The sequence below is a fragment of the Barbatula barbatula genome, assembly GCF_947034865.1.
Source record: "Barbatula barbatula genome assembly, chromosome: 17".
NCBI classification, from domain to species: domain Eukaryota; kingdom Metazoa; phylum Chordata; class Actinopteri; order Cypriniformes; family Nemacheilidae; genus Barbatula; species Barbatula barbatula.
In genome coordinates, this window is record NC_136780.1 from 3,295,665 (window position 1) to 3,416,089 (window position 120,425).

At 37.5% G+C, this 120,425-nt stretch overlaps 8 protein-coding genes across 11 annotated transcripts; all 8 read right to left on the reverse strand.

The window, feature by feature from the left end:
• Window positions 1-32,138: 32,138 nt before the first annotated feature.
• On the reverse strand, window positions 32,139-36,995 carry hoxc1a (homeobox C1a; the record flags this gene model as incomplete). The annotated part of the gene is made up of 2 exons (XM_079478258.1): window positions 32,139-32,521; window positions 36,461-36,995. The coding sequence occupies 2 exons, from the start codon at window positions 36,993-36,995 to the stop codon at window positions 32,139-32,141; spliced, it is 918 nt and encodes a 305-aa protein (XP_079334384.1).
• Window positions 36,996-46,703: 9,708 nt separating this feature from the next.
• On the reverse strand, window positions 46,704-74,363 carry hoxc5a (homeobox C5a). Of its 4 annotated transcripts, XM_079478573.1 has the most exons (4): window positions 73,710-74,333; window positions 66,503-66,554; window positions 50,049-50,211; window positions 49,716-49,847 (listed from the first exon to the last, which is right to left on the reverse strand). In XM_079478573.1, the coding sequence occupies exons 1-3, from the start codon at window positions 74,194-74,196 to the stop codon at window positions 50,049-50,051; spliced, it is 702 nt and encodes a 233-aa protein (XP_079334699.1). In that variant the 5' UTR covers window positions 74,197-74,333; the 3' UTR covers window positions 49,716-49,847. The 4 variants fall into 4 exon arrangements, with proteins under 4 accessions (XP_079334700.1, XP_079334697.1, XP_079334699.1 ...); XM_079478574.1 differs by lacking the exons at window positions 66,503-66,554; window positions 73,710-74,333 and adding an exon at window positions 46,704-48,169 and having other exon boundaries at window positions 49,550-49,847; window positions 50,049-50,533; XM_079478571.1 differs by lacking the exons at window positions 50,049-50,211; window positions 66,503-66,554; window positions 73,710-74,333 and adding an exon at window positions 46,704-48,169 and having other exon boundaries at window positions 49,550-50,048.
• On the reverse strand, window positions 61,698-63,516 carry hoxc4a (homeobox C4a). The gene is made up of 2 exons (XM_079478575.1): window positions 62,857-63,516; window positions 61,698-62,344 (listed from the first exon to the last, which is right to left on the reverse strand). Exons 1-2 carry the CDS (start codon window positions 63,287-63,289, stop codon window positions 61,971-61,973), a joined length of 807 nt encoding a protein of 268 aa, XP_079334701.1. The 5' UTR covers window positions 63,290-63,516; the 3' UTR covers window positions 61,698-61,970.
• Window positions 74,364-75,402: 1,039 nt separating the features above from the next.
• hoxc6a (homeobox C6a) lies at window positions 75,403-80,864 on the reverse strand. Its single transcript, XM_079478576.1, has 2 exons — window positions 77,030-80,864; window positions 75,403-76,395 (listed from the first exon to the last, which is right to left on the reverse strand). The coding sequence occupies exons 1-2, from the start codon at window positions 77,430-77,432 to the stop codon at window positions 76,094-76,096; spliced, it is 705 nt and encodes a 234-aa protein (XP_079334702.1). The 5' UTR covers window positions 77,433-80,864; the 3' UTR covers window positions 75,403-76,093.
• Window positions 80,865-87,426: 6,562 nt separating this feature from the next.
• hoxc8a (homeobox C8a) lies at window positions 87,427-90,923 on the reverse strand. The gene is made up of 2 exons (XM_079477351.1): window positions 90,179-90,923; window positions 87,427-89,004 (listed from the first exon to the last, which is right to left on the reverse strand). Exons 1-2 carry the CDS (start codon window positions 90,612-90,614, stop codon window positions 88,688-88,690), a joined length of 753 nt encoding a protein of 250 aa, XP_079333477.1. The 5' UTR covers window positions 90,615-90,923; the 3' UTR covers window positions 87,427-88,687.
• Window positions 90,924-94,141: 3,218 nt separating this feature from the next.
• hoxc9a (homeobox C9a) lies at window positions 94,142-96,587 on the reverse strand. The gene is made up of 2 exons (XM_079477529.1): window positions 95,996-96,587; window positions 94,142-94,952 (listed from the first exon to the last, which is right to left on the reverse strand). The coding sequence occupies exons 1-2, from the start codon at window positions 96,552-96,554 to the stop codon at window positions 94,708-94,710; spliced, it is 804 nt and encodes a 267-aa protein (XP_079333655.1). The 5' UTR covers window positions 96,555-96,587; the 3' UTR covers window positions 94,142-94,707.
• Window positions 96,588-104,154: 7,567 nt separating this feature from the next.
• Window positions 104,155-107,208, reverse strand: hoxc10a (homeobox C10a; the record flags this gene model as incomplete). Its single annotated transcript, XM_079478789.1, has 2 exons — window positions 106,387-107,208; window positions 104,155-104,429 (listed from the first exon to the last, which is right to left on the reverse strand). Exons 1-2 carry the CDS (start codon window positions 107,093-107,095, stop codon window positions 104,155-104,157), a joined length of 984 nt encoding a protein of 327 aa, XP_079334915.1. The 5' UTR covers window positions 107,096-107,208.
• Window positions 107,209-112,531: 5,323 nt separating this feature from the next.
• Window positions 112,532-115,408, reverse strand: hoxc11a (homeobox C11a; the record flags this gene model as incomplete). Its single annotated transcript, XM_079478715.1, has 2 exons — window positions 112,532-113,497; window positions 114,589-115,408. The coding sequence occupies 2 exons, from the start codon at window positions 115,406-115,408 to the stop codon at window positions 113,265-113,267; spliced, it is 1,053 nt and encodes a 350-aa protein (XP_079334841.1). The 3' UTR covers window positions 112,532-113,264.
• Window positions 115,409-120,425: the final 5,017 nt, after the last annotated feature.

Sequence of the window (120,425 nt, forward strand, 5' to 3'; positions counted from 1 at the left end):
ATATTGTACATTAATTGGTTCACGTGATCAAAGACAACGAATATTGAAAATGTCAGATACCAAAATGAGTCGTTTGTGTATTTGTACAATCATTTAAAGGTTATGAATGACTGAAATGCTATAATGACATTTATTTATTATGACATGATAAATTCATATAAAAAGAAGAACTATAATAACAGCATTGTAGTCTATTGTGAAAGTGTCTGATGCCAATGTCAAGAGTTCCATATCTGGAACGCTCTGTACTGGCAGTGATGAAGTTATGTTTATATTCTTGGCTTTATTGTACAGCTCTGATGGATGTACCTTGATTCTCCTCCATTTTTTTGATAAGTGAAAATGTTACAGAATACTCTCTGTGGCCTCAAAGGAGGTGCACCTGCGTTTGACCCGCCGAATGATGCTGAGCTGATGAATCGCTCCGTGATACTGAAGAGGACATCCTAACGCATCGAGAATGAGTCATTGAAACGTTAAACCCACTCAGAGCACTTAGACAGTCTGGACTCGAGCACTGTCGGGAGAAGTGTTGATTTTATACCTGTGGGCGTTCACCATCCACCCTCCATTCATTCTCAGCGTAGCCCAGAAGTGGGACAAGAATGCAATTGTGATGTAATGCGGTAAAATGTGATGTTCTGGTTTCAGTAGCTTTGTGTTCAGCTCTGACACGAGGATAGCGTAGCATTGGAGGCAGTGTGTTGTTTCAGTATTTGTTACCGTTGTTACATTGTTAGCGCGAGCCTACCGCGTTGCAGTGGGAGTCTTTTGGATTGCTTGTGGTTGGCAGCCTCCTGCCTGCAGCTACAGCGTGTCTTGTGTGTCATGGAGAGCTCAGGTATTGTTTTCTAAGTGGTTGTAGGGAGGTCGAGGGAGGAGGCGGTGCTGAACCCCCTCAGCTGCAGGCAGGTACATCTGGGCCCAGTCTAAACACAACACATGTCTGTTTCATGTGTTTTTGGGCCTACTTTCACACACCCAGATTTATGATTCCTGGTGTGTGTGTGTGAATCACCTTTATTGCCATGATTTGGGTATAATCTTGCTAAACGCATCCACCCACACACACTAGAATTCTAATTATAATAATAATAATAGTTATATTTTAGCAAAAGAATATTTGTAAAAAATAATAATGTTTATGCCTAATAAAATAGGATGCTTTACAATGCGGATACAAACTAAATGACACATATTACAGAACAACAGAAATTATTTGGTTTTGGTATTTATAAATGGTATTTAACATGAATAACAACAACAACAACAAATAAAAAAATGATCAATATTATTATTGATAATGATACAATTTGTTATTAGTATTTATAATAGTATTTATAAGCATTGGTAGTTTTCGTATAAATATTTTTATATTTTTGATAATAATAATAATATTGTTACTATTATTACTGTTGTTTGTAATAATAATAATACATTATAATAATTTGTTACGATTATTAAGATGATGATAATAATAATAATAATAAAAATCATCATTTTTGTTATTATTATTATGACTATTGAAAAGTAAACCATTTAATAATGCATTTTAAACTTGAGTAATTTAAATTAAAAATGAAATAATTGAAAAAAAAACTGTTATTTAACGAGTCGGAGCAGCTGCTGGTTTCTGATGGTGTGCGTTTGTGAGTGTGACAGACGCATTACACCTGCATTGGGTCACTTTCAGTCAGATGTGCAGTGCAAGTTGAGCGTTTCAACGTGATTCTGTCTTTTACCTCTAAACCAGGTGATTGTTGGTTTCAGCCTATCTATCTATGGCTTGACTCTAATCGTACAGGGTTATTCCTTTTCACTCCTTCTCTCGCTTTCTTTCAGTAGCTCATCCTTACGCCTCTCTCCCCCTTTGCTTGTTCTTGACGTGAGCTATAAAGCACTCTTTTTAGGGTGGGAGACATAAATAACAGCTCGCAATCTCTTTGGAGGGGATTTCGGGAGGCCCAGGACACAAAACCCAATACAAGCCAAAGAAAAGAGCGAATCGTGAACGTGAATGAGATTGAGGCCGTACTCCACTGTGTATAAGCAAGTAGTGTGGAAAACTCGGTCCTCTATCCTTCTTGGCCTGTGAAAACAAACAACAAGTTTTGCTCTCACCGGTTTGTGTGAATGCGTGTGGCATTTTCTTTACACTGTTTGGGGGGAAAAAAGAGGACAGTGACCCACCTCCTTCTTTCCCCCTAAATGGTCGTCCAGACGGACTAGTACTCTTTTGTTTCCTCTCCCCCCTGCTCTTCCAGTCTGGTTTATTGCACTTGATTCCAAGCGCGGTCATTCCTGAGATGGTGCAGATAGCAGCTGTAGCTGAATTGCCCGCCATAAAGCATCTGCAAGCCCGGCAGTGGGGGTGGGGCGGCACTGTGCATTCGTTTCTCTACAAATTTCTACACTTAAAATTTAATGGTCGTAATTTCTTCGAGTCGTGACTTGCTTTAATTCAAGTCGGGTTTGCGAGAGACGGTTCGGTGTTCTCTCGCTGCGACGTGAGAAGTTTAACGTTCTGATATAGTGGGTGAAATAAAGCGGTGGTATTTTTAATGCCAGCATTTCTCAATGCAGAAGCAAATGTTGGTACTGGGCAGGAGAAATGTTGGATGTGTTATTGTCACGTTTGACCTGCAGGGGGCAATATTTAGTCAAAGCAATAATTGCCTGAGAATGAATTTGTGTGTGTGCTTGCTTGCATGCCTTTCTGCACAGATAGAATAACATGCACCTCTTACTATTTCTGCACTTTGCAGTATGCATGCTATGCACAGTATGTGCGTTTTCTGTACTGCATTGAACATGCATAACCACCGCCTTGACTTGACTTGACCTTCTACCTGTGTGATACATTAGCCAAAAGTAAAATCAATCTTTTTTATCATTCCTTGACTTCATTTTAACACAAAATTGGATTAAAATGCAAATCTTGTTGCATTTACAAGAAAACTGAACGGTGCTAAACGTTAAATGTGCAAAGTTTGCGCATTTACTTGCCTTCATGTCATTTCAAACCTCTATGAGCTTTTTTCTTCTGCAGAACATAAAATAAGATATTCAAAAGAATGTTGGTAACCAAACAACGTTGGCCCCTATTGACTTCCATTGCATGAACCACTGAGTCATCTTCTTTTGAGTTCCAAAGAAGAAAAAGTCTTATACAGGTTTTGATGACAATTCTTTTTATTTTTGGTGAGCTATCCCTTTCATGTGTTTGAGTGAACAGTTAATAAGCAGTATACACAGGTATACATGTAACATGCACATGCCTGAATGTGCTTTCTTGTAAAGCCAAAACGTACATTTCTGATGCCGTCGCCAATTTAACTTTTGTTGCAACTCGCTCCTTGAACTCACACGTAGCTGGCGAATAATTCCCAGGTTCCTGCGGCTTCACACCGTTTCATCAAGGCCCGTAACCATCACGGTGCCAAAACGCGCTGAGTTGAGCAAGACTGGGCGGCTTCATTTGGCAGGCGTTTCCGTGTGATCCCGGCAGTAGGAGGATCGCTCGGTGCCTCGCAGGTACGGCCACCACCCAGACAGATGAGGCTGGTGACAGGGGGGACGTAACAACCTGCAATCCGACTGTCTAACGTGATCTGTCAATGTCCCCCGCCACCTCACGACTCACGCAACATAACTCATTTAAAAGAGCACATTGATTGTTTTTAAAAAGTAGGCCTGCAGGAATTAGTGATAATAAGCACATGCCTGTGGTGGCATGTACACACACTTCCACAAAGGAATTCAAGAAAGAGTTTTTCTTATTGGCGCACGTCGATGACTCAAACAGCATAAATTCCTTTTTGGCCGTGTCAGAAAATGGTCGGAATGCGACTTAGATCTCTTATCTGATTTGTTCCATAACAAATGGCTGTCTTTTTGTTTTATGTATGTTTGATCTCTTGGGAATTCATGTCCGCAATGTCACCGCCTTTAAGAACTTGCGATCCCAACTGCGGCCAGCAGGTGGCACTCACCCTCAACAAGCAACTACAAGTTCACAGAAAGGTTTTTTCACACTGCTATGAGCGTGCTGATGTATCATGTCGCAATGAAAAGCAGGAAATGAAAGAGGGACATAAATGTGTTTGGTGCATGCAGGGACTAATGGAGTCTGCCTTTGCCAGTACATTAGGAACAAAACAAGAGAGGAGAGAACGCCACCCGTCCGCGTAAGAACAGTGAAGGCCTAATGGAGAGGGGAAATAGAACCTGGTGTCAGTGAAATGTCGGGCCTCTAATTTTGGGTTGATACATTTGTTTCCTGTTAGTCCACTTATTTACGGTCAAAGGTTTCTTTTTTTGCTACATAATGATTCATTACGTGTAAGAGTGAGGTCAAGAGAGAGGAGGCAATTAGTTACATTTAAGGGGGATTTTATGCTCTCAACCTGTTGCAGCCACGTTCAATGTTTGCTTTGAAAATATTAACACTTGGCACGTTAATCTCCTCCAAATTGCTATATTTGTGATACTGATAAATATTTCAATGCAAATCAAAATGATAAAAAAAATGTGTTTCATGTGTTTTGCAAGTGCCAGCAATTTGTTCTGCCGTGTGCTTTTCCCCTGTTCCAGGTTTTATAGGTCAAAAAATGTGCACTGATTTATAATAGCCTTTTGTGCGGATTTCACATATTCCCCACATGTGAACGCAACCGTGCACCAGCCGTGTTCCGGAACTCGGATAGGATAAGGAAAGGACTGGTGTCATGCAATGACGCATCTATTTGCATGCAACACGCACACCGGGCCCAAAGAGATTTGCGGCCTTTCGTATTCCCCCGTGCCCGCTAAACACGCATGTAAGAGCGAACCGCGCAGAAACACGTGTGCACTTGCACTTGCGCGCAGCCGACGGTGGCGTTTTGTTGTTTCCCTGTGTTTTCTGTGCTGTGGCTTGTGGGGCTGTTGGAGACTCTGATCGATGCTACTTTACCGCTTCCCTCGGATTCAGTCGAGTTCAACGGGAGGGGAAGGTGATTCATCAGCGCGGAAAGAGAGTGAGAGAACGTGAAGGTGGGCGAGAGAGGAAGGGGAAGGATACAAAGAGAGGGAGTCGAAGAGATAGAGGGAGGGAATTAGAAATGGAGATGGAGAGTGTGCTGGGGCGAGAGAGAGAGGGAGCGAGAGTGCAGCTACAAACGCATTAAGAATGGAGGGGGGTGGAAGGGGGCGATACACAGATGCAGCAAAGGGGTGCCAGAGATATGCAGGGAGAAGTGAAGCGTTATATCACAGCGATAAAGAGAAAGTGAAAGATAAAACGGTCCTGGAATCCGAGCTAGTGGCAGGACAACCCAGGTATGACCCAAACTATTCCCACGTGCCGCACATACCGACAATCGTTATGTTTTCCATTACGGTGTGTTTCTCTGGCCTGCCGCACTCACAGCCTGCATGCATGAATCATGAGGTAGGAGTCTAGGGGACTCTCCCACCGCACACCTGTTTTAAGTCGACGCTATCCATCAAAGGGCCACTACCCGCAGCCCGCCAGACCAGGCAGCTGTCCTTCAGGTCTTCTCCTATGCGTCTGCTCTGCAACAGGTGTTTGCGTAAACATGAGCCACCGGACTGTGTGGCTCACGCCTCAGTTTGCCAGCGTGTCTTAACTAAACAAGAACAAAAGGGTTGTTTGCACAAGAGAGTCTGCGGCATCGTCCCTGTTTTATTTTTATATAAAAGACACACCGGATACGTATTGTATTCCGAGATGGTTTAGAATAGTTTAGTCCAACCATTGCAGTGGTGTGATGATGTCATAATAGGCCAGCACAGATGTTGCCATAACAACGGTTTTTATAGCACTTCTGCATTGCTGTATTTCATTATATTATGAGTAAAAGCATGTTTATCAGTACATTTTGGGATGAATTAAAAATAAAAGTGCGACAAAGGGTAATTTTCACTGCAATGATGTCATTAAAGAAGCACTTTTGGTTCCATAAAGAACCTTTGAGTCAAAGATTCTTAGAGATTCAAACAAATATTATTTCATCATTTATTCACCCTCATCTCAATCCAAACCTGTATGAGTTCTGTCTTCTGCAGAACACAAAAGAAGATATTTTGAAGAATGTTGGTAACCGAACGACACTGCCCCCCATTGACTTCCATTATATGGACACAATTTATTTATTTTTTTGTTTTTGGGTGACCTATACCTTTAAAAGGTCAACTTCTTTTTGAAGAACCTTTTTCTACAAAGAACCATTTGGCCAACAAAAATATTCAGTTTATGTTAAAGTTTCTTTATGAAACCATACAGCCTGACAAAAACCTTTTTAGCAATAGGTATAGATTTTTTTTGTTACACATTTGGTGCTGATCGGCAGTTAAATTGAAAAGTGCTTTGGATGATCTTTCTTTTTCTTCCACTTTCTTTCTGTTGGTGTCTCTGTGCTTCCCTCTCTCCTGTTTGATGGATGGACAGCCCTTGTTCTTCCAATCTGCTATCTCGCCTGATGCGGTTAGGGTCTCTGATGCTGCTGCGGGCGGGGAGAGCGAGAGAGAGAGAGAGAGAGGGAGGGAGGGTAGCCTACCGGGACGAGGACAGGGTGATATGGAGGACACGACATCTGGAAAACAAGCAAATGAAAAAGATTGCTCGGGCACCACGCTACAGCAGGCAGCACGTGCTGTAGAAACAAACAATCTCAGCCACAACCCGGCGCCATCTGCACAGTCACTGGAAAGTTTGTGATAGCAATGTCATTTTAAAGAATATGTCATATTGTGATGGATATGGAAGTGAGGCATGGATTTTCGGATTCATTTTCACAATGTAGCCTATGACATTCTTGGGTTGTAGGTGCTCTAGGTGAAGTGCTAACAAATGACCAGCAGAGGGCGCTGTTTGCCTCAGTCAGACTATTGGATGCTAATGAACTGCTTGATGGTAATTGAATAATCTGCAGATCTCAGTTTATAATCCAAATTAATAGATGGAATAGATGGTGCTTTGCAGACAAGTGATTTGTAGTGGATGGAAATATTTTTTTTGTATTTAGTAATTTAGAAATATTACAGCTTTCATCTGTTTCTGTACACCTAGACATTTGCTTGTGCATGTTTGGATTTATGGATAATTCATTCTTATATTATTTATCTCTTGCATCATTTTCTTTCTGTGCTATGGGATGTTTTTGAAAAAAAGATATTTTGAGTGGTAGATTTATAATATGTTTTATTTGGTCTCTTTAACTATTTATTTAAGTTGATATTTATATGAAAAAACAGAATAAGCCCCGTTTTACTACCATGCAAAGCATTTTACAGAACAATTAAAAAAAATATATTTGTTAGGAGTGACAGCTTGTGATCAGAAATGAGATGAGATAAGTGTAATTTACAACCCAGACAGCATTTCAGAAAAAGGCTTTTTTGTTTGTTTTGAAAGTGTAACGTTTATTGATTATAACTTATTCAAAAGGTAAATAAAGATCAGAATTAAGGTTTCAGGTTCAGAACATTTAATAAATAGCATTTATGACATTTAAGTTAACATTTTCTATACATTAAGAGTAATCACTTTTATATGTTTTGGTCATTTGTCTTTTTTTGTATCATTTTGTGAGAACATTTTTCTCATGTTTGGAATCAGTAATCTGTTTAATTAAATGCAATTAAAACAAAAAAACGTACATAAATGGAACATCGGAGGATTTACGTTGTGTATATCTGTGACGTGTTTATTATATTTAAATTTTGAGTTTGTGTTAGTGGTTATATTTATTCAGTGTCATATATCATGTACTATGCCAATGTCAAACATCACTACTTTGTATTCCGTATTTGCAGTAATCAATGTTTTATATTTGTTATCTTTCATGCATCTCATGCAGTCAGATTTCAAGGAAGTAAGATGTACATAGTAACTCCATCCCATTCCGAAGAATTGAACATCAAACATTGCCCTAACAAGGCAAAGTGCAGTAACTACACAAACACTGAAACACTGTTTTTTTACACGAGCTAGTCATTGCAGCCAGTTACTGCAATTTTTACACTCTTGTTCCTCTGAAATGGGACAAAACTGAACCAGGAGACAAAGCACATTTCAAACCTTATCTTAATTTTGACCAAATGTGTAGTTACTGCACTTTGCCTTTGTAGGGCAGTATAGTTTGGGCATTAATCAGTAGCTTAATCAGTCAATGCCAATGTTCTTAGAAGTTTCTTTGATTTTCCAGGTGAGAAGAACATGTAATGTTATATGTAGGACACTGACCTAAACTGCTTGACCTCTGGCAGGGGCAGTCAAAGGTCAACTCACTTGACATCTCATCCCGTACCATACTCACCAACACGCTCCCTTTAACGCACATCTGCACGCGCGAGACAAACAATATCAAGGGCACACCTAAAATGGCACATGAAAGTAATCTGTTCGTCTCTGCTCTGGGCATTTTTTTATTTCACTGGAGGATAGAAAGCCAGCAGCGGAGCTTCATCCATTTTACACGCTGCCTTAATTTCACACAGCCCACAGAAAAATTGGCAGTCGATTTGTTTTTTGAAGATCCCTTCATTGATAGTAATTAAATTTGCTCTTGTCTCTCGTCCCCCCCCTTTTTTTCTATCTCCTCCTCTCTTCCCATCTGTATTCCGCTACTACCTCCTCTCATTCCCATTCGCTGTCATTCCTCACTGTCACGCGGCCGCTCCGAGGCATCGACCTCTGCTCTCAGCCCCGGTTCAGCTGCGGGTCAGCGGAGGGAGGGGGTCTCGTGTTATTGAGGGTGCCAGCTTCCTTCCCTCACCGCAGATACAGCTGCTGCTGCCATGGCAACTGAATTGCAGACTGCAGAGAGACCGGCGGGCAGATACTTGGAGAGAGAGATGCAGAGATTTAGTGAAGAAAGATGCTCTGGTGTGGCGTGAAGCGGAGTCTACAGGTGATGTTTGTATGTTAAAATACGTTGTTACGACTCAAGTGAATCCCGGTCGATGATTGATTCACCTGAAAAGTTTGAATGGCAAAAACATTGCATAACAAACCCCCTGACATAGCAACATCTGCTCATCCAGTGGCGTACATTTGGGGTGGGACTATCCCTCTATCTGACCAATTAAAGTGGGTTGTTCTGGAAACTTGTCTGTCTTTCATGAATTATATTTTGTGCTTTTTGAAAATGTAAGCCATCTCTTTCACTTTTTTACCGAGTTATGTTATCATTATTGTATTACCTGTCTAATCTTAACGCACCCGTTAGAAGAAGATGGATTTCCCTAGACGCTAGAAGTTTTTCATCTACTTTTATCATATTAGGAAGTTTCCCCTTACGGTTATGGCCCTTGTCTAACACGCTGATGGTTGTGATCTCCGTAAAGCTATGTGAAAAGTTAATCGATTTAAGTGCAATGCTTGCGGCACGTTGCCAAACTTGAAATCCGGACCCACATGGAGATGACAGACACTAGTACAGTAGGAAATACAGTTAAGGTACGTCACGCCTGCGGTGGAATGTTTAATAAATCAAAACCAGATGCATGACATGATGTTGGCATCTCGGCGCAGATGATAAAGGGTAACCCAAGTATCGTGAGGTCAAATGAAGGAGAGAACGTAAGACGGGAGGCAGGAGAATTGGAGAAATAGCTCGAAGCTAAGTTCCAGATCTCTCCAGGTGTTTCGGCACGAAATGGACTCGCTTCACTCCGAGAGCCTTGGGCCAGGAGGTTCAGACCAGGTGGAGGTACTACAAAAGAGACTATTAATTATGACTTGAGCCGGGGCTCTGTCCCCCCTTCCTTTCTCTCTCTTTCTCTCTTGCCAAACAAATATGATGGATGGGGTTATCAGTGTCTCCTAGAAGCATGAACGACTGTCAGGTGTGCTTTGATGTCCGACAGCTTGAACGTCCTGCCTTGTGCTTTGATGATTTGCTTGAAATCCAGATGAATTGACATACCGTAGTTCACACTCCATACAACACAGCGGGCCATTAAACCCACTCCATATAGGATATAACACACTTTTCTGTGCTTTGATAGCGAATGAGTGCTACTTTCTACTTTTAAGAGCAACCCCCTACGGAAAGCTCTGGCCGTTTGCACAAAACATAACTTTATCTATTTCACTTCACTTTGAAATGTGACTTGAAAGAATTGGTTACGTGTGCCAAATGTTCTAACTGTTTGTAGAAGTTTATAGCCCTCTTGGAGGTCTTGGACTTGGGTGTTGTGCTTTGGACAGCAAGTTGGGAGATTTTTATTGTCGTGCTGTACCAATGGCAACCAAGAGGTGGCGCTGCTTACATTAAACACACTGCCTGGGCGCTGTTGAATGAAGAGTTTTTTTACTTGTTCTTTGGTTGCCAGGGTAAAGTTTGAGTTCAGTGGACTATTAATGCTTGTTTTTGCCTTGTTTAGGATTTGAAGATGAAAAGTTGATATGAGAATATATTGTCATTTAAAGTTATCTATTTCTAATTGTAGGTAACATCTTGGAATGTAAATTATGCAGTTTGTGGCTGAGCATGTTGTTGAAATGTATCTTAAATATTTTCCATTGGATTTCATTAAACAAAAAACACGTAGATAAACAAATTAATAAAAATAATATACTGTTTATTACTCTGGGTTTATATAGTAAATAAAAATTATTATTGACGTCCAGCTCAATTTATAAAGCATTCTGTTTGCAGTGCAAAGGTCATGTGTTGGAGAACACAAATAATAATAAAAGTGATATTTAAAAAATATAAAAGTATAGATTGAATGCAGTTGCTTTAAAATGTAAGAGGCTGCCTAATGGATGTACATTTAAATTAACGTATACTGAATAGATGTTAAAAACGCTGTAATGTGCCAGTCATGGTAAAGTGTGTACATTTAACCTAAATCTCTGTATTTTTTATTCTGACAGAAGTGAGCAGTCGACCAATTCTGCAAAAGCTAAGATATACTATTCCACAACTATACTGTAACATAATGAATTACTATATAACACATCTTATACAATATAGATCGTGGAGCTGAATTTTTTATGTTGATTTGATAAAGTCGCCCCAGCATCCGGTGAGTGGACTGAGGCTGTGCTTTTTAATGATGGTCCTCCTGTTCAACTCCCCGTGTCCCTGGAAGTCAGGTCTTGAATGAATCATTTACATTGTTTTAATCAGGGGAATGTGAGACTGGCGTGCATAAATGAGCACTGGAACCTATTTGCACTTAGTTTGGGGGGGTGTGCCGTCTGAAGTTGCGGGGGAAATGAGGGGCAGTGCGCTGGAACGCTAAATGACCAGCCACTGTTCGGAGTGCCCTTCAAACAGGAGCGACTCAAGGCGCCTCTGCTTTTGTCTCTGTTCTTCATTAGCTCTTCGCCGAATAATTGCACAGATGCCTCTAGGAAGAGTGAGAGCAGATGCCGGGATAGAAGAGACAGAATCGGGACAGGTTTTTTTTTCAAGCTCAGGTGTGTAGAGAATTGGCAGCATAAAAGAGCGACGGGCCAAAAGGTGCACGTGCACTTCCTGGGGAATCATTACCGCGATACAAATGTTAGTTTGGGCCGGGTCACGGATCACAGAGGTGAAATGCTCTGCACACGAGTGACTGAGGCCCCGAAATGACTGCGCTACTGCTGTGCTGCCAGAGATTTCCAGTAAATGAAGCCTTTACACGGCTTTACTGCAACGACCTTTTCCCTTCACTTAAACAGAACAGAGTCTCACAGAGCTCTCGTCCCCCTCCTCATCTGCAAAAGTCAGCCCAGCCCACCATATAACTGCAGCCTCTTACTGCATTCCCACCCGCGCAGGGACGTGGTTCTACATGTCGCCTACAGCGTGCAGAAAACACACATGCAAGTCCACCTTTAACCTGAGGTGAAGGATCGCGGGTTGTTGGATCAGCAAAACAAATAAGTCGATAGCGAGGCTTGGGAGTCCTCCCAAGAGTGGCATCCATCTCGCCGGTGACTGGCAGCTCTGTCAGATAGGACAGGGAGCCGTAATGCGGTGGCATTTGGGTGGAGGAGTTGATAAACAGAAGAGGGGGGGGGGGTTCTAATCAACACTGCTCTATTAATAAAGAATGAGAAGGAGTGCAACCCCCACTGATGAGCTTGGCAGTGTTTTTACAGGATCAGTTTTCTTTATATAGTGGCTATTAGTTGTAATATGGTTCTGTACTGTTGTTTGTTGTTAACATTGAGAAGTAACATATGCGATTTGGTGTCTTTATGGAAACTACAATGGTTTTGTTACATTAACATTTATGCATTTGCAAGACACTTGTTTATAAAGTCATGCACGGAGCATGTTTATGTTTTCTAAGTATAAAACCCACTGCCTTTGTAGTGCAAAGCAATGCTCTATAAAACTAAATGAAAAGTACTGTCGTATATTATAGTAGTTCAACTACAGTATAGTGTAGATATTGTAGTATACTACTGCTTTTATATTTACTGTAATACATGTAAATATTCTATAATATCTAGGAACTACATTTTACTATAGGAAATAGGCCTACTGTATATATGATGGTTTCAGCGGCAACAACAATCAAACTTCATGTGACCCAAACTTAACCTCCGTGAAGAATGAATAGGTTATCTGATCAGTTGTTTTAATTTGATTCAATATAATATAATTAATATACAATACAATATTAGTATATATTCATATGAATATAAATGACATATAACATAAATTGTTATATATAACACAGACCAAAAGTTAACTTCCGGCCAGGTGGGTGTGACTGATGAAACCGTCGATATTGCAATATTTTTAACGTGGGATTTGAGGTATATGAACACATTACAGTAAGTATTACTATACTATTTACATTTTAACCATGTTTCCCTACAGTTCATTTAATTATGATGTTTGTTGTTAGAATATGCTGATGATGGGCATCAATCTGCCAAAAAACATGAACACTACACTTTTACAATAATAATTTACAATATATTTGTATTACATTATTACATTTGTACACGTTTGCCATATGTGCATAACATTAACGTTCCTGTTTATCTGTGCACTCGTATATATCCGTTACTCAAAGGTATGCACATTGAAAAATATACTGTATGTCCTATATATATATATATATATATATATATATATATATATATATATATATAAAATACCGTATATATTGAAACAGACAGTCTACAATTGTATACATTTGTTATTATGTGTGTTATGTTATGTGTGTTTGTGCACAAAAGAGAGAGGAATAAGGGAGCTTATAATTTACAACAACTATATTTTTTTGTTTTTTGAAGCAAATGTAAATGGTGCTTGTCTGTCCAAAACTCACCACCACTGAGTGTTTTGGGTGGTTGCCAGGGTATTGCTATGCAGTAGCTAAAGTGTTTTTTATTTCTTGTGTGGTTGCTTATTGGCCCACCCCCAGTTTTCTATACAATTCTGGTCCCTGGATATGTCTCAGGTTCCTTCAATGCAAATGTTTTGGCAGATTTTTCGTCTTTCACAATAAATAAAGAAAATAATAACACACCTGTCCTCAATAAACTGGTGCAAGTTGCACACAAAAGGATAATAATTAAAGTTTTACGGGGTTGTTGAAATGTACGTTTTAATTCAAGTTTGTTTCTATAACAGTGTTCATAAATTTGCATTGTTGCTAAGCAACTGCACAGAAAATGCATTGCGGTATAAAGTGCTTTACATTGTTTTTGTATTAATTTTAGTACAATTACAATAATGAATACAAATAAATACGGTAATGAAGTAAGTTATAATTTACTAAAATATTAATTTAGAAACATTCTAAAACATTATGATCTCAAGACTAATAAGTCTAATGTTATATTATGTAGTCTTAAGTTATAGTGTTGAACAATAGTAAAATAAGAATAGGGATCATTAAACGCATGATATTTTATATTATAGAAAACTTGATATTAATTTGTGAAATGTCTCAGTGGCTTTTTGTCTAAACAGTGGAAGTCAATGAGGCCTTGTTTGTTGTTTTTCTTTAAAATATCTTGTGTTCTGCATAAGAAAAAGTTGTACAGGTTTGGATTGATATGAGGCTCCATTGGTGAACGAATTTGTTTTTTAGGGGAACTATCCCTTAAAGAAATCTGCAACTGATCATTAGTAATAGCAATTATATCCTTAGCAAACACCAATGTGTTTAGATTTACATTTATGCATTTTTCATCAAACAGAAACTGAAAAGTTTCAGCCGGGGGGGCTGATAACTAAATGGATATTGGTTTCTGACCCTACAAATGCCACACAAACATTGTGCACTTGAGCATTACACTTTATGACCTTCAGTTGCTCTGGGGCAGTTACCTCTATAATAAGTGCACTAGGAGTTGTTTGGACAAAAGTTTAGACATTATGTAAACGACAAATAAGTACATTCACCGCTTCTGATTCGCTGCTCATTAACCCTATTCCCACTTTTGTTCTATCATCGTTTCCCGCTATCCTGTTTTGCAGTCCTGCTGTATGGACCTGCATTAAATTCCTGGCAGTCTCCGAGTCCCCTGAGCGATATGAACTGGTGAGTAATCTCCCTGCGAGTGTGCCTGAGTTTCCATTGATTTTGTCTCAGCTTCCAGCTTCCCCAATTACCTCCATTCAACCCTGTTAGCAGCCATGACGTCAGGGGAACGATAGTGGATCCTGGACTTTCCTCTCTGATACGTTTGTTTACACAACTAATTCTTCCTGCTGCTTCCTTTCATTAGGAGGAGCTGAGCTATTGGGCTGTCTGGAACACTAAGTGCTTGTTGTCTAGTGTGCTGGGACTAGATTAAAAGGCGGCTGCAGGAGGTTCAGGCGAGCGACCCTGTGCCAAATTGCAGGGCTAAATAATAGAAGCATGTAAACTTTGAAAATACTTTGAAAAATTTGTTGGCACAAATGTGACCTGAAATCTCTGTTTGAAGGAAGTGTGTCTGTCAGTGCTTGTCACACTGTAGCGGTTATGTGAGGACATCAGGTGATCTATCTCTAAAGCTGCAATATGTAACTCTTTTGGATAAAAATGAACCCAAGTTATTGTGCAACTACAGAAAAGATCAATGTTGAAACCTACCTACCATAGTCTCGTGAGAGACCAAGGCCCGCCCAAGAGGCCATATGACTGATAGGTAAAGCAACCAATCATGTTTCGTTTTGTGTCGCGTCATGTTTAGAGGCGTGAAAATATCCCCGCAGTAACAGACTGTGTCAAAAGTTAAAAGCAAAAACAATGATTATAAGTTTATGCCGTGAACCTCGGATACTAAGATTTTAGTTGATCGTGTTGAATTCGAGTTGCAACCGTTGTAAACACGACAGCAATCTTAGATCAGGCGGCTTTGTGTTTCCAGGGGGACTGTTAAAGAATGCGACATCGCACAGAAATCCTGTGAAAATCAACCAATCAGATGACGACTTTGAGCGTGCTGAAGTGTTTCGTGCCGTGTATATCAGACGTTTAGCCAACGGTCCGTGGGCATGACTTCTGAGGCTGAGACTATACCCACCATAACCAATTCACAACCATAAGTTATCAGGTATGCTTTTGCAGGAAATGTCAGTTTGATGTTATTTGACCTTAGCACACACAAACATAAGTAAAATGAAATCACTTTTATTGTCACTCAATCATATACACAAGTGCAACAGGTGAACAACCAATATAGCAGCTATAACAGTGACGGGACAATAAATACAATACATCTTTCTGTACACACATCTACGACCATAGACATTTTCTGTGCAATACAACAGTGACACATAATTTACATAAATATTTGTTTTACATGTAACTTCACGGTAGCAGCATATATATACATGTGTGTGTAATGGAGAGTGAGGTGGCAGAGATGACAAAATATGCAAATAGTCAGTTTGTGGCAAGTTTTTTTAATATTTTACATAAGATGGATTATACAAATAATGATATTGTGCAAACCAGTGTGGGGGTAAAGCGCAGTGCTTATGAAAAGATAGTGAATATCAAGAGTTCAAGAGTCTGACAGCTTGGGGAAAGAAGCTGTCACCTAGTGTGCTTTGTGCGGGTTCTGAGGCAACGGTATCGCTTTCCTGATCGTAGCAGAGTGAGTAGACCGTGACTTGGGTGGCTGGAGTCTCTGCTTTTTTCACACAGCGCCTGTTATAAAGGTCTTGGAGGGAGGGAAGCTCACTCCCTACGACATGATTGGCAGTTTGCACCACTCTCTGCTGTTAGGATGCTCTCGATTGTGCTGGTGTAGAACCGTGTGATGGTGGTTCAAGTCAAACTTCCTCAGCTGTCTCGGGAAGAAGAGACTCTGATGAACATTCTTCACAACGGCGTAGGTGTGGATGGACCATGTGAGTTCCTCTGTGATGTGGACACTGAGGAACTTGAAGCTGTTCACTCTCTTGACCTCTAGCATAGGCCTATGAGAAAATTCCAGTGTTTAGGAAACATTTATGAGCTTGGTAAAACTTTCAAATATATATATATATATATATATATATATACATATATAAATATATCAAGAGCTAATTTAAAAAACAGGTGTTATCATGTTTGTATTGCCATAATTATTATTACTTAATTAAAATAACCCAACTGCAGTTTGTTTGATATTACTTGGAATGCAAAAATACAAAAACACAAGTCATCTTTGATATGAAGCTGAAAATAATATTTTTTATATTAGTACCTGTCTAATTAAATCGCTTGCATTATAGTCAATGAATGTGTCTACAGTGTAGGCCTGTTGCCTGATGCTCCGCCCCTCTTTTAAAAGGATAGTTCACACAATAATAAAATGCAGTCACCCCCATGTCATTCTAAACTTGACTTGAGAAACGTCTCCGTGGTTATGAGTCCATATAGTGGAGATCAATGGGGTTAATGTTTGGTTTCCAGCATTCTTGAGAATATCTTCTTTGTTCTGTAGAAGAAAGTAATGCATGTTGGAATTGATTAACTTATTGCGGTTTATTCGATTAGTTAATATTACACAAAAACAAGTATCATATTATAAATGATAGAATTATATATTTAATTAAACACATAGAAAAGTATGTAAAAAAAAACATGTTATTAAAAGCAATAAATGTAAAAAAAAAGATTATACAATTGAATCGTTATCGTGGATTTTATACAAATTTTTGCATTAAAAATTAAACAAACTCCCATTTTGCTTTTGCTGAATTATTCGAACATCCATCAAGTCTACGCATGATTGGTCCATCTTCAGCATTCTGAGGACATTGTAGCTATGACAGACTCCAGCTGTCACTTTTAGATAGGGTGTTACTGTAAAACGGAGTAAACTCTGTCTGCAGTCTTTCATTATGTTATCTAATCGCATTGTAATGTGCTGCGATGCTCCTGCTAGTTGCCCTTCCTGCAAGGGTTTAACATTTCTGCTGTTTAATGAGATCAGTCCAAACAAATCCTCACTGTCTGCTAATGAGGACAGGAAGTCAAAAAGACGCACTCTCATTTCCTCTGAGCCCATAGCACACTTATTTAGTCTGGCCCTGGCCGTCTGAGCGCTCCGTTGCATCTCGTGTTTGTGTGAGCCTTTTTTCCCCCTGATAATCTTCATTGTAGTGAATTATGTCTGGGTGGGTTGCGCGGGCAAGCAAGACCCTGCATCTGCAGTCCCCCTCCCCCTCCCCCTTTTCCAGCAACCCTGGCGTAGTCGGCAGCAAGAGGAGAGCACAGCCGTGGCTCCTTAATGACTCCCATCCCTCTCTGTGCCACGTTATTAATTAACTCAATGATCCTTGCCGATGGGGCCTGGGCGGCGGATTAGAGCCCCCCGGCACACGCCCGTGTCTGCCGTTGTTGGAAAGGTGAAGAGGGACAAGGCTGCATGCCGCGTGTCTCTGGAGAACCTGGGCACTGCGGCCAGTATCACTCTCTGGGCCCGGGGGACCAGGTGTGTGTGTGATTGTGAGAATGCAGAATGCAGAGCGTGTGTATTTGTGAGAAAGATGGAGAGATGGTATGTAAAAAAGCATGTTAGAGTTATATGTGCGTGTGATACAGGAACCTCTATGGTCCCCCCCGTCGGCAGGGGCCGCAGGGCCCTCGCTTGTTTCTGTACTGTGTCTTTCCCTTTGGCATAGGAAAGCAGTCAGTAATAAATGAACACATGCAAACTTTTGGGAGTGACTTCTGCATTCCATACACACAAAACAATCATTTTCAGTCCTGCAAATTTAAATGCGGGAGTAAGATGTGCAAACTGTAGCAAGAGTTTGGAGAAAAACGTTGTTTTGCTAATGTTTTAGCCATTTGAAGTATTTTGACATAACCCGGGAGGTATCGTCGTCCAGCCACTTTTAATAGGCTGTTATTGGCAGACACACCATGTTTAGCGGACACTTTAAATTTAAAGTGAATTCATTTGACGGGTCCTTCATTTTTGGCAGTGAATTTGATTGTAGAAAGTTGTCAGTCTATTGAAAATAAATCTGTGAGTGACATCCGTGTTTAGATGTGATATGTAAGTGGCCAATAGAGGCTTCTCTTTTACGTGTTACATCAGAAAGGTTCATTCATATGACACTTTACAATAAACGTTTGTTAACAGTTGTCAATGCTCTTGTTATAATGAACTACTAATGAACAATTCTTCTACAGCGTTTATTCAGATTAGTTCAAGGTATTTTTAACATTTACAATTACATTTTTAAATTCAAAAGTTGCATCAGTTAACCGTTACTTACTGCTCAATGAACTAACATGAACTATCCATTGGCAATGACTAATATTAACAAAGATTAATAAATGCTGAAAAACTATATCGCTCATTGTTAGTTCATGTTAGCATTCACTAACAAACAAATACTAACAAATTACATTTACATTTATGCATTTAGCAGACAATTCATCCCAAGCTACTTGCAGTGCAGTCAAGATATACATATTGTTGTATCTTGTGTTCCCTGGGAATCGAACCCACTACCTTTTGCGCTGCTAATGCAAGGATCTGCCATTGAGCTACAGGAACAAAAGTTAGGGCTGTTCAATGATAAACTGTGATTACTCGACACACAGAATTAAAGTTTTGTGTTTACATAACACATAAAAAGATCATAAACGCATACACATACAATTTAGAAAAATATATCATATTGAAATGAATACATTTGTATATATACATATATATATTTGTGGCTCAGTGGTTAGAGCTTGGCGCTAGCAATAGGTCATGGGTTCGATCCCAGGGATTGCACATAGTCAGAAAACAATGTATAGTATAATGCAATGTTGTAAGTAGCTCTGGATAAAGGCGTCTGCCAAATGCATAAATGTAAATGTGTGTATATATATATATATATATATATATATATATATATATATATATATATATATATATATATATATATATATATATATATATATATATAATAGTTAGATATAAATATGAATATCATGAGATATTAATATAAAATGTGTATGCACAGCACAATCAAACCCAATACTTTTCTTCTGCATGCGATTAATCTTTGAAGAGCCATATAACAAATATAATCCTTTTTTTGCCTTTTCATGCTTTTTCAGACAGGACAGTAGAGATTGACAGGAAAGTGTAGGGAGAGAGTGGGGAACGGGATTGGCACCTCGAACACGGGGCGCCAGTGCAGTTGCACTATTAGCGCCGACAACAAATATAATTTTACGGTGAATTTACCATTCGTATTTACTAGTTGTACACTGTACATGCTTTTTTAGTTTGGTGTAAAGTTGCACAGCCATTTTGGTTCTTTTAGTGATAACCTTATTTTCCGTATATCTTGACCTTATCTAGTCAAATTTTCTAGGAAGGGTTAGAAATGATGAGCGGTTTGAAAGCGTGGGTTGGAATCTGCAATGGTAATTTTCACCCGCACAAGCCCCAACACACTAATCCTTAAACAATGAAGCACACAGTGACAAATGTATTTGTGGAAAAAGTTTGTTTGCCTCTTTTGTATAAATTAGAGTTAAGATGGAGTCTCCTTGTCCTCCCATCAAATCAATCTGTTTATCTAGGTCCAGTGCCCATGGCTCATACATTTGCATTGGTCAAAATGAAAAGAAAGTGGGAAAGCGAGTGGGATTGGCCGCTCCAGATGCCTGTCTGTGGCACGGAACAAATTAACATAAATGTCATTGTCAAAGTGGAATGAAGACAAAAAATGTGCCCGTGTGCAAGCTGTGCTGCCAGCTGATGACAAGGAAATATGTTTTAGCACACAAAGAGGTAAAAACAATAAGAGTAGAAAATAGGATGATCAGTTGGGCGGCGGCTGAGTCGTATCAAAATTCCTGGCATTTTATTTAAAGGTGAAGACGGTCATTACTCACTTAATCCTATCACTGTTTAATGTCCAGAGGAAACTATAAATAAAACATTCGTATTTTCACTTTTATTAGTAGTTCCTAACAAGAACTAACATCGAACAATACTTCAACATTTTTTCATCTTAGTTCATTTTCACATTTATCAATGTTTTTAAAATCAAAAGTTGTGATTGTTTATATTAATTAGTGCTCAATGAACTAACATAAAGAATAGTATTGATATCAAAGGGATTCTTCACCCAAAAATAAAAAATGATGTCATCAATTACTCACCTTCCAGTTGATCCAAATCTGTACATTTCTTTGTTCCAAAGATATTTGGTAGAATGCTTATAACCAGATTTTTTCCCCCCATTGACTCCCATAGTAGGAAATTTCATTTTTGGGTGAAGTATCCTTTAACTAATATCGCAAAGATACAATATATATTATAAATATGAATAAATGCTGATAAACTACATGGCTCACTATTAGTTAATGTTAACTATTGCTTATACAAGTGAGTGAACATATGGCTCAGGCCAATGCCATGAGTTTGGAGCGGGGCTACCTGTGCAGTAATGTGACTGGTTTGGTAAATAAATTATTGCAATTACATCTGATCCCAGGCAAACTCAGAATAATAGAACCGCCTTCTGAGGTTGGATCAAAGTAGAAGCATCACAGATTTGCATGTTCATCCGTAAGCATCATCTCCATTGGTCTGGCATCACATGCGGTCCTTTGGTTCCTTCCTGCCAATTGGCATTCAAATCGCATCTCGTTTGCAGACCCATCCTGGTGGCTGTGATAATGCTAATGTGTGTTGGCTTAGCGTTGAGACACTCGCTCTCCAGCATCATACGTCTCTATATGGCCCTCGGCGTCACCAAGGTGACAGCAGCGCGCAGCCTGTGCGATTATTGACTGGGTGAACTCGTCACGACCTCGCCAGTGTGTGAGTAGAGGGCAGGGAGTTAGTGTATACTGCACTGTCTGTCAGAGACGTCAATACCGTGATGAATGTGGGGGCTGGTTATTAAAGCAGAATTAGAGCGGGGGGCATGGGGGGTGGGTTTGGAGGAGAGCGATAAATGATGGTGCAAATGGCTCTGCAGTCAAGGGCTGTAGTGCCGGATGGCACAGCATCGGTGTCATCCGTCTTTATTATCCTCCAGGGAGAGGAAAGAGAGGGAGAGAGAAGGTTGGGGATCGGTCAGGGATGCAAGAGCCCTGTCACCAAGGCACCGATCCCCCTGCTGGTCACATTTGCTTCATCCTCTCACCTTTCTCTCTCTAAGTTTCTTCTTTCTCTAACTCTTTCATTGCCTTCTTTCCCCTCCATTTTCTCCAGCAGAGAGGGAGGGGAAGACCCCCTACTGGTATTAATGATTGTGAAGTCTCAGAGCCCAGTGGCTGTGCATACTCATGCATGCAGACACGCAGACATACACACGCAGGCGATGTGCAGAACGGGCCAGCCGGTGGGTTCACTGCACAGTCAAAGAGCGTAGGGAGAGAAGGGGATTGGATGAGCCAACGCTGGGCCGGCCCATTTGTGACATGTTGCATGATGGCGGATGAGGGCGGAGGGTGCTAGTTGCTATTTGCGTTTTCTCCTCACATGGTTCCAAACCCACAGAGAGGCTGTTGCTTTTTTCTAATTAGTGCTTTATTTATTGATACCCCAGTTAACATCTCTCCTAATTTTGGGAAGACTGTGTCTCCATTACTGGAGGAGGCATCTGGTTCGGTTTCTGTGCTCCAGAGAACACGTTTAGATGTTTCGCTCGCCCTCTGTGCTTTGCCAGCCGTCTCACTTCTCTGCCATTTTTGTTATTTTTTATTTAGTTTAAACTTCTTTTAATATTCAAATCGCCCTTTTCGTTTCGTTTTGTTTTCATTCTATGGCAGATTTGTTTAAGTCTTAGTTGATTCACTGCTTTCTAGATTCAGTTCCGTTTTTCAGGATACTTGAACATTATTTGGCAGGTGTTTTTATTCAAAGTGCATATGTGACATTTTAGTTTGTTATTAATGGCTATAAATGTTAGTTTATTTATTTTACATTGTAATATATTTCAGGGTGTTGTTGCTATCTGATGCCATTTCTTCAAGGTTTCAAATTCCTTTTTTCAAATTAATACATTTTTAGTTTTGTTTTGAAATAATGTAAATTAGTTTTAGTTAACCTTAAGTTATTATTTTTATATGGTTATTTACAGCATTTACTAATTTTTGTGAATGAGAATAGCACTGTACCATGTTAGCAGAAGCATTTTTCACTCGTACATTAAAGGTTTTGTTCTTATGAAGCTCTACACATTTAATCTTAGTGTCTGGTCTTCATTTTCACATTTAAGCTGCTGTATTACAGCGTCGAGCGTGTTGCTCTCGCTTGTCTCTTGTTTTGGCAGGCGATCCGGCACCATCTGCGTTCTGTCGTTACGCCACTTAAACGAAAGTCTGGATCATTGTTGCGGTAGACAAAACATTTACTCAAGAGCTTCAGGAACAGAGCCAGAACACTTAGAAGGATAACTGTGTTCGAGATTAATATGATCCTAGTTCTTCACTCAGGGTCACTCCCATAATGTAAGAGAGACTCTTAACCTCAAAATCTCTTTGTCAACCTCTTTACATCTTAAAAACCAGCTCAGCTAATCCACAATATTTTGACGTTTCCTAATTACCAGTCACTCCCCTAAACCAGCATGTTATTCACTCTTATTTATGTGTGTGATCTTAGTGTGCGGCAACCGTATGGGCCATAAAATGCATCTTAAACCCAGAGTTCAGTAGGCAAGAGTACCAGATGGGACATACTGATGGTATATTGATACATGGGTCATAATACGATATTGCATTCGTGTTAAGTATATAGTTATTTGAAACTTAAGATCATTCATATGGTTATTTCTGTCATGTGCGTTGGTCTTCAAAGTTTCCTGCTGTTTGATCCTTAGCTTGTTAGTTTATATGTTAGCATAAATGAGTTTAACCTTCATACATACTGTACTTGCTTTAAATGATTGTCCTTTTGTATTTTTCTGACAAAATGGTAATGTGAAAAGGGTAACTAAAGTATTGGAATTATTGATGTAATGAACAAAAAGATTACAGTACTTTCAAGTATCAACCGACCACACCCAAAGTCATACATGTCTCAAGTTTAATATTTTTAATCTAAACACATTATCTTACTAAAGACCACTTCGCAAGATGTAAATAATTTCAGTTTTAACAAATTTTATGTTATTTTTTTCTTACATAGATTATTATATTTTGAAGATTCCATTGGTAACATTTGTGTATTGTTAAAAATTGAAACAGGAAGTTGTTCAGGGTTGATCCAGTCATTCGAAGAGATCTATCTTGAACCAGTCAAATTTTGGAAACACTTGACTAAAATGTTTCCAATTATCCTGAAAATCTTCTCATCTTTAATGCTTAAAGCCCGGTTTCACAGACAAAGGTAGTGCCGGACTAAAATGAATGTTGGCGCTGTCTTAACTAAAAATAACTTGCCCTGACATATACTAAAATATATCAGTGCCTTTGATTTGTCTGCAGATGCAAACTAGTCATGTTTTTTTTAAATGCATTTTATATAAGCAACTTGGATATCCCAATTTACTGTAACTAAGCCATTGGCTTAGTTAAAGTCCTAAGTACTGGCTTAAGCCTTGTCTGTGAAACCAGTTGTTTTAACTAATTGTTTGAAAATACTTTTATAGACAAAATAGATTTATAGATTCCCATAGCTTTATGTGCTTTTAGTCATATAATAATTCCCACAGTTGCAAATGCCCTACTTCATAGTTTTGATGAATTCTATTATTCTAAAGGGGGGGATAAAGAGGTGGAAATAAAAATAAGTAAGTGTTTCCAAACTTTTGACTAGTTTTGTAACCAAGACCACCTAAACCGCAGGCCAGCTCTTCTCAAATTCATTTGACAGAAAAACCCTCATATGCGTTGGAATTTGTCTAAAATACAAAATCCAATGAGCAAAAATTACCATCTTTATTCAGTACTTATTTCCCATGTTTGATCATCCGTTACAATATTCGTGCACTCATATTTATGAAAACAGCTCTCCTGCTTATGTTATATTGCTTAATTATATCAGAGGTCATGTAAAGAAACCAAGTCAATTTTTGCAGTCATATCTTAACTTTTGTAGCCATTTACAATATTTCTGTTGACATTTTTCTATACATTTGACAGCCACAGGAGTAGCTCTGTGGCCGAGGCCTAATTTAGCATCACTACAGTCAGCGCATTAAAGAGATGATCATCCAAATGGGTCATATAAGCCCCGCTGTGAGAACCGAAGGAACCAATAGGTTAATTAATTATTACATTAGCAGCTTCTTCTCTCAGGTGATCAGTCAGAGTTGCAGTTCTCCCAGTCGGACGTTCGGCCTCTCTATCTCATCCAAACACCTGCAGTGGTCGAGTCCTCCTCATCTCCATCTCTCCTCCACGCTCCTCTCTGCTCTCTTCCCTGCCCAGACGGCGCAAGACCTTTGTGTCACATCAATCCGAGCATACTGTTTATATTTATGTACGGAAGAGAAAGGGGAGAAACCATGGCACTGTGGGGTTTATTGACTAAGCATTAAGTGGGCATTATCAGACGATAGGGTTGTTATTTATGAGGCAGAGGGAGAGACATTGTGGCTGAGTTATGTGAGAACCAGCCGGAGGATGAAAGCTGCTCACACACAAGACTGTTGATAGCAGAGTGCCTCCGTCCCCATACCTTGGCGAGCTTGAGTCTGCCAGTTGAAAGAATTGCTAATTTACGAAGGGCGGAGATGTGCCAGCCCATAGGTGAGCCGTGGCTTGTTTTTCTGCGTCTCACTGTTATTGTTTTGGTCAGGGATCACCGGCGCTATGCAGAGCAGATGCAAATGTTGAAAAAGACTCTGACACTTTGTGTTGAGGTGTCCCGAGGAGCGTGTATGGTAGTGACCTGTGGGAGATAGAAATGCCGATGTTTATGATATATGGTTGTGATTTATTTGTATGAATTAATGATTCTAATAATACTTGGTAATGTTTTGGAAAGGGGAGAAAAGGGGCAAAGATCGAACTGTTTCCGACTGTATTGTTTTCGTTCTCGTTTGGAAAGGTTTATGCATTTACTACAAATTCCCTCAGTTAATTTACTCTCGTCTCCACTTACTCATTAATAATATGACTTATGGATCAATGTGAAATATGAGCTGCAAACACCAATGCCACCTCTATTAAGGTGGTTTAGAAAAATCATACAGAGCCTCTTAAAGTCAACATAAAAATTGACTATTTCTTTAATGAACAATTTTAGACTTTATTTGCATGATTTGTCAGTGCACATTGTTCCAAAGAAAAAACATGTTTGTCTGTGAAAAATCGTTCACTTTATTTAAGGTTACAATGGTTCCTGGAGGTTTACTTTAAGGGAAAGGAGTACAGAAGTCAAAAAGTGAACAGCATCTGTAAACGTGTATCTGTGAATGCGTGATGTAAATCATTTGGCTACTGTATTTATGTACATTGTGCCGTTTTACTTTAATATAGCTGCAAATGTAGTCATATCTATATCATTTATAGCTAAAATGAAAACAACGGCTGCGTCTTAATCTACATATTCTCATCTTAACTTCTCAAAACAGCTCGTGGTGGTTCTGCCCCTGAGAATGTGAACATTCTTCCGAGACCATCATTTGATTCATGTGTGACCAAATGCAAGTACTGTTTATAGCTATATAACAGTTTAAGTGCTTTCTGCTGAAATATGGGTTGCTTTAAAGATGAATGGGCAGAAATGAGAGGAAGAGGCGCTTCATTTACCAGTGCTTTAGTTTATTTCGAATTACTTATTACAATCACAGCTGTTGATTCAGAAAGTTTATTGCAGATTTACACGTCTCATGTTTAACTCTTAGTTGCCAGGGCTCCACATAAAAATGAGAAATGGTCAAATGCACTTTGAAAGATAAAACAAAATTCCTCTCTTCCCAAAACAATCAGATGGCTCGGTTGGGCCTCTTTAAGGATGATGCCAAATCCGACATTGGATACGATCGGGCGCACGATTACCTTTCTTTACCCGTCTCCTATAAAATGCCAACATGCCCAGACACTCACACTTCACCTACCTAAAGCCATCTTTCTCTCCGGTAAACCAGGTCAACAAACAAAAAGCAATTATGTTAGGCAGCTGCCGCCTGGGAGCGGGTAATTACAGTGCAGTGTGGACAGCTTCATTCTAAACAGGTACTAAAAGCATCATTAATCATTTCCATCATGATGCCTCAGTCCGTTAACGATCACGTGACGTGCCGCCAAGGGCCCGCCAGGGATGGAGGCAGGCTGCTGAGGGAGGTGCCGGCGCGTGATTGGCTGCTGGCAGAAGTCCTTGCGGAGGTCAGCCAGTCAGCTGGGCTGACCCGCCGGTGACCTTGTATCACTTGACCTTTGAAAGGCTGGGGATCATGCCTCGATATCGGACGGTGAGGGAGACAGAGAGAGGGAGGGTAAGATAAATGGCAAGGAGATGAGAGGAATGGCGGAGCGATGGATGAATAGGAGAGAGGAGGGAAGATGGAAGACGGTTGAGATGAAAAATAAAACAGTGGGTTGATTGAGCACCGGGGGTTTTCCCCTATGCACCGGCTGACCAATAGAAACGCACATCATTATTATGCAGTACAGCTCTTCCTACAGATGCATTTGTAGGTCACGAGCGGGTCTCTGAACCTTATTTCTTCTTATTTTTTGCTTTCCGTGGTAGATTTATGACAGCGTTAAAATATATATATCAGTGTGTTATCATTATAAAGTCCGCCGGATACAGTGCTCAATTAATTTACCAAATTAACATCATTAATGAACCTCAGGTGCATGGCTCTGATAATACCACAGTTGCATCCGTCAGCTTTCTGTGTGAGGCGACGGGGAAAACATGGTGACTCGATGCGGGTCTTCGTGGGTTCGACATGTAGAGGGAGACGCAAAAGCTTATCTAAAAGACAGAGAGACAGTGAGCGTCTTCCTCTCCCCTTGTGCTCATCTCCCCTCCACCTCCTCTTTCTCCTCCTTGTGTGTCTGTGAAGCTGTCACTATGGCAACCTCACCAAAGGCAGCAGGGAAGTGTGTGCGTGTGTGGTGGGGGGGTTGGCTTAGCATAGCGGGGCTCATTTATTCCTTTTTTGTTTAACAGAAAATATGAACATGAAAGGTCAAATATGCTTTCGTTTGCATATTCATTTTGTGGTTTTGTTTTATAAGGTATGACAGATAAGGTTTGTTTTGGTGAACGATGCATCTGAATAAAATGTAAATTGCACCTTATATCTTGCTTTGAGATATAACTATTATTTTTTTTCTACATTGCTCTTTATAAAGATTGCATTTCATATGCCACTTCCTTCCTTTGTCCAATAAGTGTTGCGTGTTCATTGCTTTTGTTATGTTTTTGTAGCCTCAGGATGCCCAAATATCTGCATCAGCAAATTCGGCACGCTCTCGTTGTCTTGATTTTAGGTCCCGTAATGCTCATCTGCAACTTTTCAAAGGGCAATCCGAACCCTGAGAGTCCATCTCACTACACCATAGAGGTCAGAAATGCTTCCCAATAACCACACATAAAGGCCTCCTTTATTCACGCCGGCGACGCTTACCCGAGGAATAGCCCCTACAGTAAAGTGAGTTGGGGCCACACATTCAACGAATTGCACAGATGCTAAAGTCAAGCACCTCTGGGCTTTGCCGATCTGAATGTAAAAAGACATGAAAGTAACCTTGACACAATTTCACCTTGGTAAGCGTGCTGTTTCTCTGCCTCATTCTGATTCCTAGACCCGGGCTCCCCTCCCCCTTCACGGAGTGCACGATTTCTTAACCAGCCAGAAGTGCTGAGTGCTGCTGTTTGCTTTGTACACAGAAATTTCGCTGAGGCTGTAAGCTGTCCCCCAACATCTGTTCTCAGGAGTCTTAAATGCTAGGAGAAACGAGGGCTAGAGAATAGCCCCTGTGCACCCGCCCTGTGCGTAATGCATGCAAGGTGCCCGAAGACCTTGCCTTTATCCGCCTCCCTTTACGTGTGCAGTTGACATGCAAACAAATGGATGTCAGGTCTTCGTTTTAACAGCTGAGTCGAGTGCAAAAGAAACGATACAATGACGCTTTTTTATAGAGTCTGTGTGTGTGGTACTGGGATGAAAAGGGGTGTTGTATGTTGTGTTTTTTCTTTTGTTAGTGTGCAATAGTAACCAGCCATTTTAGGGACCACCCATAAGAAACAGTCATAGGTGAAACATGCAATGGATTTTCAATGGGGAGACTTAATACTTTTAAAGTACAAAGAAAGTTACATTTACGGTTCACAATATAAGTGAACATTTCTACATTTGAAGTATTTTGTCATGCACAAAAAATCTGATATAATTTATGACAAAATTTGGATGGCTGTAATTTAAATTATTTGGGATGATTGTATAAATCTGATAGTTATATCTAACCAGAGTTCCAAAAACCTTACAGGGAATATAGTGCAAAAAAATGATTTTTTATATACAAAAAGTATATTTTTAGAATGGGATTTTCATAACAAACATAAATAGAATCGACTAATGAAATATTGTAAAAATGTCTAAATAACTAATGAAGAAAATAAAATACTAGACGGTTGTACAGGAATATGTCAAAAAATAAATAAAAACAACATTGTTGCACTTTTGGGGTAACTATAGCATCACCCACCCATCCCTTATACAAATTCACCTAGGACTTGTTTTTGTCCTATTAATGACCATTGGTAAAACCATGCTTTTATAAAAACATGGTTCTACAATATTTGTGGTTATCATTTTTTAACAATTTTTAAAGAATAGTAAAAATATAGTTAATTTTATAAGTGATGAGCTAAATCAAACTTGTAATATGATTTAAGACTTAATAATACAAATACTTTTTCACAATAAAGCAATTTTTTTCTTTCTGCAGGCACTCCTGGAGGTCACGAAGTCCGATGTATTTGCATCTGAAATCATATTGCTGCTCAGTCACACGCAACTGGTTTATAGGCCTCTGATACCGAAAACAATTCATGGCTTCGTTCATCATCCTAAAAGCGTTGCTAAGCGAGGTAATATCGTTTGTTCTGAATTACTGAGTAAAATGTAACAGCGCAGTGAGGATTATACTTGATCCTATCACATTATCTATTCCTGCACCCACATGCCATAACGTGGGCATTAAGCCCCTGCGTGCGGATGTAACTGAGCTAAAATGCACATCAACGTGTGTAGGTGAAATCTAATGAGCTATAGTGGAGAAAAACTTCCTTCATGAACGCTGTCAAACGGCACGCGTCAAACGCTAACGTGTCGAGAAGGAATCGACATTATTATAAAACAGTTTGTGGTTGTCATATGCCAAACTTGAAATGTTAAGTTTGAGACTGAGGCAGAAAGAAAATTGCATAGTTATCATAGTGTAAAAACATCTTGGAAAGTGATGCATTTATTTTTGGCAATAATTTTTTTTAATACTTTTTTGTTTGAATTCCAGGTTTAGATTTTGAGATTTACAATAAGTAAATAAATTAAAAATAACGAGGAACAAATGTCTGTTAAATAGTGTCTTGCTTAGCAGGTCGGGACAAAACTATGAAAAATGTCTGCTGCTTAAAAACGAGTTTTAAACTAATAAAAATAAAGACGTATTTTATGATGTTGTTATTATCGTTCACTTTATCTCTTTATATCGTGTTTGCATACCAGAAATTAATTAAATGAGCTCACATTTATTGGACCACACGCTTTAAAATTAAAACAAGTGTGAGGACACAAGCAAGGACAGCGCAGATTAATAATGCAGCCTCTTCTCTGAGAGCCACTGACCGGGTCACTGCTGTCTCGAGGCAAAACAGAGGTCAAGGGGTGAGAGGTGAACTCTGGAGTAACTGCATATATTACCAGGTTTAGGCATGCGAGGCGTGCTTTCTACATAGCTTTCCTAATACGATATGGTTTCAGTGGGCCTCAATCACAGTGAGAGATATTTACTACAAGCACTTTGTGGGAACGTGTATGCATATTTGAATTTATTAAGTTCTTTAAATGAATTGTTGATCATTTGTTATTTGATTATTAGCGGCATCTCTGTTTAAATCTGGAAGGATATTTAAATATAACATTACTGCTATTTTAAAATGAAAATGTCATTTATTTAGTTATATTATATTAGCCTATTTGAAATATAGCTTTTGACAAAACTGAATCCAAACTGCAAATCAACTTTCTATTTTATTTGCATGCACTTTTAATTTGGGATAATCTCGTCATGCAGGTTTATATTGGAAGAATCTAACATTTAATCTAAAGAACAAGAACAAAAAGATGCCATTCAAACGCTGCAATCATTCATCTCATCAAGTCAAATCAATTAAACGTAAATCTACGTAAATCCCCCTATCAATAAATCGATCGGTTTGAGATGGCGATAATCTATTTACTCATTCAAGATAAATCCAGCAATTATGTCTGCCCATTGCCATCGAATCGCACCGTGACAGAGGGCTACATTTGTGATTAGAAAGTGCAAATGAACAGTGCGATTGAGGAAGAGGTGAGGGATTTGTTACTCGACATTTTGCGTAGATTTTTATGATGGAGTATAAATGAAAGATGTAATCTCAAGTAGACACACATTGAATGCGTATACAATTCTTGTATAGAATTTCGTCCAAGAAATAATAACGTAAAACGTTTCCACTGCATTCCTCCGCCAACACTGTTCATGTACTTCAGTGCTTTGATGCCATCAAAATGAGAAGTTGGTATCAGCGGAGGTTCAACCCGTGGCACTCGATTTAACCTCTTCCAACAATAAATTGGTGAAAATACACGGCTAAGTGAAGGCACTTTGTACGCTGACAGCTTTTAGCCATTATTTAGAATGACGAGTTCCACCGATCATCTTGCGGCGCTCTTTATTTGCAGATAAAAGCACAAGCAGCACGGATGTGACAGACACAGTATGTCTGCAATACAGAAAACAGAAAGATAACCTGTTGAGTGTGTGTTTCTAGACGTGTGTAGATATAATATTATTTGTTTGCCAATCCTTTTGAAAATATTAGCTAACAAAATGTGTCTTAATCTGCCGCAATTTTCAGATCGTATTTTATCGTTTTGAGAATAAGGATGCATTCAGCAATTCAGTTTCTTGGAAATCGAGTACTTATTTTCTGGTTACCAAATTTGAAAATAGTTAAAAATAGACGATGGCAAGATACAACACTGATCGTAATTCTCTTGGTTTTGACTTTGGGATAATATTCAAATGAGACCTATTAACTTTTTTTATCTTTATTAACTGAAGCAGGTTCAACGTGATGTTTTTGGCAATCAAACAATTATTTATAGTTTTAAGTCCTGAAAAAGTGAAAGTGCATTTCGATGAAACCATTTTAGTAAATTAGCCTCAACAGGTGAGCGAACTTAATACTTAATAATTTTGGGGCATCTTTAATTTGCGGAGTGAAATAATATTATTCTATATATAAAATTATTCTGTGAAATACTTGAAAGACAATTGAAAAAAAATATTAAGTATACTAACCCTATCACTTTCTCTCAACAGGTAGTGGCTTTTTGGTTTGAAACTAGTAACTTTGTATTAGCACCTATTGTACTGTTGCTCCAGCATATCGCTTATTGCTCCCTGAACTCTTTGTAAATCGCTTTGGATAAAAGCATCTGCTAAATGAATAAATGTAAATGTAATATCTGTGATCGTTTTTAGATTTGAAATCGAACCGAAACTCTTATGAAAATGTGTACTCGCTTCAGTGCTGGTCAGTGTCCAGGTTTTCTTTCCTCACAGGAGAAACAAGTGTTCATTAAGTTTGATGGGGAATCCTCATCACAACCAGAAATCACCATAAATCCTGGAACTAGGCCCTCACGTAGCAGTTTCTTCTGTTTCATGCGTCTGTTTTGAAACCAGATCTTTACTTGAGTTTCGTTTAGATAGAGAGTGTTGGCTATTTCCACACGTCTGGCACGAGTCAGATATTTGTTGAAATGAAATTCTTTCTCTAGTTCTGTGAGTTGTTTGGTGGTAAAATTGGTTCGCGTGAGTCCGCTGACAGTCTGTCCGCTGGCGCAGTTCTCGTCGGGATCTCGTGCGTGGTCCGTCTTCGGCTCCGGGTCCGAGCATCTCACCAAATTTGCCATGACTGTAAAAAGATAAATAGATGATTTAACCAAAAGTAAATGCTGCTTAAGTTTAACATTCTTCTTGACATTTCACTTTTAAATGTATTTTTCTAATTTATAAATACATAAACTCGTTATCAGATCGAAGCAAAGTAAGGCAGAGATTTTTGTCATTTTCTTTGGAAACACGTCAAACAATCACCTAGGTTATCAGTTTCGGAATATGCATCTGTTTTTATTTATTATCAGAAATGTATTATAATAATTAGCCTATTATTAATAATGCATTTTAATAAATTAGGTCGCTCAAGCATCAAAACAAATTCTACATGTCAATGTATAGCTGAAAAGGTTTTTTTTTATTTTTCGTTTTGGATATAAAATATGAGTGTTTCAAATATGCAATTACTTAACAATCCATGCAGTTAAAGCTTTAGTTAACGAAGTTATTAAACAAAGATGCATAAACACCATAGACTATTTTTTCCAACTATTTTAAATGAAAAAGCATCCATTTGAAACTGTGTGATCTGACATGTTGCCTTTATTATTAGAATGCAGTTCTAGCTTACCCTAAAATATTAGCTGTTTTGGTGCCATTTACAAAGCACACGATTTTGTAAGAATTGGTACAGTTTTTTTCATGTTTAAAATAATTGTATTTAATTTTTATTCATTAAAATATAAAAAAAAACCTAGCTGACCATGCTGTCTGGTGAAGGCAGCTTTCATAATTTTAGGAATTTGCAATTATGTAACTTTGACCTGAGTGCTAGAATCCTGCCTGTGTGAGCAACTGATACAGATAGACTGTCTGTTTTTTGTAACCTTGCCATAAAAACATGCCAGGGATGCTGCTGGGCTGCGAATACTGCTTAGCCCAAGCTTAAACCTGCTATAAACAGCACTAATTTTAAACCCGAATTCATTAAAGGCCATTCGCGTTTTAGGTTTTATATGTTTTACTACGTTGTTAATTTTAGAATAGGGTTTAAACCTGCAGTTTTACTGAGCTAGTCAACCAACAGCTGTTTTGTTGTTTGCTTGTGTTGTTTGCTTGCTGCAGCACACAGGAAGTAGAACTTTTTATTTTACAACACACACACACATGGGTCAGACAGGAAATTCCCCCGGAGTTCTACAGGCACATTGAGCTTTTCACATACTGTTACAGTTGCGAGTGTCTTTCTAACCTTTATGCCATCTGCACAACATGTGTGTGACTGTGTGTGTGGTCATGTCATGGCAGTCAAGGACTAACGTAATGAACAAATGCAAGGCAAAGTAATTGTCGAGGGTGTTTTGGTTATGAAAAATATAAATAAACACATTTTTATCGGTCACTAAATCTAATCAACCTCCCCAGAGATAGTCGATTTTTAGGGTTAGAGCCCAAATAACTGATCGTTGACTTTGAGAGCGCTAATCTATATCTTCCTTTCACTGTACAATCAAACTCTCATCTAAACTTTATTGGTAAATAAACAAATATAAAAAAGGTAGTCTCTGATATTCACCGGGGACATTCACACAATCAGTGAATTTGCAGTCAAATAAGAAGTAATTAAATTATTTCCTTAGGAAATAAAAAATGCGTATGAAAACACTGATGAATGAGCGTCTGGATAATAGAATTGGCAGTCGCCACGAGGCATAAAGGAATCAAACTAAATATTTGAGGAATGAATTGCAAACTTGGAAATGGCCAGCAAGCTCGAGGGATACGTGGCCCTCTAAGCCTAAAAGAGAGGGGGTGTGGGGAGGTGGGATCGATACAGATTGCCTTGGTCATCTGGGCATCCAGCCCATAGTAATTCAGGTGCTGTCAGGGTATAATTGAAGAATGACGCACAGGGACTATGTGCACTGTACTAGGGAATACAGTTAGACACTGTGCGAGCCTTTATTCACGTTGAGAATAGGAAACATTTTGATGTCGTCCAATAAAAACAAAAAAACCTCACAATGCAAGCAATCGCTCGTCCATCTTATATTGAGCTGACTGGTTAACAATGAACTACATAAGCAATGTTTTTCTCCTAAGAAAAAAGTCAGCGTTTGCACTGTCTGAACTTTTTTCTTTCTTTTTTGCATTAGGTCATGATGGATATAGGTAACCGTGCAGGACGATATTCGTGTTACCGTAACCACTGGACTGATGTGATGATGTGAGCGTAAGCATATGTTGACCTCTCATGGATGGCTAAGAAGTGTTTCACCAAGTGCAAGTTTAAAGAAACAGAAAGAACGTTGTCCTGTCAGCTTGTTTGAATTCTGTCTTTTACGTGATAACAAACACAAAGCGTCTTTCATCTGTCCGTCTGATTGCCAGAAAGATTACCAGAAAGATAAATTGCACAAGCTCCAAAAACAGTGAACCAATTGTGCACTCCTGTAGCTGGTACCAAGCATTTGGATTTACTTTAATAAATAAGGGTTTTCTTAACTTTGTGAGTTTGTTCCAACTGGGCACCGGCCTTTCCCCCTTCAATCTTTTGAGTTTTGAAAAGGCAACCCTCTAATTCCTGACCACAGCTGTTGTTCAGACACTGGGCAATATAGCCTGAAATGACCTTTTCGCTAACATATTTGCCTGTGAGTTATTTTACATCATCAGTGTGGCCCAAGAAGACATTCTTCTCCTTGACAGTCGAAACCATATGGCTCTATTGCTGATTTTTAGGAAATGAAAAATAATCTAGGTCTCTTCTTGGGTTTGCCATCAAACCTAATGTAAGTATTGTGATTTATTGAGGGGACAAGTGATTCACAATTTAACACTCACAACAAACATGAAATACTTTGACATAATACGGTCAAATGTCACAGAGTGTGACATTTTATGAGCAAACGTCAAGTAACTCACATTTGAACCGCATTAAATACAGACCTATCCGATCATTACTCTGGTTAAGGATTATGCTAAGTTTCTGACAGACATTTTCCAGTATTCAATATAGAAAATTAATTGTGCCTTGTAAACATTGGTCTGTATTAAGATTTAAGGCTCTGTCGGGGAAATGGTTCCTCTGAAGTTTATTTGGCTCTGAATAGGGAGCTAGGGGGTGCTGGACTCCTTTAAATATGGCCAGGGCTGTTGCTTGTCAGTAAGAAGATTTTAGGAGGATGCACACACAGAATAGAATGGAATTTGCTATTTATAAAATGTAGGAATTGAGCCTGGCATGTTTTTGCTGACCTATTTAAACACTAGAACAGAGAAATATATTTCATCCTCTTCCAGCTTTAAACATTTCTCAGGATTGTTGATAGCAGACTGATTTGTGAAACAAAACTCCCTGTTTCTTGACACATGCCACATCGGTGGAGGATGGGACAAGTTTCATCATGAGCGTTACAGTAAACTTATGCATACTTATTTTTTTTAATATGTTACAGTTTGAAATTAGCATTTTTCAAACGTTCTTCAGTTTTAATTCAGAATATGTTTAATAAGCTAATTGGGGACCTACCATACATTTATGTTATTTTAAAGAGCTATTTAAAATGACAACATGCTGACCTCACCAAAATCTTTTTGCATTTTTAGGTTTTGTTTGAATTTGTTGGGGTCTGATGTCCCCAATGGGAGATTGCTTATTTTAGATGCACATTTGGCTTACTTCTGATGACTATTTTAACACTCAAAATAGATCTAAACAACGCTTCACATGAAGCTATTTAAAGTTGCTAGGCTATGTCCCGACTGGCCCATCAAAACTCCACCTCCAAGTTTCCTACCTGAAAATCTTCCGTCCCCTCTATACGCCAAAATAATAAAACCCACAGTTTATACAAGCACAATAAATGACAAAACTACTATCAAACCATGTCACTAGAATGAAGAAACACATATGTTGCTAGTTCACAAAGTAATGGAGTGAGTATGCCGGGCCAATGCATCGCCCTACTGTAGGGGTGCGCTATACAGAGATTAAAAGTTAAACTCTTAAACTTACCTGCACGTGGCTGATTCCTCCTGACTCTCATCCAATCGAATGTCTTTCCGCTTTGGCATGTCTCATTTAACGTGTTTAGGGTCTCGTATCTAGTGTTGTCCTCTACTGCTTGATGGTGTCTTGGGCCATCGAGGTGTGTGTTGACTGGGCCACAGTGCGCACCGGAGAAAGTTCTCAATGTGTCTGAGGAAGGCGAGCAGCCCGTTCTGGAAAGACCCTGTTCGCAGCTTTGGAAGGAGGGGGCTTGGGGTCGAATAGGGTGCACTGGTCTATAGAAATCCTGATAATGGGGGAAGGGGAGTCTGGTCGAGTTTGTATGACCGGGGTCTTCACAGGGCTTTGAACACGCGGCTGTGGCCGTGGCACTGAGATGCGTAAAATGATACTGAAGAAAATCCGCGCTGGTGTTGCCATCTCGAACGTCAGTATTAGCTCCGTGGTCCTGATGCAGGCGCATAACTCCCGTAGCACGATAGCCTTTAATGAAAAGTGAAGTTGTGTCCCCGCCGCCCATGAACCCTTGATAAGAATTCATGACTGCATCTTATATATTCCAAACTGTCGTCCAAAACTGCAAGCGACAGAAACTCCATCCACAGACGGTCACTCAGACAGCACTCATCGAGCACATAAGGACAGAGGCACCGATCTAGACAGCGACATGCCTCGTAGAAACATTGGATCGGTGATGGATGGGGATGACGTGCCCTCTAACTCTTGGCCAATAGCCGGACATCTCCCTCATCTGAGTGAGCGTTAATTTACCAAAGCAAGCAAGTTTAAACTACTTATTACTTGACCTGCTAATAAGATCCCGTGGTGTGTGTGTGTGTTTGTGTGCGCGCCGGTGCGCGCATGTGTGTGAAGGGGGGAGGTCAACATAAGTACCCTACTTAATAAAGCCATATTAGTTCATACTTTTATAAATGTGACTTTTCCAACATGATTTTTATGCTGATGCTTTAGCAAAAATATAATTGCCTAAATGTTAAGGGCAATTAGGAGGGTATCAATAAACTCTTCCATAGTCATATTTTCTAAATCCTATTTTAGTTGTGTGCTTTAGTTTTCATTTATAATTAATTTAAAAACCTAAAGATTTTTTTGCTCGAAACAGACTGGGTCGATTTTTGTGTTTAAATTGTGCTTGTTTGCTGGTTTACAGAAGGCCCATATCCGAGTTTCAAATTAGTACGCGCAAAAAAATCGATGGAGAGATATTATTAGTCAGTAGTAGCCTTAGTTGACTCCGAATAAATAATAATGATCATATAAAAACAATTTCTTAAACATGTGTCGTCTTTAATGGGAAAACCACGACCCTTTTGATTTATACTAAGAATTGACATTCAGCGGATGTTAGGTTACGGATTTCTTCAAACTTTTAAATGACACAAAATACGTTTCAGCTCTCTTAACAGTTTATCCATATATAGCTAAAACACGTTAACACATGCACGACTTCTTTGGCTAGTTTAAAATCAATAAACTCACCATCTTCGTCTCATTTTAATGGTCATCGCGTTATCTGAGAAACAAGCATTCTTGACGCAATTATGACCTCATAGACTACTTGGGACAAAATGTAGGCTAAGCTATGTTTTGAATTCTAGGTCTTACGGAATCTAACCCAACAAGTAGAAACGATGTCAAAAGGGAATCATAAGGTCATTGTATGGGGAGACCTCTGAGTGATTATCTGCTCTAAACAGCTGTCGTAGCAGGGTCATTCGGCGGTCAAATGATAATCAGCAGCTGCCTCATCTGCCATAATGAAACGCGTCATATAATAAAAAAGGTTTGCAAGATATTTTGAATTCTTTATTTAAAAAAAACGAAGTGATGAGAGAGTTAATTCGTTAGATATAACTGTTTCATAATATCCATGCAGGTTTCTATCATTTAATGCAATTTAAAGAGGAATAAACATGTTCTTTAAAAACGTTTTGCAAGATAATGTTTCCATATATATGTATATATCAGAAATATTAAAAAAAGCCCCAAAATGTTGCAACTGTACATTTTCACTGTAGTTTTTTACCTGGTGTTTGTGAAAAGCCCTGCATGCAGCTTAATTTGATGTATAGGCCTTTTTTATCCTTACTGTTAACATTTCCTTTATATAAATAGAAAGGCTATTTACTATATCCAAAATTACACTTGTCTGTAAAGGGCTTTAAAGCACTTTCAGTGGCTTAATAAAAATATTATTGGGTCAATAGATTAATAGCATTGGTTCAGATTAAAAAAAGAAAATCAACATAGACCACTGTCTGTCATCGTAATCATCTTTAAACCATATGTATCATATTATAGTATTTATCTGACACATACTTTAATCCAAAGTGACACTGGGAATATTAGTTTCTTTTTAATTGTTTTTCTATTTAAGTATGCAATCCCTGACATTGATCAATGAGCTGTTCTCGCTACTTTTTGTGTGTCGTGCATATTAAGTTAAAAGTTCAACTTTAACACACCTCATCTCTGTTTTACTTTTTTATAAAAAACCTTGGGCAATATGGCGAGCTTGAGTTTAGAGAAACAACTTTAGGCTATATAAGCGTTGGGCAGCATGCCCATTCACATCTTCTGTTATTTCCGGTTTTGTTTCCGCACGTGTCATGAAGGCGTGTCCCTCCGCATGCACTTTGTGTGGATGGCTTTTTCAATACATTGCAAATGAAAAACATCATTACCATTTTTATCAGTAGCCTGTTTGTATTACCCTGGATTCGAACCCACAGCCCTGGTGTAACTTGTCACATTTAGTCTAATTTAAAAACATGGTCATTAAAGAAATACTTATTTAGGAGTTTGTAATGAAACGAACTGGCAATATTTCAGTATAAATGAGAATTGAGTCTATCAACCTAATGTGATATTTTTCAACAGTCATTTGTTGTCTACATTTAAACACACAGCCACCTGTAAAAACTACTGCCCAGTACAGGAGGAGGAGGAATTTTCACGTATATGACCTCTAAAGAGTTTTACTAGGGCTCTGCAGTGATTAAAAAACAATCTCAAATAATCATCAATGTATAACTGTGCACTCCCAACCCTAGAGATCTGGTCCCAGCTGGAAGAATAAATGGAATTCTACAGGCAGCAATGCACTGAATGACGGAGTGCAATATATCCCTTCCCTCTGTACATTTGCATGGTACACTTATCCATCTTTATGTCAGCTGTGGGGTTACCCAGGGTTCACGCGCTAGCTTGTTTCTCTCCTCTCCGCTCAATAAATAAATCTCTGCTGCTCTCTGTTTACGGGCTGAATATAAATTTGTTTGCAGTCGATCGCGGGCCTGTGTGAAGGCATTAGAAATTGTATTTCTGTAATGGGTTTCAGCATGAGGTGAGGTGGGGGGGGGGGGGGGTGTTGGGAGGTGAGGTAGGAGTTGCAGAAGTGTTTGGCTGTAGGGTATATAAAAAACAGGTGTGCACTGCTTTACCTCAATAAGATTATACACACTTTTATTGTCCAGATAAGAAAAACTTGCCCTGGGCTGATTTTGCAATGGATTTAAACAGAATTTTAATGTTATTTATTTTCGTTTCATAAAGATCAAATATTAAAGGTTTATTAGATTCTTCTTGCGCCATATGTTTGATTATTATAAACCTTGAGATGTAGCCATGTTAAACACGCCTCCTTGTGTTTTCGGCAGACTTTGACCTAAGTTTAACAGCTCGAGGTAAAAAAGTTATTGCAAGCTGCCACCCTTATCACCAAACAGCTTGTGTCCCATCAACATGCATATTTGCACGGACAGATGACAGGGAAATAGTCTTGGCTCGTGTTCAGAGCTAGGTGAGACAATATGCATTTATGTTCCTTATTTACAGGATAGAGACCAAATAATACCAACATCTGAGCTATTTCTGGCCACTGTCTGATGCTATCTCAATGTTGGAAAGAAAGCCTCAGTCCAAGTACAGTTTCACCTCCGGAGCAAATGACTGTGACTGTTCTGTCCATGAAATAATTACATGCATGTTCACCTCTATGCCTCTTATATCTAAAGGGTGATGATAAATACCAGTGTGGAGGAGGTGAGGCTTCATTATGATTTCAATGTATCATTCTTCTCGAAGGGGTGTCTCTCTGATAACCTGTCTCTTGTTGGTGATCCTGCCACCTTGCCAGTGGTATCACAGCCACGATCTTATCATTGGCTGGTTTTGATCTCTGACCCCCGTGACAGAGCTCTGAAATGATGTAGCTGGTGTTGACTCCTGTCCCTGATTTAACCCTAAAGGTCTGTCGGGCCTAATTATTTCTCATCTTTGAGCCCTGAAAATGCCAGGAGTTAGACAGTGTTGACAGATGACTGTCACCGCTGGCAGAAAGGTCATTGCTGTTAATGCAGAGCGGGCCTGTCCCAGATGATTGGTTAAGGGCTGGTAATCTATGCATTTGCGTACACCTCTTACTTTATCACTGGGGAACACACCTCGCAGCCAAAGTGGAGCCCAGAGGAGTGGCATCCTGGTTTAGAAAGAGAGGAAGAGACAGAGGTGAAAATAACAGACAGGGAGGCACAAAGGGAGTCAAGGTTGATTTATATTTGGTGGAAGACACCAGGCTTCATGTGGCTTGCCTTATAATCAAGATTTTTCTTCTTGATTTTTAATTTTGTCATCATTTATTTACCCTCTTGTCAGTTTAAACCTGTTCGACTTTATTTATTCCACAGAACACAAAAGAAGATATTTTGAAACATTTGGGTATCCAAACAACAGCGGTACCCATAGACATGCATTGGTTTTGTGGCCACACCAAAAGTGAATGGATACCACCATTTTTTTTAAATATCTTCTTTTGTGTTTTGCAGAAGAAAGTAAGTCATACAGGTTTGAAATGACAAAAGGGTGATTAAATGATGACAGAATTTTTATCTTGGGTGAACTATCACTTTAACAAGCCAATTTAAGAAGTGTAGTATAAGCACGGTCGCCTTTAAACCATGCTGGAAACGAAAGTTTGGCTTCTTCCATCTTATAATTTAAGCTTAAGAGAGTGAGCAAGACAGAAGAATAGAGTGTGAACTGATGAAGCCATTGATAATGTCAGTGGCGGTAATTGATAGATCGCTGTGCTGACAAGGCGATTGTTTAAACTTGCACTGGTGCGTTTTACTCGAGCTAAGCAAGATCACTCAGATAACAAAGCGCAATGACTGCAAACGTTTCATTAAAGACAATTTGGCAGTCTTTATATTTCATAATTTGTCTGTCTTCCACAACTTCAGCGTGTTCTCTAATGAACTTCTTATTATCTTTGCCAAAGCCTTATTCCCTGGGGAATACACAACAATATGGAGCATCGCCACTTGTAACAAAACTGTTGTTTTTCCAACAGAATGGAGTACATAGTGACCAGGTGTGCGGTAATGGGATGCATCGCTGATTCTTACAGTCACACAGAGATCCCAGCAGGCGTTTGGGGAAAAAGCGCTACTGTGCCTATTCAGTGCCACAACCATGTACTTCACTTAGTGTAGTGTATGTCTGTAAAAATATGAATGCTTCCGGTCTTCACTTCCTACTTGAGCCCAGCAGGCAACAGCCCAAACAAAGTGACAATAAACCATCTGTCATACAAGCATAGACTGCTGTATCCTCTCCAAAGCCTCCGGAGCTCCTTACTGGGGGACATTAGTAGGGTTAACAGTCGGTAGGAAGGAAAACGCTTGTCATTGCAACGCCATATGCCTCCTTTTCTCTGTTCCAGAGCAAAGGAATTCTCGCTTCAGATCTATAAGAAAAGAGCTGTTCGGTTCTGCATAAAGATGCTGTGGATAGCGAAGCTTTATGGTCCGAAGTATTCCAGACCTGTGAAGTGAGAATAAACGTCAAAAACATGTAATTTGATTAATCCCGAACATCAGAGTGTATGTTATGGTAATTGTTTTGTGAGACCATCATCTGCCTATTTTATTTAATGTCACCGATCACCTTTAGCCGGAGCGTATTTAAAAAGCCATTGATCTTTATAATGCTGTGCTTTAATATGACAGTAACAGTTGTACGTGATGCAGCGAGTCAAATTGTTCAGATTGATGAGGGCTTGCAGGTGAATTATAATCCATCTACCTGAGTGATGCACGCGCTGTGTTCCGTACCAGCAGGCCGACAAATAAATAAAACCCACAAAGGTGACACCAGGAATTGATACTTAACAATCCCTCTGAGCAACTGGCAATAAGAGGAGTCTTGAGTGAGAGGAGAACTCCCTGAGAGAGACGGAAAGAGAGCGAGAGACAGAAAGAGAGAGAAATGGCAAAGCTGGGTAGGTTAATGGAAAAGAATGGAGTGGATTTGCCAAAGGTCACACATACGGAGTCAGCACCTTGTTTATGATTAGAAGAGGTCTGAGCACAGCTTGTGTTTCAGCTGCCTAATAAAATGCTTGATATGACTATTGATTAATGCTTTGGAAAGACATCCGCGAACGTGCCGTGCGGTGATTACCTATGTAAGCATAAGGTCCGTCGGTTTAAATCCTTAATGAGTGTCTTTATGGTAAAATGTGGTCACAGAGGCTGATCCTCTACTTTTTAATTGGTACGGGGACCTATATTTCACGATAATATATAATGTTGTATCTTCTAATTTCTAAAATTGTAGCCGGCCATGAGAAGTTTGAAGACAAATTGTGAATTTTAATGGCCGGTGGACCATCTCTTATGCAAATTGACTTTAGAATTAATTGATTAGATCCAATTTCCAGATCCTTAACTAGATTGTGGGATTACTAACTAAATCTGGAATGTGATGTATGTATGTCTTGCGGTGGGTCATGTGCTGCCCCCCTTTAACTGGATTTTTTTTCAATAATTCCCAGCATGATTTTATTTGGCGAGTACTCTGTAATCTCATTCTGTGTTGTATTGGAATGTGAAGATGATGACCAGTTGATGGAAGTGTGTTGGTGGAGTCAGTCTAGCTTAGTGCTTTAAATCAATAAAAGACCCTATTGAAAAATAATGGGGAATTGGAAGAACTGACCTTTGGATGAAAAAAACTGCTTTAGATAGGCATGCAAAAAAGCCAATATCTTGTTAAGCAGTTAACAATGCTACACTATTTTAGCAGTACATGTCAAGGTTAGGTTACATTGTAGTAATGATGATTTTTGAATGGGTATATTGATATTGATAGGTTAAACTAGTTTGGTATGTAAACTGCGGGACATGTTCATTACGTGAGTGTGTGTGTGTGTGTGTGCACTTTGATGTCATTCTGTGACTTTATGAAAACCAGTCTCATAGGTTTTGGTAATATTTCTCAATGAAACCCAGATGTATGTGCTTGGCTAAAGCTCCATTATACAATAAAGTAGAAAATAGTTTTCCACTTTATACGTTCTTGCAGTAATTAAATTAAAGTATCAGTGAAAGAAACCCATGACTGATAGGTGACCTTTATTTTTTCTTCTCTCTATGTGCTTTATAGAAATGCACTCAATATATATATATATGTAATTTTGTTACCCCATATATATTTCATGACGAAAAAGGACTTTGGATTACATCAGGACCAGTTTTGGATCAATGTAGCTGTGTAGTGCTGTGGGTTTGAGCTGTGCACCCCATGCGGTTTTGAATGCCTAAAAATAGGTATTTTTATTGTGTGAGTGGTCATTGCAAGCTCTCTCATCCTCTGCGATCTTTCGCCAGGGGTCGTGTAATGCTTCTTAATGTGCTCATAAATCATGGCTGGTCAAACCATGCACACAAGAATGTAAAGAATCCAATGCAGACTTTATCTTTCTCTCTTTTCCTCCTCAAGTGGGTCCAGTAAATCTCTGTTCCTGAACACTCAAACTGGTGTTGCTTTGCGGTTAATTTTCTTTAAATAAATTACATGTTGCGATAAATAAAAGATTCAGGAATGTGGTGGACTTCTTGTATTGTTCTTTTTAATTCAGACCCAAACTGATATAGCATTGTCTGAATTGGATCAGTTTTTTAGAAGTTAAGAGGAATTACTCCCTGGGGCAACATTATAGGATCAAGGTTCAAGTGGTTACCAGTTAGCCCCTGCTGGACAGATGCAGAACTATATTATCTGGAACCTTTTTTTTCTGGTATATATATATATATATATGTATATATATATATGTGTATATATATATATATATATATATATATATACATACACAAACAACATGTCTAGTATATTACTTTTCCTGCAGCTCCAGAGTGATCTGATGTGGCATTCACAGGTTTTTATATATATTCGTATATATATATATATATACAAGCAACACGTACAGTATATTGCTTTTCCTGCAGCTCCAGAATGATCTGATGTGGCATTCACAGCTCAAGCGATTGCCGGCTTTTCACACAGAATTCACTTTAAAACTGCATGCTTTCACTGGGCTCTACACCAGCAGAGGTACTGTCATTGAGATGAATGGGAACATGGGTAGCTTTTTGCAGGTATTACAGACCTCCTTAGGCTGCGTCATGGAAACACCGCCTGGTCTGAGCAGGAAGTCTATTAAAAAAACTAGGTCTGATGCTGTTTTGTGTTCCTTCTGTTTGCAGTGCTTTGCTTCACAGCAGCAAGGATTAGATGCCTTCCGTGCGCGCGGGCCCCTCTGAGCCTTCTTAACTGAGTTTCTCTCTTGTTATATTAATTTAGACATGCTCATTGCTGCCTCTCGATATCTTCCTTCCTGCAGAGTTCAGTTCAAACACCTGCCTGTAATTTTCAAACAAATACAAGGAAGTTGATAAGATGGCTTAGTTGAATTTGATTTGCTTGTGAGCTACACTCCAGGATGGAAGGTTTCCAGGTCTGATGTAACCTATATATTCATCATACACTGAAATTCTGTCTATAATATATATGTGTGTGTGTGTGTATACTGGTTTAACTGATTATATTCAAAACTCATTTTACACATATATAAATACATATGTTTGTTTGTGTTTGTTATGTACACACTGTATGTATTTATATGTTTATATGCGTGTGTTTATATTTCATATTTTAGTAATTTAACAAATCCATATATTATGCATATAAACAGATGTTCTCTGGCAGTGCTCAAGTTTTGTATTCTTTTAAACCATGCTCGTAGTCTAGGTTAGATACAGTTTAAATACAGAAAAGCACTCAGCATGCCATTAAGTCACTCTAAGAGGCCACCAGGAGGCCAGCACCTATTTTGCATATGGAACATTGCCATGTGGTGATGGATGGTAAATTCAGCAGCACATCCAGAGTTTCATTCTTTCTTGGCCACTCGAATAAAGATATGTACACACGGGTAGCTGATCATTTTATCAGTAGATTTTAGTGTCATTAATTTCTGTATTGAAAAAATAGCTAAAACAAAATCGAAGCTTTGTAATTTAGCCTCTCCGATTCTTTACTGAATCATTTGTTCCTTTAATCAGATGAAATAAAGGGCTCTTTCCATCCTCTTGATTACAGATGCTACATCGTCATCTGTATCCGGAAAACAACTGGGCTGAGAATTTAAACAATTAATCTAATGGTTTATCTTGTGATTGTGTGATAGTGCTAAAATCTGTTATGCTACCAATTATATTGGGTCTAGATTGATTTACCCAGAATGATCGAGATTGGCCGAATCGAAATTGCTCAATTAGTTACAATTTTAGCTGAAGGTAATATTTTTGAAACTGGAATTTTTTGCTGTTCCTTGCTTGACACGCGACGGCACCCTAATTAAACATAATTAATCAAAATGAGTCATCGCCCACCCTGCCAGGGGCGGTGCCCACAAGCGTTGCCTCTACACAGATAACGCAGCTGTAGCACAGTTCTGCTCACATGGAAAAAAACACTGCCTTTTTAAGAAAGAAGAAAACCAAATCTGTTCTATCTAGTTGAGCTTCAACTCCCATATTGAAGAAGGATGTGTTAGAAGGTTGGAAGAGAAGTGCTCTGCCTGTCATTACGCCCAGCGGGTTGAGCGCTTGTGAAGCTGCTTTGGAGAGAGAGAGAGAGAGAGAGAGAGAGAAAGAGAGAGCGGCTTGTCTAAATGATTAATGTTGTGAGGTTGGTAGGCGGGGGCGGAGGAAGGCATACATGTAAGGATATCTTTTAAGAATATAAAGTACAGTATTGCTTAATGCAAAAAGTATCAAAGTAAAAACTAGCGATTCAGTTTTCAGGCAAACTATGATTCACTCCTAGTTAACCTAAGGTTGCTTTTACCAAACCAGTAAAGAATGATAACAATGAGACAAATAATTTACAATCATAACATTCCTCTTTATTGACAATCATAAGAGATTCAATCAACCACAAGCACTGTTCAGAATCGTTGAATGTTTTGAATCGCATGCTTTTAATCAGATATGAGTAAATTACACTTCACTTATCGAGTAAAGGTGGTAAAACCTAGAATTTTAAATTACATTCCAGCTTCTGCACATAAATGTGATGAATACACAGAAAAAAAACAAGACAATACTCACAATTAATGCAAGGACACTGTACATTCTGGCATTGACGTATTATTGTGTAATAGCAGATAAGTCTTGTTGTGTTGTTGGAGTGATTATCTCATTTGTCAACAACCAGCATAAATTCTGATTTAAATGAACCCTACATTCAAAATCATACAACAACGGCACATCCACCTTAAGAAGACGTGTGAGGTCAAACTCGGAGTCATCAGAGCGTAATTAATAGACGAAAAGTGAAATTCAACATGGTTTGAATATTTAAATATTTCTGGCCATTAAAATCAACAGAATTCTCTCAAAAGAAACTTGAGTGCATGCCCTGGGAAAAAAGGCATACCATTTTAGTATAATAAAAAATATGTTGTGTGCTTACAGAAGTCGAGAGAATTTTTACCTCATGTTAATGTCCATTCATGGCTATGAATGCTTTTTGAAAATCATATTTTCTGTGCCCAGGAGATAAATTTGAGAGAGCTTGCATCCATGTGCAATAAACCTTAAAGCTTTGTAGAGATATTACTAAAGCAGTTTATGCACAATGGAAACTGTTTTGCAATGTACAGGCTGATAATTTGTAATCTGTTACAGGATGAATTTGGCAAAGTGACTCTTCCAAGTTAACTTATCTTCTAGATCAGGAATAAATCCTGACGTTCCTTTTACATGAGTGTGATGTATATTGAGCAGAACAACCAGTGACACAACAGGTATGTGTGTGATGATGTAAGAGTTTGGAATTGTACTGGAGGACATTCATTATTGTGTGATAATCACGTACTGAAGTAGGACCGTCTGTCTGCAGGTAAGACTTCACCCAAGACGGGTACACTTGACGTCTGAAAATTCTAGTTGTGAGCACAGTTTTTGATGGACATTGGTGGTTTCTCAAATGGGTTCTGGAAGTCTAATAGTACTGAAGCATTCATTGTGTTGGCAGAGAGCTGGTTTCCAGTGTCCATGTAAGAGTATGAGAACTTCGCCTTGTGCTTTTCCTTGTGGTCTTTCTTGTACTTCATGCGACGATTTTGGAACCAGATTTTAATCTGGCGGTCAGTGAGCTTTAGTAGTGCAGCCATTTCAAGCCTCCGTGGGCGACACAGGTACGCGCTGAAATGAAACTCCTTCTCCAGCTCCAGTAGCTGAGAGGAAGTGAAGGACGCACGTGGGCGTTTACTGTTAGAACAAGTGCCATCCAATTGTTCTCTCTTTGAGGAACCTTCTGCACCTCTGCTGTACCTGGAATCACCTGAAACATCCAGATAGAAGACACTTTATATTCATCAGACACGGATTGAGTAAATTATCTAAGCCTCTGAGCAGAGCTCTCTTAAAGGGACAGTTTACCCAAAAATAAAAGTATGTCATAATTGATTCACCCTTATGTGGCTCATACCTTTATATAACTCTTTCTTCCGTTGAACACAAAATACGATATTTAGAGAAATGTCTTTAAAATGGAAATCAATTTGGTTTTATGTTATTTGGTAAACAGCAATCTTCAAAATATCTTCTTTTGTGTTCTGCACAAAAATTTTGAATGACATGAGGGTGAGTAAATAATGACATAATTTTAGGGTGAACTATCCCTTTAATAGGCTTTAGATCGAAGTGTAATAGAAACGGCTTCCAATGTATAGCGTAACATCATCACATATGTCTTGGCGTTGTCAACTGGAGAAAATGTAGCATGACAACGTTCATATGCTGAGCTGCAAGTTTAAACCCCCAGTGATAAATCAGTGTACTGAGAATACAGCCCTGTCTGTGGGAAGATCACTGTTGGTAGACTAATAACTGAGTTAATTATCCATTTCCTATGATTGGTACTGTGGTTGGATTCCTAATGATTTGTGTGCAGATTATTTTTCATTCATTGTCCTAATTATCAACAAACGATATATATGGTCAAATAGTTTTATTAGTTTACATATAAGCCCGGGTTAAATTCTCACACGCTGAAATGTGCCATGTCAGTATTTTCCCACTGACATTATTTGCATTGAGTGCAATTAATATAATTCTTGTGTTTTAGAAAACTTGTTATAATGTGAATGTAAGAATGTGGTTTGTGCTTATGTAAGGGAAGCAGTCTTATCTGTGTGACCCAGAAAAGCTTAGCCTACGACAATATTCAATTGCCTATTGCAGTCCCCTTTTTTATTATTTCTCCCTTTAGTAAAAAGTTTGAACTTAATCAAGTTCAGAGAACAACTGTCTTGTTGACTATTGTTTTAGTTTGGACATATTATGGACATCTTTTGACATAGTAAACATCTTTTTATAGCTTGATCAAAAAGCAGCATTGGTTTAGACAGTGTAGGAAGACACATTTTACTTGTTTTACATTGCGTTTTGCAATAAAAGGATGTCTACATTAGCATGATTTAAAATGTTCAGTCAGTCATCTATTTAGGGGGAAGTAAAATCATTGATAATTGATTAATAACTGTGCTTCCCAATGATGTCAGTCATTGACATAAGTGACAAATCACATTGACATACAAGCAAATCTTACACAGCTGTTATTCATTATCGACCAAAATATGACTGACTGATCAGATTAAGTGAGTATTTCTAAGTCATTCAAATCAATATATATCATTTACTCCAAAGCATCTTATCTCACCTGATTCCCTGACTTTAATGGATCTTAAGTTTATGCTTGGTTGTCTCATCCAAGGGTAAAACTTCTCGGTTGAAGAGCAGAAAGTTGACACATTGTTCTTGTCTCTTTTCGTAGTGTTGTCCATAAAAGTCTCTCCGTCCTCCCGGTCCACGGAATTCATCGTTGGACAGCCGACATCAAAGGCGGAAATGGAACACCGCCTATGTGAGAGTTGTTTGAAGTTCCACATACGGCCTTCACACTGCGTATTTGCATGCTTGTCTGCTTCGCCGGGTTGTGTGCTTGCAGAACAGCTCTCCTGAAGAACACAACGAGAGAAATGTTGCTCCATATAACACAGATGTGCTTTACTGATGCATATCTTATGCAAGAATGCATCGTTAACGTAAGGTTCGTGAAAATAACGTTTGTGCATGATTCTGTTTTTCCAAATCACTCGGACCGGATAATTGATCACACTAGGTGTAAGAAAGGCATTTAAGTACACTCACTCACTCACTTAAATTGTTTGCCAACAAAAGTAAACAAGGTGGTCACGTGAGGCCATCCTCCAATAGCTTCGCGCATTCACAGCTCGAGTTGCAAAGTGCATGAAAGCGACCAAACGAGGAGTCCGCTTTCCTCCGCATTCTTCAACTCTTTTGCTATTTCGTGCGACTTTCCTGCGGAAAAACGAAAAGAAGTGGCAGATTATAGCGACGAGTGCGTGTTGACAGAGTTCAGAGAGCAGATAGGTGGGAGGGAGAGGCATAGAGAAAGAGAGATCTATTTGGACAGAAAGAAAAGACGTGCATGTCCGGGATTGAGTCTCAAGATCTTTCCTCAGTGGATTGCAAAATGCAGACTTCATTTTTTTACTGTATATTATATTGTATAGTGAGCGATTGAAACCTTAAAACTTTTCTGTTCTCGTGTGGTAGGTGGACTATTTTAAAGTAATTGACTTATTTGCCTTTAAATTGAAATAAGTATTGGTGCTTTACAGTTTTAACTGCAGCATAAATGTTCCGTTTACCTTTCCTGTTTTTTAATCTTTTATTTATTTATTAAACAGACTCAACGACGTGTTAGCTTTGTCTAATACATGTCAACAAAAGTCCATACCATTTTCTTATACGTTTACGTAGGCTAACGTTATAGCGTACGGTTTCTTTCGTCACTGATATGTTATTAAATAGAAAATGAAGATGATATGTGAAAGTACAACACATACGTGAATCAATCCAAAATAGACGATTGTGGTGCACTTTAGTGACGTGTTGTGAGATTTCGGTTCATTTCGACGTAAGGAAAATGACATCAGTATTAATGGGTGTGGTCAAACAAAGAGGTTTGATCGTTACTGTACTGACAATGCACGTCGAAATAAAATCTCAATCGAACGTTTTATCGTGTTAAATAAAACGACCTTTCTAGTTCATAGGCAGCGACAGACCACAGCTTAGGACACCCTGGGGTAACCAAAGAAATGTTTTTCAGTCATCCTCTGTTGTTAGAATAGCATCGTCTATTATTTAAATTAACGTCTAGATGAACAAAGAACAGAAGCAGCCCGAATACGGATTAAACGACTATATTTGGGGCAGTTGCATGGGCTTTGGGAACTTGTTGAAGTCTGCTAACTTGTTGTTTTAAGGCAATTTTAAATGCTTAATAAATGTATTACAAAAACAAGAGGCTTTGTGCGACAGAATAAGCCTTTGTCTTAAGCCGTGTGATGTCATAGTGCTGATGGAAGGATGATGCTCATGCTGAATATTAGGCGCGCACAATACACAGACATAACAAGGATTACATTTTGTCATGGAATTAAAACAGTTGCTTATTTGTAACATTATCTAAGAAATACTTAATATTCCCATAGGGCGACGAAATCCTGCTGGAAATCGGTAACATAATGGCCCTTTGCACATTGAAAGCTTTGAAAAGCGCCACAAACGCTTGTCTCAAACTTGTGATTAATTGTGCGCAGGGACTGAAAAGCCAAGGACTAGTCCACTTTCATTAACTCTCAACAGTGCCTTGTTTGAGTATTTGCTTACACACTCAATTCTGTCATCGACATTTCTAACGTTATTTCAAAGACTAGGTAGACTCATTATTTTATGCAGAAATAGGTTTGTTGAATTCATGTTTATAATAACACCGAACTCTATAAGCATGCATAGGTGACTTCAGTGTAGACTGTTTGAATTATATTAAAATAATCTCTCACATATATGCAAAATGTCAGTTTGTGCTCAGCCCACAAACAATTAACAAATACTTTCTTTTTGTTTCTAAAATGCAACTATAAAGCTTGTTTTTCTTTTTAAAATTTGCCAACGCGTTTCAACGCGTCAGGCCATACCCGACTGCTAATATTGTATTTATTAAAGAAGAATATCAAGAAGCCACGGGGCCATTCTCTTCGGTTGTACGCCTAAAATCAATCTTGTTTTAACAACGATTTGTTATTTTGAGTTCAGTAAATTGCTGTCACAAGCCTTGTCAAATAGAAGCATTCACTGTGCATATTACAAGTCCAGATTCTGCCGAGCTGCTGCGCCATTAACATGAAATATTACTGCACCGAGTGTGCAGGGAATACAAGTGAACTCGTACCATATCCGTAGATTAAATAGATATTCAATAAATGCTATTTATTGAATTTGCAATTATTGATATTTGTAATTTTTATTTGTTTGTTTATTATAAACAAGTACAACAACAACAACAACAACAATAACAATATATTTTATATACAGTCCAAATAAAATCCAACTTTGGATAGTTGCCTGTGATTTTGGGAATTTTCTAATTAAGGAAGGTTTGTTGCCTTGTCTCATGCCGCTGGGTCCATTCACTAAATCTGAAAAGGAATCTTTGATGTAGTGGCTCAGCAAGACCATAACTCAGCGCCTCCACCGGTACACTACAATTCTCAGTGAACTCTGTTTGAACCACGTTGCTAGCAATAAATCATTTTTCTTTCTCTCACAAAAGCGCGCCGGTCGCTCTGGGTGTCAACCCTTTTATAATTCCTCCCTGCCTTCTGCGCTCTTGTGGTTGCTGACACAAACAGCTGCATAAAACATCGATAAAACATCACTTTAGCCATTCCATGCAAAGATAGCCTCTCTAGAGGCTAAAAACGAGAAAAGGGGAAAGGTTGGAAATAACATAGAAATGAAACAAATGGAACACGGGATGTATGAGCAACTCTACGGCGTTGCCCTGTTGCATTCTACAGCAAGCCCAATGGGTTATGACGTAACCTTCAATATTTGGTCATAGATTAAACCTCAAGCACTAATGAATATTGCTATATAGAGTCAAATTGATTTTGAAACTCCGTATTGGTAATAGTATTATACATTTCCTTTGGTTTATTCTGTATATTAGACTTAATAAGATACTTTGTATTTCATAAAAGCATATTGTGCATATTTATGTGCAGGTAAACGACATTTCGTCAATAGTTTCAATAGTTTTTATAGGGGAAATGGGCAGGAAACGATTTTAATGTGTTGTTGTATTTGGTGCTAGTCTGAAACTAAATAAAATGGCTGAACTTTAAAAGATTTCTCAAGTTTTCCTTAAACATGACCTGCAATTGTATAGGTTTTACAGCTCTTAAATCAGCTTTTAATTAGTGCAAATTTGTTGTAGGCTACCCCTTTTATGCTGGAGTGGACCGTTGTACCATGCACTGTCCATTGAAGCCAACGAACGTATCACGTCAGTTTTGTCAAAAAAACATCAAAAATATCAGGGTCCATTAAAATATAAACAGAAGATTGTTCAAAGTTGACAGTGGTGGCTGTTACTTAATCTTACATAATATTAGATTAAAAATGTCGTGCCTATGCCACGAGCTGCCATGAGACTGGGTTGAACGTAAATATCGTCTTTAGATTTAGTAACTTGATAACGTGTTCTTGCATATTGAAGACTGTATAAACTCCGTAAAACCAGATGATGTCAAGGGTCACCTAGTAGAATAAAGTTTATCTTTTATTTTTAATTCAATGCTAAATTTTTTAGAGGAATGTGAATTGCAATTTGTGAGGAAACTAACCACAAATGTTTCTGCAGTATGTGTTTGTATGTAGAAAATTCCTGAATTTCCAATAAACGAATGGTCGTTTTTAAAGTCATTGGAGTTTTTTCCTTGTTTCTTTAGAGCTAAAGTTGTTCAACGGCATTCTCAGTGTGATGTCCAGAAAGTCTTTATTTGTTGTAAGCTATTTACATTTTTAATGTTTCAGAATACAAAAAATATTCTGTCACAGTGCTTATTTCACCCTCTCGCCTTATAATTGTAGCATATGAATGCCATTTCTCTATAGAGAAGATAACATTAATCATTAGGACGCAGCAGCGCGTCTAGTGACCTTCTCATGACCGCATATGTTTAGACACATTGCAGACACCCCGGAGGACTGGACAAAAGCCTCAATACACAATTCTACATATATACCGTGACAGTGGGAACTTCTCAGTTGCAGCTAGAGAAATTTTCTTTTATACTTTAGGGGTATGTCAACCAATGCGAAGTGAATAGTGGGAACCGGTGTTAGTGGTCAGAAGGGGAAGTTGTCACAACGGCTGTACTTTAATAACTATGCCTTTTTATGTAAAGAATTGGAATACACATAAGCATTGCCGGATTTCTTTGCGTTAAAGTAACTTTTTACAAAAGGTTAGCGTTTGTTTAATGAACATTTTTTTCTAAGGAGGTTCACACTGATCTAACGGGAATTGTTAAATGTAGCTATATGAAATCGTACAATGTGACTACAAAACGTGGAATTAAAAGAACAAAGGAAGCCCCTCCCTCAACCTTAACGTCACTGGGCCGAAATCAGAATGAGATTGTACGAATTGGCAACCTCGTAAAATACGTGAGATTGCCGTGAGATTGTGTTGCAATGTTCTTTGTCGTCATCATCACTTCTATCAGTAGCTTCTTTATAGCACATTTTCTATTGTTGTGAATCATAAACAAACCCTTAAGCACAGTTTGTGAGAGCGTTTCGTGAGATATGGACCAGTAAGAGATTTTACAGATCTTTTCAGTTTGTTGCAAAACTGTCAGGGGAGTTGTAATGACGTTTGTGTCTTAGGGCTAAACGAGGACACACCGAGATATAGGACTGCGTCCAGCTCTTACGATGATTTCCCACCTATACTTATCTTGAACGAGAGAGAAAAAGCACTTAAACCACCAGATGTTCACAGGTGGCCCTTTATCCATCTACGACCGTTCTCAGTTTCGTCTCACAACTTTTAGTTTGTCTAAAAAAACTCAACAAGGGATATAAATTAAAACTAATAAAAAAAATACGTGCATTGCATCTTCAACTGGGATGCAATCCTTGTTGAACTGCAGGTTTTGTGTTAATGGGTGTAACAGATATTCTGCTGTTCTGTGAACTACTCTCCTTGTTGCCAAGCAACCTGGACCAATCACGAGATCACTCATCTCTTTCGTTTAGAAACTTCTTTCTTGTGAATTTTGTAATCCAGCAATTTTTTTTCAGTATAATGTTTCGGAATATGTTTCCGATATCGTAATCTTCAATTCTTCATTTTATTTAATAGCGTTAGCACATAAACATGCGATCGCTCATATAACTTTAAGGTCCAAATGTGCTCAACTACAGTCCAGTTTGTCTAACAATATATATATATCTATATATATATATATGACTATTAAAATTACATCATAATATTGTGTAATTTGGTAGGCCTAATTGAAACAGATTGATCGCGTTTGCCAAAAGTAACATAATAAGAAATAAATCTTAGAAAGGAAAATAATCATCTTTTTAGAATGACGAGCTGTTTTCCAAAAGTGATTAAGTCAAAATCCCAATTGAGTGAACCATAAAAATCGCTTTAGGAATTGTTCCTTAGGATCGTATAAGACACCTGCAGGACAACCACAAAATTACAACTAAGCTAATCTTTAAACAGTTATGTTTCGCTTTTTTCACTTTTTTGTGCAGTACACAATGTACTTAATGTACGTAATAATAGTTCAGACAACTGTATTAAATATAGTTACATCGGTTCGGAAATAAATAAGTAAACAATCCACGGAATTTGATGGTCACGGAATTGGCACAACCACCAAAATAAGCGACATGACTGCTGTCGAAAAACAATAAAACCTTTTTAAATATTATGTTCAATTCGTTAGAATTTATATCATTTAACTGACAAAAATATTGAATCTTCTATAATGTATCAAATGGGATTTTTTAGGTATTGTAAAAACATATGCTTCCATCACTCACATACTGTACAGTTTATATAAATATAAATTCATGGCGATGGATATGTTATGTTAACGACAAATTGTCTTTGCGAGCCAAAAAAGAGGGAAACATATCATGACGTCTCTTGTCATCCAATGCCATATTTCTCTTTTTCCACAACCTTATCTTCGTTCCTGACACCCAAGGGCGCTCTTACTGCAATGTTGTGTATTGCGTAGCTGTTACCTTCATCACTTTGGGGAGCAAATAGCAGACATGATTGGTGAATGTCCCTAGTCCAAGCTTCCATCTCCCTTGTGCATTTCGCAATACCTATGGCAACACAGTACTCAATACTTGTTTTATTAAGTATCCTTGTCATTACAGGATCAGTCACAATGTCTCAGTTGTCTTCATATCTCCACAGACCTCAAACTTGCATCCTCGAAACAATCCAAATGCATCCCAAATGAGACATTTGTTTGGCACATACAGTATGTATAATGTGTGTGGATGAATTGGTAACATTTGTAATTAAATAACTTTTAACGAGTAATTGTAACATTACACAAAGGACCATAATGAAGTTAAAGATGACATTACAGAAAAATAGAATCAGCGACTCTATCAAGCGTGTTTGTGGTAAATGCACGTTGTGACTAAGTAACAAAAGCAACGAGCGTTCATAATTTAGCAGGTATAAAAAACGCCCTTAAAGGTAAGATTCAACGTTATCGCAAAATAGATCCAAGTATATTCAATCTGAGAACAGCCTGGTGCGAGTCCTGGTGTTACGGCTGAAACAACGCGGCGAAGTTTTCGCCACTCCCAAACGTATTTGTTTCTTTTCAGTAGTTATCAATATGTGATAAATATTTATTCGCAAACGCACTTGGTATTTTGATGTCGTATATTCCATCGCTCGCTTTAGTTTGGGTAGCCATTAGGCATAGCTTTTGGGGTCATATTGAGTGTAAAGGTTAAAGGGCAAAACATCAGAACAAAGATTATGGAGATTGTTGAACCCATAGCAGAGACTCTTGCTCGTGCTTTTTGTAAAATATGAAATAACATATTGAAAAAGCGAATGTTAAAGACATTAGATTGACACATTATGTATATCTGTACGAAGTGATACGTAATCCAGTTCACGAGACAAGCTGTCGCATTTCTGGAAAACTACACAGTGACCCTGAATTCAACCCTGCGCCTTTTAAGTCGTTTACCACGGCTCAGTTTACACAGAGGTCCGCGCAACAATGCTAAGAACTGAAACCTTTCATCGCTAACTTAATAGCTTTGAGAAGACACTTATCTTACAAAAAGGTTGACAAAATGCATCTTCGAATTGAAAGTGTGAGGTGAGGTGTGAGTACTTCATTGCCTACGTCAAACTACTAATAGTTACAATTTATGATAAGAAAATTCAAGTTTTCTTGAGTTTTAACATTTTTAAAGATATAATTGCAGACAAACCAAAAACGTTGCTTCGAGTTTTTAAGATGTGATTTCGGGATGCATAATCTTCCCATTTAAATTAAGGTATCCGGATGGGCAATATCATCAAGAATATTTTTTTGTTTAAGCTTAATTCCAGAGTCGAACTCCAAACAATGTCTCTTCAATTAACGACTGCGTCCCATACATGTGCATTTGCCTTCTGAACTCAGGTCATGGGATTTTAAAACTCTCGGCAGATTCAATGGCAAGATGCACAAATACGAGACTGTGTATGTATAGTTCAACAATGTTATTCTAATCGACACAACTTTAGATTTAGTTTTTAAACATGCAATGCTCAATGTTTGGACATGATGTGGAACAAAGGCCCTTGGTGTGAAACCACTCGTTGGACAATAACATGCGGTTAACAGTTTAATGTAGAAACTACTAACAAAATCGAAATTCGCAACTGTGCACAGTGCGAAACGAATAGAAATAATAACGTGGCACTAAACAAAACTCTAACATACAAGCTTAATATGTATTGTGTATATTCTCAAATAGCCAATTTAAATAAACCTATCAATGATTTTTCGACCCTTGTTGTATTTAATACCAAAATATATATAAACAAATACATTATTTTGATAGATCTTGTAATAAATGAGCGCCTTAATTTCTGCAGACAGGTGACGATCTTCCTTCTTGTTCTCTTCTTTTTCCTTGAAGGCAAGTACAACGTTTTAGAGCAAGCGTTGTGCAGTATGCCATTCATAACTTGTATCAGACGTGGCAAACCTTCAATCATTCAGTTGATTTACAGACGCACGGAAAGAAATGTCCATCTCCCTATATGATACAGTTCACTAGAGTGTGGATGTATAATGAGTAGCCTACGAGAATCAGGTTTCCATAAGGGACACAATTATGAGTGGTAAATTGATATAATCCACACTTAGCTATTGTAGTCTCACAGTCATTGATGATTCTGATTACTCTTTAGGTTTTTTTCTTTACAGTAGTTTTCTCACTGTGAAGCTGTTTGCCCTGACAGGTATTTTACCGTTTACCTTCTGTTTTATAGCCAACATCGTCGTTAAATAATGTACGACAGATCGTTACAAAGAGCGTGATTTGCAACTTCACCCAGAAACATGACTTTGCGCAACAGCTGGCGCCATGTTGTTCACCCTGAATAAATTAAGTTATGGGGATAAATCTGTCCTCTTACGCTCACATATGTTTTGTGCAGTAAACCAATTCTCTCGTAACTGTTTTCAACTGTTCTACCAAAGGTCAATGCCAAAGAACTTGGCATTTTTTTATGTTTGTGCATATGTTATGTGAAGGTTATTAACAACAGATGCATTGACTTCATTTTAAATTGGTTACATTTTTATTTTCATGCTTTTGTTGTTTGGATTTGGCATTTTTACTTTTGAATTTAGCAACTTACAAAAAATATGTGTCAGCGTAACAGCAGCAGAACACCGAGCAGGAGTACATAAAGAGACCTGCTTTATCATGTCCCAAACTATGAACCTAACGTTTACCAAGGAAAGGCATTTATATATCAACGTGAACATTCCGGGAGAAATTATAAGTAATGCAGGATCTTAAAAAATATTTTTGAACGGTCAGATATAGCTTAAAACTGTACTTTTTACTTATTGAAATTAAATGTATTGAAATTAATTCAACAATTTAATGCCGTATAGAAATATTATTTATCATGACATAATCAACCTAACTGCAGTGAAATTACTAAGGTATGCTTCAAAGTGTTGTGGACGATTAAATGCTAAAGTCCGTTTACATATGGCAGAAATTATATTAAAGTGTATTGGCTGGCAAGAAGCACGCAGTGCGATGAGATCCTGTGATTCCCGTGTATTCTGAAATAGCGGTGTGCACCTGTTTGTCTAAAAATATTATGCTCGCCTTAAAAACTGACTGCGACTTATGGTTAGAAGTTACATTGTGTCCCTGAAGTAAGTTTTTCAGTAAGTATTTCAAACGAATTTCTACAGAATGAATTTTTCCTGGAGTTTACCGATCTCATACGATGCAAAGTACCAAAAAAAACACATAAGGATGTCCCTGTTCTATTGGCACATCAACATAACCAAAACTCACAATGAAAACAGTGAGCACCGGTGGAACCCCAGCAAGCCTGTGACGGCGCACGCAGAAAGTACACGTTAGGAGAGCTAGTGGGGTCACAGGGTGGGAAAGGTCGGCCGAAATGAAATGAAACTAATGGGACAGAAAATGTGTCCCCAAATTGAACTCGACTTTTCAAAGTTGCCACGAACTTCCATAAAGTATCCCTTCAGTCCAGCGACATGGAGGCGACAGCATATCGAATGAGACCGCCGGGACGCTATACGATTTAGGCATGCACATTCATTTTTCTCCGCTGTTCAGTCACACAATGGTCTCTGGGTGCTCTGCACCTACTCTTTTCAAGTGCCTTCCCAAAGTCATGGCCAAGCTTAGGAGATGGCCATTGCCTTTCTTCCCATTTGGGTTTGGACAAACTATCTTCTGAAACATATTTTGAAGTGACTCTTTTGTGCACAATTTAGTGGCTTAACAACTTAATACATTAGAAATACAATTCGCCATTGCTGCTGGACTTGATTGATGGTCTAAAATGACTCACTCCTTTGTGGCTCTCAGCCCCCCACTTAGCAAGCCGTTGTGTAATCTTCATTCAAGTCAGGCCGATTTACAATTAATCAAACACATGCCTTATTTTCTGTACATCTTTTTACGTTGAATTTGTATCAATGGAGAGTGACAAATATTTTTGTCTATTTGTATACATTTAGAATAAAAAGAGAAAAAAAGTCACAATAAAGAATGAGCATTAAAACAGGGTTGCATGTGGGATCGAATGTCATTAAGACCAACGATAATAGAGCGTCTCCTCCATGTCGCTTTAGCAGGGCCACATTGAGCAGATTATGGACCATCTAGCTCCTTAAATCTGATATGGTGATGACGTTGCTTTCAACAATATCTAGCACCACTTTTAACATATATAAGTTATAAATCATAAGTATGAACGAGAACTTTCAGGTGCACACATGTACCTGTAGAACATTCCTCTTTGACTGAACAACAAATCAGAATTTCGAAAACATTAAAACTATGTTTTTTGTCTCTTTCTGGTTGTTGATACGTTTTTACAGCTTTGTTTAGAATGATAGTGTATTGCAACTTGTGCCAGACTGCAACTGAATCTAGCAAGATTAATTAGCTTTCCCTTTACATTTTAACGAACTACACAACCTATTATGAAGTCGTCATTATTTAAAAAGTAATTAAAACTCAGCATGACCATCATATCATTTTTGAATACATCATTAAAACCCCCCAAAAAATAGAAATAGGGCCTGTCTCAAGTTACATTTTAATTTTGTTTACTCATTAAATATCTCAACATATTTACACGCATTTAATGTTTTCGATAAATGTTTGGTTTAGCTATTAAACATGATTGTTTGGAGTCTATTATTAGCGTTTTGAGAATTAGTTTGAAAATGAGAATTAGAATTAGTTCATTAGTTTCGTGCATGGTAAAGTTGAAATTGCAGGATGAAATAGAAGCAGTGAATCTGTGGATCATTTCTTGAATACTGAAATTGATTTTTAGGGTCATTTGGAGCCATGTTGAAATCGGTAATGAACAGGAAGCCATTCTCCGGAATGAAGAGCGATACGGTCCCTGGTGAAAAGGCCTGAATTACGTGCCACGTTGATCGAATGTGCGAGAAAGTGAAGGGTACACAGCCTCCACTAATGGAGTACTCTGATATGAGAGACGGCGTTGGAGAGACCAGAAATAAAGACTAATTAATTATTTCATAACAGAGAATGTTTTAAAAGAATCCCTGGACAAACCTGTGATGTACATTTTGCTTTTAAATGTAGATAGAGGTTTTACTTTTGGGCCTACATATTCCGACTAATAAAATGAAAGACTCAGCATCCCGTGTTGAAAATGATATTGAAAACGTGTGGATGTTTACGCACGGATATTTAACTTACATTGCCATTGATAAAATTCACCTGAGTCTAGGTAAAACTAATGGACACTTACGTTTTATTGACCAATATAATTAGCACAAATACACTAAACTGGTTTTATTGCATCTTACAACAATCTGCTGTTAATAGCCTAAACACAACGCCATCACAACAAAACTAAATGAAAATTTAAAATCTTAACCTTTCCATACGACAGATAACCCACAGCATGATTTACTTTATAAATGAAACAAAGACGTTTAAGAGCTATCGATATCCACGATAGTGTTTTTCATTTACAGTACAAAAAAAACGTATCGCCTCCTTCGGGTGAGAAATAAATAGATAAGTTGTGCACTTCACCTTGGCAGATGGGCAAAAGAAAGGCCCACAAATAACACTTAAATTAATATCCATAACCTGTTTCGACCAAAATATTTCTCCTGAGAAAAAAAAGAAAAAACAAACAAAAACATTCTATTGATTCCGTTTTAAATAAATTAAACCCTGTTTCGCGTTAGAAAAATCATCCATAGGTATTCTCAGTAATCCATGCTATATAACATGCATTTTATATAACTGTGGACTGAAAGGAACCCCCTTTACGCACATGATACCTACGAAAACAAAATATATTATATTTTATAAATAGTCAGTCATTTTGATCTTTCCTTCTCTCTCTCCTTCAAATAGTTCTCTTATAACCTTGTAATATCCTCGCCACGCTCGGTTCCGGAGAGATCCTCGGAGGCTGACATGGTGTTGGTGGTGGAAGCTGCCGCCACAACGCCAGCCGTCGAGCTTGTGTTGGACCCGGAGGAAATGCCCGCCGAAGACGAGGATCTGACTTTGGTGTTTGGCAGCCTATGGTCTTTTTTCCACTTCATCCTGCGGTTCTGAAACCAAATTTTGATTTGCCTCTCCGAGAGGACCAAGGAATGAGCGATCTCGATACGTCTTCGCCTCGTTAAGTAACGATTATAGTGGAATTCCTTCTCCAATTCTAAGACTTGCTGGCGAGTGTAAGCAGTTCTAGACCGCTTGGGTTCCGCTCCATTGTAATTAGGGTTCACTGGATAGAGGAGAAGGAAAGGGAAAGAAAGACAGAAAGAATAGAAAAGAAGCAGCGAGGGAAAGGATAGGGTAAACAAGCGTGTCTTTAACTGAGAAATGGTGGCGACAGAGCGTGATGAGGCTGGGTTAAAAATATCTAAAACTTATGCAGCTTTCTGTATTAAGGCTAAAATCACTTTGCACTCAGCAATGAATTATTAATGCAACATTTTAAAGCTTAGTTTTTCTCTGGTCCCAGATCTCCCTCACTCTCTCACACTCATAACAAGAGAAGCCACATGGTGATACGACTGCCCAGAGTATACCTCGGCTATAAAATTTATGGTGGGTGTAATTACCAATGCCTAGTCGTAAATCCGCCTCAATTGTGCCATTTCAATGGCTTCTATCCTATCGTAGCAGAGGCTGGCCAAGGGATGAGTGTAAAAGGAGTGAGGCAGACGGAGAGAGAGAGTTAGGATGAGGGGCGAGCTTTATAGTGCTTAAGAGAAATACGCTCAAGTTGCCTACCGGTGCTGACGTGAATTTTCTTCATCCATGGGTACACTACCGGTTGTTTGGCAGAAGCTGAGCTGTTGGGATGCTCCGGAGTGGCTTGATTGCAGGCGGAGGATGCAGCCGGAGGGGTAGCAGGAGACAAGGGTAACGGCGGGGGCTCACATGAGGCAGATTGCCCTTTCCCGAGCAGGTGCCCCGCGTGAGGCAGTCCATGTCCTCTCTGAGTATCAGGTTCAGGGATGCTTGCACAGTTATACTGTCGCTCCTGGTAGCTCGCCCGCGGAGGGTATAACTCCTGGTGGTGATTCTGGTAGCCACTGTCCCTTGCACGGCTGTAATATTCTGGGCTATGTTCGGGAATGTAGCTATTTTGCGAATATTCCTCGCAAGGAGGAAATTTCGGATCGATGTAGTTAGAGTCCATCAAATACGAGCTCATGATCATTAATTTCTGGAGTGGAAAATAATTTTTCTAGCTTTGTCGTTTTTCTGCTCCATAAAGCCCTCCTACTAGCGAGCAACCCTGTAAAGTTACTTTTACCACGTGATATAATGGCCCAATGGCAAAGGACGATGTAGTCCCCGGATAAGGAACCAGGGCTTTCGCAAATATACCTTCAATTTTCCGCCATTGTGCGCGAAGTCTCTCTCTCTCTCGCTCTCTCTCCTTTATCCACCCCCTCTCTCCCTCTCTCACGCAAACACACAATGGGCAAATACTCTCGAAACATGCCACATCAGTTTAGGCTGTTTTAAAATTAACTTGTGCTGTTTTATGGGTTTACCACAAGCGTTTAAACAATGACATTTTGTTAAATAATTACAAACATTTGAATTATTAATTACTGGTCAAATATTTGATAGCAAATGCTCATAATAATAATAATAATAGTAATAGATTGTCCAGTGCTATTTTGACTACGTTTTCTTACTGCATGTTACTTAATAGGCAGATTAATAAAGGCTATTTTATTCGTAGGCATATTCGTTTTTTTAGAACGGGAGAACATGTAATGACAGCACAAAGCAAAAATTTCGATTCCATGGGACTATGTTTCACTTGCCTTTTTATCGCTGCTATTTGTCTGTAATTAGTGTTGGAGCCATGCAAACGCCTCTGTAAATTGTTTATAGGCTATAAAGTCTTTAAATCAATCGTTTACGACGTTTGTAAAGGCAAAGGATTTTATGTGAAGTCAAGTGCCCCTGACTTAGACGAATACAAACCCAACTTGACTTTCGTGGCTTTTAAGTCACCCATGTTTTCCTGTAGAGACGTATTTGCGATTTTGATGTTTTGAACACAAATTCGGTTCTACAGGGTACATATAGATGACTACAGACGGGTCACTTTTGAAATGTAAGTTTAAAGACAAAATTCCCTCTTTGCCACCCCGAATTGGACTAAAGCATTTATTATTTTAATATGTAAAACCTTTAAAACGTCCAAAAGAAACCAATTTATTATTTAACTGCAGGTTTGTTGAATTATTCCCACCGCTATAGTCTTTTTTATAATGCAGCCAATTTTTCAATTTCTTGAATGACAATACGTATATAGGTACAACTTGTGAGAATCTTGTATTGTATTTTTAAATCCTTTTAATTCTGACGAAAGATTTGGCGGTTCATCTCTTTCTCTCTCTCTCTCTCTCTCTCTCTCTCTCTCTCTCTCTCTCACTCTCTCTCTCTCTCTCTCTCTCTCTCTCTCTCTCTCTCTCTCACTCTCTCTCTTTCTCTCTCTCTCTCTCTCTCTATATATATATATATATATATATATATATATATAAGTGTATACACAGTGTATGTATATATATATATATATATATATATATATATATATATATATATATATATATAGGCTAGAATGGAAACTATTTTAAAGACTCAGCACTTAAATTTAACACAGACTTCTCAGTTTATTAGGGACATTAAGTTTTATATAATGTTATACAATACTACAAAATACATGTTGAAATATATATTCTTTATCTGTCATTTTCTCATTTTAAGTCTAAGCCTGTAGGCTTGCATTCCCCCTCAACACTCCAGTAGGTGAAGTAAAATAAATTGAGAAAAAAGGAGGGAGTGAGCAAGACAGAAGGAAAGAGAAATGTTTTTATCATCAAGTCATATCAAATCTCGAACATCTAGGAGCATCCACTTGAATATTCAGTCACAAACACGTTGGGCACAAAGCGGACACGTGACAGCACAGATGAAAAATAAGTTTCTTTTGTTCCGGAGGTTTATTGTGCACGCTATTACCATATGACCGCCCGGTAACCCGTAAGACAGTGTGCTGTATTTGTCTCCAATTTAGAATCCAACCAGTTATAGATACGAGGTAAATAACGAAGCATCTTTAAAAAAGAAAATTTAGTAATCGGGAATTTATATAGAATTTAAAAAGAGCATGTCTTATCAAATCTAGTTTTCAACCCACTGAAAACCATTTGTATATTTCCTTAAACTTAACAAAAACAAACAAATAGTCAGGGCACACCTCAACACATGAAATGCTAGGAAGCAGCCACATCGTCTTATCTGCTGCATTTTATTTCACTTCTAGACCCTACAGATGTGATCAGGATTTTTTCTTCCACCCCCACCAGCCTGAAAACGCCCCCATCCACCCACTCGAGCCAGCTCTAGTGTTGCGGACGCATTTTAATATTAGTTAGACAGCCTGACCCGCATTTCACCCCTTGCGTTCGACTCGTTCCAATAGTTCACTGCCAAGGAGTTATTGATGAGCGAAAAACGATGAATTCCCTCTGCACATAAATGGCCTCAGATCTTGCACCTAGCTCAATAACTAGTTATAATGTAGAGACTTCGAGAAAGCTATACCCGCTGGCGAATTTACTCGATGATTCATTTGTATATTAGTTGTTATTTTTCCTTACACAGATAGACAGACAGACAGACAGACAGATAGATAAATAGATAGAGATGTGAACACATTAACGAATTACATTTTAGGGCAATGGGACATTTTGTGAATGCCTGTTGGTTTAATTCATTTTCTGGTCTAAATTAACTTTCATTTACACTTCAAAAGACCAAGAGAGTATAATTTTTTTTCTTACTTTTCTTTTTAAGTTTTAAACATTTAAACTCATCAAGACTGTTAATTGTAAAATATACATGTATTTGTTAAATTATTTACATTTTATTTTAAAGCATTGCTCAATTAATTCAAGTTTTGTGTTCATCCTGTTTGACAAAATTCTAGATTTTAAGGATCTAGTTTATTATGTAAGTTATTGTTGAACATCAAAAGAGGCCTGGCTTGCACGTTCATTCAAGTTTTTATTTTTAATTCCTTCATTTGAATTGAGTTATGATTAGTTATTATATCCATAAGGAAAAGTGCTGATTCGTTTCTGTTTTAAAAAATAGATAGTTCTGTTTATTTTTATTTAGGTTTTTTTTTGCATTCATTTAAAAATGTTAAAACATGACAATGGGAGCTTAATGGCTCACCAGCACAACAAATCGTTCAATCTACCCTCTTTGCCACTAACAGATGGGCATATGTGCATTAGTTATCTACGGCTCTTCTCAGGGAATACCGCCCTCTCTGTTTATACAGAGCGAAACATGATGATAGAAGAATATTTTACTAGAACAAGAAAACAACGGTAAGACTTACCGTTTCAACCACGTGCTCTGTCTTTCCTGCACATACATCATTTCCTCATCCGCTAAAAAGAAAGAAATTGATTTAGAAAGTAAAAACAAACTAATCACTTGGAGTACACTTGTTTTTCCCCATAAAGAAATGGATATAAATAAAAAAATAGTAGTGTTGCTCATAATCTTATTAAAAAAACAAATGTCTCTGTGAATATAGACTGTATTTAACCCCATAAGGTTAAAAAAATATTTCAGTGGTGGTATTGTTAGTAACACAAAAACACAAAATGGCTCTGTTGATTCCATTTCAATTCTCAATTGTTTACTAATGATGTTTTAATGATTTTTATAGTTTTTTCTTTGTCTCCCTTTGAGTGTGAACTGTCCAAAGGCAATATCCCTTTAACTAGGACAAGGCTCTGTATTTAGCACAGGTTATTTTCAGAACTATTTCCTTGATTAATGTTGTTATTTTTGCAATAATAGAAGACTCCAAAACGAGAACCATACTTGTTCAGGCTAACATGGCATCTCAGAATTGATCCATATGAAAAAAAATCCATATGACCTTTTAGATTAATTGAGTTTTTAACCAAAAATGTAAAGATATTTATTTTTATTGGGCCACTCATTGTCTTTAAAATGTCAGTCAATCTCAAACTAAATAGGGAGAAAAACATATTTATTACTAAATATTAAAATTATACATGTATTTTTCATGAGAGAAAGATTAGATTGTTTATCTGTGTACACAAATGGACAAAAACATCAAAAGAAATCTGCCTCAAGTAATACAATTCTCCATGCATGGAACACACAAAAAGGTCCACAGTCACAAACACATGTAAATCGTGTTAAGCGGCTTCTGTAATTTATGTTTCACCACAATATTTAGCGGAAGTAAACAGCCCATGTTTTCCTGACCAAAGTCATAATACATTTATTAAAATACCACCTCTCTAAATATTAATTAATATTCCATAACACTATTGTTGACTTCATCAATTATTTACCTCATCCACATAACTCAGAATAAAGAAGAGGAGTCTACTCACTAAGAGGACAAAGATACCACTTGGAAATGCTTTTTCATGCAGCAAATGCTTTTTCATTCTACAAACAGAATTTAGAATATAACTAGAGTCTATTCCAGCATTAAATGAAGTGCTCTTATTTAGGGACTCTGTAACAAGATAATGTCTTATCAATTATGTGTAATTTACAAATTATTTTCTATAAATGTATTTTATCTATAATGAAACCACTTTAGAAGACAATAATTGGTTCACTGATATATGTCTTTAGGTAGTAATCTGGTAAATGACAGAAAAATATGTTGAACCTAGTGTGGCCTTAACTGAGGGAGGAATACAGAGGGATATAAAACTATTGCCCCCTATTGGCAGTTAATGTTTTTGACACAGTATTCAAAGAGTTTTGAGGGTAGGATACTAGACAAGCAATTCACTGATATCAGTAGTTAGATTTAACCCTAATTATAAATTGAAACATCGAATTACAGCTTATTAAATGCTTACTTTAACCGTGTTAATACACTAATGTTCTCAAATATAGTGTTTTTCTTTTAAGACACATGCAATAAATATGTCAGTGAAGTGTTGTATGATAGCTCCAAACACATCATATGACCATTTATGCTCTAAATTATTTATAGTCTACATACCCATAAAATATGTTGGTATTTCACATTAATTGATTATGCTTGATCAATCCAGTAAACTCAGTAAAATGCACCTGCTCTTAGCAAAGATAGATGGCAACACATATCAGCGATAAACAAGTGATTGCTTTCTATCTTTGAAATTTGTGAATGGCTTTTGAGATCCGTGAAAAATGTGGATAATCTTTCTGGTTGTATTGTTTTTATTGTGTTTTTTATAATGTATTGATTGTATTAAATGCAGATTATGCAGTCACGTGTGAGCCAATGTATAATTCCACAAATTTAATAATTAACCACCCTCAGCGGATAAAAAGTGCAAATGTTTGATGTAATATATTGACAAAACTTTACATTTCAACAGCTTAATAACCAATTTTCTTGTATTAACAAGTCCAGGTTATCAGCATTTACTAACAGCAACCTAACAAGTTCGATCAAGTTCAATATCTTACCAATGACATACAGTATAACGTGTTTTGATGTGAACCAGAAGTCCTCCGTTGTTCTACTTGCCAGATCTGTCTACAAAAAATGAAAGGCATGCGCCTAACACCAAGCCTTGGAGGAATGCCCTTCGGAAGGCAATGAAATTTACAACTCAGCAGTATTTACAACAAGAAGCAGCCGCACACGAAAAAATGAATCGGTGAAATAAGCCATCTCCTTCAAACTCTTTTGTGCTTTCTAGCATTGTTTGGACACCACAAACTGTAATCATTGACTGACAAAGTGATGTTGAAAGTAATTTGTGAAATATTTGCAAATCTGATTTCAAACAGATTTTCAGAATATTCTAACACTAAAATGCAGTGACATCTAAAATAGATAGTGTTGTATCTGTACTTGCAGCCCTCTCTCATTTCTTAAACCACAGTCGTCCCCTGCAGCAATCTCTTTCAAAATATACAAGCATATCCCATCATTTGTTATGTTTAAAATAATCATAAATCAGCAAAAATAATTGCATGACCATGTCAGAACAATTCACCTTGTTTTTAGCTTTCATTTCGTCATGAGCAATCTATCAAGCCTGGCAATGGACATTTTGTTGGAACATAAAAAGGAAACAAATATTACTAAGAAGGCATTTCTTTTTGGACACCTGCATAAACTTTTCAGAGCAAAAAAGGTCTAAATTACGTCATTAATGCTTGAACGTCAAACAAATGCATTAGTTATTTTATGTAATGAGGTCTGGTTATATTTCACAGGCCTCTACAAAATAGTAACACAGCAGTATGAAGATGTTAGCAGTGCTCCAGCTCAGCCAAACTCCACCTTGCAAAGATTAAAAAGAGAACATTCTTGATGAATAGAGCAGTCTAGATTATAGTTTCCAGGTACAACATCATAAAGTCAAACATGGCTTAAACTTTTCATATGATGCTTATTAAGTCTCATATATCAAATAAAGTCCACTGAATATCCAGAATTGAAAACCGTGAAAAAAATCATATGCAATGTGTCAAATCTTCATGTACTTTGAAAAATTTAGACCAATTTTCATAAAAATAGTTATGTATATTTTGTGTATCCAGTGACTCTGTCTAACCATGCACACTGCCCTGCACATGACCCCACCACACAACAACAGATCTTCTCTGCCCTGCACATGACCCCACATTATGTCCGATCAAAAGATCTATGTTCTGCTCATCTGCAAGCCAATACAAGATCGCTTATTACGATATTAGCTTTTCACAGCCATTCATACTCTTATCACGACATGCAGGTACCCTAAAACTAAAGCGTTTTTGTTTTTAAGTTCGTTTTGTGACACCAGTAATATTGCAGCACCAGGCGAAACCGCTCACATTTGTTTTGACGGAAAAACGTGTTTTTATCATGCGTCGTACAGCTTTTAGAAAATATTTGTCATGATATTCATAATTAAACTCGCATAAACCGCACAAACAGTTTCATATCACTGTCAAATGAACAGTAAATCCGGAATACGCACGTTTAAACGAAGACTATACCTGCTTTTTTTCCGTGAATAAAATTATTTAACAGAAGAGACACATTGCGCACCACGTGAAACAATTTCTCAAAGAATTATTGAATTACATGCTCGATTAATTCCCGAGGGTGTTGCGCAGGAAAGTACATATTTAATTAAAAAAGGGGAAAACAAAGATTATTAACTTACTGCAACCGCTTGGGATCCATTTGGGAGAGTCGAACTTTAGCGGTCTACGGATCCTGACGCGAGGAACCCACACTAACAGGCTCTCGGCCGTCGTCTCAGAGATAAGACTAGCCAACAGCTGCGATTACGGACAGTTAACATTATATATGATGTAAATATATTGAGGGTTTGTCAGGTCTTGCAGGCCATAAAACCCACTTTAATGACCCCACGTGCTCTCCCTGCACCAGTCACTGGTCCAGCTTTCGGCAATTGGCATAAATAACCCTGAAAACTTCAAAATACGTGGCAAGTGAGCTAAAGAAAGAGGGGTTTGTGTAAAAGGCAACATAGTAGCCACAGAAACTCGCAAAGTGTCCCTTACGGTCAGCACAAGGCAGCAAGTGTAGATATTCAAAGAAGCATGGAAAATTACAATGAATCTCCAACATAGGTGAGTGAGACCCTTCTCAAAATGAAGCACATTTCGAGCATTAGTATTAGATTCAATAGCTGACTGTTTCAATTTTCAGTTTAATGCGTGTATTTCTATGTACATCCATAAACCTCTGAAACATGGAGATTAAATCATTTGATCAACCACAAATAAAGCGACAGTGTGTGTGCTTACAGAGCGTGCTGTCGGAAATTACCATTTTGCACACGCAGGCAACGATCTTGCTGTGTCCTCTGTTTCACCTTTCTAGCCACAGGCCTAGACTGCGTGAAAATTCTGCACAGAGTGACTTAACATCAGGTGTCTTCGTCTGAATTGAAAATAGCAACAATAATGTTGATATGCGGTTTAATTGTAGTTTAAATACAATTGACAAATTAAATATTAGTTGCTGTCTATCTTATATAAACGTGTTGCACTGCAAATGTTATCCAAACACCCCAACTGTTCATTTATTAGCTTATTATTTATGGAATGGAATATTTGATTAAATGTGCCAACCTGTTGTTGTTTGAAGCTTAATACCAAACGTCACTTTGAAATGTTTGTGTAAACTTCCGCCAGTTTGTTAAAAAGGAAACAGTTGTCAGTGTCTGATGGGTGAGAGGAAGCGCTGTAAAAGTTTATTGGGGTCATAAAGTTTTATGTGCCTCCGTCTAAGGGCTACTGTAAATAAGTGACCAGACCGTTAAAGCTTAATCGTTGTCTCATCACTGTAAGCACACATGCAGGCTAGACATAGAAAGGAAACACGAAACAAAATCATATGAATTGAAATTAAAGTGCGCAAAACGTTTCTTACGCCCAATGTCTCGGAAATGAGTTTGTATAGCCTAATTTCGAAATGACACTTTTATATTTGATTTTTTGGCAGAAAAAATGTTTCAAATCTGGTCGTTTTGTAAGTTTCATAACGTTTATTTACAGCATTAAGACATATACCCAGTGCTGATGAAATGAGTGTGGCCACTGAATTGGCAATTTTAGGCTTTTTCTAAGCGTTGATGAATGAAAAAATATCTGTGATTTACCAGAGAAGCTTAATAAAACAAACAAATGAATAACAAAAACTGATTTGTTAGAATATAACAAATGTGGTTTGCAAAAAAGTAGGTCGTGTTTCAGGTATATCAATAAACAACTCATTACAGCTGGCCTATACAAACGCCATGGTACCTGCGTAAGAAATTAGCCCAAACAGTCCATTAACAATAAAAGAGTAATTGCTCTGATTGTACAGTATTTGAATGAATATAATTCCCAAGAGAAAAGTTCCATTTAAATGCTCCTGGCTAAAAGAAAATATTATACACAGCCATTAATATGACACTAGGCAGTTGTTGGATTATTTGCATGTCGTAAGGTTCATGTGGATAGCTGATGTTTTTTCGACAGAAAGTACAATGAATAGAAAGATATTGTAGTTGACGTTTGTACGACAGAAAGTACAATGAATAGAAAGATATTGTAGTTGACGTTTGAACGACAGAAAGTACAATGAATAGAAAGATATTGTAGTTGACGTTTGTACGACAGAAAGTACAATGAATAGAAAGACCAAATGATTTGCACTTACATTAAGGTCAACTTAATTGGATGCTATATTACGTATAGGCTATAGGTACAACCAATTTTAATAAAGCACATTTAAAAAAAGTTTAAGGTCATACATTATTCAAAAAGCATCCCGCACCTGGGCCAATATTAATAAATATGGTAGATGTGGACATACTGTATGCACATAACAACAGTTTAGACAAATAAAAACATTGCCGTGTACAGCAAGATCTTTTTTTAATCGTTTGCTCTTTTTAAAGTCAGCCTTGACTTTATTTTCAGGCTATTTTAATAGGAGCCGTACATCACATAACTTAAAGTCCTCCTTTCACTTTCAACTTTGAGTCCTTCTTCCACTTCATACGACGGTTCTGGAACCAAATTTTAATTTGGCGCTCGTTCAAGCAGAGGTTATTGGCAATCTCGATACGTCTTCGACGTGTGAGGTATCGGTTGAAGTGGAACTCTTTCTCCAACTCCAGAGTCTGGTAGCGGGTGTAACTGGTTCGTGACCTTTTACCGTCAGATTCTGAGGTGGCATCAGAAAGATATATTGGGTTACCTAAAACTTTTATCGACTGTCGTCTTCATGCATATTTACATGAAATTAATTGATGAAGTTGCCACCAAAATAACCCAAACCATGCAATATGAATACGTCAAGCATTATGAAATCCAAATGAAAACAGTGGACGGATGGTATGGCTAATATTTATTTATTTTCTGTGAAATTTAAAAGTGTCATGCACATAACACATGTGATAAAACATAATCGTAAATGAGAGAAGGCCACACACTCCCCAACATTTCCTGAGTTAAGGGAGAGTAAAAAATGGAAGCAAGTTTGCAATGTCCTACCTTTAAGAAACTAGTATGCAAATTTACATGAACTAGTTTAGTTTAACTTATTATGAAGACATTAGCAGTGCAAAATGCAACTAACGGTTTTGTTTAGTTAAATAACACAATGAACTCATTGCAGCCACATAATGTAATATCTGTCTGTCTATATATTTCATGTAGGGACTATAGCCTACAACAATTTATTTGAAATCTCATTTACCTTGAATGACATGCAAACTCCTTTTTAATTCTTAAAGCAAGAAATAATACGTACATTTACACCTTTTACGATTTTTGCTTTTCTTAACCAATTATATCTCTATAAATTTCGCCGGAGATCACCTCTTCACAGTAACAGGACAGCTTTACGAGCAATAGATGCCTTTGTCATAAAATTTACGGCCGCTAGTTTTATTATTTCCTGCGTTTGGCCTATAAAACTCAAGAGGAAAAATATGGAGCGACAATACAGGGTAGGTAGGAGATGCAATGACGAGGATGAGATGCGTGCAGTTTTCCTCTTTTTCTAAAACAGACATTAAACGTAACTTTACCGTGGCTCATGTGTAGCTTTGTCATCCACGGATATATCTGCGGCTGCGACTGGTGCTGACGCTGAGTTGAATTAGTTTGTTGTTTTATCGCTGAAGTAGTCTCCATTTTGACATCACCCGTGCGACTCTTGCCGCTGGGCTTCTCCATAACTTCCATATTTCCCTCGGCTTTTTGGCTCAACAGTCCGTGACTGAGGGGGTTGTACCCGTGGGTGCTTACGAAGCTATGTGAGCCCAGAGCTGAACAGGATTGTGGTCGCTGAATTGCTGCACTGATCCTTGCACTGTCGGTTGTGTTTATCGCCTCCCGTTTTAAAGAGTTGGAGGAGATTTGATCACTGAAGGATCCGCTGAGATCGAGCCCTTCGTACGCGTAATTGGACTGATGGAAGTCAGAGAGAGTCTCATAGTTGCCAAAAGTGTGCATGGTACAAGAGGAGGCGTCTTGCGTTTGCTTAGAAAAAGACTTTCCAACGTATGCGCTCATTCTATGTCTATAACAAAATCACATACGAATCAGACAAACGGGTCAACAAAAAGCACTTCGCGACAGCAGAAACCGAATCGGCTAATAAAGTATACATAAGTTTTTTAAGGAGTTTTATTTGTTTATTGGATTTTATTTGTATTTCTTGAGGACGTTAGCTTTGCCCTAAAAAAGAGCAGGATTTATAGGTGGAGGAAATCATTTCCTTTTTTTCTTGATACGACGCGTAATGCCCAAATATGGGATGTTTAAATAGAATCACGTGCAACTGTTGGCCAGTCATAAATTGGCTAGATCCCCAGGAGGTTATTGATAGACAGGAAAACGTGTCCGATAACTTCTGGGTATGGAAATCATCTAAGGGTCTGGGCTAAAAAGGGCGAGACCGTTAGACAAGAGCGTCATCTGGCGTCTAACACTGGACAAAGCGCATACGTACCAACGCGCGCACATGCAGCAACGTATTAAAGATTATGGAATTACATTTGATTACGTTTGACACAACACATGTCATGAAAATTTGAGTTATTTAAACTATACCATAGTGGCACCAATCACATATGTGACAAATGAAAGTGGTAATTTCCAGTTTTTCTGAGTTATGGTTTTTATGTGTGTTTTCATTTTTAGCCTTATTATTTTACTATATGTCAATGCTCGTGACCATTCATGGCCAATTTGAAAAAATCAACATTAGAACACTTTCGACTTTTCGCATATATTGCAGCAGCATCCCTGCATGTCAATATTTATCGCAGAACATCTCATTCAGTGTTATAGCATGCAATGCTGGTAAGGGGTGATTTTGCCAACTGAGCATTGTCGCTGTATCATAAAGGACGTGTGTTTTATCTATCAAATAAAAACGTCTAACGCTCTGCAATAACTTCTAAAACATAGCATAATTATTATATATAGTAACAATAATTAGATTGCAATGTTAAAATGACTGGACTTCTACATAGATTAAATTGCATCAATACAAAGTAATTGATGGATAAACCAAATGTCAATATATCAGTAAATTTGATAAACTAGCTGATGTTGCGCTGCTACAAGCCTGGTTAAATGAGAAAATCAAAGTTAATAAATAAAGCTTCTTTGCATCAACCACGTGTGAAGTCACATACATCTTTATTCAGTTTACATGAATTGCGTACAGAACTCGAAAGCTTAAGTCAAAACTAGGACACTACAACCTTTTTTCAAGAGTTTTATTAAATAATACACAGTTTACACAAACAATATAATTGCGTACCAAGGTATACATTTTTCATATGGATTTTCTTTTAAGACAAGTTTATATGCATACAGCTAATTATGATGTACAGTGGCATTTTAACCATCACAACACTGACGGGGCAAAGGCAAAATTAAGGAAAAAAGAAATTACAATGTATCAAGGATTTAGGTAGTATAGATCATCCCGTCAGTGCTTGCATCGTTGTACAAATACGCGTGGACAAAAACACTGAATGTGCATAGAAGTTACATTGACTTTTGGAATGCTTAGGATACTTTGTTTGGAGGCTGAATAGTTGTGGAAACAGCCTATCAAATTACAATACAATTTTATCCAAGTAATTTTCTAATAGCCTATAGCAACATGATAATACTACAGCTGTCAACCACACAAATAGATACTTTGTGGTATTTTATCCTATTCAATACAAAGAGTAGTGAATTGCATAATGGTGAATAACGTGCGCTTCTCTCTCCCTTTTAATCTCTCCTTTTGTTTCTACATGTGTTGGTGGTAGTTGAGTGTTGTGGTTGCTGGATTGAGGAGGGGGCGATCAAAGAAATAGCGGAGTATACGGTCCATGCATTAATATTTGCAATTCTCAGAGTTTAGGTAGTTACGTTGCAGTTAACAGGCGTTCGAAAACATTGTTTCCTAATCCTTTTTCTTCGCTTCTTCTGTCTCCTCTTCGGTCTCCTTCTCGGTCTCCTGAGAAGCACCCGTCGATTCGGTCCCCGGTACAGTTGAAGTTAGATTGGTCTCTTTCTTCCACTTCATGCGCCGGTTTTGGAACCAGATTTTGATTTGACGCTCGGTTAGGCATAGAGCGTTGGCGATCTCGATGCGTCGGCGTCTGGTTAAATAGCGATTGAAGTGAAATTCTTTTTCCAATTCCAAGGTTTGGTATCTGGAGTAAATCTGGCGACCTCTTCTCCTGTCTGACCCGTACCCAACTCCTATTGTGAGAAACAGAAGAAATCAATAAATAAACAATTTACAAATATAAATAAGTGCAACCAAATTTTATAAAAAATACATATTGAGAATCGTGGCAGAAACTAAGCATAAGGTAAAATTACAGGTGTTATATTTCATTTTTAAGGTAACTGACAAAACGTTTTGACAAAGCACGTATTTATTTATAAAGCATGCATTACACTGGCACGGAGCGAAATCTAGAGTTTCAGTGTTGAACCTTTCTAAAACATTTGTTCCATTAAAATATATATTATATACGGTTTTCATTACTTTGGAAAAGTTAAAAAAATAATAATTTAAAGTTTAAATTACAGAAGTGATTTAAAAGGCAATGACAAATAGCATGCAATGTAAATTATATTTTAAATTTACTTTGTTACTGCACATCTAATACATTTACACTAAGAACACAACTTTTTAAAATAAATTTGGCACTAGAGTAATAAAGAGGTTAGCCAAATGGGATTCCCCTCTTTGAAAAAGGGGCTTTAAAAGTCTCATGATTTAGTAGTGGTTTATGAGGCCATAAAATGTAGCTACACTGTTGATAGGACGTATCGTAAAACAGACCCATTCCACCAGGGTATGTCCCAAGTAGCAGTAAAAACTCACCGCTGTGCGAGTTCATACGTTGCATCCACGGGAAGATCTGAATGTTGTTCCCCTTCTGTTCCTGTGTTCCTGCACGAGCTTGTTCCAGGCTGTACTCCTGGGCAACGTGGCTCTGCGCATTGAGTCCCATGCTAGTTTGTCTGCAACTGGGAAGCACGTCCTTATCTTGGAGAAATACGTTAGATCCATACTCGTACGGTCCTCGACTTGATCCAAACACAACGTTATCTTGAGGTGAATAGAAAGGGGACGCATAAATCCGGTTTTGGGTCACCGTGGTGCCATAAGACGAAAAATGTCTGACTGAATCGTATGTGGTCGAGTTCAGAGGCATGTTGGGCAAAACCTCTTGCCCACCAGATAAATGGCAGGAGAGCGACGGGTTCGCGAAATACGAATTCATACCTTCCCTATCGCCCTCTCATCAACTCGCCCTCCTATCTTATTTCCCCTTCCTCTATCTCACACTTTCTTTGTGCTTCGCTTTCCTTCTGTCATGTACACACGTCTTCTGTCTGCGTTGCTAACTCTCTTTCAAATGAACTTCAGAAGGATTTCAATAATATTAATTTCCAGTCTCCGGTTAAGACGCGCAAACCAAGTGTTATAGCCAAGGCTTGGCTCATGGAAGGACAATATGACAGCGTCACCTGACCACTTTCAGCCAATTGAATTCGCTGTGTACCGGAGGAATATCGAGCTTGTAGCTTCGTATCCCAGTGGTTTCAGTTTATAATGTTTAAGTAAACACACACACATACACACACACTAAGAAACGCAGAATCACACACGCATGAACGAGCAATTACGCCGTTTTTTTGTACATTTATCAGCAAGTTAGTTTGTTCTGTGTGCTGTGTGAAGCCTGTCCACGTGTATTGAGAGAGTGATTCTCGAAGTATTACACGCATTTTACAACAAGCAACATTTAATCTTAACGAGTTACCTGGATGATTCGTTTTTGCAGTATTTACTTTACTGGTGCCGACTAAATAGAATTAAAACAATTAATATATCTTAATCATGACGACACTTCTACCTTCAGGGCGTAATAAATTGTAATACATAATAAGTATTTGTCTCTTCTGTATGTTATAGGTAAAAAAGAATGTGACGAGCTATTCAGCTAGTTTACATAGGCGATTGTATCCGCACATAATTTGTAAATCCAACCCTCTTTTTAAAGATGCGAATTACATTAATTTTCAGGATATTCCCATAATTTAAACTAAATCTTCTCATGCACATTTCTACATATTGTTTTACTGATAAAAAGTCACCAGGTTTCATCATGGCAAAAAAGGACCAAGCAATTATTTTTGTTATTAAGTAGATATCACCGTGATGTTTGTTTGTTTGTTTGTTTTCTCTCTCTGTGTAATTTCCTCGGGCTTTCATGAGGCTGAAGGGGAAACGTCTGCGCTTTTCCTTTCCCCATTTGTAATGTATTGATAATTTCAGTTGTAAAAAGCACCTAAGGAAGGAGGGGGGAAGGGGCATCTTACTAAAGAATGCGTCAAACGCGCCTTGGTGCCATAAAAGTAACAAAACCAACTGAGGACTTCCAGCTCTGAGGCAATTACTCAGTTGAATGTATGGGGGCTGTGCAGCGAGTCTCTTATCTCGTGAACAGAGAGCTGCATATTTTGTAGCATTTTATTATTTTCAGTGTTTACGGAAAGTTTATGGAAAAACACTATATATTTACATTTGCATTCAAGTATAAACTGTTGTTGCATTTACAAGATTTCTTTACAGAACTACTTGCGATGACAACTGTTGAATAATACAAATACAACATTATTACTCATTTAAATTACAAAGTTGTTAAATGAATCTTTTATATATTTCTGTTGAGTTTTGTGGAGGCAAGGACTGGTTTGTAACGAGTGGTTTAGGGTATGCTCCATGACCTTAATGCAGGCCACATGACGGAAAGTGTGAGGCTAAAACAGTGGTTTAGAAAGAGGTGCGCAAAACAAGAGATTGACAGAATTGTAAAATTTACTTCCAGCCTGACAGTGCGAAAAAGCATTTAACATCTTTAAAACAGACTAATCTGCTTATCGATTGATTAAATGCGTACAATATTTCTTTAGTCCCGGCTTTTAGTTACTTTAGGAAATAATCAATATTAAGGATTCACGTTTTCTCTCTTTGTAATGGATTGTTATAATTTGGAAAATGTCAGACCGTCAAAATGTTACTAGTGGGCTAGTGAGAATGGGCTGAAATGCTATTTATTTTCTCTATTATTTGATCAGTTTACGTCTGCTGAACGTGATTTTATTTCCGTAAATTTGTCAATTTCTCATGAGTGCTACAAATACTTGTATAATAATTGTTATAATAATTGTAATTTAAACAAGCTGGCAATAAATGTGTAAAATAATCATTGGAGGCAGAAAAAGTTTTAATAAAAAACTAAATGTGCATTATTAAGGAGAACGCAGATCAGTATTACTATTGAATTGAGAATAACACACTATTTATAGTGTGATCAAAACTTATGAAAGTAGTAGATAACAGTAATAAAAATATTTCTTGCGTGAAAAGAGTGATCGAGCGTTTCATCGTATGCCATTCATATTTTATATTATGAGTATTTTACGTTGTGGAAACGGAACAGTTTCCAAATACTTGGAATGCGCTAAACGTGTCAATGTTTCACGTATCATCTTTTTAACTTATATCGCAAGGCGTTAATAAACTAAAATATGTACAGGAAGGTGAATTTTTTTAAAGCAGACAAATAAAGCATGATCAGTTCTTATAGCTTTTAATTGCTTTGAATTTAACTGTCAGCGTGTAGTTTTTCTTAATTGAGAGATCAGATACTAAGTGTAGGTTGTGTCTATGCAGGTCTGACTCTTTGATGTTCAACCTTATTGCTCCAACGGCTTTGAACTAAAAGCCTTTGATGGGACGATATTTAATATTGTGATCTATTTTACGGCATCAGTCTTGTGAATGAAGTAGTGAGTAGAACACATTACACTCAGTCTACAGTTGGTATGCTTATGTGACTGAATAGAATGAGCTTTAAGTGTTTTATTGCAGCCCTCAAGACAAATCACATGGCTGTGTTTTAGCGTTTGAAGAGGCAATAAATAGACATCCCGTTTGGCCTGTATTCTTTTTACCCTCGACGAAACTACGCACACAAAAATGCGCCAAAATCTCACTTCTAATGTGTAGTTTACGCACGTGAGACAAAGATCTGAGCAAAAACAACCAACGCACATCCTGACGCGGTTTCCAGTGACCTTGTCTGGCTATATTGGAGAGTTAAGTCTATGCTGTCTTATTTTGTTACGATATTTTACAATTGCAAATTTGACTGTTGAGTCAGCTAGTTTAGTATTCCATGCCCAGCTAGCCTGTGATCTATGTCGATGTGTCTGTGCTAAAACAAAATCCATAACAGTAACGTGACAGTTGTAACAGAGCTCTTATATTTAGCTAAGCACTTATAGCAACACAAGATCCTGGTTTTTAACTAACACGAGATAATTCTGTAAAATTATGTGGCCGTCTAATGACCTCCATGTATTAGCTGGTTTGAAGTACAGCGAACTCACATTGCCCTGCGGTTCTTGTTAGGAAATGTTTGGAATTAAAAGTTCGCATGGAATTTGTTTTCATTTCCATGGCAACTTTGAATTATGTCTTCGATGATTCAAATTTAATAGCAGTGGCAGACACCAGATTGGCTCAAAGTTTACGCAAGATAGTCGTTGGCAATAAACGTGTCCATTTCATGAACGTATTAAGATGTTGTTAATAGTATAAAGAATTACCGTAATATACAAATGAATAAATCCTACGCGCCATACCATACGTAGACATATGGATTACTTAAATCGACTCCATTTTTGATAGCAAATTAAAGCTTCCCCAGCCATTTACCATGGCAAACAGAAGACTGTAGACTCGATGCAGTGAGCAATCCCGCCCTCCTCTCACTCTGTCTTTCTCTCTCTCTCACACACTCACTAACAAAACCACATGCGAACACACTCACAAGCATTCTGCCTTCATAAATTAGGCTACACATTATAACAAGCTTATTTTGTGCCTTTAATTACGTTAAACAGGCAAATGCGTTATTTTTAGCCTAATACTCAGACGAATTATTAGTTGAGAATATGTTATCAAGTTTTTTTTAATAACACTATGCGGAATTTCATCTGTGAATTGAACAACAACGCAAAACATCGCTTTTCACAATTCAATTATAAACCGACAAATAATGTGTTTGTTAGCAGCAGTTGATGCAATGTTCATAACAACTGGTTTTATTATTGACATTTTTTGTTTCTCCATAACAGCCTCAGCATGGACTTCAAGAGGGCCCTGACGCAAGATCGCAATTGTTGCTATTGAATAATGGAGTATCAACGGACTTTATTAATGTTATTCCATACTTAACTTACTAATTTAACTGGTAATTAATGCTAGATGTGTGTCAATATTGTTTATGTTATTGTATTGATTGTATATTTGTTATAATACTTTTTCCGACATATGGCAATAAATCTGCTAGGTTCTGGAAACGTAGACATATCGTGTGTTATTATTTCTCTTTTCAAATGTTTACTTTTCACTTCAATTAAAACTGGAGAAAGGCTACCACACACACACACACACACACAAACAAACACACACAAACAAACAAACTCACAGCACAATTTTGGTAATTGATCAAAACATTTCAAAAGTTATTAGTCATCTTTATATAATGATCCGTAACAAAGCATTCCTTTTGACATACATTTACGGTATATCTTAAAAAAACCTACGACTCCACAGCACCATACGCCAGGCATATTCCTTCATGAAAATTTAAATCTGAATTCTGTGGCCAGCAGCACTTATACTTTTCTGGCCTTGTATAATGTCTTGCATATGGAGCAGGCACAAGGTGGCAGTGTTGTTTGATTTAGTCCTCACGGAATGACAGTGTTAGATGATTGAACACGTGTGCGTAAAAAAGAGTGAGCGAGCTGTTGAATCTGAATCTGTGTGTGTGACAGAGAGAACTGGTGATCCTGACTCCGTAAGCAATACTTGCATATACTTAGAAAACCCATACTGAATATGTTTACATTAACAGCACTTTATCACAGTCATTACCCATATCACGGTGTTTGCGTGTGTGTGTGTGTGTGTGTGTGTGTGTGTGTGTAAGAGAGAGAGAGAGACAATGTAAAATAAATAAAAAAGAAGCACTTGGGTATGTGTGCGTGTAAATGAAAACTGCAAGTATTTGTAATTTAATTGAAATAGTAATTGTGTGATTGTAAATGTTTTTGTAAAACTTTGTTTGCCATAAATTGTATACAACCATAATACGTCAGTTCGGCTTTCAAGTTTATAAGATCCGTGCCAGAGGTTAATGCGGTTACATGTTGCTGTACATACAAAACAGACATTTCTAAATTCTCATTTTAAATGATTAAATTATGGCCCACAAGGAATTATTATCACAAAACAATTCACATTGTTGTAAGAAATATGACAGGATGCCCTGATGAGTAGATGCAATAGTCACCTAATATGGGCTGAACGTTGTTTTTTGTGAATTGACTGATATTTTCCACATTCTTCAAGTATTTCATTTGCACATTGTCAGTAAACAAGGAAGCCGTTTACAGTAAACATGGGAAATGAAACAGAACACTTCATTGTCTGGTATCAAATAATCACAATCACACACGGCACACGTGAAAGCTTGTGATTTAACCATTAGAAAATAAGCTTAATAACCACAAACCACACCCGTTTGAACACAACTAAAGCGCCATCTTAAAAAATCAGAAACTCATTATCGTCGAAACAAATGATGGTATGCACAACAACAGCATAAGTCACTAGTGAACTAGGCACCGTGAGCTCGCAATCAATATAGTATTCTGTAATCGACACAACATCACAATTCACACAACATTAAGATACGTTACACGCCACCCGTGGAAATCTTCGTTCTGCACATCACGTCTGACCTTAATATCGTGCTTAATATCAAATCTCCGCGTTGTGTAAATGCAGGTCTGTAAGAAGCCAATAAGAAGCGCAGAATCGTACTTACCAGCGTTCCCCGCTGCCTGCGTGACGCACGTTCGGCGATGTAGCAGCAGACACACTCTACGGGCAGCACTAGAATCTGGATCCCATTCTCCCCAACGTTTATGTGCGGGAAATGTTTAATCTTTCGAGAAGCAATTATATTTAAGCGCTCTAAACCATCGCGCTCCTACTATCAGTGCCGTGCGTTTCCTCTAGGGGACCAGATAGGTAGAAAGAGGACTTGGGAGGAGGCGACGTCTAGGGACATGCATTCAGTCATTACTAGCGACGAAGCAGACGAGACAATATAACGCGTTTTAAAATCCGACAGTGCAAACAGAAACGCAAGAAACGTCCAGCGGTATGACCATTTCAACACCACCGCGAGCTCGCTGGTCGATAGATGGGGAGATCCAGAGAAAGACAACAGCACAAAGTTCATGTTCATAGAGTGACTATCACGTGGTCTGACGCAACCAATGACCGCGTGTGTTCAGTCGTAAACTTTTATTACTTAGCTGTAAATTCCCCCTCTAAACAACTAGGAATGTGTTACGTTTCACCCTCTCTCAAAGATGGCTTATCCCATTTTCTTGCTTTTCTCACTGCTTTGTTGAGCTGATGGCAGGAATAACAGAATTGATTCCTAGACCTATAAAAAGCTTGTATTATTTGTCCAATATTATTAGCAGGTTAATAATTATACATAGGTTACGTGCTGGTTGAGCGTATGAAAATTGCGGGATTTAAAAAGGGAAATACATTAGTGTGTTCGTTGTCTGATTATGACGTGTACAAATATGTACATATTTAAAAAATGTAATAAACGAGTAAAATCCAATGTTCTGGATGTATGAATATGCCACGTGTCTTTATCTCACATTTAGAATAGTTTGTTCGTTTGGTAAACATCCTGTCTGTTACAGCAAGAAATAACATTTTCATATTTACCTTGTCTGGCCCTTGCAAATTTGGTTTTAACCTTGTCAGACACGAATTAAGCTTATCTTATTAGAGAATAAAAGTGCAACCAAGGTATGTGAAATATCTACATTTGGATAGATTCAGAATAAAGATTTCTGACATCATTTACAAAAGTATGATGATTTTTTTTAACTACACTCTTTTTTTAAAAGTCAAACGTCATCAATTGCAAAATGAAACCTTACTTTGTCAAACAGCATTGCTTTAAGACAAAAATAAATTGCATTACTTTTGTTTAAAATATGTTTGTGTGTGTGTATATATATATATATATATATATAAATTTATATTTATATTAAAAGTCAATATTGTTGCAGTAATATGTCACGTCTGAAAGTGAACAAAGTTCGCAAGAGTGTTCTTTCATGTTGCATCAGTACGAGTAAGAGAAACAAGTTTAATTTTGTAAACCTTTGCCTTATTCTTCACCAGTTGAGGCTATTTGTTAACAAACTATATTTTAAAACGAAATTCGTTATACAAGCATGATTGGTCAATTAACGGGTTTGAATTACAAAATAATATCAATGAAATATTTCCTTACAACATTCTTTAAATGGAATAATAGAAATGATAGAAAAAGAAGTAAAATAAATAAAAGTAATCAATGGAACATAACGTCGTAGCCTTTTTTTCGATAATTAACATTAACTAGCAAAACTAATTTACAAAGTTTACATTGAAGTTTCTCCTTTGACCCACTTTCACTCTGCTAGAATTATTTTGTTTTATAGCACGAATACAAACACTATGTCAATGGTTGTAAAAATTGTTTTAGGCTTATTCAAATTGATAAAAGTAGTAAACTACAAAACTAATTTGACAAAAAACAGCCAAGATCCATACTTCATTCTCTTTCATGTTATAGTTGGATGCCCCAAACATGCACAGCATTTAAACCGAGGTACACGTACTCTGAATTCCGAAGAAAAGTTGTTAAAAATAAACAAATACGCATAAAAACACACATGCATACATACATACATACACTTAGCCTAAGTAAACTGTCCCACGTCCACGTTGGTTATCGAGTATCCTGTTCTACCCTGTCTGCACTGCACAGAAATCAAAAGGCAAAAACGTCTGCCCGGATGCGACACTGTCGGGTTTACACCACCAATAAAGTTTACTGCAGGTATAGTAAAGCCCTATTTGGGATGTAACAGCAGTGCTATATACAACGGCAAGGCGGATGGACAATGACCACTGCAATTGTCACTACCACAGGAACTTCCTGAAACTGCCTTTGCCTACATCGAGCATCAGGGCACAACAACGAAACAAAAGGGAAGCTAAATGATAATTGCCTTAACTATTATTGCCAGCCCTACAACATTGTACAACCCTGGCGCCAGAAATGTTTAGAACTTAGGCTATGTATAATTTTGAAAGAAAGAAAGAAACTGAATTCTGACCATTTGAAACTTAAATCTTTGCAGGCAATTGCCTATATCACAGAATTAAAGGCCTACCTGGAACTAGCATTCATATACTATCTTAACATTCGTTTTTATATATTTAATTTTACGCAGTGCTATTAGCACTTTAAGGTTTACTTTTGTTTTACCACGTAAAACCTATTTGCCATTTATGACCAGTAACTTGGTTCTGAAATGTAATTGTGTTGTACAGTTCACGCTAAATCTGTGAGAATATTATTATATTTATGTCACTCTTTATCGTTTATGTCATCAGCTCGTTCTAATTACGGCTGCTTTATGAGCCACTATAGCCATTGTTAGGACCTGTTATAACAAGTTCTAAAGGAGACAACACTTTTAAGCACTTGCAAATAAGGTAGGCCACAATAATAATTTTATGACTAAAGCATTTTTATATATATTTGTTAACGTTTTGTATGTTGAAGTATTACCTTCTTCATATATAGTCGTTTTCACCTAATTCAAATGCGAAATTTGTGTTAAACGAATTACTGTAAATGTTGCGCACGGATCAAGTTGCGTTTTAATTTTGATGACTTATATTATAAATATAAGCTCATGTATACTGAAGAAATGTCCGAAAGAACAACTATTTAGTTGCCCAAAGTAAGGCTATTTTGTACAGAAATGGTAGGCCTACAGCCTATACGCCAGTCTGACGCTTATGTTGGTTAATATCTGAGATTTGGTCAGCTTGCTGGACAAAACGAGACTAGGTTATACCTTGTCTTCCTCATGAACAATAGTTCGTTAACATCTAAAGGAACACAGTGGAATGCGAATATATTTATTTAAGTTTCATTCGACGACCAGATTGTGAGACGACCAGCACAGGTGTAGACAAACGAGATCTTCTGAATGTCTCACAGACCACGCTGGGAGTAAAAATCATTGGACCTGTGTGCTTATATATGTTTGTTTCCCAGTTTTGTGCTCTTCACTTTGAGGATATCCCACCAAAGCAGACAAACTAAGCTATTTAGTTTTGTGAGAAAAAATACACTGTACTTTTAATAAAAAATTGTGTTGTACAAGTATTCCATACACCAAGTAAAGACGTAATTTGAAAATAAAATGATGCTAAAGTGAATACAATTAAATATCTTAAATAGTTCGTGAATTCGTTGTTATAGAAAGTCGATGGACAATCGTTGTGTTGTAACTACACAAACATCTATAACATTTTAAGTAGATAACATTTTAAGTACTTGAGAAAGCGTGTTTCCGAGACTTATAATTAGGAAATCGACAAGTACCTGACATTTAAAACTACATTACAATAATGACATCATCCATTTGCAAAATGTAGTACTCTCTATCTACTCTAGTGATATATGATATATCTACTTTAGTGATATATGAATAATGACACCAAACTTCATGTCGTTATTACGTTATTTAGTTTGGAATAAACGATACATCTTTAAAAAATTGAGAATCCTATCAGACAGACTCAATCCACGAGACTTCTAATGGCCATCCTCGACTATTTTTAACACGACTAATCACAATTTCTCTAATCACAATTTCACTAATTACAATTTCACTAATCACAATTTCACTAATCACAATTTCACATTATCCAGTTGCACATTAGATGCACATCTAATGATGTGGCAAAAACGTTTAAAACTTGAATTAACATTACCTTACTTTGCAGAGATTCAAGCCCCACATCACCTATCTAAGTATAACAAATACAAATCCATAAAGATGTGCATTGGTTGCATTATGCCACAGATTTAGTGACGTTCTACTACACAATCAAAAACATGAAGTCCTGCGTTTACAATGTCGCATTGCTTTAGATCAATATATAATCGTTCATTAGGGCAGACAGAGAAAAAAGCAGTTTCGAATATTTGTGATACAAGTGCATTCAGGCAAAAATGAGACATAAATGAATGAGCCATCTTGTTTATTCTTCTGTTGATTTCAACAACAATGGCGTAGACACACACGCATTTGTCTATATTCACACGAGGAACACCAGTAAAACGAGCATATTGATAACAGCAAGATATTACAAGACGTACATGAAGGTATACTCAGTGCAATTCAAATCTACTCTATAACACCAGCACGATAAATGACTCTCTTTCCTTAGATAAGGTAGGGTAGTAACCAGCGTGTTTGATCATCTGCACAAAAATGCGCATTTTCTATAGGCAGTTTAAGTTGTTGGGGGAAATGTCTAACTTTTTTTAAACAAAGCATCACCATAGCAGGTAGATAAAATGAGTTGTTCATTTTCGCTAGCAAAGCTTTGTTTTTAGGTAGTGCCGTGGTACAATATCTTAAAAAATGTTAAGATTGGCTTTGAGCTAACTGTGTCTTCCGAAGACATTAACAAGCTCAATATTCATAAGTGTTTAAAGGGTAAAATACATAACTTAGGTTTAATACACTACAAAATAAGAGACTGTGAAATCTCTAGGTAGAAATGTATATTGCAAAATCCCCATGATTAGGTAGCTTCTCTCGAGATTTTCAAACGATCTCTGGTGAGTCCAATAAAAGAATCGAAAAATACTAAATGTAATCTCGCCCACTCACACATAGTAACAATAAAGAACACTTAAGTAATCGATAAAGTATAATACAGAATGCATTTTATACATTTGGCTTCGCCCTTCACTCAGCACAGTGGCACAAATGCACTATTGCCATATCTGGATTTCTGAAATAAAATTACACCAAAAACATTGTATTGTTTTTTTTCAGTTTGTCAAACAGGATAGGATGTCGTGGCGTCTATTTTATATACAAAGACAAATAGATTTCAATTTGGTGGTATTATGTCGGTATTTAAATTTAGTATCCACCAGGCATCTTTCAGTATAAAATACATGTTTAATGCCGCTAAGATATGCTTATCATGCTGCTTTCATTTATCTAAATATGTGTTATTGTGTTCCTGGTACTCTTCCACTTTGAGTAATTTGTCAAATACACAAATCCACTTTTCGATAATGGTAAAAGTCCTCGTGTGTTTCGAAAAAAAGCGCTTTTATCTTTGAGCAGTTTAGGGTACTTTTGTATAGAGGGGGATTTTCTCACTGTTTGACCCAACTGTTGTAATAAAATTGCGCGTCTTCTCTTTCATTGCCCATTCGCGAGACCTCTTCAATATCTGCCATATAACCATAAAAAGACCATAAAATCAGTCCTTGCTTTCCTCTTTCTCTTCCGTTTCCTTATCTTCTCCTTCTTCCACCTCACCGTCCTCATTGCCCTCTTCATCGGCCTCTGCTTCAGCCTCCCCTCTCTGGCCAGGAAATTTGTCTTTGTTATTTTCTTTTTTCCACTTCATTCGGCGATTTTGAAACCAAATCTTCACCTGCCGTTCAGTTAAGCTCAGCGCGTGTGACACTTCAATACGACGCTTGCGTGTGAGGTAAGGGTTGAAGAGGAACTCTTTCTCCAGCTCAAGAGTCTGGTAACGGCTGTATGTCTGCCTTCCATTGCGTCTCCCAGGAGCTTTGAAGTGAACAAGAATATTTGTTAATTACATGCCTTCATTTCTTCGTTACCTTTCCATTTTCATATTCTGGAATGTAGTTAGACATTATGGGACATCATATGTAAATTATCATGTCTGCCAGCAAGTATACATTTAAATAAAATGACTGAAAAGAGTCCATACACCCTTATTACAAACACAAACCATGTGCCAGAATGTGCCTTACCTATTATCCCCAATGCTACTAGTAAGGATATGAGTGATGAACAGTTATTGCAGATGTAGAGGAAACATCTAACAAGCTAATAACTTTATATGAAAATGCTTTTTAATGACAAATCTTTTTCATGTCATTTGCCCCATAAATGCCTTGTCTTTATATTTGAGGTTAGACAGCAGCTATAATTGGGGTCAGCAACGCATAGAAACCCACAACCTGGTGTGCGCACACACAGACACACAAACACAGACAGATAGACAAACACACCACATACAAACAGCCAGACAGACCCTCGCACACAGAGGTGTGTATCCACCACTCTAACAAAAGAAAGATGGAAAATATCAGTTTCTTCCTTTAGGATAATTACAAGAATGTTTGTAATGTAAGCTTCTCAATAAAAATGACTGCTTATATCAGAAGAACAGTACATTGAGATAAATCTTTATGCTGAAATGTAATAAGTTTCAAACGGAATTTCACAAATGTTTTCTTTTACATTTTGGAAAAATCTGTCAACAGAGATGAAATGCAAAAATCAGCGTCACTTTAAATTACTGTTGCTGACCCCATAGAACTTTAGCTGTTGCAAACTTTGTACTACTACAAATTAAAAATCACAAATAACCTCAAGTCCAATATTTATAGTTATAACGACAAGTGGTCCTTTTTAAACCGTGTCAAGAAAAATCTGAATTCGGACAACGTCCTTCCAGCCTCGTGTCTCTTTTGACATTATAGAACAACACAAAGCAGCCAGCTGTCAAACTTCTACATTCGTTTAACTATTGCATGGTGAGATAAATAATCACAAAACACAATCACAAAACACTTAACTAGCAATGATTTGGTACCAGATAGTAGCATAGAAAATACACCCTACCTGTGTCAGTATACACTACCACAGAAAATGCTTAAAGACACTGACGCAGTCAGAGACAAACAGAATGTGAAATAGTAATTATTCTAACCGTGAGGCCGCATCCATGGGAACATGAGGCTCGGGGAAGAGTTTTGACTTAAGTGGCCTTGTCCTTCTCCAGGGTTAGAGCTGTTGGACGATTTACATTCTGGATATTGCGCTAAACTCGCCTCTTGCTGGGTGCCATAAAGCGATTGCCTCGGAAGGGCTTCATATCCATAAAATTTCGTAGCGTCTCCGTGACACGCCAATGCACAGGGGTTCTGTTGATAGCCAGGGTTGGAGATACCTGTGGTTCCATGATGAAAAAAGTCCTGTACGTGATGCGACGGGTGTTGAAACCCCGGCGCAGCTGCTCCGTGTCCGTACACAAGCGTGTGGCTTCGGGCAACGCTCTGTGGAAACCTGCAGTCGTAGTAAGTTGGCTCTAGGGTTTCGCTGCCTTTGTATTTTGAAAAAAGAGGGTTAACAAAATAGGAGCTCATGTTTCTCTAGCATTAAAAAAGAGAGTCAGTCTGTTTAAAAATATTCCCCTCTTTAAATGGTGGCAACCTATTGTTGCAGTTCCAAATGGCATGCAACGCAGACAGAGCAACCGGAACTAGATGGAGAAATGCTGCCCCTTCGGACAATCTGAGGCAGCTCCCACTTCAGCTCTTCTCGCTTAGTCTCTCTCTCTCTCTCTCTCTCTCTCTCTCTCTCTCTCTCTCCCCCTCTCTTTCTTTTGCCAGCCTTTTCCTTTTGCAGCTTCAAATCATGGCGTGCATAGTGGATGTGTGTTGAGGTTAAGGCTCGCTAACTCCGAAGGCTCAGTCACAAGCGCTTACTTTTTTGCCTCCCACCCAACCACCCCCACTACAATGAACACCCCCTCACCCCTTGTCGTGTACTCCCCACCCTTGCCTCTTCATCTTTCTAGAGCGTCCACTTGCGTCTACCTAGAATGGAAACACTGCCGTCTGTGTTTTTATAGAAAAGGTTGCGTATATTAAATGAATCGTTGAGGAGTGCATCATTGGTTAACGCAGGTTTTGGTTGCTTCATGCTGGTCTTACTGTTCGTTTTACATCTGCACTTCCTTCAAAACAATTTGTCAATTTGTTTTAAAAACAATTTAATTCAGCACATAGCTTGATATACTTTTATTTACAAGAACAGATGTGCTAAGACCATTATATGTCCACTATAATGGGTTTATAAGGTTGTTTATTGATTCTTGACCCTCAGCGACTACATCACAAAAGATAAACAGTTTACAGTATAATCCAACACTTGTATGCGAAGAAAATGGTACTAAAATCGCTATATATAATAATTTTCTAATACAATGTTATACGAAATACAATTGCAACAGAAACTAATCAAAATTGTTAAACCACGTATTATTATTATTATGAACAGTTACAATATTTAATTACTTATATTTGTATTATTATTACGGTTTTTATTGCTGTTTGTTTACCTATTATTAAAGCATCAGATTATGACAAGTATTTATGACGTCTACTTAGACTATTTTTATCAGATTGCATACACACACACATACACACACACAAACACACACATCGCAAACCTCTCTTGGCCCTCCTAAACCATACGAAAAAGTTGTAAATCTGCCGTATTGATGCAATAAAATTGCGCAAAAGACGCCTCGTTATTTTACTAGACACAATAATGGCTTGTTGTTTATTTAATCTTGGCTCATTTAAAGTCTTTGCCAAAAATATGAGCATGTGGTTTTGTGACGTTACTTTACAATTTTTAAACTTCATTGTTAAACGGTAGAGGTACACAGGAAATTTATAGACATCTCACAGTCTATAAAGATGCAGATTCCGGGTCATTGCTCGTCTCCGTAGGAGTTATGAGACCTACTATGAAAAAGAGAGTAATTCTTTGTGTGAAATTCTTTGTTATTAAAATGGGTACAGCCTGATTAATATTATTGTTATTATTGGGACCATTGTTATTATTTTAATAAGATGATGAATAAGAGGGAAAATCCAAAAGTTTCTTATTAGAACATGTTTAAGTGTAATCTCAAAATGTCGCTTAATTTGAAATGTTCAGGGCCTGATTATTATGTTTAGTCTTTTGTCGCGAGTGTGTGCGCGATTCAAGTAACCTAAACATAAACAGGCATTTCGTAAAAAACAGGGTATCCCAAAATTAATAGAAATTACACTGTGTAGGCCAATGTGTATAACTAACACAAGACGAAAACATTAGATTTCCCGGTGTATTTGATGAATTACCAACACAATCGATAAGCAATAGCACCTTGCAGTGTTTTAACACATGCAGTGCACAGTGCTTTTAAGAGTTACTCGGATTTTGTCAAAACAAAGGAAATAATGGAGAGTATGAAAAGGATACAAGATAACGAAACTACATTATACTGCATTATAATTTTCTTGTGATAATAAAAAGAAGATTTAAGTGTTTTTGTGTGTTTCGGTTTTATTTTACCCGTAATGGTGATTAATAACGAGGGCGGCCATTCTTTCTCCACTTTTCCTGCAGTACACTCCCAGTTCTCAGTGGCCCAAAATGCGTTAACAGTGAGTCAATAGCGCCATCTTGTGTGCTTGTGAGCAACCTTTACAAATTATTTTGACCGTAGGCCAAGGCCACACCATTTGTGACACATTATTATTAATTTAATTTGGACAAATGACAGAGAGTCTATTTACAGGAACATAACAGCAAATATGAGGAAATATCTTATTCTTTTTTTATTAATACTAAATAGGTAGCTTACGGCCTCACAACACATATACTGTAAAGTAGTTGTAGCCTATGTCTTGTGAAAACTAGGATTTTAGAGTTTAGGGTGTTTTAATGACTTGGAGGCATCTGAATGCATCTTGTGGTGTTAGTGGACTTCTGTTGCCTCTAGTTAGCCCAAAGCACTTAGTGCTTTTGCAAAACCCTTTGAGAGGGTCCACCACCAACGTCCATTAAACCATAAAGTAATTTAGCCCAGACGTCTAGCCAGTTAGCCAGGTTGGCTTTGTTAGTTCGCATCTGAGACAAACAACACAAGCTTCAACAAGGTTGTAAAACTAGCATTTTTGTTCTGGGAGGAAACGTAGTAGATTGGGCTTTGAAATCGCACATCCTGTGCGTATTGTTAAGTCCCACAAAAAAGCAATTCCAGCCGGGCGCAGGAAGCCAGCGGTAAACATATGAACTTTAATTATGTCAATAGCACAACTGTTACTCGTATATAAATGAGCACAAAATATAAACTTTAGAAGGTATAAGCATTAGGCATGTGCAGTAGTCTAACAAAGACAAGACGAAGAAAATTACATGACGACTGGATAGAGTAGTCATAATTAAAGAACGTCCAATTAGTCGTAATTAAAGAACGGCAAAATTATTTGAGTGACCCTCTAAAGATTTGACTTCAAGCCCAAATTTAAACAACTAAAAAACAAATGTATCATTCCTCTGAAAATGTACACATATACCCCGACAGAGTTTGTAAATTATCGATATTTCTTTAATTATATATTGTTTAGGTAGAGTAGCCTATACATCTCTTGTCGGTCATCATTTAACTGCTGATATCACTTGCTATTTTTTAGAGAAACATATATATGTTGTTATATGCACATTTTAAACAGCATAATAATAATAATTCGTATAATAATAATAATTCGTATTATTAATGTAGCTATTTACATTGTAAAACAACATTTGAAAAGTTCAGTACTCAAGACTAAGAAAATCAACGTTGTAGAAACAAGACACAAAGAAAGATTTTATATAACGCAGCAAGTTGTTAAGGCCTACAAGCGCCTCGGAATTTGTAATCTTTGCGGGATGTGAAAATTGTATATTTCAGAACTGCGATCTCAGTTTCGACTTTTTGTATAAAAAGATTGTACGTAGACTTATTGCTTCAACAGGATAGCATTCTAGCTCACAGAATTCAACTAATTCCTGGTAGCTGTCTTTGCTCTTTGTTCTCTCCATGCAGTCAAATAAGACACAAAGTCATATTAACATGGTTGTATATATTTGAATATATCTACAATCTATGATTAAACTCATTTGTACAGTTTAAAGAATGTAAAATACACAAAACTGGTACATCAGAAACAAACTTAGCACAACGACGCAAACACGTATAGTTTTATATTTAGATATTTCTGTAGTGTATGGTATACACAACAGATTTGTTATTCTTTATAAAATACTTGGTTTCTATAACTCTTACAAATAACGGAAGCATAGAAAATAAACAAGAAACGTGAAGAACATAAATTAGGAAATTGAAAATTAAGTAGTTCAAGTATTTTAACGCTGAAACGTCGGAGTAGCTTCTCTGTAAAGTCCACATTCGTGTTTGTGAATAAAGAACCATGATGTCAATCCAAACTACATATTAATACGACTCAAGTGAGGATGGTAAAATTACACTTATATTAAATCATACGTACATCAGCACGTTATAACGGATATCCATATGGGACAATCGTTTTCTCGGTTCCTGTTATGGGTTGAAGGTGCTAAATGTTAAGACTAAATGATGATCCTTCATCCTGTGTCCAATCAACGACGTTTGGTCTATTGTTCTTTACTGTCGTTTTTCTCCTTGTTCATTTTCTTCATCTTCATCCGTCGGTTCTGGAACCAGATTTTGACTTGTCGCTCCGTTAGGTTCAGCACTCTTGCTACCTCATATCGCCGGTCTCTTGTGAGGTACATATTGAATAAAAATTCCTTTTCGAGTTCGAGTGTTTGATACTTGGTGTATGGACAACGCTTCTTTCGGGTGGAACGCGCGTGAATCCAGTTTGCCACGGGATTATCTGAAAAACATAGAAAACAATGTTATTAGGGTCTGATAAACCTCCAGTCTAAACTAATAACTTTCAGATTTGTTTTATTGATAATGGCCCTCATTTCTAAGCATTACATAATACAATAATTTGTAATTGAAAAAAATATCTATGAACCAAACAACAGTTCTTAATCTAGCCAATATTCAAACAAATAATTTTCTGTGTTCATTCTGGTAAATAGCAGATCATTTCATAGGAGGCCCCTCTTTAACTGTGTTTATTTGTAATGGCTTTGCAAACTCTTCGAGAGAAATGACGCCGTAAACTAGTGAAATGTACCTATTTGCTTTATAGGCCCATAAAAAGCAAAGGCTAGGGACTCAAGCCTTCACAAGTCTACGCTCAAAGTTCTGCTATGCAATGAATGCACTTCAAACATTCCACGTGTTTTTTTTCACCATGTATCATTTATATGTAAAATATATTTAATAGAAAAGTTCCAGATAAGTACCAGTCCCAGCTTTGCCTGCTTTTACATTTACAATTTTACAATTTGCAATTTGTTGTGCTACAGCTCACAACGTGTATCATTTAAATAACATATTTATAGGTTAACAAACAACATAACATTTGAAACCCAAAATCACATCCAGTATAAATATTAATTCTGAATTTTAAAGGTTAATATTTCGTCTCATTTTCACAGCCGATTTTACGAATTCTGTGCCAAGTGTAATAAACGTAATTTCTAGGAAAATAAAGCACTGTAATATTACTGCATGCTTTGAGAATAATATGGTTTATAAGGTTATTTGAAAACATGCCACCTCTTTGCCAGACCTGTCTTTCTAGGAGACCATTTTTATAACCCACTACCCGTTTTACAACCTAATCCTATGGCGTTTGTCATCCATGGATAGCCCCATAGACTTGAGTCGGCAGAGTACGGCACAGAGGATGAAAGAGTATAGAACTTGGTTTTACGACGGACTACAGCCAACCACCAAGCGAATGCAATAAACCGAGAAGCATCCCATACCCGGTTGTAAACAAGAATGGCTTTAACTTACTTGGGTCTATTTCAGCCTTGTCGTCTTTGTGCTTTGTGCTCTCCGTTTCAGGCGATGGTGTGTTTTGCTGCTTTTCTCTAATATCGACGGTAGAGCAATACAGATAATCCGTGTAAGCACGTCCGTTCGAGCCCAAACAGTCTCCAGCACGAGGATCCTGGAAGGTATCGGGCTTCAGCCCGTAGTGCCTACCGTTCCCTGCATATCCTGGAAAAGTCACGGTACCGGGGATAGGCTCCAGCCAAGAGCGAACGTACCTTGAGTCTGTGCCTAGGTGAGGTTGGTGGGTGTATGGATGGTAAACCACTGACGACTGGGTGTGCACGGGGGCCCACGAGGTTGTAAACACTGGTGGTTTCGGGGCAAAGCTGCAAGACGGGTAATCCGCGCATTCCGGTACCAGAGACGTCGGACGGGAGCTGGTGGATATCGGACCAGTAGCCGAGAAACGACTCGCCAGAACATCCTCGCTCTCATGGTTGATCAACGAATCCACATAATAATTACTTATGGGACCCGTAGCCGACATGGCGATGTTTCCCTTCTCTTTTACATGCATCCGATTATTATATGGAGTGTATGTGTACTTTTTTATCTGACCGTAGAACAATCAAGACAGGTAATTATTTCAGAAAGCTTCTGCGACTCGGATTGGACGTCTCTGGAACACGTGATTGCATTTACCCTCTGAAAAACTGCACAGCAGATCAATGCGCGAGTGTCCCCTTGGAACAGCAATGCACTTCGAGCTTGCAGTAGGTTGCTCAATTCTAATGTTGTCTTTTATATAAAGCCTATATACGGGAATATGAATGCGTTTAAATGTATAATGCTCCATCTGGTTAATGTGAATGGGTTATTTGTAGGCTTGTTGAACAGCGCCGTGTGTTTACCGTTTTAAAAAGGGCACTATTTCTTGGTGTAATCAATCTTTGTCGTGTGTATGCTACTGTGCTGTGGCTATCCTTGTGCACATCTCACCCTGAACCATGTTGATTATTAAAAACAATTAGGCACAATAGAATATGTTTGAATATTATTTCTCATTTTTACTCTTAATTCTCTATAATTGGAATGGACTCGATGGAATAAATGTTACAAATATATGGCTCTTATGGTGCCGGGAGGGTTGACTACGCACCGGTGTCCTATTTTCCACTAGTTTCAAATAAATACAATTGGGGTATCCCTCATAAAATTGAGTTTTACAAATCAGGGCGATGGGACCAGTAAGACGCCGGAAAACGCACCACACTGCGACTATATTCGTCAAGTGGTCGTGCATGCTTTTATGTCCTTCAATAAATTTTTACGAGGACCATTTGATTGTTCATAAACGTGTCGTTAATAAAACTGCAGTTGAGTTCCTAGCATAACATAAAACCAACACTACGCTTGTGAAAGGGGTCTCTCAAATCTCTGTCGAATACACTAGGAGAAAGGAGCGACTGTTTACAAACTCTAATAGCGGTTCATATTATCTTTAAGATAAGAATTTAAAATTTGTGTATTTTAATATTTCTCCCAGTCACTGCGACGTCTTTTAAAAACAAAGCTGCACTACGTCTAAAAGGTTTCCGTAACGTATTTATACATCTGCCTTTTAACGTATGTATTTCTTTTAACGTTTGTCCAGTTCTATCACATCTTAGATTTTAGTTTATGCAAGTAGTTCAGAATTGTAAAAAGCTAAATTTATATTTTGGCTGCGTTCGCTTTTAAAATATTTGTGAATATAAAGGTTTTCTATTAATTTAGTAATGTTAATTTCGAATTGCCCCGTTTAAACACGAACGCATAATTTATTATATGAAACAAATGATCTAATGTCTAGACGGTATACCGGTTTGACTTGTAGAAAATGACACTTTTCTATCAGTTATCCCAAAAGGCATTTCGAGATTTGTAAATGTGCGGGTTTTGGTTTGCAATCATTGTCAGTGTTAGGCCCAGTATGAATTCGGCCACATGAGGTCAGGCTTTTTTTCCCCCTTTGTTTTTTTGTTGCAACAATGGTCATTGCCAAAATGCGGTTAAACCTAACTGAGTTGCCTGGGCTTTAGTTTAAACAGTTCATATTACTGTTGCATTGCAAATAGCTTTTAATACCTATTACTCAAACAGCACTTTTTAGCCTACATCAATTATGAAAGCAGTTTACAGAGACCCGCCCATCATGCGACCCTTTTCGAAATAATTTATTGAAGTAAAAATAATTCTTGATTTAGCAAAACAACGAAAAGCAACAGAAAAACAAACGAAAGAAAGTCAAATATGTTGTACTATACAACAGTTGGTATGTACCGATTTAATGGACAGCTTATTGCTTTTTACCCAAATAGGCTACTCCCTTACGATTGACTGCGGAACTAATATAGTCTGTGCAGAAATCAAAGTGAAACCCAATGCCAGAGCATGGATTATGTAATCCCTTATATGTGCAAATTTTTATTTTACTGTGGGATTCAATCAAATTGTTAAATTCGAAAAGTGATGTATCCAGGCTAGAATATAAATCCACTTGTTTATCTAAAACGTTTAACTACCTAAAACAATGGTAACTGTATCAATGCATATTAAATATTAAAGTTTGACGCAGTACAATAGCCTTTAGCTGTTTTTTCAGAGGGCGTGGTACTTGTGCCACATGCAGTCACTTCGATCGTCACTGTTGTTCACTTTTGAAATATTCTGTCAATGTTACTAATGTAACGACCAACCTTATAACATATGTTTTGTTATTGGACATTATAACATTGTTATGTTTCAATAAAGAAAAAAGTCCAAATGAAACTGGTTATTTCTATTTATTTGAATGTCATTGAGATTTCGAATGCGAATTAGAACTACTAATTTCCTGCTTTATAAATTCTTTCTGTCATCTTAAGCGAATCATACATGAATACATTTAATTTGGTGTCTAACAGCAATATTCGTTTGTTGTTACAATATTCATTGGAAAATCGCTGTTAAATTGAGTAATTGGATTTCGTTTACTGCACCTGTTATCAACTGAAGATATGTTTTTATTTCAAATCAGTTTATTTTAAGGCTATTTGTTGACTTATGTTGATTTAATCGACAAAAAATGGAAATAAATTGTTTTATAGAGTCTTTCATAGCTTTATTGAAAAAGGTCTTGTAATTTAACGGGGCACTAGCTCCCAGTAGGCCCTGGTCTAAATGTACAAATTGGTGGAATAGGTCAGCGTTTGTTGGTGTGGCTCCTACGATGAGCGGGTGAGGTTGAAAATTAAATCTCGTAGTTGACATGGCATCCACATATTTACTGTAGTAATAATCATTAAGGAAAATGTTTTTCACTCATGAAACCACTAATGCATTGCCAAGACTGTGATTATAGTAAATAAAAGAGCTTCCCCACATTTCTCTTGTATTAGCATAATTTCGGAAAGGAATTTTAGGCTGGCATTGAGAAACCCATTGGAGTACTCTAACAAGAACACAGTGTCCTCCCTAATGCACTTTGTTGCTTCTAACACTTTGTAAATATTTCAATAAATATATGTATGTAATACTATTCATACACACACACACACTTCTATACTATATTTAAAAACGACACTATTGACGGTTGCTTTAGTGTACTACTAATATTGTTATATTAGACAACACAGTAACAGAGCTAAAAAAAAATCAGATGCGTGGACCTCAGGATGTTTGGAACCGACTAAAGAAATACTTCTGAGTTCCTATATACTTCACTTACCAATGCGACCAAAAAGCCTTGCTGGCTAACACGACAACATGGTGGAAACTTCCTTCAGCAGATATGTATTTCAAAGATCGCCCTAAAGATTTACATATGTTTCATGTGTGCAATAATGTTTTAAAATCATTTGTTTCTCTTCGTGCGTTTGTATGTAACTGAAAGCAGAAAAACCCTTTGTGTATCATGTTCAGCATTAAAGCCAAGGTCCTTAATAACAACATTATTATACTTTAAGATTGCAAGTTTAAAAATTCTAGCATCTAAAAATGAAATGCATTTCACATTGAGTAAAAGGAATCGTCATATTATTGCCATAAAATATAAATGTTTAATTCACTATTGTTTAAAATACAAAATAAATAAAAATAATTACGCCACAATATTCAAAACAGACTATCTGCAAAATACAAATAAACTTTTACCATTGCGATATTGTAATTCTTCATTTACAAAAAAAGCGCCAGAAAGAGACCGAAAGAAAATAGACATAATAACATATTGTTTGTGGTCATAAACGACACAGTACACAGACGACCAACACGTAGATCAAATATATTTTTTGGGTCCGTGAAATATAATAATTGTATATAATGCTGTTATTCGTATAGAATACCTTACTGATGGACAAAACCATATTGACTTGTGTGGCTCACAATGCGTTGACGCAGCTTTGGATGATAAAACAAGTGTATCTGCAACCTCAATTGGATCCAGAGAAACACATTCAACTTGACACAATCAAATAACAGAAGATGTAATGTAACTGAACACAGAATCAAAAACAGCGCAATGTATGCAATGTAAACAAATATTGCGGGATCTCTTTCCAAGTGTCGTATTTGTCCTTTGCGTCTGTTCAGTGAAAAACCAAAACAACAATCCAGTAACGAAGCAATGAAATGAAAAGACATATAAAACATTAAAAAGCAGGTATCGAATTATTCTCAGTCATGGAAACTCTCAGTAAACAGCAATTATATTCTATGTTGAGTTCTTGTCAAATATATGGACATTAGCATATAAATTTATTTCCCAACACATAAAAATCCTTTTGCCACAGTCTGCTGTTCTGCAATCAATGCATGCGTCATACTTTTGGAAGTAATACTGCACTATGCTGAAACCAAACGATGAACTTCACTACTGCGTTTTCAACGTGCATAAATTGAACAGGAATTATTTTTATTATCTTCATCCTTAGGCTATTTGAAGATATTGCGGCAATATCTGCATGCTAGGCGGCAATGTCCTGTGGGGCTATTACGCGTGCTGTAAACTCTTTGTTGGTGACGCATTCCAGAGGAGAACCCCATTCACTCAACTGAATGAAAATGACTTTGGATTCCAGACTGTCTCCTCCCGTCGCAAAACAGCTGAAGGGAGGGGACAGGGTTAAGGAAACATGCAGATAGGGTGAAACCTACTCTCTCACAAGAAAGACAAGCTGATTAGGCCCTTTGCAACAAACAACTATTTATTAAACATTATCTTAATTAAAACAGCTTAATTAAGGACATCTAGTTGATTTAAAACGTGTAAGGCCTGTGTTACTGTATAAAGGTCATTGCGCAAAACTGAGATTTTTCCAGAAATAACTTTAATTTCCGCACTGTATAAACACCCCAAAGCTTACTATTTTTTTTAAATAATTTAGAAATTAATGTGATAATTAGACGTGTCTACTTATGCTGGATATTTACAAGAGTTACAAGACCAAGACTATTCTTTAAGTACAAGAACTGTCCGTCCTTTTGCATGAGCATGGCAAACCAAATCGTTTTATTTCACTGTTAATTTTACATTGTGAAGCATATAAATAAATAAAATACAAAGCAACAATGTACAACGATGCAATGTGAAGAAATAGCCAGGTAGCCTAAAATAGCAGGTTTTGCTATACATCTTTATATTTTTGGTGTGCGCAAACAACAGGTCAACCATGGTCATGCTTAGAAACAGCATCTGCTAGTTTCTTGTTGCTACGGGCTACCAGTACTGCTACTACGGTTTTAATTACAGTTAATATGATTAAGTGGTAATTTACAGGACATTTTGCAAATTGACGGAGGTCCCATGTTCAATGGTGTGTGACTGACCACAGGCCGTGAAATGTGCGTTCAAACATAAGTTACTTCTTGCAATATTGTATTTACGGGAGTACGTTGTTGAAACCAGCCATTGTCGCAATTGTCGCAAAAAGTAATTATATTTTGTACCAGATCACCACGGTAGACTGCAGAATATACGTGGTTTCACATGTATGTATAAAAATACTTTAAATCTGCCATCCGGGTTTATGTCCATTATATCTCCTGCCAATCAATCCATCAAATATTATTCTCTTTCAGTTTCTCCTGATGTCATTTAAAAATGTATTTCAAATGTTTAAAGTGGATAAAACACGAATGGTCGTAGACTGAAATGAATGAGCTATATTAAGGGACGTACTAAGTTTGTCCCATGGTGTTTACAGTCCTTTTTCCCCCTCCGAGAGTCTAAATTCGGTTTTACAGCCTGACACATAAAGGCGAGCAAAGGAGAAAAGAGCCCACTGTGGCTATAATCGTTCAGTTCATTTACAATGCCATTTGCGAAAACTTCATTGCACAGGGTGTAATTTAACGACAATTGTCGCCCTTGATGAAGACGAACTGACGTAATCAAGGCAGTTTCTTGTTGTCGAGCCAGGAAGCCAATCCCAACAACATGAAACTACCTAAACCACGCACCAGCTGCGCGTAACGGCGTTATCCTCAGGAGAAGACCAACAACAAATCTTCACATAAGTAAGTCATTTTATTCCATTCCTCAAACATCCATTTAATGTTAAGCTTGTCTGTGACGGTCCGATAGGCCTGGCAGGCCATTGCTTTATTTGTTTTAGGAAATAACACCAAGCTGGACACATATTGACATAAACAGCAATGATATTTATAGCATAAACGTCTCTTAATTTCAAACCTTTTAGTGAGAGCCAGACCGACAAATCACTAGCATCCAAATAATCCAGAAATAAGAGCATGCCTGTCTGAAATGTTTTTACAAAGAGTCCAAAACACGCGCACGAAGGCAATCAAAAATGTAAAGAAAATTCCAATAAAATATAGAAATTGTCCGTGAAAGAAATGACAAATAATAAATCAACGAATTACACATGAAGTAAGTCGACCTCCACAACTTTAACTTGCACTTGGAAAACGGGGCACATTATACACAACAGCACTTCCTTATCAGTCACTGCAAGAAGTATCGAGAGCAAAGTCCCCATCTCAAAAAGCAACTATCGCTCAAATGAAAGCTCTTATCAATGTCAGAAACTTAAACGCGAAAATCATCAAGAAAAATCTTCCTCGAGCTCAGTCGAAGAACAAATAGGAAACATTTGATCTTACCTTGAGTTTTCTGTAGGCTACATGATGCGATTATCGTAGCTCATATGATCCACTCATTCATTCACGGTTGCCGTAGCTCCTATCATTCATCCGTGTTCAGTCCATCGTATCATAGATTTCCATTACTCCATAATAAAGGATTCCTGGTTCCAAAACAGCCAGGCAGACCGCATAGCGCGTCAGTGAGGCCAGCACATTGCAGTCTCCAGTATGTGAATTAGCCCTCCTCCACTCACCTTTTAATGCATCTTTACTGCAGCAGCACATTATATTTGCAGATCATAAAATCCACCCCCAGCGCTTTCCAGGACCGTCATGACATTACAATTTTATGACCTTGACTTACTGTGGTCACCTGGATAATATTTAAATCAACGTTATGGGTCTCCCACTCATATTCGAAGTGCTTTGCACTTTCTACCTCTCCTCTCTGTTCTCACCAAAAATTATCTGTCAAGAAGAATACAGGAGAAATATGCAAGGGGAAGGACATACAAGGACATTTGATTTTCCCACCCCGTTTATTTAACACCCTCTCCTATTAAACATTAAATTGACATTTACACTTAAAGAACAAAGCATGCAAAATACAGAGCACGCCTTGTAAAGGACAAGCGCACTGACAGCACACAGGCTAATCTAAGACATCTAGTAGACATCTCGTTTCCAGAATTTTAGGTTGGGAGTATAATGTAAATCCGCCGAGAAAATTTCCACCAGATTTCGGCCCCTTTAACAAATGCCATATTTACAATATTATATGAGTGGTTTCCACAGTTATAAATCAGGCTGAAGTGTTAACTAACTAATTTTAATTGTTAAATATTTTATAATGCTTGCAAATAGGCTCCAGTCCCTTTACAATTAAAGTCATGAACCAATGTTTTACCCCAGGGCCCCGATTTGCTATTTTAGATGTGAGTCTGAATGAAAGAGAATAAATGAGAAAAATATGGGGAAAAGAAAACGGGTCTGGACGTAGGGAGACAAAAACAGTATTTGCTAATTTCTTCTTTTGTCTGTTTGTTTAGCCCTCAGTTGAAGCTATAGCCAGTTAGCTCCCGGACGCGACTTTCTCTGTTGAGTTTCTTTAGCTTCATCCTTCTGTTTTGGAACCAGATCTTGACCTGTCTGTCTGTGAGGTTGATACTCTTGCTGATCTCCAGACGGCGCTCTCGAGTCAAGTACATGTTGAACAAGAACTCCTTCTCCAGCTCAAGTGTCTGATGCTTTGTGTAAGGACATCTCTTTTTTCGTCCACTTTTCGCTTTTAGCCAGTTTCCCGGTGGTTTTTCCAATGTAGCCTCATCTGCAGAAGCAAAACAAAAACACATATTACGGCAATGTAAGTGCACGTTAAATTAGCATCTGTTGGGACCAATGTAGACTGTGTTATTTATTATTTTACAAAATATACACAGCTACGTTTTGTTTAGCAGTATAAATAGGCTAAACTTGCATAAAACGTACATGTATTTGTATAAGCCAAATAATTAATATTAGGCCACCCTTTTCTAACGGATAGATTTAATTGCTTTGTACTAAAATGATGCAGTATGTCCGTTTTCACAATTTTGTAATGTATATATTTGTTTATTAATATCTGAAGGATCTATATTGCCTTTGAATATTTTACTGTATAATTTGTTGTTATGTGGCTTCGGTTGCAAGTCATCAGCCTGCGATTTTTGTACATTTGTTAAATAAAAATGTAATAATGCTCATGTTCCTTTTCGATTTTTCACAAAATAAATGAATGAGCCTAAAAAGTCATTTGGAGATCAGTTTGAGCTTCATTTGGATTGTTTTCATATATGTTATAATTTCAGTTTTGCGAAAATGCCAGATTAGGATTTGACATGTTAGGTAATCAACAAATATAATAATAACAATAACATCCTTCAGATGGGGACATTACATTTTATAGACAGAATTTAACAACTCGTTAGAGCGATAGATCCTTTTCCAGAATCATAATTTACGTTTATATATGGAAAGTTTGTTTCCAAAACGAGATAAATGCGTTTTCAAAAATCATGTTTTTATGATGTTATCATGTTTTTATTGTGTTAGTTAGCTGTATTTTTGAGTTAGTATGGCTTAAATCAAAACAAACCAACTGCTGTTTGATTTATATTTATTGGAATGCAAAATAATAAAACATGATTTTAGAAAATATTTAAAATGTATTTATCTCTATTTGGAACAATGCTCTTCATATTTTATCATTTTTTAAGACTTGGACATCGATTTATTAACATTAATAATTAATAACGTTTTACTGCTGCAGCTGATTGACATTTGATGGAATGACAACAAAACATGAGATTTTAATTACATAAGCGCAATTACAGTGCAAACATTTAAAAAATGTTTTTATGCTTTTTATGTATGTACTTCAGTCTCAAAATATTCAAAAACGCAAATTGTCGCATCGTTAAATATGTACCCTACATGTTAATCCCAGTATAAATATTAATAAATTCCTAAATTAATTTTAGTCAAAGCCTCACAAAATAAATAGTTTAAATAATTAATTATTTACTTAATACATTTACACACCTTGACATATTCTTTTGGACTTATTACACTTATTTGTTTTGGGATTTTGTGTATATATATATATATATATGTGTGTGTGTGTGTCTGTGTGTGTGTGTACATATATATAGGCCTATATATATATTATATATATATATAATGTCGGTGGGCGTAGGAATATCGCCTACATGGATATAAATAATTATTTAAACACGCAAATGCATTTTACGCACGACTGCTATCCAAATCAACTTATTAAATAAAATAATGTGTGGGCTACATTTTCTAAAGTGCACGTACATATGAATTTATTGTGGGTCAAATTGTACCTCTATGGGCCACCAACTGGATTGAAATTAAAACCTTATTCATTTAAATAAGGTTTGTGTGTATTATTTGTTTTGCTTCTATGTACTTGGATGTAAGACCGCACTCAACTGTATCCAGTTTTTATTTTTATAAATCAATGGCAGAGACATTACATTTTTTCAATACCATTGCTATTTAGATGAAAATGTACACATGTAAGTCAACTACAGTCATGATGTACGCAGGGCCTGGCCAGTCGTAGCAACAAGCGTAAAAGTGAATTGTCAGTTCACATGTTGTATATGCAAGACTAAGCGATATGTGTGTATGTGTATTTGTGGGAGAGACGGAAAGAGAAACGAAAGAAATGGAATGAGCTTTATCACCTTTCAATTCACCCTCGGAATCGTCGCTACAACTGTCTGTTTTTGAGACACTGTCCTCTTTTCTAGACTGTCTGTGATCCACGTCGTTCTCCTGCGTATTTCCTCCCTTGTCTTCTGGTTTCTGCCTCGATTTGTTGGCTTTGACACACGAATCTGCTGCCGGTGTCTCTACAGGCGTTGTTATTCTGGGTATTGGATTAAAATCCGAGCCGAAGTCATCTCCATGGTGGCCCCTTACATTGGTGTACACCTGGCTCCGTCGAAAATAATCGGGGGTGGAGACGGCGCTTTGATTCGGGTGGCTGCTATTGTCTCCCAGACGGATGTAGGTGGATTTCTCAGCGGACTCCTTGGGGCTATCGTTATCAGTCTGGTAAAGACAAGGGAGCGCTTCCTCCTTAACATTATTGGATGGGTATGAGCACGGGTGCAAAGGCTGGGCAACAGGTTGCGAGCCCCTGTAAGTTTTAGAGCCTGCGGTCCATGTGTCCCGCTGCGACAGGTAATGCGAATGCTGATAACTGCTCAGATGCATCCCGCTCGGCTGCAGCTCATCCCGCTTGGATAGAGGGGTACCAACAATTCCAAAACTACCCATCATGGAGAACCCATATTCTGCAGACGGTTGCATATACATTCCGGCGTTCGCGGAATAGCCCTCACCTCTGTATGGAGACGTTCCTCCCACCAGCGAGTCCATCAGGAATGTGTTGGCTGCCACGTTGTTCGGACATGACATTTTGTTACTGAGCTTGTTTTTCTTTTGATTTCTAACAGTCTCCTTTATGCCGAAGAGGATAAGGACAGTAGGACGCTGACATCTTTTGGGGGGGCGAAAAATATCAGCAACATAATTATGGATTCAAGGCGGTTTGTCATGTGATTTTCAGACCAATGGGGTTTTGAAAGTGGCCTTGATGCGCCAGACCGTCTTGACGTCATTGGGGTCAAGTTGTTGAAGTAGAGGAGCTCAGCGTGGAGCAATGGCGCCATCTAGCCGATTTTTACGGTCAAAGAAACCAATGCAGAACAAAGAACAACCATTCCCAGATACAGTTACGTGGCTAATGCGGCTGCAAAACAAAAGAGAAAATGAGGCAAGTATATTAAACATTTCATGAAATGAAAAGAAAATCCTAAACTTCGTGAACATTACAATAAAGAATGAACAATGGTTACTTGTAGATGTAAAAAAATAGAAATTGAATATTAAGACACGTTGACACGTCATACGTTCTTTTTATTTATAATTTTTTGTTGTTCTCTTTTGTAAATTTCATTTGATAAATTATTGCAAAATGCACCATAATTATAGAGTAATGCCTTTTGACACATTGGGGGTGACGTTTTCCGTATGTTTTTGACTATTTATTTCTGAAAATAAAACGCATTTAAAAAATGGAAAAACGTATTTTTTAAGCTCCTGAAAAATATAAACATATAATAAATGACCAAGTAGCGCATAAATTGGTTTTTGCTTCTTTTTAAACTCTATGTTGTTGTGGTAATCCAGTGATTAACTATTTTTCTGAACTTACGTTGTAAGGAAAGTACAACATAAAATAACACTTTTGCAGAGTGAATTAAATAATTAACCATAGTTTAACTATTGGAACCCATTTTTAATTGTATTTGTTGTAGAACCATATTTACTTCGAATTTACGCTCTCACTACAATTCATATAGTTTAAACATGCTATTTGTGTTAAATCTATCTACAAATGGTAATGAGGCTGAAGAAAATTAAGTTATACACTTTTTCTGTTATAAAACCATGGATCATTTTCCAAAGAGAAAGGACACTGAATTACGGTCGAAAATTGTTTACTTCAGCCTTCTGAGTTTTGGTAAGTTTGAAGAAACATTCTTTATATATATTTCGATTTATATTCGCGGAACATTGGCTGCTTCTTCGAATAGCTGTATTCCATTAGAATATTTCCTGTCGATCGCGGCCTGAAATACATCGTGTCTAATTTTAACACCATTTCAAAAATAGGGAAGAGTAATGCGGCTACACGTAGAAATGACACACTAGTCTTCAACTTTATAAGTATGGTCACACTGGATGGCTTGTCCACTTTTATTACGGATTTCATTATAATCATCACATAGATTAACAAATAAACTTGATGAATAAAAATAACTGATTGTACTAAAAAACCCACAAAACGTTTCTACATTTTTCTTTCGGTAACTCAAAGATATAATTTAAAACATTTGTATTAAAGCTTATAGAACAAATACCAAAATGAATAATCTAGTGCAATTAGAATAAAATTAACCTTTTCAAGTTTGTCGTTGCAGCGGTTTTTCGTAAGGGCACCAACTGAGAGGTCACTGCCTGTGACCCTGCGAGAGACACGGGGGGATGTTGTGATTGGTCTATGGACTTGTCTGTCATCGAGCCTTCTCACTAAGCCGTTCAGGGATCATTCAAAACAGCCAAATAAAGCATAAACGTATCGATTTTCTGGTTTTAAAACTTTTGCTTTTATTATTTTCACAAGGTGGAATTAGCAGTATCATTTTAAAAGTTTTATTTACAAATGTACATTTTTTAAATAACATTCTGAATTCTAGAATGTATCATTTTATTCTTAAGAGGATCCTCAACAATGCAACGACATACTGTAAATTTACTCACACCGACAAAAGTGGTTGTGTAGGCAAAGAAACATATACTAATTTAGTACCATTTAAAATTACAATTCAAAGAAAAATGCATGATTTCCTTACTAATTTACATGTGAAGCTTTTAACTAATGTGCAATTTTGTGGTTCCAGTTGTCAGAACAATGATAATGTATTTCAAGACATCTGTACATCTTTTTAACATGGGTTTTTCAATTTTGGTCGACAGAAAAGTCTAGAGAGAATAACAGGCGAAACATGTTAAAAACATCATTACATGTATTAACATATTTGTTTTGTTTTAGGTGTTACAGAGCCACTGTTTTCCCCCAAAAAATCCTGTGCAAATAATACAAATAATACATTATTTACCTGTTTACATAATTAAATGTGCAATGCACCCTGGTCTTTTAATAAAATACAAAGTGCCCATGTGACTCTTTTGTTATTTACAATAATTTCAATAAAAGCATATTACGAATTGAAAACAAACACTTGCTGTTTTATGATCAAATAGATTCTGGTCTGCTCATGTTTGTGTGCGCGTGTGTGTCTGTTTATGACAGGAAAGAGCCCTGCGCCTCTGCAACATTTCACTCTCAAACGAAAAGAATTCACTCTCAAACGAATTATAGAATTGAAAAGAATGAATTATATAGTTGCTATTTATTTGCGTTTTCAGATACCAGTTTTCTTTTTAAAGGTCTTTTCTTTTTGTTTATGCATGAGTTGCCCTGCACGTATACGTATATTTTGAAAAGTATTGATTTCTGATCATTTAAAAGGCCATTAGCTACATGCGCAATGCTATAAATGCTGCTTAAATGTCAGAAAATAAGAATAACCGAGGTCAAATTAAACTTTAATGCGGTAAAAATGTACACACATAGTATTGAACAAACCGAGCCTAGGCCTAAGTCTATTGGCCTTTGAAGGAAAAATGGGATATGGAAATACGGTGGCATATTCGGTACTACAGTGCCTGTTTTGGAACTGAAACCAACATAAAACATATTTTCGATTTAAAAGGTACCAGCTTTTAAAATGTTTCTCCGTACCACACAGGCATTCACCCTCAGAGCTCTGTGGTAATTTATAGTTGATGCATGTAACTTCTTAAAGACATTTATAAATCAGAGAGTGGTAATCGCCAAGCACATCAGCATTATATTACATTTTTATATCACAAAAGACCATACAAATGACTAGTGAGAGCCAGTGGCGATGGTATTTACAGCTTTTCATCACATACAGGAGAACGGAAGTAAGTATAGCCGTACAGTGTGTGTTAATAGGCTCTGTCCAAAGTCCAAAGCTATACACTTTGGAGGACAAAGAGTAAAGTGAAAACACACAAGCGAATGTGTATGACCACACGCATAGGAAACGTATTATAGAAATGCTTCCAGTATTTACTCATGTTAGCCTATTGTCAAGTAAAATGTATTATCCTTTAATATTTTGTTATTGTTATATATAATGCATTGTGTTTTATTCCAAAATAATATATAGTTGGACAATCCTGCATCATTTTACAATTCCATTCACAAATGTATCTTTTAGAACTGTAAATGCATTGTTTTAAGCGCACGGCGTTTGTTGTTTTTTATGTCTTGAGGAGCTCGTGGTGAATCCTTCCCAAAACGAATATCCATCTTGTACCTTCATCTAAGAAATCAGTTGCGGCCTTTTATGCTAATGTCCCTGCAGCTTCCGCCATTTTCCTAGTTGTTATAGCTAAGACCGCGGGCCAACGTGTTCCAATGCGCCTCGTTTATAGATACCACTATCTGTTCGGAATGATTACAATAGCCACACAAAAGAACAACAAAATAGATGCATTTTTATAAAGATGCATTTATCAAGCAAACCAGTCCACTGCTGAAACTGTAATGTTATGCCCAAGTCTTCGCGCAGATTGGTTTGCTGAGGGACGGACTACATCCTCAGCGTTCGATAGGCGGACGTTCAGTGTTCCTGCTTCTCATTGTGACGACGTGAGAGAGAGGAATTCAACAAATTAACTACGTCACTGAACCAGGGCCAAGGTTGGCGGGTGTGACATGAAGACAAGTCTTTTATCCTTGAGCTTTGGCTATGCCCCTCTTCGCTCTCACACATTTCTAGAAGTTCACATCAGTGGCACTGAAACCTCCGTTTTAACAAATTATAAACGTTCACATACGTAAGCTTTATGGGTTTTTATTTCAAATTTGCATACGAATTAATAGCCATGTTGTATGCGATTTGACGCATTTAAATCTCTGCAGTATGCCATTTCAATTTGTAAAAGCCCTCCCTTCGGCTTACCTTTCACGTGCTCCGAGATCTTTGTTTTCAATCTGTCAGAAAGAACGAATGTTACCAGCGAAAAGCCACAACCATCTACATTTAAATGGTCAAGAACATGCCAAAATGTCATAAAATATCTCATGCATGAAAATATTACATTTTACAGAGACAATAAAGTGTATTTAATGGGAGTGCTAAAGCCGGAGAAGTTACCTGCTGCAGTTTAATGTGGGAGGTCAAAGTGTTGCTGCTTACACATTCCTCGTTGCTTTCCCACTTGCTCTGATTGGTTCTGTGCTGTTCACCGCGTTTCCTGACTAAAGGGGCTCCTTGATTCCGCTTTATTGCAATGGGTTAAAGGTGAAGGCCTTGACATTATTGAAGTTCAAAGACAACTTTTAATTATATCTATTCATTTATACAGACAAGGGCCAACAAGCACAACTGCGCACCTTATGTGCCCGCATATTCTCACAAAATTCACACAGTGTGATCACATATAAAACTGCACATGGGAAATACATGCAACACAATTACACATAATTAAATGCTCTCTCACCTCTGTGCGTGTTACCTTTTTAGATTACAATATGTGCGTGAGTAGAGACGTTATATATCTGCATGCGAATTGACTGTACAGGCACTGCACGATATGACAGAATTATTTTCTTGTATGCTCTTAATGCTCATTTTTAAATGTCTCTGAGTTTCTTTCTAGCAGCCGGACTTTCTTGTTTACTATTTACTGCGGAAGTGAATACCATTCCCTTCGAACAGACGGTGCAATTAAGTAGAAAAAAAGCAATTTAGGGCTTGACTTTATTGCAGTGTCTAGACATGAGTGGCGATTCCATTTAGTAGGCACTAAAAGATGTTCTAAATTCTTCCTTATTTTTCACGTGTTCAAAAATGAATGCATCTGCATGGTCACTTTGATCAATATCTTTGTTTTAAAAATTGAACACAAAGAGCATGGGTTTTATGGTAACTTAAATACAATTGTGTAGTCACTTTGATGTATCAATCAGTAGTTAATACAATGTAGCTCAATAATGATATTCACTTGTTTGTGAGCAGACGTCTGAGGAAAGCAACGAAGAGAGAGGTTTTCTTTCGAGTGATTTGTTTAGTTCCTCGAACTCAGTTTTCTGTGTTGTTGCCACAAACCGCAAAGTTTTTTACAGATACTACCGAGTATTTTTTTTGTTTTAATGCTCTAAAATCAAGTCACACTTGACATGCAACAATTGTCCCATTAATTATGTTTATTTTTTATTAATATGTGAAATACACAGGCCAAATCCGATCGCATAGCCTTCCCTCAGGAAAATAGGAGAACTTTGGGTGTACAGCAAATAATTTAAAGAATCAAACAACAAAGCTCACAAGGTCGCAAGGGCAATGTAAAGAAAAATAGCAGCAGGGATAGGGTGAGAATACTCCAAAATAACATTATATTTACATTCACAAATGCACATAGCATAATCTCTGTACAAGGAATACATTATTACAGATTGTACAAGTCACAGTTCTGAATGGTTAAAACATAAAAAATTATGACATCTCCAGATTCGAGCAAGAGTCGAGTGTGTATGTTTTAATGTACATATATACAACCAGAAAACCAAAACTGTCATTTTTGAATATTATAATAGACTGTTTCGTGACCATTCTCAAAGGGTTTTTAAATCTTACTTAAAAGACGTGACGTGACGTGACAAAACAAAACTTCAGTTTGTCATTCAAAACGAGAAATGCCTGTTTTTGTATATATAATCAATTATAACATTTGCATTCTCTATCTTTGTCCCCACCCTGCCTCAATTCTATCCTGTTTATAACCTCAGATTACTCTAACAGTTAGTACTGTTGTTGGCCCTTACAAACAGGTTAAAATGATTTAAATAGAAAGATATTTTCGATTGGCATATTGTAGGCGTACGTGAGCCGAATTTTAAATAAAAGTCAAAACATTTGAACAATTACAGCAACGGATTCCCAGAAAAATACTGCAAGCGATCTCTGCTTAATTTCTTTTCTTTCATTCTACGATTTTGAAACCATATTTTAACTTGTCTGTCAGTAAGGTTTAACATTCTGGACAGCTGCAGTCGTTTCTCCTTGTTGATGTAAACGTTAAAGAAAAACTCTCGCTCCAGTTCACGAATCTGAAACTTGGAGTATGGGCATCTCTTCTTTCTTGTGCGCGGGGTACCTTGGGATAATCAGAAAGAAATTTGAAATGAATACGTTATAAAACATTTTTTTCTTTTTTCTTTTAGCAAAAAAAGACGACATAAAATGTTCTACTTGAAGACGTATATTTCAAATGTTACCAATGTCATTGCTTTGGGAAACATACTAAAATATGCATATCATACATTGTATTTTAAATAATAAATAAAAAAACACGTAGAAACACGCCTATTAAAGATACTTTATAAGGTTCTTGTTGTGTTATCTGTTGTTTTTCTGTCTGTCCGTGGGCTGAATAAATGCTTTTTAAACGTTTAGACGTAAATGTGTTTTTTTTTAAATCCGCCAAACCTACAGATATTAGGCTACTGTGGGCCTGAGGTGCTGACAGCTGTAAATAGCTGTGACAATTAGCTTATTTCTGCTAACTATACCTATATAAACGACAAAAACCTTAAATCCATAAACGTTTTACAAGAGTAATTATGACATTGGAGCATTGGAAATTGATGTTTCTTTTATGTCGCAAGATTATATACGTTTACAAAAACTTTTTTGGTATTAAAAAGAGCCATGCATCATTTTTAATAAAAAAATACGTATACATATAAATATTTACATTTCATTTCAAATGAGACAAAAGCGCAAAAGTTGGACATCAGTAGACACAGATTGATAATACCATTACAGTAACATTATGGCTAGGGACTAACAGCACGTTTCACAGCTAATAATTGTTAAGCTAATTCAAGCTGCTAAAACAAAATTCACAGTATGCCAAAAGTAATGTTCTGCCCAATTGGTTTTTACCCCCGACAGCTAAACAAGAAAATCCCCCGAAATGCTCAACGCAAGTTCATGATCAAAGTTAGCATTTGTCACAATAGCGCGCTCTTAAAATTTCACAGACTCTGGGATAGTAGCCTCTGTGTATAACATCCTCTTTTTTCAAAGCGCTTTCCCATCGTAAAAATTCTTTTCGTTGGAGGAAAGAGCTTTGTAGGTTATAATAAAATCCTTTGAATGCTTATAAAACTCCACATAAAATCTGACCGACAAAACACCGGGCTAGTCCCTTAACCTTTCCCCATTTACAGCTTCGGTACCTACTCGAGTGGCTGCTCTTGCTTGGGTTCCCGTCCTTAGCTGCCGACGTACATGAGCTCGAATTTGTATGTTCCTCATCATCTTCTGCGTCTTTTTCCGGCTCCTGGGCTGCCGCAACGGCTGTGGTTTGCTGGGACGAAGTGTCTAGTTTGTTCATCTCGCTCTTTTGTAAACAATGATCGGGATGATTGTCCGCACTACAATAAGCTGTTTCAAAAAAGCGATCAAACCCTTGAGGCAGCACGTTGTTTTTCGCTACACCGGCGTAGAAACCAGAGGGGTGGTTGGAGTTTGGATGATGCTGGTGGTGGTGGTGGCTGTACACACTCTCGTTTTTCATGAGCATTTCTGTCATGGTGGATGGCGGAAGACAGTCTCTGTGCACAAGATCTTCTCCTGAGTAGCAAGATGCATAGTTGGTTCGGTGGTGCCACTTGCCGGACGGGTCCAGACCATAAGAAACATCTCGCACCGGCTGCACTTGGGATAGGTTTGTGGAATAGGGGTAGGTGATTTGCCGCGAGGGGCCCTGTGGAAGGAACGAAGAGACGGCGGAAAATTCGGGAACGTAGTAGGTGCAGCTGGGGAGGTAGATGTTGGAGGCACAGCCTGTCCTGTCCCCAAACTCGGATGTCCGGTCTTTACGCGTCTGGGAGCAGAAGTTGCCCAGATTTACAGAGTTGAACATCTTTCCCCTGTAGTCCGTACTACAGATATGATGTTTTGGATTCGAGCAGCAGAAGGAGAAAATTTGGGAAGGCGAGATGACGCGCAATCCGTCTAAGTCGCCCCGCAACACGTGATCGAAAGTAGATATTGTCATATATCAATTTGGAACACATGGATGCGTAGGAGTGGTTCAACTGGGTAAGATATGTGAGATTCAAACGATTAATTTTCAAATCATTTAAGACCATGTAAAACAGTAACAGATTGTGTTTGTTGTTTTAAATCCGTTTTACGAGAAAGTACTTTATATTTGTGTCGTTGTGTGTGTGCGCGCGTTAGAGCCTGTGTAGTGAGTATCGCAGATTTTTACAAGACTAAGACGTTTTGTTTAATATATAGGCTATTGTGTTATGTTTCTACGTGTTTTGCATGTATGACTATACATTTATAAATAATGACATTTGAAAACTAATGGAATTTCCTGTCGTGTTTATAGATGCGCTGATTCAAATGCTCGAATTTCATAGCACAGTGCAGTTTTTCAGTATTGTTTAAACATGCTTTCACTTTATGACGTCCCATGTAAAATTAGGTTTATAGCAATTTAAACATTTATATGTATTCATTATTTGAACAAACAAATATATCATATATATGTCACGTGAAGGCTCCACCCAAATCTTGAATGTACTAATGGAACATGTGAGAATTTGATGTCTTTGAAAGTTTGCTTGAGAAAATGTGTCTTTTTGTTGATATCATGAAACATTTTGAACGTATGGAAAATATGATATCCTAATAAAACATACCATCCATTTACCCGAAAAATGTCAACCATTGATTAAACAAAAGGTTAATGCTCATACACAACAGTACTTATAATGAGAGCTTTTGTTCATAAATGATGACGTTAGCGTTTATGTTAAACACTGTCTTTTATCAAATGAAACGAGAAATTAAAATGATTTATCATACTACTGTGTTCGGCCTTCCTTACTTCTCAGCACTGCATTTTACTGCATTCACCATGTGCAAGAAATACATCAAACTATATTTAAAAGTAAAAATATTTAAACATTTTGATCAGCCATCTGTTAAAAAGTCTATAGCCTACATTTTCAACACACTCCAGAACTTCGCAAAACAGGTAAAATCTATAAGCCTGTGCGCTGTATGTTAATAAACACAATGTTTTGATGATTTCTTTTCATTAAACTCATAATATAGAAGTTTCATTCTTCTCTGTAATACATTCATTAAAATGCTGACATTTGACAAGACTTTGTACAATTTATACAATCATTCGTGAAATTAACCTTTTGGCAATTTGAATTTGGCACTAAACATTTGTCTTATGTGCATAATATTTTTAATGTTTGAAGAAAAAAAAGTGAAAGACATTTTAACATAATTAGATGTCTTAACCTTTCGTGGAAATTTCAGAGAGCAACATACACAAACGCGCTAGTTTTAAACTAAACATTTGCAGTTGTTTATGTTACCAAACTCTTAGAATAGTTTCTCTTCAAGACTTTACGTTTTCTGTCTAATCTGTTATTTTTTTTTAAAACAGGGTGACCAGGATGTTCTCCAATACTAACAAAGAAAACAATTTATCAGGTTTGGGCTAAAATATTGCTTCTTTTAATAAATATATATATAACGAAGAAAAACTTTATACTAAATAGTTTTCTATAGTTACCAACGTATGTAAGAGGTATATGGCAATGACTTTATGAGCCCTCTCTAAACTAACAAAAGGTTTGTGTGCAATATGCCTGCAACCAAGTACAAAGAAAGCAGACAGCTGCCCAGACCCAGCACTTGAATTTGACCACTAAAATTCTCTCTGCAGCCATTAATGGCCCTCGGCAGGAAAAACAGGAAAAGAAGAAAGCTGTAAATAAATACAAAGTTTGAACACATACAATGCTATTTGGGTTAACTGCAAATGCAACACATGCAGGTTCAGTCATCCAGGGCTGACAATATTCATCGAGATCAAACTTCCCAAACATGTCCCTATTAAAGTCAATATCATACTTATATCGATAGAAATGTATTATTGCGGAAAATATTTAATCTGAGGTTGAGGATCAATGGCAACCAAATTAATGTTGCTACATTCTATACCATGATCGTTCAGGGTACTTCCACAGCATCAATAATGAAATTAGTAATGCAAACCAATATAAAATAATAACAAATGCAAAAACATCAAGAGGACACAAGAAACCCAATCCAACATGAACCCAATCTTGTCATGGTGCTGCGCATCTATTTGTTTACGTGCAATAAATTAGCTTAGCATCTTTTCCTGTACAAAACAAAATATTTAAATGTAAATATAGAATGTCTTAAAGGCCCCGGGTTGTTCTATAGAAGGTAGGTTTCACGCGTGTCAACTTTAGATGTCATCATACAGCTTAACACTACACACGCTGCACTAACTCGCTGTAGGACCCAGAAATTAACAAAGGCGCGGCATTTCCTTTCTCTAAACAAGCACTATATCCTCACAAATGCGCAGCCCCTGCTGGAGATTTCGACAATTGTGGATATTGTGGTTTTGCAGTTGAATAGAAGGGGCAAGTTCAGCTGAGAAGAAAAGCTAGAAAGCCGGTCAAAGTCCGAGACGGACTGAGATGTTGTAAATGTTTGCCACTCTCTCCCTAAAACCATCACTATGTAGAACCGTGAACTTTGTCTATGCCCGTGGAATTTCAGCAGTGCTCTCCAGCTAAGTACTATAATTATAGAGTTGAGCTACACCGAACGTCATTTGCAAATGCTGCTATGACTAAAATGACGTGTAAACGGGTGGCACTTAAGACATATCCGTAGAAATATATCGGGTGCTACATTTCAGCATGGCCTGCCCAGTGCAGTACTTTTCTTCCACGCATCAAAGCAACACTTCCTTTGCACGATCGCCTCGATTTCGACAAACCATGAAACATATTCAGCAGAAGAGATCTATCTAAAACGACACCCCACAACAGTTGTAGGCAATACTCAAAGGCCCTTCAGTTTACATCTAGGACTAGAACCTTACTGGGGCCAAAAAGGGAAACTGTGTAATAACATTACTGTCCCCCCATGGCCTAGATAAATTTAATTGGATGTAAGTCGGGCTGTTAAACTCGCTGGTATGAGCTGTGAACAGTTTCAAGCAACAACAAAAATGGCCCACGTTTTTACTGGTCTGTATAAGTGCATCTAGCTGTGGAGCAATAGCACATGCAACCAGTAACCAAATGTATCAGTCAGACCACAGAAATACCACAAGCTCTATATTACAGTAATACATTCTTATAAAGGTAATCCCACAGCATTCGTTGTTTTGGGGTAAAACGATAAACAATAGCAAGTGGCGAGAGAAAAAAGTAAACTTCATTTTTTTCGAACATATAGCATAATATAATATAACATAATTTTTAAATAGACTAAGTGCACTATTGTCACGTTTTCCTTAACAATTTAAAGAGTCGGAATACACTGTAAAATTAAGGCTGTCGCAGAACTTAAAAAAATGGCAAAGAAAACTAGCCCCCAACTACTGCGATATATCAGCGGTGACACATCAATTATTGTCGAGAAAAAACTATTTAATACGCATTGATGGTCATCATGCAATACCCTGATTAGCTCATTTAAAATAATTGTTTTATTAGTTAATATCTAGATATTGTGTAAATCTACTTGCATGAAACGTGCTTGACTGGAGAATGTGAGAATATATTATTGGGAGATTTAAGGGCGCCAATACGCATGTGTTGCAGTTTACGTTTCTACTTTCTATAATATCTGTCCTCAATATAAGTAAAGCAGAGGCGCCGCAAAGGGCCAGTTGAATATGGATGTAATCCAGCAACACTAAATTGCTTCTCAAGCTACACTATAATGACGGCTTTGAATGATCTTTTAGGTATTGTGTCCACTTGTTACATGAAGATTCTATTCTAATTCTAAATTCTAATGTATTCATAAAATCTTTATTTATTTTTTATTTGGTCAACTTGGAATTAAACTAATATGTATCTTACCTTCTTGATTAATGCAATTACGTAATCTATTGATATGTTTACTATGTGTTTGTTGCTGACAATGATTCGACGACGGCAATTTTTTAACCCGTTTTCTGCCCTACGGCTTGATGAGGACGATATAAAGGTATGTACTCAAAACAAATCAGGATGACACCACATTGTTGCTGTTTTTTATAAGCATCATGGCGCATTTAAATAACTTAAAACAAAAAAGAAATTAAGAAAGCACACCGTTTACTTTGAAACTTGACATGGTAGAGCCAGTGGTGTCAGAAAGCATAGTGCTTAACTGTAGTAAAATAGGATACGTATCTATAAATTACGTTCTTAAAACTATTACTGGATGTTCAAATGCATCGTTAAGGAAAGTAAAGTAAGTGTTCTCTAAAATCTTCCTCTGCAATGTAGATTCATTTATTCCACTATACCAAATATATATTATTATATAATATTATTACGTAATATATTATTTTTCAATACAGTTAGTAAAGAAAATTGCATAACTAAATATTAACTAAGTAAAATATTTAGAGTAGCCTACCCATATAAAAGATTAGAGTAATTTAATTTTGTCTTTAATAGTGGTACTGGATACTTGGTATGGGACACACTAACTTGACCTTCAATTTGTACGTTGCTCCCGCCCCCCAAGACAAAGCTAAATGTGAGGGGTGGGATGGAAAAAAAGAAGGCCCAAAATGTTATTCACCAATTGTTTTAGTTACATTTTTTTCTCGAAAATGTATTCATTATGACAGTGAACGTAGTTGCATCGTTTGTCGCGTACATCGTTCAGTTCTTCCTATAGGCAAGAATCCAGATCAAGTTATTTATTTCTGTTCTGCATAAACGCCAACTAGCAATAGGACCTTAGGGCTGCTTTAGGGTTTGACCCATAAAGGTTCGATCACTGTTATGGGCCATATGTCTTTTGAGGAAACCTTATAAATAGCAATTATATTTACATGTGTCGTTTTTAACTATGACGCTCCAACCCAATATAACATATTATCTAATGAGAAATGATTGCACTGGGAGGTGTTCCGATACCTGTTAAAGCCCCAATAAACCTGAAAGCAATAGTCATGCAATGATATGACGCAGTAGATGATGTTTCGTGCG

What these genes read in the sequence shown, in the direction of transcription:
- hoxc5a (XM_079478571.1), bottom strand. Translation starts at nt 49,964, where the DNA reads ATGCACAAACGTTATTTTCACGAACCTTACGTTAACGATGCATTCTTG. An exon ending in CATTAAAGTCAGGGAATCAG is followed by an intron (nt 48,170 to 49,549) that starts GTGAGATAAGAT and finishes TGGATGTTTCAG; the next exon opens with GTGATTCCAGGTACAGCAGA.
- hoxc4a (XM_079478575.1), bottom strand. Translation starts at nt 63,289, where the DNA reads ATGATCATGAGCTCGTATTTGATGGACTCTAACTACATCGATCCGAAA. An exon ending in GAAAATTCACGTCAGCACCG is followed by an intron (nt 62,345 to 62,856) that starts GTAGGCAACTTG and finishes TCCTCTATCCAG; the next exon opens with TGAACCCTAATTACAATGGA.
- hoxc6a (XM_079478576.1), bottom strand. Translation starts at nt 77,432, where the DNA reads ATGAATTCGTATTTCGCGAACCCGTCGCTCTCCTGCCATTTATCTGGT. An exon ending in ACGTATGAACTCGCACAGCG is followed by an intron (nt 76,396 to 77,029) that starts GTGAGTTTTTAC and finishes TTCTCACAATAG; the next exon opens with GAGTTGGGTACGGGTCAGAC.
- hoxc8a (XM_079477351.1), bottom strand. Translation starts at nt 90,614, where the DNA reads ATGAGCTCCTATTTTGTTAACCCTCTTTTTTCAAAATACAAAGGCAGC. An exon ending in CCCATGGATGCGGCCTCACG is followed by an intron (nt 89,005 to 90,178) that starts GTTAGAATAATT and finishes TTCACTTCAAAG; the next exon opens with CTCCTGGGAGACGCAATGGA.
- hoxc9a (XM_079477529.1), bottom strand. Translation starts at nt 96,554, where the DNA reads ATGCATGTAAAAGAGAAGGGAAACATCGCCATGTCGGCTACGGGTCCC. An exon ending in CAAGGCTGAAATAGACCCAA is followed by an intron (nt 94,953 to 95,995) that starts GTAAGTTAAAGC and finishes TATGTTTTTCAG; the next exon opens with ATAATCCCGTGGCAAACTGG.